Source organism: Vanessa cardui, chromosome Z (genome assembly GCF_905220365.1).
Source record: "Vanessa cardui chromosome Z, ilVanCard2.1, whole genome shotgun sequence".
In the NCBI taxonomy this organism is placed as follows: Eukaryota; Metazoa; Arthropoda; class Insecta; order Lepidoptera; family Nymphalidae; genus Vanessa; species Vanessa cardui.
In genome coordinates this window covers 8,512,166-8,623,957 of record NC_061154.1, presented here as the reverse complement: position 1 = coordinate 8,623,957, position 111,792 = coordinate 8,512,166, and the positions used below count along the sequence as shown (strand labels likewise).

Below are 111,792 nucleotides of genomic sequence, written 5' to 3'. Positions count from 1 at the left end.
GAATTCCGCATTGTGCTTACTTTCACCGACATTTGCCCCCTGGCCCAGTGGTCCAGCTGACTAGCTTACTTGCATTTTTCATAACAATGACTTTGAAAAACGCTACGACAAAGGTTTAATAGTGTTTTTGTTGCTGATAAAATAATAACCTCTATATATATTTCTGTATACTAATACGCGAAGAGAAAACTTTGTGCTCCTTTTTTGAGCGAAAGAGAGGAATTTTTGCCATAGTTACACCGTATTGTAAAACATATTATAAATAAATTTAGCTTTCTGCTCTGCTTCTATATCATACTCCTCTGTGTAATATAAAACACTTTTCATAACGATGACTCTGAGAGATTTGCGAGATTTGTCTAGTTTAAAGTTTATGTGGAGAAGCAGTGCAGAAAAATGTGTTACAATACATTATATTAAATAAAAAAAGACAAAACATTCTTCATTTACAGCACATACAATTATATGATAATGGTTTACAGTGAAACTACCAATGAGATCACCGTTATTTTTTTTTTTTGCAATTTTAATAATAACAAGGTATTATCTAGCTGAGCCTCATTTTTCCTATCTTCAAAATTAATAATTCTTATTAGAAATTTTTAATACTTTAACGTAGAAATTTCTACCGTTAAGCAAATACTATTTAATACTTGAATTATTTCTATATAGTTTTTTTTTTGTCATAAATGTGACCGAGATGTTTATAAGAAACGCGTAGGTAAGTAGGTGTAATAGCAAAAGAAGACATTTATGTTTTTTTTTAAAAAAAAAGAACAATTTAAATGTGAGATCTTTTCGTTACTGCGGTTCGTGCTTTCACTTGCTCAGGTTTTCACGGATTAATTTTAATCTGGAAACATTTCGCATTAGTTATGTTTCACGGAAACTCAAACGCCGATGACGCGTTAAAAATTCGTCATACCATGTTTGAGTCACGACTTTCGCCACAAAATTTGGAGACTTCCATTTCTCCGGCATGCATTGTTGAATGTCATATACATTGTAAATATAATTATTGTATAATTACTGATGGTAGTGGTAACTCCTATTAAACTTGATAACATTTGTGGCTCTATCCTTCTAATGGCTTTTAATATAAAACGCTTTAGATCTTAGGGATAAATCAATCTAATTAATCTATACAATTAATAAAATTGGAGTGTCTATTTGTAATATTAAAATAGGCCATTTTTACTCAATGCATATGTATGTATGTATACACGGTACATGTACCAAAATAACATTTTTTACAATTTTTGTCTGTCTGTTTGTTCCGTCTAATCTCGGCTGGACCGATTTTGACGGGACTTTCAGGGCAGATAATTGATATAATAAGGAATAACTTAGGCTACAGTAATAGATTTTTTGTTAAATTCAAACGCGTACAAGGTTTCGGGCATAGCTAGTAATTAATAAATAAATAATATGTGAGTAATATTATTTCATATTACTGTTCTATTGTATTGTATTTTATTCTATTGTACTGTTTATTTCCCGAAAATAAAAAAGGTAAAATGAACTTTTTAACATGCTTTGAAAAAAATGCTTTCATGCATCATCAAATTACATAATTCGACACTATTGTAATTATCTCTCTCGTGTGCAATATCTCGAAATAATTAAAATGAATAAATTCTACTTCGCTTATGTTTTAATTGATTTCGCTTATATATACTATAAATATTTAAATATAGACATTCCAATTAGTTAAATAGATATAGACAATAATAACATTGAACTCTCACGATTTCTTAAATTGCTTAATAACTATCCTGATCTGTCACATAATAATAACTTTATAAGGCCTGTCCTTACCGTATTTTAATCACTAATAAGGAAATAATGTTTTTTAAAATCTATTAAAAAAAAGTAACGAATATATGCCACTCGTTACGACAGATTTTCATAAAAAGTTGTTGTATTTATTCAATAAAATATTCAATGATAAAGTGACTGATTAAAAAAATATTTTAATAAAACAAAGAAATAAGATAGGTTTATCTAACATAAACAATTAGTTAAAGATTTAAAGTATATGACGATTTAACATACAAGAAAGTTATTAAAATGAGGTCAGCTAGAAGTGCCGCAGCGGCTGCGGCACTGAGGACGACTTTGGTGATCACTTGCCACTTCAGTCGTATGCCCAGAGTCACCAGCAACTCAGCTACCACAAGCGTCAAGTCACCCGCTCGTCTCCACCTCTTCCAAATTACTCCCGCGTTTATCGCCATAAAGACTGCGCCCATGCCGGTCAAGTATACCTTGTACAAATATGCAAAATAAGAAACCTAAAGAACAATATAAATACTTAATCTTTCCCTATGTACCTGTAGAGCTATGCTACCGCAGTGTTCAGCACCAGCGCATAACGCGAGACCAGCTGATGCAATGGCATACGTCACCAGTAAGCCCCCGGACACAGAATGCTCCCAACGAAACACTCTCATAGACTTCAGGTGTAAAGTCAACAGAGATACCATAATCATAAGCGTTATTAACCGCAGGGTTAGTAGAGGCGCACGATTTTCACTTTCTCCTTCTTGATTATTAACTATTCTTGAAATATTGTACATATTACTTCCATTCATTGTATAATATAATAACTGTTTATGGTCATAACGTTATAATTAACTATACAAATATATATTTTTCAAAACAATCATATTGACGTAATTGTCAAAGCAATAAATTTTATTCGGGTACAGATAATTACATACTTTTACCTACATTCATTTCGAATGTAAATAAGTTCGAATTTGTTGAATCAGTTAAAAAAACCGTAAAACCCCCGCTAAAGATATATTCGGTGGTAATTTTTATTTCCATTACATTTTATGGAACGAAAAAAATTGTCTTATAGAAAAACTGTTAAAATTTTTTCGATATAGATACTTGAAATAAGATATTTTTTACAAATCCTTATAATATTGTAAAATAATTAAAAAATATTCTCTCCCCACAGGCTACGTTGCGGCCTCATGTCGTTTTCCCGGCGCACCGGCGCATTCGAGAGTAACGTTCTCCGATGAAAACCTGACAGAGGGGACAGTGGCAACGTATGCATGCGAGCGAGGATTTGAGCTCCTCGGTCCATCCAGAAGACTCTGCGACACAAATGGAAAATGGACACCCGATGGAATTCCCTTCTGCGGTGAGTGATTTAAGTTAAATATTTAAAGCAATTATACCGTATATGCCGTACCATATATGCCGTGCTGTGGGTTAGGTATCTGGAAAACTTCAAAAGTCTTGTGTTCCAATTTGAAGGGGGATTGAAGTTAGTACACAATGCATTAGCAAATTCGACAATAAATGTCCATGAACATACAACCTATTAATAGTGACTATTGAACGAGGTTGTAATTCATTATTAAACAATAGGAAAGTATTGCAAATATCTATTATTTACTTATTTAAAATCCTCAAGATTTGCACTGATCTAAGTTAGTAATATATAAATTACAATAAATAACCAATACGCTAAACAGTAGAAATTATCGAATTAGTACTAATATACGAGCTACATTTTTATCAGTCATTACTGAGGTATTACGAGAAGCTCCATAATAACAACGCGTTTGCTCCGCGATTTCCGCACGAAGACGCCATTTCTGCTGACCCACTTTTACTTTCTTCGTCGAGAAATCACTTCACATGAGTCGTGAATGAAGTCGAAAAAGCGGAAGATTCATTGTAGATCACTCCCACGGCTCTCTCTGTTCGGAAAAGTTGCTCTTAGACGGACGCCCTTTGTAACGAACGCTATGCTTATTGTACTTGCGGTAAATAGGTCAAGTTAAGTGTTAGTCGCTGCGATAAATTTGCGTCTTTATTAATTTAACTTAGATACAAATATATTTTAATACAAAACATAAATATTTTTAGAATTCAAGTACAATTTATAACTGATAAACAAATACTTATATTGCACTCTTCAAATGAATAGAAAAGTGTTGGAATCACTTATAAATTTGTCCTCCTAATACACCCTCTGGGGTGTACTTTGTACTCATTGATACTGAATTTATTTATACATTTTGTGCCTTGTGATATCTGTGCTTGAATTATTTTTTATTCAAGCCTATTTATAGACACGAGCGTAATTGCTTACCGTTTACTTTACATCCGTAGGCTCGCAGTGTAAACTTATATAGTGCATTCGACCTTCCCTAAGTGGGTTAACTAATGTTTTTTTTTTTTTAATAATCACGATAGCCCCTGTCATTACTTTGTTCATAATATTATGATATTAATAGTTAACTAGTGACGTACAAAGATGTATCATGACATATTTTTAAAAAGTCAGTTTAAGAGTTTACTAGAATAAAAAGTATCTTTGATTAAATCGTATTTTTATTATAATATTATTGTAAGAATAATACATACATCTACTACTACTGAATTTGAATAAATGTAGGAATAAAATGTAATATGTGGCTTATAATTTTAGCACTATTATTATAGTAGTATGATTATATTAGCCCGCTCTCAGTCGCACCACACGCCACACCGACTATCGACATAATGAAGTCTCAGGTTTTTTGCATTCAACAGATGTACGCTGTACGCCGTACAGGTAGCACTTGCGGCCATTGTCCGATTTCTTGACCCATATACGAGTATAAAACTAGTTCCGACGACGTAAGTCGATGCCCGCTTGTTTCTATTCACAGATCTTGTGTTGTGATAGGCTCGTTTACAATTTTTAATTGAAGTGGTAGAGAAAGTTATTTATTTATTTTTCATATTTTACAAACGATCAAAATATTGCTATTGTAATATTTATCTTTATTGTTACGATATTAATAAGTTTTTGTCAACTACTCTTATCTCCAAATAAGTTATCTGATATTATCGATAAATGCAATGTTAGTTAATGTTACATAATTAAAAATGTTACATTTTATATATGTTTACATAGTTAAGAGCTGAGATGGCCCAGTGCTTAGAACGCGTGCATCTTAACCGATGATTGCGGGTTCAAACCCAGGCAAGCACCACTATATGAATGTGCTTAATTTGTGTTTAGAATTCATCTCGTGCTCGGCGGTGAAGTAAAACACCGTTAAGAAACCTGCATGTGTCTAATTTCATTGAAATTCTGCCACATCTGCATTCCACCAACATTTGAACAGCGTGTTGGAATATGTTCCAAACCCTCTCCTTAATGAAAGAGGAGGCCTTATCTCAGCAGTGGGAAATGTACAGGCTGTTTGTTACTTTTACATAGTCAAAAAGTAAGTTCGTCTGTTTTTAGCTTAAATAAACCTACGTACTTATCTATATCTGCTAAAAAATATTGGTACTTTTTATGGGTCTACTCAATGACGTTGTAAAATGAAGTTATACTACCTCTAATATAAAAATAAAGTCGTGACTGATATGATCTGTAAATGGAAGATATTTGAGAAAAAATGCTACTCGGACTTTTTATTAATGCAATAGATCACAACATTATGATTTTTAGAATTTTGGTCTGTTTATATATTCGTTTGTCACTGTTCATCTCAGAAATGGCATTACGGATTTGGCTGCAGTTTTCAATGATATACTAAACTAAACACGGGATATCATTTAATATTATAAAATGTTGCCATAATCCTTTCTAAGTCATAATCGTAGTCATTAATAACAATCGATACTTTTTACTAATATTTCGAATTAATTGACTTACCTCATATACCGGGTATATATACTACTCATACATAAGAATGCTAGAAGCAATCTTGTCTACAGCGGATCGGACATGTCTGGAGTGTTTATGTAGTTTAAATTAATTAAAAGTAAAAGTTTAAATATTGATTCCGGAGGGATTGAAATTCCATAAAAAGTACTCTTTTTAAAAAGTAAAATAATGATAAGTTTCAAATAAGCATCAATGTATGTATTATAATTAAGTCACAGACGCTACTTATATATTTGTTCTTTTTCTGCACCTGTCAGATGAGCCCTACGTTGTTACAAAGGTAATTCCGCAATTTACTTTCATAAGGCATCCTCCTAAATACTTTGTGACGGTTACATGAAAGTATTTGTGAATTGATACTCAATTCCATCGGAACAAAAGTATCCTATCCAAAGGTAAATTTACCATAACAGTCATTGATATTTAAGTATCTCAAGAGGTCAGAATGTAATCAAGAATGTTAAGGTGTAAACTTTAATCGGAAGCTCCGTAGATATAGATACGTATTGAGTTTCGATGACGCAGCGCGCCAGGTCGTTCTGTCACCGTTAAGCATCTGACACACTTATATACTCGCCGTTATATATATAGGGGTTACACCTACGCATTTCTTATAAGTATAATATACAATCTTATTTTACGGTAACCTGTCGAAAATTCTCATATTTCTTATAAATATTATTAAAGAATATTTTTTGTTTTGTATCGATACTATAAAAAAACGTAATTGTTAAAGTCATAATTGTTTTTACTTGGCAACCCTGCTAGTCAGGTTCTTAGACAAATTTGTTTAATATTAAGTCAATATCCATAGCTTGAACTTATTTCACGAGTATCGATGGTAGCGGTGAACAAATGATAAGCGCAAATTACTGTCATGATGGGAAGACATAAAATTACAGAAATTTAACTTATACTCTGAGAAAGATATAACACTTCTATAATTGTTACTAGCAGATTAATTAAAAAGCTTCTCTAAATATAGTAGTACAAATTTCATCCAAAAGTTTTAAATTTTTTCTCCGGAATAGATTATAAATTAAGTGTTTTATTATAACATGATGTAAAACAAGATATAGTAACAAGTACTGACTCTGTTAACGGTTACTATATTTTTCTACAAAATAGCAATGACAGGAGAAACAGCTATACATTTCAAACAGAGACTACATAGATATTCATTTAAAATTAGGTTGAAATTTTTTATCTCACTCGTGAACATATTTTACGGTTGATAACAAGCGTTTTTTTCCAACAATTTATAGACTAAAAATTATTCTGGTTCAAGATTAAAATAATTACTCTTTATCGTAATATAGCTATGATTTTTTTATATTTATGTATTTTATTTAAATTTTATCCTCTTGCAATCGATTTAAGCAGTAGGTATATCAAAATCGAAGAATAAGTTTTAGATGTTTAGTCAAAAAAAATCTAATACGGAAGTATTCGGAATATGATAATTATTTTTGTTATCATTTCATCGCTTAGTGACAATGATAATTATTTAACGGTACTGGCAGTTACAAGCAATGAACTCGAACTTATAATAAAGCCTATAGCGATATGTCGATAATTGCATGCAAATTTAGATGTCACGGTCAGCGGGCTAACGGCACTCGCTAAGGCGGCACTGGTCTCGACATGAGCCATACAACCTACACGTGTCGTAAGAGCATCATAACTAGGTGGGTATTTTATATTTGTACGCATCCAAATCATAGCTAGAGTCGTCATTAATAAAAATGACGAGCTGTAAATTAATTGAACCAATTTAATTTAAGTTGTTATTAAATAGTATTGCCCACCGTTTAAGGAGTAACGGCTATTAATACGTAAAATAGGAACAGTGATAAAGAATTGCAAGTGACATATTAGTCACATGATACAAAGTTGTTGAGATAATATTTGTTTCCTGCGTTAGTAGTTCTAAGTGACGTTGACTCTTTTTTAAATAAGAGAGAAAAATAGGTATGCAAGAAATAAAAAACTCTGTAGAGCCTGTAAAAGAAATACCAATTCAAAGGCAAGGTTTGCACTTAAGAAGGCAAGACAAAATGAAGACTGTTGCTTTGATTAACCGACAAAACGTTACATATAGTACATTGTTAAATAAAGAATTGCCACAAATACTTAACAGTTAACACCCACAAAAACTGATGTGATCTTGAGCCGTAAAACGCAAACCCGAGGCTTTCTTAGAAATAAGAAGTGCTGAGAATTACAATTAAGTGCCTTGATTATATTATATAGCTTATGGATTGCATATTTAATTAAAAGACACATGTCCCCATGGACGAAATCATAGATAACATAGGGGTTTAAGAGATTAGAGATACTATTTCATACAATATAACACGCACATGCTTCATAATTATGTTCAGGCTAATTCTAAAATATCTGCATTTGCCCACAAAGACATTCATTCCATTTCAAAGATCGGTTGTTTTTTTAAATATTAGTAGGTATAACGTTAATTACGTTTTAGTGATAAAACTGAGATAAATCAAAGTATAATTGATAGATCCCTATTCTCTCTAATTCTTCTCTATGATCGGCTATGATACAGCGGAACCATTTTCGCAAATTTTTACCTATGTATTAACATTTTCAAATGTCTAAATCTTATTCATATAAAATGTTTAACCTAAGTCAAAAAATATTTTAATAAACGATTATTGTGCATTACCTTAAAATTCCGTAGTGAAAAAAATCTAGTGTATTTTCCGCTAGACAGTAAAATTATAGAGAAATCATATTATATTTGTGTAATTTGACGAGTACACAATAATGGTTCACGGCTCAGTTGTCCACATGACACGGAGCTTGACCTGGCTCAATAGACACAGGTGTCGATATAACAGAGAAGCGTGCGAGCAACCGCGACCGCGTTCCTACTTAGTAAGTTGTCGCGTCGAACGCACCTTTACATGTAGAGCGTAACAGATGTGACTTCCAGTACTCGTATTTATTTCACTTTACCCAAGATCTGTTCTGCGAAATCGGATAAACTGTCTTACTATGATATCATTTTGAGAGAATTATTAATTGTTTTTTTTATGGTATAGTTTGGTGGACGAGCATATGGGCCACCTGATGGTAAGTGGTCACCATCACCCATAGACAATGACGCTGTAAGAAATATTAACTATTCTTTACATCGTCAATGTGCCACCAACTTTGGGAACTAAGTTGTTATGTCCCTTGTGCCTGTAGTTACACTGGCTCACTCACCCTTCAAACCGGAACACAACAATACTGAGTACTGTTATTTGGCGGAAGAATAACTGATGATTGGGTGGTACCTCCCCAGACGGGCTAGCACAAAGCCCTACCACCAAGTATTTGGTTATTTTATGAACTTAAGTTAACATTATCATAAAAACGAAATCAGTCATTTACGTAAATTGAAGATCTTAACATAATATTAAATGTAATTGTGGCTAGGTACACTTCAAAACTTTAATCCGAATCGTCATACAATATACGAATAACTGACACCGTATAAGAGTACCTTGCTAGTTGACTTTTTAGGGATGGCTTCAAACCTCTAAAGCCACTTCGAAAGCCGTCTTCGGCTCAGAACTGACATACGGCGTGATCGTTATAACGCATCCCGTTTTGTTCTTCATTCGTAGCTCGGCGCTATCTCCTCGGAAATTAGACCATATGTTAAGTAGCTTATAAGTTATAGGATCACACATTCACGTTGTACTGGGCATCCCAGTTTGTATGTGAATGTTCAATGTGTCAACTTTATAAGTATAGTACTTTTTTGTCTAATTATCTATTTTTTATAGATAATTAGACAAAAATGAGGAGTGAAGATTGTTTGGTTTAACGGTTTATTTTGATACGCAAGTTGCATATACGTATACCAGATAATTTTTAAGTTTTAATAATATGATCTTATGAATAAATATTTTTTTACAGTTCTCAACGTTGCAGCCGGTAAGGCTCCAATGCAAATATCCACTGAAGAGGGTGGAGTACCTCAGAGAGCACTGGATGGGAGTACATCAGCTGCATTCAACGCTGAAACATGCACGCTCACAAAATCTGAAAGAGTTCCGTGGTGGTACGTCAACCTTCTCGAGCCTTATATGGTGCAACTCGTTAGATTGGACTTCGGGAAGCCTTGCTGTGGTAAGTAATATTTTAAGCTCAATAGTCTAATTATATTATGTACAATTTTTTATCAACATACTCTATGAAAAAGACCAACTTACAGTTATGGTGACTACTTAAGTCAAATAAATTATTGTTATAACATTTTAAGTGTACAAAGCGGATGGAAGTGAGGTTAAATAAGTCGTTTATATCTGCAACAGCTTATAAGCGTAATGCGTCTCGTTTCAATAAGCGCAATGTTCTCTGCGTGTTCACCAAGATCGGTATAACTGGCACGACCCACATGTTCACCGAAGCTCAAATACACTCAGAAGCGTTAACTTAGTAATTAAATCTCCACGCATTGACCATTTTCCATACGATGCGATAGTATACGCAATATCACGATTAACTAAAATTTCTAAAACGATCAGATTATCGCGGATATTATAATAGTCACATAGACACAAAAATGTTGTACCGCCATTTATTTTGAACCACGTACCTGGTTATGATAAGCAATTCAAGTAATTCGCAAATGGAAACGCGGTACGACTTTACAGCTTTCCACAACAATTTAATCTAAACATTGAGGTCTCCGCAATTGTTATTATTTTAATAATATTGAATTATGAACTGTTTTGCGGACAAGCCTCAGTAACTGCAAATAATTGCATTTCAGTGAAAGTTACGAGACAAACAAATACAGGCGTAATGAAAGTACCGCCATGTGAATGTCATAAACGTTCCGTAAAGTTTCTCACTGTTATTACAAATCGTTTCTAATGCGTCTAAATGTTGCAATTTTATACGAGAATTATGAAATAAACAATAATAATTAAAAAGAGTAAACGGTTTTTTTATTGAAGCGGTTTTGACATAGTAACTTGCCTGTTATATAAAGTTTTTAAAACTTTCCATCTTGCACGAACAAAATAAAAAATTACAAGATGTTTTTTTTTATCTATATACAGTAAGTATCGGGCCAGAGTATCTCTAAGATATAGTGCCAACACTTATTTTTTCCACTGTTTACGCCTCATATACTCAAACTGTAAAATTAATTAAGATATATAAAGTCATATTTTTATAAGAAATAATATGCGTGACACATAAATAAATAAAAAACTGAAAATAAAAATGTATAATAACTTTTTAAAATTAAAAACAACCGACATAAATACATACATACATATATTTCTTAACATTCCGCTAAAACCTTATTTTAAGATTACCTATAACAGATTAAAATTTATGTAAAAATATTTGATTTAGTTATATTGATGTTGATATACAAATTGTATTGTACACACGTCAAGTTTAATAATAATTAAACTAGCCCATATGCTTTTTAGGCTCAAAATGGCATATGATTTTAAGAAGTATTTTTATCTTCTTTCAGGTGTAAATAAACCAGCGGTTGTGGTAGTTAGAGTTGGTAACAATCGACCAGATCTTGGAACGAACCCAGTGTGTAATCGTTTTACCGGTTTTCTGGAGGAAGGACAGCCCCTCTTTCTACCGTGCAATCCTCCCATGCCAGGTGCCTTTGTCAGCGTTCACTTGGAATCCTCTACCCCCAGTCAGCTGTCTATTTGCGAAGCATTTGTTTACACGGATCAAGCATTGCCGATCGAAAGATGTCCACAATTTCGTGACCAGCCTCCTGGAAGCACCGCTACTTACAATGGCAAATGCTATATATTCTACGATCGTCAACCAGCCAATTTTAGAGATTCCCTCGCATTCTGTCGATCGCGAGGTGGAACATTAGTTGACGAAAGTAATCCGGCGCTACAGGGTTTTATCAGCTGGGAACTTTGGAGAAGGCATCGGTGAGTTACTTCATAGTAATAATAACAATAAAGCTATGCGAATTCAGCAATAACAAATAATAATATTTATACGATATATATTTATATACTGACTCCTATTTAATTAAACCATTATTTGAGAAATTTATATATAATTTTGATGACAAATTGCTGACTGACTGCGTTGATGCGAATTTGATTTGAACTTCATACGGAAGAGTTAATCTTAACTGCGAAAATTGTCCCAAGCTTTGCGTAATCGTGATGATGATTGATAGCTAACCGAGAAATGAAGCAAGATCGTGTTTGTGCACATTCGTGTTTCAACAGTGGTGTATGAAAATGGCGACAAAATTTCATGCTCACGCGTAATTCAAGCGTGACACATGACATGTCCAGCTGTATTGTAGACAAATAATTGCGTCGTGATCCATAGTCCGTCGTGATACTGTTTCTGAAATAGAGATTTTTGACACAGGATATATACATATACACATAAGGAATACCATATTACTTGATAAACATACCTCGAATTATAGGAAAAACACATTAAATATGATACAAATGAATTATACAAAAAAAAAACAATTTTGTGATCGACGAAGACAAACTTGTTAAAGAGTTATAGACCAAAAGATCTGATATCTTATATGGAGTCATATACGTTCCTTTAACATTTCATCTGCAAGATTCATTGTGATACAGTTATCAAGAAAAAAATCAGCGCACATGTTCCTATTAGTTGAATGATCCATTACAGATCCGCTACGCGAAGCAGAGCGAGGTGATTTGAGTCAATTTCTGGTCCCGTCTTCTACATGACTGTTACGTCTTAGGCCGTTAGCGTGATTGGAAACTTTACAACGGGATTTTTCGTATAGTTTACTTATCCGACAAATGTTATGTGTTACATTCCTTGCAAGAGACATTCATATACATAACTTTAGGAGAGGGCGATACATCTCACTCATTTAGGAAGATCTTCAATCATCACAATCTATTTTTTATGTTTAATAAATAAGTATGTTTTCAAATACCATAAGCTGTTACTAGTACCGTTAGTGCAAGTGTTTTGCTGCGATGTTTATTTACTTATTGTTATGTATTGCAATTGAAATTTTTAACTGTTTGAAAAAATGTTATCGACCCTAATTGTGGTAGAGCTTGTTAAGAACAATAATTGTTTTATGGAGATATATTATTTCTTTATATTATGTTTATGGAAGATGAATCTGAAAATATATACTTACATGAAAAATATGGTTGTTAGGAGCGATAGCAGCAGTCAGTACTGGATGGGAGCGGTCCGCGACCCACAAGACCCAAACAATTGGAAGTGGGTGAATGGTAATGATGTGACAGTCTCCTTCTGGAACGCTCCGGGCGGCAGCGAAGGTTGTGCTAGGTTCGACGGCAGCAAAGGTTGGCTATGGGCTGACACTGATTGCCAATCGAGATTGAACTATATTTGCCAACACCGTAAGTTCATTTTACATATTTGCGAAGCGAATTTAATGCGATGCGATTTGGCTTTGCTGTTGTCTTGTATTATTTACATTGCGAATTTGTGTTTACTCGTACATGTATAAAATTACACGTCATGATATATATTATAAAGAATTTACACTGTATCGAGTACAAGGAAACTTAGTACTTAGTTGATAAGCTAAACTTAATTAACTTACTTTCACAACATATAAACACGACAATACACAATCACTTTCTTCTAAGTGTAGTCGATTAAGGAACGATTAAAAAATAAAAAATGCTAATTTTTACCAACTTGTTTTAATATAGAAGTGTAAATACATTCATAATCTATCCCTTTCAGAGCCCAAAGCATGTGGTAGACCGGAACAACCTCCAAATTCCACGATGACTACGGAGAGTTTTGAAGTAGGAGCCACGGTCGAATACGCCTGCGACGAAGGCCATCTGCTCGTCGGCCCGACTGTGAGAACATGCTTAGACACCGGCTTCTATGATGAATTTCCACCCGTTTGCAAAAGTAAGAGAAAGTATACTATAACGTAAAAATTTTATCGCTTCGCTCTACCAGCTAAAATAATAATACATGTATTATTAGTTTAGATGTAAAGATTGAAACATGGATTTATCCAGCATATTTGCATTTTACAGGAATAGAGTGCGGGTTCCCTGCGGATATAGCTCATGGTGCCTACGAGCTGATTAATGGTTCTGTTTCATATCTATCACATGTGCAATACTCATGCGAATCTGGATACGAGATGGTGGGCCGGTCTCGCCTCGTATGCGATATTGACGAAAGATGGAACGGTCCACCGCCGCATTGTGATGGTAAGCTTCATTTATAATCATCATCATGTCGAAATCGAAAGGCATACTTGAACATCGGCATTAACAATTCTAAAATCACCGCTATAAGATTTTCATTCAACTGAATCATTGAAATATACTGACTATAAATAAATTGAATCCACTAGATGAGATTAATTATAGTTAGACTAAGACTATGAACAATAATATAACACTTTTAGCACGTACGTTCTTTGTGAAACTTATTTAAATAATAATAAAATACTATTTTTAACAATTTGCAGTCGTACAATGTGAAGACGCGCCACAGATCCAAAATGGCCAAGTTTCGGTTTCAAACAATGCCTCAATATTTGGCGCCATCGCAGAGTACAATTGTTTAAAGGGATATAAATTACACGGCTCGCGTAGAATAAGTTGCCTCGCAACTGGCTCTTGGGACAAACCTGCACCTCATTGTAACCGTAAGTTATTTTGCAAATATTTTAATCGCGATAGAACTTGAGCATTTTCAGGATTAAAACTAACGATAACTGTAACTTAACGTTTGATTATCACAAAGTACCTACTAATCCTTATTTAAATAAATACATATTATTTTTAACATATACTCTGGCGTATAAATAGATCGGTTGTCGAAATACTTATATACCTGAAGAAAGTTGGTTCAATCAGCTATTATTAAATATACTAACTAAAACACAGTGATAATGTTGAATAACTAAAATGATAAGAAAAACTTAGAATCGCATTTATTCAAAGGTTTATCTTTTATTTTTTTATTAGTTGAAGAGCGCATGACTACCTCAACGACTACGACAACTACTACTACGACTAGCTCGCCGCCACCGCCGAATCCACCTCCGACTCCGACTACACTACTACCGACAACTGCACCCGTACCAACAACTCCTCGTTTAGTGTTACCTACTAGACCTAGAACACAGCGCCCGCTATCTTCTCCGAACCCCTTCGTAACGCCCGAGCCAACGCGAAGACTTCGACCGAGAATCACGACAACTGAGCGTACGACAACGAAAGCATATGAAAAACCTCCACCACGAAAAGTTACAGTTGCTGATTCTCAGGACTCGCCCACGAGTCACGTCCCTCATATCATTGTTGCCAGTCATCCGAGAGAAAACCAGGTACAAAAACAGTTTAATTTGTTCAAACAATAATTACTAACGAATTACAATATTACAAATAAATAGCTAGAAAAATGTACGATGAACGTCGTAATTACGTGTATACGTATACGGATTTTGAAGGTAATTATTTTTTATTAGATTTTCGGCAATGGCAATAATATCAGAGCCGAACAGACTCCACGAGTGAATGTGCCGCTCCCAGTGGACGGCGACCGAAGGGAAACACTCGGGGCCAGGCTTAATATTGGCGCAGTCGTAGCCTTAGCAGCATTCGGAGCATTGGTGTTCCTTATCGCTATTATTACAACAATCGTCATCTTAGTTAAAAGGTGAGAGAATATTAAAACTATATACTATGCTTTCAGTGTAGCGGAAAAATCAAGATGTGATACTGTAAATTTTAAATTTCAGGCATGTTATATTATAGCCAGTCGCGAGGTATGAAAGTACCTTAAAATATAAATGCTCTAAAATCGCGATATCCAAAAATTCCATACCAAAATATCTATTAAATATAACTAAATACATTGAAAGATATTAAGTTAAAGTACATCGCGAAACTGGATCTCGAACGATCTTGATGTGGTCGACTTTTCTTTTACGCACATACCTATATACCTATATCACGAATTATAAACATTGTAAAACTTATTTCTCAATCTCGTCAATAACAATATATTCGGTTGTAAGTGTGACAAGAATAGGATAATAGTAAATGTTGACAATGACCATTAGCGGAGATCGCAAGCGAGAAAAGGCGCCGGTTCGTGAACTCCCATCTCGGTGGTACACGTTGCTGGCCCTCCCGTTCCCGGACCAGCAGGTCGGGAGACGCGAATTTGCCCGCGCTCATCGGCACACACACCGCGCGGGCCATTTCTCCAACCCTTTATAGCCAGTGCGTTTATATTTTAAGGTACCGCACGCGGTTGACATGGTGGCTGAAATCATACATCAGATTATACTTCAAAATTCCGTTAATTTCATGATTAGAAAGTAATTTAAAGTGATTTACAATTGGAATGGAATATGTTCCAAACCTTCTCTTCAAAGGGAGAGGAGGTCTTAGCCCATGAATGGGAAATTTACAGGCTGTTGTTGTTGTTGTTTCTTGTTCATCTACAACTGTTATTATCATTTAAATCATACTGTCTCTATTCGAGATTGAAACGATATAATCAATAAAATTTCAGGAAAAATCTTAAAAATATTCAGCATTTCAAACATGTTTTAAAAATAAATTCATGTGTCATTTAAAAGTAGGTTTATTTTAAAATTCTACGATGCGCAGCCACCGTGTCGTTCCGTATCGCACGAAGCACGATGCACCAGAAGCAAAAACATTATTGTTTTGAAAGCCACGGCTTCTGCTACAAACTTGAACTGGCTGTTTCTTGAAGCACTGATTACGTTGCCCTGTATTAAAATTTGCCAGTTTTGCACTCGACCACAAAGATGAGCACGCTTTTCAAGAGGAATGAAATTATATTAAAAAATACAAAAATAAGACGTTCTTAATGATAAATTAAGATCGTAACGCACTTCTACTGCTTCCAATCACAACCGACAAGCATAGCACTACAAGATATCACGACTTGAAAAATATCTGCCCTTCAAACACTTCCAATAATAATTATCGATCATAAAAAAGTCGTAAAATAATTAGAATCCAAAATATGTAGAACAAATAATCTATCGTACGTACACTCGTTGACTGTGCAAGATTATTACGAACCTTTTAATTGGTTATTTGTTTAAATTGCTAATTTATATCCATGATTTGGTAACTATTATGTCGAATTGTTTTATAAATTTAATCTTCCCCACAAAAAAATAATGAAGTAGTAATGTTTCTTATAACTTAATTACAATTTGAGTTAAGATTTCTACTATTCTACATTTAAAAATTAACACTGATTTCCTTTTCAAGCACATCTCAAAAAGTACAATGAAATAAAAAAGTAAAAATACAAATATTTGAAATGTCAGCAGGAAACACAACGACGGTAAACGATACAGGCATCATGTATCGCCCGACTGCAATACTGTCGCCTCACTGGACTCGTCGTCTTCGGAATCGCGTAGCGGCCTTAACAGATACTACAGGCAGGCTTGGGAGGAGCTGCACGAGGCCACCGGAGCCAAACATGGTCATCGAAGACATGAGAGGGAAGCTCCCAAAGATGGCTCCGAATTGGTCGTCTCTGATGTCTATCCAGCTCCACACAATAGGGACAAAAGGAGACATCACCACCATCATCACCACCGCGAACCAAGACACCCTGATTGGCAACCGTCGCACCGTCCCCACCACAACCACAAACCTAGATATTAAGATACTACATTAATAACTCGTGTTGATATCTGAATAACGGCGTCAGCAATTAAATACTTTCCAGTTCATTATTTAAATAAATTATATATTATCTTGATAAAATCATACTGATAAGGCCGCCAGGATTGTAACGAGTATATCTAGATAACCCAAATATTTTTACTCATCATATATCAGAACTTTATCATTGTCTTCTTCATATAAGTATATTACAATTCTGATGTATCCTATAGTTAGGGTAAATCTAGTAGACATATTTATCCATAAAGTCTATTATTATTTTATCGTACAAAAATACACGGTATATCGTATGAATTCACAAAATCTTAAATGCTCAATTAATGCTCAAAAACTATGCATCGCAGTTCATGTCACAAATATTTTAATTTGCATTTCTGGAATCACAAGTTTGATTTGTTACCTTTTTACAAGTTTTTATTTAACTTGCAATGTTTGTTTCTTCCGGGCAAGTCTTGCAAGATAAATTAGAACTAGGTTCCTTTATCTTACGGATCTGAAATTTGAATGTTGCTAAGTTCCGAGGAAAATGCATTTTGTGTTAAGTATCACGTGATTATACACCAAGGATTGGCTCTAGACACAGGATGGGTTTTTGTTATTTTATTCAAAACGATGGAACACGTGCGACTTAATCTGACTCGTGGTGATAGTATTATATTTTTATCTGATTAAAAAAATCTTTCTTGCTTTAAGTATGATTACCTTGATCTTTTCTTATGTACAATGTTATATAATGTTATACTGTTTTACCTGTAAGTTAACCGCATAGGCATTAAACGGTGATGAGTATGCAATGTAAATATAATTTTAAGACTAGATTGAAGTTAATCATTGATCAACGCTCTAACTTTCTTATTTATATAATTAATATCATATTTTGACCTTTTTTATTTTGCATATTCTTTTTATGTAGTTTTACATGAACTTTACGTTATTTAACCCTAAGACAAAAGGCGTAATATTTTATAGGTATACGATTATAAAACATAAGCTTTTCATTAACGTTGCGGTAAATTAAATAAAGTAAGGAACTGGATTTAAAAATATACGTAATATAAAATATTTATATTCTTGTAAAAAAAACATCTTTTATATATAAAGCAGAGTATTCTTGTAGATATTGAAAACGCTTTTTTATTGTATATTTTATCGTCAACGTGTAGGATATTGTTTGTATTGTATGTATAAGAAAGCAAAATTAATTTTAATTTCTGAGAGGTACAAAATAATCAATAAATATACCTACTTACGACATTTTCATTATTTAGCGAGTACAATTTATGCTTTCGATTAAAAAAGAATTAAATCGAGTTTATATATGTGCCATTAAACAGGCAAACCTACGTACCTATAAGGAACTACGATCATGTCTAACTAATATTCAAAATTAAAAATAGTTCTATGTATGTAAATAGTTGTAACAAAATTGAAATAAATATTTCAACCATATAATTAAGTTATGTTATAAATATTTAATGTGAAAAATATAGTATTAATGTCGAAGTGAATGTGGCTATTTTATTTGTGGAAATATAAATAAAGTTTTGTGATAAATATTTTGCAGTTTATATCGCGGGCATGCCTCGTAATGAAACTACATATGATATATTATTTTTTATTAGTTTTTAAGTTGTCTATGCATACAAATAAGGAGGTACATTGCTTTGTGTGGAACGATGCATTGGCCTTATCTACATTTTAAACTAAGCTTTTGACAACATCGGTGCCAGTTATGTTAAGGACAATATAAAGCGCACAGATAATAAAAAATATGTGTGGTCTTACGTTAACAAAAAATAGTGAAATTGTAACAATTTTGAAGATAATAAAATATAATATTAGTTAAATAAATTAGTTTAGAAAGCAAAAATAATGATGTGATATTTTTTATCATTTACCTTACGAAAACAATCGTGGACAGATTAGTTCAAATCTAGGATTTACAACCTTAGCAAAACGAAATATTACACAAGTTAATCTTTGCTATAATACATATTTAATTAATATTTATTATAATAAACTTAAGGTATAAAACGTTTTTAGTATTGTCTAGCATCTTATCACTTCCTATCGCACACGCTTCACGTTGGATAATGATGGAGCCTTCTTTTCATATTGAACGCAATATATCCAAAAAAAGGGACAAAATAACGAAAAATCAAACCATTAAAAATAAAGTGTTTAATAAAAATAAAAACAAAATACTACATAAATTCTATTAAAACGACCCTTAGCAGAGTAAAAATTAATCTCGATAACCTAATTTATAAAAAAAAAAAACGATAACCTGAATATCAACAGTTTGGATATAAAACAAGAAAGTATAAAACTCGCTAATAAATTCCATAAATAAAGAAATTTATTCGTATCAACTTGGCTATGACTAATTGCTAATGTCACAGATAAGAGTGACATTATTTGAGAAATCAATATAAAGTGATCGATTTTAATAAAACGTCGCTACAACACCTAAATGTTACTCGTGGATGACAAACATTCATGGTCTTATTAATTTAAAAATGAAATTTAATAATAAATAAATCTCTTCGGGACGGGCTGGTTTTGAGGCAAATTTAACAATTATTTAGATCTATTGAATGTATACATGCTATATATTCAACGTCTCAAAGATTTTTTTCTTTAGTGCTCATATTAATAAATAAAAAATATGTTTAATCCAAACAGGCCCATATAATTATACTATCATTACATATTGGACATATAACTATGCCATTAGTGACAGTAATAACTAGTACAAAATAAACAAATCAATAATAGACGTAGTAGCGGGATAAAATTCACTGAAACATTCTTAAATCTTTAATACTGGTTTTTATGGGTTCCAAGATATTCAAAACAAACGTTTAGCTTCATACTACAAATTATTATACACAAGAAAGGCAATAGAAAGAAATAATTAATGATTCTTATTGTCTATGCTATGAATGTGACTCAATATATAAAGCTAAATCGTTTTGTATTTTTTGTAAGCAACATTACTCCATGGATATTATATACTGTTCACGTAATACTTTAAACTTTACACAACGACGACGATATATAATAATTCACGATAAATATATTTTGTTCCTTCTGCCGTTTGCCTCTATATAAAAATACGATCATCTACATTAATTAACTTATATCTAGAAACATTTTAATACACTTAGCACAGGAAGCATTATTGCAAGCAACGCGTGTGTGTTAGCCTTGTGTGCCAGTCATTAGACTACTTACTGTTACTGTTATACAATAAAAATAAAAAATAATAATAAAAAACAATAAAGTTCTTAAAAAAATAATTCTTGATCAATTTATCTACATTTCCATAGAAATATAATTACACTCGCAATTCCGTGTTCGCGTCAAGTTTTTTTAGAATTTATTATAAAAGAAAAAAAATATTTATTAAAATGATATTGAATATTATTAATAATATTTTATTCATCTTAATATAATATATCGATTTTTTACATTCTTCTATCGATTACGAACGACAAGAAATTCAAAATGATTTTCATGAAATAATAACGGGTACTCATTGTTTTGTAATCAAAGAAAAACACTTCACTTTAACTTATACAATTACAACCTCTTTTAGTCGAGTAATCTTTTTTTTTATTTTCAGTCATAAAGCAGAACAGAACCTGAATGATTAGTTCATACAAACATTTGTGAATTAAGAAACCAACACATCAAGAGCATTCGCGTTAAACGTAAAGAATTGTACGGTCAGCGTAACACAACTTAGATGTTGCTACGGCAAATGCGATAAAACCGATTACTACCGATTGATACAATAGAAATAGCTCCCTATCGCGCCATTCGACGCTATTCATGGCTATAGATTCTCGTGCCAGTTCAACCCGAGAAAGCAAGTGCATGTTATAATCGACGTGTCAAATTGACGAATATTATTAGCTCATATGATATTACAACTTACAAGTTATTACAATTGTGTAAAGATCATATTCACATAAGAAATAAATATTGATAATTTGGTATAGCGTACTTAATTCGGATGTGATCGGTTTTACGAATTTTGTCGATGCTACATCTAAGTTGTGTAATACTATCAATTACACGCGGCACTACGTGTATTGCGATACGTTGACAAACCTTCGTATATATCTCAAATGCATGAGACTGGACACTCGATGTTTATTTCTATCGGAATAATGCTCTTGGCGAATTACTTCCTAGATGAAAGATGAAAAATGTACTATATAATATGTGTTTGATTTATTTAATAGAACTATATTAACTATTCAATATAATTTGATATAATCATTTGGCATATCTAGCACACCGTTTACATCTAATAGCGGGACGATTCCTCAGTTACTGACTTGCGTCATCACACGTACGAAATGTCCCCTAAAGCTCTATCGAGGAGTCAATCCTCTAAATACATATAAACTTGTTAAAATACAAGTAAAGCTAATACACGAAGACAGTTAACATAAAAATTATAGCCATTTTTTTAATCTTGTGGGTTTTTTCGATTTATATTACATATTTTTAGCAAGTTTAGCAGCTATTGTTACCGGTTACGCAATCGATGTTATTTAAAACTTTGATTTAAATTTGTTTTATAAAATTTTATATCCACATGTAATTAAAGCATTTATTCTAATGAATAATTTATACGACGTAACTTATAGTAGTATCTGCTAGAGAGCTGGCGTATTGTATATAAGTTTAGCATTCCATTAATAAATAATTTCTTAGAAAATCTTTATAGATTATTGTTATAAAAAGGTATGATTTAAGAAAGCGATATCGTTCTATTTTCAAGATATAAAATCATTAACGACCGCTCCTCGGCAAAACGGTAAAAGTGAAATACAAATTTTTGTTTATATTTTTAATTTTATTTTCAACATTCCATAACGCCTAGGAACTGGTATTAACGTCCTTTTCCTTCACAGCCTTCGTAAATACCACACTATCTCTATTAAAAAAAAAAACCATTATATTTTTCCGACTTGTCACGCTTAAAACACTGCGTATTTCGACGTCTGACATATTATCAACGTGGTGAAAAATAAATTTGGAAAATTGTCCCGTACAAAAATATAATCTATACAACATGTTAACATCTAATATGAGAGCTGTTTTGAGAAGACACGTTCATTAGAATTTTACGCTGAATCATCAGCTTTAAGGCAATATTTAGTTTTTTGTTTGTTTTTTAATTAACGCCGTCCTTAATATAATCCAGCTGTCTAAGAAAACAATACATGAACAAAATAACGAAACGACTTTATTTAAAATCCCGTAATTTGTTTCGACGTCTGTTAGTTTGACTAACAATATATTTATTTTTACTTGAACTGAAGTTTCAGATGTTTCGCCTATCAAATAATTTGTATAAATTGTATTACTTGAAATATGCTTCTGTGATAACATAAAATAATTGTTATAATTAATATAATACCAACAAAATGTGATGTGATAGAATACACTTTTCAACCTTATAGTAATACATTGATTATGAAGCGTAACGATAATAGATTGTTAATTGTCACATAAAATAAGAAAAAGAAAATTTAATCGCCAACCCCGTTGCTAGCACCAGTACGTCTTCTGTAAACAAAAAAAAAACAAACACATTATATTTTGTATACCAATTAAATTAGCCTTTTAATTAACAGCCTAGCCATTTCATTTTAGAATCTCCTTAAAACATAAAAAACATATTAGTTAGGTTAGAACATAATTATCCAAACTAAGCATTTTAAATAGAGTATAGAACAAGAAGAAAGTATAGATCAAATTACACTTTTCATTGAACAGTGTCATACGGGCCATTTTTTGAAGGCGTCGCTTAGTTAAAAGGCTAGGCTGTTAATTAAATGGCTAATTTAACTAGATCCATGCGAAGTACGATTCAATATATATTGTTGTTCAATGTTTCAATGTATAATTTTATACATATAATCAATGGATTACCTATCCGCCGCCATTAACGCTTGATGCGCCTGACGTTGGGCCGATACTTGCACTAGCTCGGCTACTGTCGCCGCTTGCTGTTCCGCTTTGGGTAAAACAAACAAAAACTTTATAGCAAATAAAGGTGAATACATCTTTATTTATTAATATTTATAAAAAAGATAATTGAAAACAAAGCGAAAATAAAAAAATGAATAGTTACTATCATGCTATGAACATGTATGAATATTAAATGGCAGCATACAAAATGGCTGTTGAGGTAGGCTCGCGTTGTTGAAATTGTGTGCATGAATAACTGTAGCGACATATTGTGCGGAACTAGCGGCAGTCGAATGTGTCAACTCGTCATTATTCTCGTGATTTTACCTCATTTAGTTGGAGATAAGCTCAGCGTGCTGTAAATACACTCCAAGATATTTATTATTTGCAGTCATTTACAGACCAGTCGCCTGCCACCTTGGAAATGCTGGTAGATTGATCTTAGAGCTCGTTGAAGCGCTGTTGCTGATGATATTATTGAAAGAGCTTAACCTACATTTTCCCTCATTGGGCCACCAACGGGTAAAGGTGTGACGAATTCCAGTCGCTATATAGTGGTGAGGGGTAATTAAGTGTTCTTCGTGTATTTGTATCGTTCTCGTGTTACCGGAAAGGGGTCGCGCGAGTCGCCGCTGTAGGCGGGCCACACAGCGCGAAGCGGGGTCGTCACGTGACTCCTCGCGCGCGCGTCTCTGCGCCACCAGCCGCGCCCAGCGAGCCTCGAACCATAGCTGCATCGCGTCACGCTCGTCCTCGTCCCCCCCGACGCCCCCGCCGCCCCCGCACCCGTCCACACACACACTTCCCCCGCGCGCCGCTCCTTTTTGTTGACGCGGTATGATTTGTTAACGTTATAGCAGCGTTGATGAGATTATGTTATTAGCAAATGGTTTATGATATCGGTCACTGATTCAAGTTACACACGTTTAATGAAAAGCCCGTTACGTCGGTTTCATTCCATAAAATTCAAAACAAAGTGGTACATGCATCTGACCGCGATGGTACCTGCCAATGGTTGCTTTGAGGATTTTATAAACTATAACAACTACTTGTTTGATTTGTCTAATCATGGGCTTAACATGCATATTGATAAAAGCTTGGTAAATTATGGATGAACCATTTACAAAAATATGATCGAGCGGCAAGCCACAGGCAAAAAAAGAATTAAATACATAGAGTATATAATACGATCATAGATTGAATTATACATATAGGAATTATGTATGAGATACATATCATTTTTTAGTCAGTTATATCATGTTAGATGACATCTATATATGTAGGCAATGCAGCCACTGTCATCACTAGAATGATACAAGCATGTTACATATTGATTACATGTGCGGTAAATTGGCTTTAAATCTATGTAATCGTATAGTATAATTATATATAATGCATATAGTAAATAGATATATTACTAACTTGGTAGGCGTGGTTGTGGAGGAAGCGAGACGTCGGGTGGCGTGTAGCTGGCGGGTGGAGGAGGCACGGGAGGCGCCTCTTGAAGCGCGCCTGTTGACTTATGAGCTTCGCGAATACGATGTCGTTGCGAATCCTAGAGTAAATATCATTATATTACTGAGCTGAGCGTACCGACATTGATATCATGCAAAGGGTGTCGGTAGCAAACGATATTTTAAATTTACTTTAGTGGTTACATATTGGTTCTGTTTTGTTTGTAAAATAAAACTTAAGCAATAGAAATATGTAACACATTCAACACCACCGATATGCCGAGCGTATTCTCAACGGCGTATACGCGGCATATAAACTCAATGAAAATAAGATGCCAGTGAATGTGATATACATTGTGATAAACAGAGAATCGAAAATATTTTTTTTTTACTTATTTGTATATCGTAAGATTTTCATTAAACGAATTCAAAAAGTGGTTTTTTTTATTGTTAAATTCATTATTCAAGTGACAAATAACCTTATTCATATATATGTAGATAGGTCAGTTTTGTTGTTATTTATAAAATATATCTTATATGTAAACCGTATTTTATGGCACATGCAAAATAATTTACAATCTTATTAAAAATAACTATTCCTTTACGACTCCAAACAACTACAATTCCTGTTTATAACTTAAACATAACACTTACCATCAACTTAAAATAATAAAAAGAATAACGCAGTAACTGATAAGAACAAGAAGCAGCAAAACTTAATGCATAAAATAAAGCCAATCTCACATGCAATTTTTATTAAAAAAAAAATAATAATAATACGCAGATTCTGTTTCACAGATAAGATGCTGAATAAAATTAAAAAAAAAAGCTAATAAAAATTATAAAGAGTATCGTTCGAACATTCTAAACGATAGAAAGCAGAGACAACGGAAAACAACGACTATAACATTGGATCAAGATATACATCAATAAGACTAATTAATATATTCAATGAGAGATTGGTCGATCCCAAGCGTCGCGAGACTCGGTGTCGAAGGTCCATAAATACAGTACTGGAGGTAAATGTATTACGTCCTATTGTAACAAATCCTGTTCAGACACATTCTTGAAGCTTCCAATAAGAAGATTTAGAATTAGAATATTTTATAGAGAGCGATGAACTTTATCGATAATATGAAAAGTAGTCGATCCATGATCCAATGTCGAAAGGAGAATGATAAGGTTCTAACACAAGCAACACGTAACGGTGTGACTGAGCGAGACAAGACAACGTACAGTTAGCGGATGATGTGTGCGAGAGAGATGGACACAGCATGCGACTCACGAGTTCACGATACTGTATTTGATATGCTTTGCTTACGTGCGTCGTCAGGTCCGGCTCCGAGACACACTGAAAATTTAACTAGGGTTAGTCTACTCTGGGTGTCCGTACTTCCTTTTCGTTTTTAACAAGTGTTGATACATTTAGTGCTTACAATCTGTTACGCCAAAACTTGGACACCCGCCCAAACTAAACTTTACACAACCACCATTATTTACAATATTCACAACCTCAAATATTCGTGTCATAAACTTGCTTAAATTATCCTACTATAATTTCAGATCTGTTGATTAGCAAAGTATGACAAACACATTGTATGTAAAGATGCAATGCGTGCTTCATGAGATGCTTTTTTTATTATTATTTGTGCAATGTTCCTTTAATAATGGTAATCCTTTATGCATGTATTGGTTACAAAATGAGTCGTCGTATATTAACAAATTATATTTTATAGTTACCTTTTGGCGAGGTCCCAGCCGCCTGTTCAAGTAATTGGAAATGCTCCTTATGATACCTTTTCTCCTCCGCTCGTGCGCTAAGTCGGGATCAGAAAACGAGGATGTGACGGGTAGAGTCATTAGCGGGGGTGCGGGTCGCAGGGGCGGCGGCGGCAGAACGGGAACGGGGGGTGAGGGAGGCGCGGGGGGTGAGGGAGGCGCGGTCAGAATCGGTGGTGGCGGCACCGGCGGCGGTACGCTGCTCAACGGCGAAGCCTTAGTCTTACGCGTTGACTTCCTATTCGCTCGCTGACCGTTACCCAACCTCTCCAACACGAGTCGTCGTACCACTTCAGTCTGTTCCTCTCTTTCTTTCTTAATCTCTTGCACCTTGTCGATGGTGTCTCGTAAGGGCGTCGGACTCGTAGCAGACATGGAGTCTGAACTTACGTGACAGGACCAATCGACAGTCCGTGCTGGTGAATTAGTTCCCAGTACATTCGGTCTGCTGAAAGTTTCACTAGCGGATCTACAGATGGCCGGTGCATAAATTCTTATACTACAAGGACTAGCAAATGTAATGGGCTTATTTGATGTATAAGCGATGCTACTTTGAGATTTAGATTTTTCAGTTGCTAGAGGAGGCGAAATGTCTTCGAGAGATATCTCAATATCTAATTTATTACTATCATGTTTACTTTCATTGTCATCTTCTTCCAAAGGTGGCGAAATATCAGACAAGCTGCCAGTTATAATTAGACCGTCACTTTTATTTGTGTCTTGATTATCTGTACTTTCTTCTGTTACGCGGAATAAAGAATCATCCTTTCTATCGCTACTACTATTTGATTTTTCAAAAGAATCATTAGCCTGTGGCTCAACATTCGGCGCTATCACTATTTCCTCTTTAGACAAACTATCAGTTTTAGAGTCTTGATCATCGATATATTTGATTACTTCCGAGAAGTCATTTTCGATTTCTTTCTCTTTATATTCATTATTTGTATCATTTGGTTTAATAGTTGTTTCCGAAAAGCTTCTTTCTATGAAATTCATTGATCGATCGTTAGTGGGGAAATAAGGATCGTATTCATCATCAATTAATTCCATGTAGCCTTCATTGCGAGGAGTTGCGGGTGTCTCGATAGATGGATCCTGATCTCCTTCATCGGCAAACTCAAAATGTTCTAGGGCATTTGAAAAGACGATTGGTTCCGTTGGACTAGTCCTTCCACAGACATGTGACTGTATCGCAGAAATATTTTTAGTTTCATGCACTAACTTAGGTCCACTGAGACTTCTAGGATTTTTACTTCTTTTTCTGTCTTCCTTCTCATCAAAACCACAATCGTCTAAGACAGCACTTTCAGCAGCCCAATCCGATAGCTCTGTTTCAGTTAAAGCCAGTGTTGTCGCATCCCTGCATGATTCTGATGATTCTGAATCGACTGCAACAATAGTAGGTCCCGTTACCGTAGCTATTCCGGAAGCTTTGTCATCATTGTCATCATCAATACTATTGATGATCATTAAACTATCTAATTGTATTAGTTCTCCACCTTCGTCGTGGACCTCAACCCTGGGAACAGATTGGTTAGGTATAGTTTCGGTATGTGATGAATCATCATCAGAGAGAGAATCTGATTCAATATCTGGCTCTTTTCTTTCCTCTTTTATCGGTTCTCTCCAGTCGTCCTTACATAACGGTGAATCACCCTTCGTTAATAAGTCTACAGGGGCATCAGTGCATAAGTTTTTAATGATGTCAGGCATAGGCTGCACTTTTTTCTCTTCTGAATTTAACTGAAACGTAACAATAGGTTTTTGGGGTGGAGCTGGTGCAGGATGTAATAACTTTTGAAATTCTGTTATAGTCGATCTAAATGCTTCCAATTTAGTATCTAATTGTGAGGTGGAGTCTGATTTTCTGACAGTGGGCGGGGAGGGTTCGCCTAGAAGATATTTTCTTTTTAACTCAAGAGCTCGTTTGGTGGCCAGGCCGCCAGCTGAGCGAGTCCTGCTAAGCGGGTACTCCGGTGGGTTCGGGGGCGCGACGGGTGCGGGGGGCGTCGCCTCCGTCACTAAGATGGCCGGCGGTGACGTCACGCACATCGGCGCGCATTCTTCCCGAGCGAACTCGCTGTCCGTTGATACCTCCGTCGCAGATGATACCTCTTCATCACTACTTTCGCTTTCCTCTTCGGACTCCACCTGTATCAGCATTTCGTTTATAAATCTTAACTTAACCAACTATTCTTATTAATTTTATTCTTTTATCTCTTATTCATTCATTTATTATTAATTTAAAGTTTTTTATCGTTGGGTTTTACCAATAGATTTAAATTATAATTTTAAATAGTCTTGAATACAAGGCAATTAACAAAATTTTAGATTTTATACAATAAGATAAGTAGTGCATAGAAAAGAAAGGTGCGCTCATACGAAAATCCACACTAACTTACCGCCTGTATTTAATTAAATATAATGTACAAATGTATCTAATTTGATTTTTTTCATTTACACAGTAAAATAACCTAAGTTTTCTTAGGTTTGAGTTAGTACAATACACACACAACATCAAAAATGAATATTATTTTTATGATATTTATAATATAAAACATGAAGAGTTAAGTTTTGTTTTAACTGACTCGTAGGCATAAGAGCTTTAATATAAAGTAACAAAGTGAAGAAATCACTTAATATTTATATGATTTTTTATTTATATAAATATTTTTATTCAATTTAAAATTTATATTTAAATGATCTATAAATATTTTGGATAATCAATATTTATCCAATTATTAAACATACTTTTAATGTGATCTAAAGAAAAAAATTACTTAACTTACTTTGATAATTTTTACTTACAGTTTAGACCGTAGAAGTAATAATGCGTTTGAGTACATTAAAATAGCAACAAAATTATTATGTAAGACGGAAGTTAGTGTGGGCGATTACACTCTTACCTCTCGCTGCCGCCTTATGTTAACTGTGTTATGTATTGACTGCGCATGCGTTGTGTGGCTTAATGTAAATGTGAGTTTATACACTATAGCTGCCGCGCTCAGATAGGCAGGAAAGGAGTTTAGCCGTTGAAACATAAAATATATAGTAACGAATGTCTTAAGATTCTATTCGATTTATTAAAGATCGCCTTAAGTAAACGCTTAATCTCTCCGTACACTTTAATTCATAATACTTTTATAGTATTGGTAGCCTCATCTTCAGTTACAAGTTAATTTATCTCTAAAAATTCCTCTGCGTTACTATAAAATTTTCTTTAATGCTCATGAAATTTAAATTGAATAGTGCTCCCAACTGGGTCGACGTTTATTTCAACAAGCGATTATTGTGGTCATATGTAAATACCAATACGAAGAAAAAAGTTTCAATTAATCTAATACAAAAAGGTGAACATTAACGAACGTACATGATGATACTTTCTATAGCTTATTTAAACGTGTTTTTAATAAGTTTAAAAAAAGACCTTCGATTTTTAATTCGAACGTGGTATATAATAAGTGTGACGCAATACAGAGGAAGCTTCCTATTGTAATGGTGATGGTATGTGGGTGCATGCAAGTGTAATATCGATGATGATGATGAGAGAGGGGCGTAGGCGGGGCGGGGCGAGAGGTCGTTCGCGGCGCACCTCCCCGCAGTCGCGCGACCGGCGGCGCGACTGACGCGCGACTGACGCGCGACTGACGCACGGCTAGGCGACGATGCAGCGCGGTACCTCGCTGCTATCAGTGGGCGGCCGCGCCTCTGCTGGCACCTCGCGTCGCCGAGCCTCGCGGGCGGCGCGCATGCGCGAACATGACTCGTTACCAGACGACTCCGCGCCTGAAATCAACGGTATTTTAATTTTTTTATAAATAATAAATAAATATGAGACAACATCACATACATTACTCTGATCCCAATGTAAGTAGCTGAAGCACTTGTATTATGGAAATCAGAAGTAACGACGGTACCACAAACACCCAGACCCAAGACAACATAGAAAACTTATGGTAATCTACATCGAGTCGGCCGGGAATCGAACCCGGGACCTCAGAGTGGCGTACCCATGAAAACCGGTGTACACACCACTCGACCATGGAGGTCGTCAATTGTAGTAAAACCAACCAATCTAGAGACAATAGAGTAGTACTAGAGTAGATTTAATTACAATTAGTAAGGTTTTAATTGAAAATGTGTATGTGCTTCTTACCATCGTCCGAGTAATCGTCATATCCAAAGGAGTCATCGGAGAAGTAGAGATTGGAATGCAGCGGTCGAGACTCCGCAACGACGGGCTGCGGCGAATGTTCTGCATCGTTATCACTATCACCGGCGTCCGTATACTCATCTGAACTTGACTCTTCCTCATCACTAATAAATATGAAATTATCTTTACGTATAACTTATTATTAATAATAGCAAATAACTGAAAATTAAAAGTCATTTGTGTTATCGTCTCGTATCATCAGTGAACATTAAAAGAGGACTTAGTCCTGTCAAACATCAGTGTGGCCATATACACATTTATTTATATACATAACAATTATTTACAGTATTCATTATATACAAATAAAATTATCGTTTTTTACATTATTTGCAATTTTGTTCATAAAATCGACTCGTTCGTTAATAAATCTGTATTAATATTATAAACACGAAGAACTCTGTCTGCCTAATGCTCTTCGGGGCGAAATCACTAAACTGAATTTGTTGAAATTTCATATGAATTAACCTTGACCTTCAAGGAGGGACATAAGCAACTTTTCGTCCTAACACCTGACGACCAACGCCTGAAATGCAAGTGAATCAGCGGACGACAACAAGTAACTCATAAACGAAAAGACACCGTGGAGTTTAAGCGAGATACGAGTATATATGCTTTTGACAAGTTCCCAATTACCACGGTAGCATTAAGAAAGTGTTTCTACCACCAAACCTTTGTCCATTCCGCTGCCTTTTGGAACCATTCCATAACAGGCAAAATAAATATATATATGTGAATCTCAATCTCCGATTCTCACCTTTACGCTGTGGTGCATTGGTGAGTGACGCAAAATTGATTAATGCTGATACTTCCTCACGCGTGATTAAAATTCGCATTTATATTGTTCATAAAAAGGAGTTTTACATGCTTGACACAGTATAATTTACATAAGAAATATTTGTTTTAGGTGTCACGCGTATGTAGCATCGGAAAATGCAATGGAATGAAAATAAAACCGATTACTGCCGATTTACACAACCAATAGAAATAGCTCGCTATCGCGCCATTCGACGCTATTCGTCGCTATAGATTCACGCGTCAGAGAAAGCAATTGCATGTAAATCGACGCGTCAAATTGACGAATATATTAGGTCATATGATATTACAAGTTATTACGTTTATGTAAAGATCATATTCGCGTGAGATATAAATATTGATAATTTGGGATAGCGTACTCAATTCGGATGTGATCGGTTTTACGAATTTTGCCGATGCAACATTAAGTTGTGTCGTACTATATATATCTTTGGTATGTATCACCTATAAAATCCGCTTTGAAACTAGAAAACAGTTTGTATATTACAAGTGAACGAACCTAAGTCCTCCGGCGCCGGATGTTTCAGAGGCGAGGAAGTTCCTGTCGGTCCATTCGTCCTCGTCGATCTCTCTCGCACCTCCGTCGGAGAGCTCGAGGCTGATGCGCTCCGGCGTGGGCGTGGGCGCGTCGCCGCGCGCGGGGGACGGCGCCGACAGCACCCTCGACACTATCGAGTCGGGCACGCTCACTCCCGAGTGGCGCAGACAGACCAATCTACTGCCATACCGCTCCATCGTGTAGTTACTGTAAACAATATCCAATTTTATATTACACTAGCGGTCGCCCGCGGCTTCGCCCGCGTAGATAACGGTTCATAATCAGTCTTCTAATATCCCTACTGCTGAGGCACGGTCACATTTGAAGAATTACTGCAACCGGCGCTTGTATCTATTGTGACTCAAATTCGTGATCACAACACCTCAGCCAGACCAACATCAGCCACGAATCTGATGAGGTTCTTAGGGTCGGAGGCCATTATGCCCTCTAAGGACCGGAGTTAGAACCTTTTTATAGTTCTATCTTTTATAGTTTAGGCATCATACGCAAAAAATCAACTTTTTTGGTAGATTTTTTCCTTTTTTGTCCGAAAACCCCAAAAAATATCTTACGGAACCCTATTTTTTTTTAAATAAAATTTAGCCTATGTTATGCGGGATTAATTTAGCTTTCGAATGGTGAAAGAATTTTTAAAATCGGTCCAGTAGTTTTTGAGCCTATTCATTACAACCAAACAAACAAAGTTTTCCTCTTTATAATATTAGTGTAGATTAATCAGTTTAAACTTGTATCGTTACGTACATTTTTTTAACACAATTCAAATTCTAAATTTGAACATGTCTAAACTATAAGTTTCACTATATTAAATAGTAAATAAAAATTAAAAATTCGAGTAAACATTACTTAGATAAATAATCACAGTAACGTTAACACAACAACAGCCTGTATATTCCCACTACTGGGCTAAAGGCCTCCTCTCCCTTAGAGGAGAAGATTTTGAACATATTCCACCAAGCTGTTCCAGTGCGGATTGGTGGAATACACATTTGGCAGAATTTCTATGAAATTTGTCACATGCAGGTTTCCTCATGATGTTTTCCTCCGAGTACGAGATGAATTATAAAGACAAATTAAGCACATGAATCAGCGGTGCTTGCCTGGGTCTGAACCCGCAATAATCGGTTAAGATGCACGCGTTCTGTGCCATCTCGACTCGACAGATTCCAGATAGTTATAGAGACAGTAAGGTTAATGAATAATTCAAATTAATATTAAAGATGACCCACCCAGGCCTCAGTACAGTCTTGCAAACAGCGCATCGGAAGCAGGCCCGGTGTAAGTGCAGGCCGTCCGCAACCACGCCCTCCGCTGCGAACACGCGAGTACCGCACGCAGCGCACTGCATGCCCGCAGACGACGGTCCACGCCACGGTTTCTTTAGCTGACAAATATTTTGAATGTTTTACTTTTATATATTTATTTATTTAAACTTTATTATACACCACATGATACACATTATAATATGTTACAATTATTATATATAATATTGTAGAGTACAATGGGCGGTCTTATGGCTAAGTAGCTATTTCTTCCAGACAACCCAACTTTTCGAAATAACTCAATAATCCTTATAATAATCCTTCTGAGAATCCGGTCTTGGTGGACATCTAAATGTGAACTCTCATAATCCGATGAGAAGGTACATCTTGACCAGAAATAACAAGTTTACCTGATTTCCGAGACACGAGAGTCAATAGACTTGCAACTTCCAAACACCGGAGTACTATTAAGAATTTTTTGGTTGTAACATTTATAACTTTATATCAGGCTAGCCTAAACCTTCTTGTATGTCCATGTGGTGCAACTTAGGCCTACTGTATAAAAAACTGGGCGAGAGCCAATGATATTCTAATAAACAGATATGTTATATATAAAAGTGTGCCGCGCCGGGGACCGTTTATTTTACATTTCGTTACAAGTAAAAAGGATAGCTTGATAAAAACAATAAGTAAAAGGGATAACTAGATGTTTTAATAACGCAAAACGTATTACTACATAATTATGATGTATTATAACATATTACTGGCATAATTATGATGAAAACGACTAAAGGCAAACGTCCCAATTACGACGTTTTCTAGTCTTTACTTTTTGCGCGTTAATGACATATCTGTTTACTAGAACATCATTGGCGAGAGCCCTATATGTCTGTCTGCTTTGCAAACTTCCTTCGTAGTCAATACTATGATATGCCCTTTTTTGAAAATTCGATAAGCTATTCGTTGCACCGCGCAATGAATAACTACTATGGCGACGACACGGCCCGTAACTTTTTTTGTGAATCTCATAAAAAATTTTGCTCATTACCTTTCAAAGAATTCTTAGTACTACGATTGTTAAATAAATACCTCTTCTTTTGACGCTTTTCCCGCTTCCGGTTCTTCCTTCTTAACAAATTTAGTGGCCAGCTTGGCTACCTGAATTATAATAAAAAATAAACTGTAGTCACAGTGACAAAAAGTATGTTTGGTTTTTATTAATTCAATCAATATGTCACCTTCTTGGTTCCATGGACTGGTCGTCCTGAGTCCCTCAGTTTTTGGTCAAGTTTGTGAAGTGTTTCGTCAATCTCTCCCCACTTTTCTTCATTATTTTCGCCTTCTTTGAGCCGACGTTGGCGACCTAGAAACTATTTAAGACACAATATTTAATCATCATTCCAACGAAAATTAATTAATGTGTTTTTAGTAAAATATTTATGTATTTGGAAATAAATTAAATGAGTTTAAAATGTTATTTAGAGTTAAATCATAAAAATATGATATTAGACTGAAATGAAAAATTTACTTGCATAAAATAAATAAATAAGAAATAAAAATATTCATCAATTTCGTCGTGAGAAAAATGTGAATGAGATCCTGCCCTGAGCCTGGTACATTGCTCAGCAAGAAAATCGACAAGAAAATCGTGATAGCGATGCGAGACAAATTTATTCATTGACCGTTAAGAATGTAACTTTAATACTAGAATAAGCAAGCAGTACTAGTTCAATGGTAGAACGTAAAGCTGTTTGCAGACGAATAAACAATGACGCAAAATTTAGCACCCTTGAACTCGTTATTGTCTGGCACCAAATCACCCCGGGATACTAAGCAACGTAGAGTAAGAGGCGGATTGCAAACTTTGGTTTCGCTCTACGGAGTTATTTTTGCTGGAAAGGAAAAATAATTTATACAAAGAGTTGGCAAAACTTACTTGTTCCCTATCCCATTTGGGTACTTTTTCCGCTGTTTTAGGCTCGGGCCGGCCGAGTCTATTTTCCATGATTTTTCGTTCGATTTCTTTAACGTTCCAGTCATCTCGTTCGATTTTTCCCACTGATCTCATCAAATCTTTTGGTTTCGAGGAACGTGGCGCTACCGATGAGGTCGTCGTGTTCGACAGCTCCGCAGCCAAGCGGGCGACACGCGCGCCTCCACCTGTAGCGCGCGCCCCTCCACCGACAATGCGACCTTCCTCCTACATAACACACGTAAATTATTTTAACATAAGTGACATAAATTATGAAAACAAAAAGGATATGTTACTATTTTATATTTAAAGTAGCAATTGCTATTGACAAATGATTAAGGTTCAAGTATAAAAATAGTGACATAATCCTTCATATTCAAGGGAAAGTGCATATCACGGGGTAAAATATTAAGTTTGTTAGTTTGCACGTGTTCAAACTGTAAATATTCACTCAATTATCAGTGTATATTAATAAATATTATTAGCTGAAATTAAATAAGAACTGATTACAATATCAAGAAAATAGTTGTAAATATATTTCACAGTGAATTACGTGTACATGCACACACTAAAAGCCTGAATGAAATTGAGATATTTTGTCCCAAAACGTTATAAATAAACATGAGTTTCCTGAGTAACCATTATACTCATAGACTTTTCTTATTGGATTGTCTATTTTTAATTAAAAATTACGGTAATATAAAAAATTATCAAAATTATATGATAATTAAAAAAAAACCTATAATTATTATCAAGTTATAACTAATTTATATCACAGAAAATTGAGATATATGTTTATAATTACAATAACGTATAAAATACCCCAACGAGAGCGTTAGTTCAACCATGCAGCACACAACCACACATATCTCACATAATGTTGCAATTTCTTCTCCAATTTTTTAACTCGCTCGTCAAACTGTGGTGCACTCGCACGGTACTGCTGTAGTCCATAGTCGTTTTCTAAATCCGTGGAAGAAGTAAAATCAAGCCTTGGTTCGGCTGCCAACATTTGTAAACTCTTTTCAAAACGCTGTTTCATAATCTCTCGAGCCGCCTTTCGTTTTCCATAACTCTTTGGCTTTTTCGCCTCAGCGTTTTTCTTCTTCATCATTTCTGAAACTCTTTGCACCCTGAATGCAATTTCTCCCGAGTTCCTCCTTTGCACCACGTTCTCTTGGCCCTGGTACGGCTTATTGCCACCTTCAATTAAGTCAGCGACACGTTGTCTACGTAGTGCTAGTTCAGGATTTCCAATGGAATCAGATCGCTTTGTACGATCAGGACTAGGAGTGTCACGACGCTTTCCTTCAATGATATCGGCCATACGTTGCCACCGCAGCGCCATTTCTGGATTGTCTGTTATTCTTGAACGAACTGTAATAGATTCTGGACTTTGGGTCTGCCGTTTGTTACCTTCAAACATCTGTGCTATACGTCTCGTATTAAATGCCATTTCTGGAGATCCTATAGAATTTGAGCGACCGTACGGTAGAGATATTTCTGGACTTTGTGAGCTTCTTTTCCTTTGCGTATCTATTACTTCGGATAATCTTCTCGTTTGCGGTAACTGTATATCTGTTGAAGAAGCCCTGACGACTTCTTTGTGATTAAGATTATTAGATGAGGGCGATTTCGATTTTTGTTTTCTCTTTGAATATTCAACTGGTGCTACTAAAGTAGCATCTGTATCGGCGGAATCGTCTTGAAATATGTCCGAGAAATCGGGAATTTTGATCGTGTTAGCATCCAAACCTTTTAATTTACGAGGTGGCTTATGAAGTTTCTTTTCATTATTCTTGCCGCCCTCTTGGAAATAATGAGCAAATTTGGACTCGTTAGCATTTTTCGATTTAACCTTTGTCTTCGTGGTTCCTTGCAAGAGCTGTGCTAAGGAATCCCGTATGACTTTCGGGTCCGGTGAGTCGTCGGGGTCTAGCAAGGTAATTATTTGTTCCTGTAACTCCTTTTGCTTATCAGCTCGCTGTTCATCGTTTGGAACGGTGTCGTGTCCTTCAATGAGCCGCGCTAGTTGTGTAATATCGTTTAAATCTAATTTTCCAATTTTTTTTCTGATATATTCTGCGGGATCGTTACTTACTTGTTGCGGACGAACGGAGCGTCGCTTTTTTCTGTAGCTCGAGTGCGATTTGTCAGTATCCGCAGCGTCTAAGGTAAAAGCATATATATATTAGCTAAAGTTACTACCGGCTTATTTCTACAGTGTTATCAATCAATAAAAAAATTAAAACATATTATAATATTTATTACTTTAATAGTATTTTTACTTTTCTGCCTTATATACATTACTGTATCATAAATTTATAAAAATGATATAGTCATGAAATAATTACTTGAATAAACAGAAACTGAATGGTCCGCTGTGTTCCGAATACTCTTCTCGGTCTGCTGACTTTTTTTAATCTGGAAAAGTAAAATTAGTTTTACAAAATCAGGATTATAAACAAAAAATTCATAATGAGATCGGAAATACAAAAAAAAAGCAATAACCTGATCGAACATGTCTGTCTTGTGATAAATATGAGGCACTTCACCCTTAAAAGCTAGATAAACTCGAAGAAGGTATGAGCGCAGCTTTGCTTCCGGGATATCACGAGTCGATCCATTAGCCGCGACTGGGGTAATTCCTGTTTATAAACATTTAATTATACCAATTAATAACATGTATTCATTGTTAGTACGAGTCGAGACGGCCCAGTGGTTAGAACGCTTATCTTAACCGATGATTACGGGTTCAAACCCAGGCAAGCACCGCTGATTCATGTGCTTAATTTGTCTTTATAATTCATCTCGTACTCAGCGGTGAAGGAAAACATCGTGAGGAAACCTGCTTGTGACAAATTTCAAAGATTTTTCTGCCACATGTGTATTCCACCAACCCGCATTAGAACAGCGTGGTGAAATATGTTCCAAGCCTTCTTCTCAAAAGGAGAGGAGGCCTTTAGCCCAGCAGTGGGAATTTACAGGCTGTTGTTGTTGTTATTGTTAGTATTTGGTCTAGGCTTCACCAGCGTTTTGATGAGGGAGTTTAAGCTAGCTTTGTACCAAAATTCATTGAAATTGGTTCAATGGTTTATACGTGAATTTGTAACTAACAGATAGAATTACATTCGCATTAATTATAGAATATTTAGATAGTTTTACGTTCGAAAATATTTATTAGCGTACTTTTAGTAAGTAATAAATCTTTCTTATATATGTACCAAATAATTAGCAACGAATATTACAGAAAGGATAGACCGACAGGATATGAAATTATCTGCCTGCCTTTTTAACCGATTTATCAAAATCAAAATCAAAGTACACTTTATCCAAGTGGGCTTTTACAAGCACTTTTGAATCGTCATTTAACAATTAAGTGAAGCTAGCACCGGTTCGGAAAGTAGATTCTACCGAGAAGAACCGTCAAGAAACTTTTTCAACATTTAAAAATATACAGTCATGTTAGTTAATACAATTATTTAAATTAATATTAATAATATATCTTACCAAACTCTTGCTGTAATATGTGGTAAACTGCCTTCGGTGACGATTCCGTTGGCAAGAGATCCGGTCGGTATCGTTTCAGGAGTTCGGATAAAGCAGCCGGACCTGTAGCTGCCCTTAGTCCCGGCTCCGTGTATCCCACCCAGGCGATGAGAGTTTCTTCTGATATCTCCGGTTCTTAATTAAACATTAATTATTTTAATGAGTATAAAATAATATTCTTTTTTAATGCCTTTCTGTTTTTGCTATACTTTCAGTTAAACGTACTTACTACTTATTTTAATTAATAGATTTGACTGAATATGCAATTGTATTTAGTCATTTTTTTTAAAAAAAAAAACCTTTTATTTCAAATAATAGGTTAAGCGTCATTTAACATTTTATTTGAACTACATTAAAATCCCGTACTTATTTTTCAATAAAATTAAATTATAGGATAATCTGATTTATAAAAATAATATTTGGTTTTGTTCTTGGTCGTAATACTTGTTCATTTCGATTTAGATATTTATACATTTGCTAATGGAAATTGAGGAGAGGTTTTTTGCACTAATACAGTGTATGTAACAGACATGCTGTGTAATAATAATCAATAAATTATTTACATAATAAATATTGTATGTAGCAACGGTACTGATTGAGTTACGCCATCTTGCATTTCCATATGGAAATTAATATAAGATTTGAGAGAGAGATTATATTTAATAAATGCAATATTTAGGTTACCTCGACGTCTCTTTTTCGCCGTTGGCACGGCGTCGAGAGGCAATGGTTCGTCGGAATCGTAGAAGGACGTAACTCGGTGCGGCGTCACGGCCGCTCGGTTGAGATTCGGATAACGCGTCCCGGGATCGAGCGTGTACGCACCGAAGTCACGGTGAAGATTCTCAGGCGTTGTCTGAGCTATATTGAGAAATATAACATATAAACAACATAGGAAATAAGGAACTAGATCAAAGGCAACGGCCAATTGACCCGTTCGAGTAGGATATAGTCGGATCATTACCAGACAGTACAGAAAAAAAATCATTGATCTTCTATGCAAAATATTCGCAGCCGACTTCTTGTAGAGAAAACATATAATTATAAATTTATTGTTTTATGTAACGCACGGCAGTCGGAATGATTGTTTCCGAGTTATTTTACAATCATCACATTATAGACAATTAACACAAAAACTTAATAAATAAATTATACACCAAAACTTTACTTATGAGTCACACCGACCACAGCTAAAAACCATAGGAAAATCTATTCGGTTATTTTTTATATCGGTTGAATATCCCTTGGACGAACAGACAGACAAGTGACTTTAAGGATAATAATATTGAAAGGGTAAAGTAGATTTATTGAACTAAAAACCCTTACATATTAGCTTTTGTACTATGTTCGCAATCTCTTAAACATTTTGATGAAAAAATGGGAATATATATTACATAATATATTTTAGTCAATTAATTTATAACTTTTGTACGCCTCCAAACCGCTTCCAATTTTTTTTTCAGTCCTATGCCCAAATGTTGTCTGGAAGAAATTGCTACCGTAGCGATAAGACCGCCTTTGTACATCTACTCAACATGTTACCCATTTACCTTGTTTTTTATTATTGGTTTACAATAAAGAGTATTTATTATTATTATTATTATTACATAAGGCTATACCTAAAAGCCTATATATAGATTCTCGTTCTGCAATAACTTCCAAGGGGTGTGGGTTTGGAGTCTGTCCCCACGCGCGGACGGCCCACGCTGAATCAAGTGCGGAGAGGAAGCCTCGCGCACATCCGGAACCCGTCGGCCAAAACGGTTCCAGCAAGCTATCCCCAACGAGCTGGCAAAGTAATCGCCTGCCGTGTCGATCGTATACCTAAAATAATTGAAAAGGAAATAAATAGTTTATAGTCGGTATTTGTTACATTAAAAAAACATAAATATGAAATCAGTGGCGTAGCTATCGTAGGGCCAGGTGGTGCACTGCACCAGGGCCCGGAGTTCAGGGGGCCCTCTAAACTAAACTTTATCTATAATTTTAATGGGTAATTATTAGTTAAAGAGGGCGTGAGAGCCCGATTCTTTTTCTATGCACCGGGGCCCTTCCGCACCTAGCTACGCCACTGTATGAAATATCAAAATTATTATTATTTTTTTATGGTATAGGTTGGCGGACGAGCATATGGGCCACCTGATGGTAAGTGGTCACCATCGCCCATAGACAATGACGCTGTAAGAAATATTAACTATTCCTTACATCGTTAATGTGCCACCAACCTTGGGAACTAAGATGTTATGTCCCTCGTGCCTGTAGTTACACTGGCTCACTCACCCTTCAAACCGGAACACAACAATACTGAGTGCTGTTATTTGGCGGTAGAATAACTGATGAGTGGGTGGTACCTACCCAGACTCGCTTGCACAAAGCCCTACCACCAAGTATATATTACCATTATTTTGATTAACGTTTCAAATTAGAGAGTAGGTAATAAATTCATTAATTATTTATGTGTGAGTATGCGTGGGTATGTTTTTGGAAATTAGGTTGTTTTATTTAGAAGAGAATGAGTTGGTTTTTATTTTCGTAAACCTGTACGGTTTATCGTTAAATTTATTCGTGACGCCTGTATAAACATTACTCCTGTATAAATATTATTAACACTGCAATTTAAATAAATAAAAAAATATATATATTACCATGCTGGCATTTTCGGCTGCATACATTGAGGTGAAATCGAACAGTGCTACGTCTGGCTCCCCGTAATGATTAAGAGCGAAGTCACGCAAAGGCAAACGTCCGTCGGTAGAAAATCTTGCGGCCTCTTGCGCGTACCTCATCAGCGCTGCTCTGTCCACGTTCTCGACGCTTAGCAAGCGAGAAACCTCCGCAAAGTCCTTGAAAAAAATTGTCTCTGGTCAATTCGTTTAAAAAGAAAACATATGTTTTCCGAATCATTTGTTAATGTTGTAATATAGTGACACACTGTGAAGGTACTTGCTCCACAAAAGTGAAGTTTCCTAGTTTGGGAGTTAGGGTACTGTTGAATCATTTCAAAACTATTCTGCCGTGGTGTAACAAAAATGCCGTTAACTGATCTTCATCTACATGTGATCGATTTACTTTTGATTGCATCAATAAGAAAAATAATTCTCTATCGACATATATACTCGGTTTTTTGATATCTTGATTAGTTTTGGAAATAACTTCATGGCCTTTTCTTTGATAAGTTTCATAGGTTTACATTTTTACCGTCATAGTTCATAATTTGGTTTAGTTAGATAATAGCATTATAAATATACCACGGCAGTATTGTAGGTGTACCCCCTTCCCATTTTTTATTGAATGCCCAGTAATACGAGTTGTTAATATATAGTATTTAAATATACTTACATTTAAAAGAACTCCTTTGTCTAAAAGACTGTGTTTCTTCGCTGTCATTACGAAATAGTGCGTATCGTCCTTATAATACACAATGTTTTCGAGATCTATTCCAGTTTCCTCATACAAATCTTTGAAGAATTTCTGATTGAATATGAAAGCCACGCCACTTATTTCAGGTACCTGGTGACAATAAAAAAGAAAATAAATAAATTTACGCATTGTTGAGTCAAGATGGCCCAGTGGTTAGAAGGCGTGCGTCTTAACCGATGATTTGGAGTTCAAACCCAGGGACGCACCACTAAATATTCATATGCATAATTTATGTTTATAATTCATCTCGAGTTCGGCGGTGAAAGAAGACATCGAGGAAACCAGCAATGTCTAATTTAAACGAAATTCTGCCACATGCAAATCCACCAACTCGCATTGGAGCAGCGTGGTGGAATTTGCTCGAAACCTACTCCTCAAAGAGAGGGGAGGTCTTAGCCAATAAGAAATTAACAGATTTTTGTTTTTGACTCCATAGAAATCAATTAAATACGATCAATATATCTAGCAAATAGAAGTTACGAACCGAAGCCTCTTGCTCACTGTGCCGGTTGATAAAGTTTGCCGTGATAGCCATTGCAAGCTTTCCACGAAATTCTTTACGTTTGAAGCCCTGAAGTGTGTTTCGCTTGCCGTCTGCGCCGATGAGAACGTCGAACTCGTATTGCGCTACGGGGTGATCTATAGGGCTGACTCTCGCACGCCATCCTAGGGCTAGAAAAAAATACAATATATTATGTAAAACGACTCTACTACTACTGGAAAAAGGATTCTTAAAGAACTAGTTTAGTAAAGCTGAAGTATATGTTACTTCATTAAAAACGTAGAGCTCTTTTATTTATATCTTTATATACGCTCTTCTGGAATTGAGTCTTCAAAAATTGAGTAAAATCGTGATACCTTTGTTATAGATTGAGATTTCAAGAAGTTTTACTTGCGTATTATTATTTATGTCTTTATAATAAAGGTAAGCGGACGAGCAAATAAGTCATCTGGTGGGAAGTGATTACCGCCCGTAGACAATCCCTGGCATTGTAAGAAATTAACCATTTCTTACATAGCCAATTCGCCACCAACCCTAAGATGTATATATCCTTTGTGCCTCCAGTTACACTGACTCACTCACCCTTGAAATCGGAACACAAAAATGCTAAGTACAGCTGATTGGTAGTTGGTAGTATGTTAATAGTCTGATGAGTGGAAGGCACCTACAAAGGCTTGCACAAAGTCCTTTCAGCTAATAAATATAATTATGTGCTTTATTTTTTGTGCGCAATGTGTTTATTAAGTTTACGAATATTTCGAGAACATAAAATGGCTTTAGCAGATAGTTCTACGTTTTTTAGGTTTAGTGACCTTAAATCATAAAAAAATTAATCATTATAAATATTAATTACACGAGTGAGATGTATTTTTACATGCTTGGGTAAATTAATTACCATACTATATTATTTATTATTTTATTCAGAGGAGCTAATTATAATTTGTGAATAGAAAAATCGTCGAGTATTTTATTATTTATTACATACTTTATTTTTATCTCTTATGTTTGTATAAATATGATATCACGTTTTTCAGCTCTTTGTTTCCGCTCTTCAAAACTTTTGAAGAACATTTAATTCTTATCTTTGATAAGATAAAAAATTTAGGATTAAAGAAAAATCATCGTATGATATCGAATTAACAAATAAGAATAATAATTATTTATATTCTTACTTTCAGAGTTTTCAGTAACTGTGGGCTCCAGCAGTTCCTCGAAGCCGACTCCTTCGTGAAATTCAACGCCTAACAAAAGTGACACCTAGAAAGATGAAATAATGAATTACTTCGGGTACAAATTAAGTATTCTGAGAAGAACTTCATAATAAAACCAATACATAAAAAAATATATATAAAAAAAATGTAGTTTATATGTTGTCTCACTATTTGCAATGGGAAGGGTCCACAACAACAAAAAATATACATAAGTTTGTTTTTATATCAAAACATGTTACTTAAGATCAAATCTCAATAAAGTACAAGTCAAGGGGATGAAAATAATATTTCTCTCAATTTTGAAGCAATAGAACGCCAACATTTAAATAATCTTTTTTAAGAAACAGTATATATTAGAATAAATACCTTCAAAAGTATGCACTGTAACTGCCTGATACAGATATGATCTATGGATCCGGCACAAAACTTCCCAAAGAATTTCTTAGCGCCCAGAGCTCTCAAGTCGTGTATGACGAAGGGCCACAAGTGCAGGACATTGTTTCTAGACATTCTATCACGTTTTTCGACCACAACCTAAAAGATAATCAAACATATCATTCATATATAAAAGTACATTTCTTTCTAATTAGGTTGTTTGTAAATATTGCATTCCAGGGAAAAATCGAGCCTCATTTCAACAACCAGTCATTTTCAGATGACAACGAAATGTAATATTTAATATTTCGTTGTTGCTATCACTACATAGTATAAAACAACGTCGCTTTCTCTGTCCATATGCTCAAATCTATAAAACGTATTTTGAAGCGGTTTTTTTAATAGATAGATAGATTCGAGAGGAAGGTTTTTGCATATAATACATGGACAATATAGTAAAGACACACTGATAATTTTAAGTTTGTAATGTGATGTCAGATCACCCTTGCAAAGCAAAGCGGGTCGCTACAGTAATATAAATATATATAATTACGTATATAAATCTTTCATTACTGTCTAATTCAAATCAATTACAAGTTAAAAGCGCAAATGTTCGTTCTCTTTTTTAATTAGCAATAACATTTTCTGATTGATTTTATATATTATGCTATTGATTGTCTTGGCTAAGATAATATAGCCGTGATACTATGTGTCATATACATAAGGGCATATTTTTTTTTAAATATGAGACAACATCACATACATTACTCTGATCCCAATATAAGTAGCTGAAGCACTTATGTTATTGAAATCAGAAGTAACGACGATACCACAAACACCCAGACCCAGGACAACATAGAAAACTAATCGTAATCTACATCGACTCGGCCGGGAATCGAACCCGGGACCTCAGAGTGGCGTACCCATGAAAACCGGTGTACACGCCACTCGACCACGGAGGTCGTCGTCGTCGATATTAAACAAAGTCAACGTTTTCCTCAATAGCTACAAGATATACATGCAAGGTGTTGCCTATTTCTTAATGTTTCCTTGATTCTACTGATGCTCTAGAGAGTGTCGTGGACCAAGACGCTGATAAACATCTAGAACATAAATACCGAAAACTTTTACTATATTTGAGCGGCGCACTGTAATTGGTGCGTGACTCTTTCTTTAGAGTGTATTCATAATTATTCTGTAAATTTGAAAGTTAACGCTATTGAGGTCTCGATGTCTGAATGCTAATTTGTAATTTGCTATTGAAAGATAAATTTATATCACTTTTTTTTCAGTAGTTAATATTCTTATATTAACTACTGAAACTACTTCTTAGATTTCGAATATGTGACTGGATTCCGTATCTCAAATGAAAATATACAAAATAACCCATAATGATACAAAATAAAAAATAAATAAATAAATAGAAGTAAGATTCTGGTTGATTTTTGACACCTTCTGTCCGAAAAACCCAAATGTCTTACGGAACCCTATTTTTTCCAAAATAAAATTTAACCTATGTCATGTAAAATGAAAGATATTTTTAAATCGATCGAGTAGTTTTTGTCAATATTCAATACAAACAACGTTTTCCTCTTTATAATATCAGTATAGATAATGATAAACTGCAACCCACCACTTTGGCACCAAGAAGTTGGCATTCGATGGCGGCACGCAGTCCGCACGGCCCAGCTCCTATTATGAGCACCTTGGTTTGAGTGCAGGCACGACCTTTGCTGTACACTTTATGATTAGCGCGCGTATCAAACTTTTTAAAAAGTGCCTGTGCCTTCCATGAACTAGATAGTTTGGCCTGAAACATAGAAAACAAGAGTAAAGTATACGACGAACAACAGTGAAACTTTCAAATTTTATTTTCAACTTTCATAATGAATATTTAATTCCAAACGTGTTTTCACTTAGTGTAGCGACCATTATATTTATTTATATAATTTAAAATAAAAATAATTGGATGAAAATGTTAGGATTCTTTAATAATGTGGGCTTTAATTAGTCTCGTAATTACACGTTATTTTCTTTATTTAATGTTTATGTTCACATTTGCATGATAACTTGGTCGCATTAATGCATAATGCACAATAAGACATCTCTGCCTATATTGAGTATTTCGGAACATAACTAAGTAAACAGCTACAAGACAATTTTATAATATTACTTTCGCACGCGGTTTTGCTTGCATTGTACATCTTTCCCGTCAGGCTTACAGCATAAAAAGTAGCTCGCTTCATAACAAAATTTCATCAAATTCGGTTCAGCCGTTAAAGAGTAACAGACAAAGAGACAAAAAGTTACTTTGACATTTTTAATATTAGTATAGTTAAATTTAATCAAATCGACAAAAATCGGTATGTAATAAAATAACAATAAAATGCAAGCGAAAATTAAAAAAAAAACAAATGTGATGACAGGTAGAGATCAGAATGTCAAGTATTCATAGAATTACATTGGTAATTATATGGAGTGAGCGTGTAATGCAGGAACCAACATAAGACGAGGACAATATGTTGTACCGTTTAATTAATTAAGTGCAATACCATTTCTGGTAAGTTCGCTTCGCGCGTAGTTATGCGACCGCTTGCCATTATGCTAACACTACGCAAACTTGTTACATCAGCCGGACGAAAAAAATCACAACGCATTATTACATGACTACGTACATAGTTATATAATAAGTACATATTTCATTAAAGGGAACAAAATAAAACATCATAAATTGTTATCTTAATTCATTATTGTTGCTGAATTTTTTCTTCCACGTCTAAGTAAATAGCAAAGGCAAATTATAATACCCGTTAAGATAACAGGTTAAAATTTTATGGCGATAATGGAGCACTACTACAGCGATTCGCTTTTGTGGTGTGCAAATGTATGACAATTAATACATACTATTTAAAAAAAACCTCGTGAGAAAACTCGCATGTCTATTGAAAATGATTATGTTTGTTATAAATGTAACTCTATAAAATGTGTGCATGCTACTTTAACAGCCGTGATCGTTATATTTTTTAAGTCACATTCTAAATGAAAGTTGAATATGCACACGAGTTAATAACAGTAATAAGCGCCAGCAAGTGAAATAATTAATTATTTATAAGGGAATCTGCTCTAGTCAGTTTTACGTAGAATAGTTGTACAGTAACTCTCGATTTTGTACTTGATATAAAAATAAAATAGCGAATACTTTTAAGTACAAACTCAATAACGCTATCATTGGTGTCATTATAAAACTTAATGTGTGTTTCATTTGACTTATTTAGATTAATTAATAGGCTAATGGTTTAAAAAAAAGGTCAATGTCACAGCAAATTAGTATTACTACTCTACTAATCCGAAATAATAAGATATGTTTTAATTATGCGTCATAATATATATGCATTGTATAAAACAAAGTCACTTTGACTCTGTCTTTCTCTCCGCTTTCTTCTTTAAACAGCTCAGTAGATTTTGATACGGTTTTCACTAACAGATCGATAAACGAGGACGGTTTGTACATATCTTATGACGGTATCATATACAAAAAACAGTTTTGGTAGATGACTAACGCTGGCGAAACCTAAGGATATATATAAAACAAATTCATTTGGAAAATATCTGTCTAGAGAAAAGTCTACTATAACACGGTTCTTGATTATTTTCTAAACTACACTTACTGTAACTAGTGATAAAATATATAATAAATAGCAGCACCAGGTTGGTAGATACTTTAAATAAGAATTACTAACGTTTTTTCATTCAAATTAATAAATCCTTTAGAAGATATCACTTATTCGAAATTATTTGCCACGAAATATTCGGTCACTGCAAAACGGCAGTTGACCTTGACGGTTTAAATTATTCTAATTTGAATCTTCAAAAGCCGTGGGCATGTTTAAATCAGTTTTTTTTTTCACTATAAAATACATTGTACGTTTACATACACATACTCCACGTTAAAAATAACAACAATATAATTTCGTCCTGAGATCAAACCCTAATTTTATTAATTAATTAATTGTACCCACAACTTTGGGCGTGTTTGAATTTAACAATAGTAGTTATTGTTGTACCCTAAGTTACTCTCCCAAAAAGAAAGTCCCATCAAAGTCGGTCCAGCCGTTTTAGAAATTACCCGGAACAAACAAACAGACAGAGAGACAAAAATTGAAAAAAGTTTATTTTAGTACATGTATCGTATATACCATATATCCAAATGCATTTATTTTGATGTTACATACACTTCACTCACTCCAGTTATATTATATATAAATATAGCTTGTAGTTGCGAGCCAATGCAAGAAATATATTCATTGTAATTTTTCGCGCGCTCAAACATTGTTACACATTTTGGGCCACCGATTGTAAAGACTAATGGGAATCTCAATCGCAATGCGTAACAAATCTTTTAGCATACAATAAAGAACTTGATTTATTAAAATGAATAAACATTAACATACATACTGAATGTAAACAACGCAACGAATGGTTTACGTTACAAAGCACATATAATATGTTCGACGAAAATATGTAAGTAACTCCATTTATGTTTACATTCTAGACTGTAAATAGACTGTGTGCGCTGTTTATATAGAATTACAGTTTTTATAATATAAAAATAAAGTCATCGATGTTTAACCAAAGGGATAGCTACCATCGGACGGATTATAAAATCGATCTAATGTTAGTGTTGCATAATGCCTACAGAGACTTACAGTGAGCTTATATCATTTAAAACAGTGATATTCTAATAACGATATCCAGCAGTTCTGTATTTATTGATGGAATACGCTGAAAAATACATTTACATAATTCGAAGGAGATAAATATTCGCTATGCCATAAAGTACCAGGTAAGTAATTTATGAAGTAGGTCAAGTTCACTCAGTCTATTTATATATGTGAACCCATCATCACGAAACAGTAAATATATATACTAACTGTACCTATTCGAACTATTTGGTGCTTGTAGAATATCCTGTAAGATTTGCACCTTAGTCTGTGGCATCTTGCCAAAGACTATGTATCACAGATTATCGCTAAGCCGCACGCACATCATACCGTTTATTTTTCAATTTCTTGAACTTTAACAGTAAATAGACATATATTTATAATCAACCTGATAAAATTCACCATCTGATATGTTAATATAAAATATTCATTATTAAGATTATTTTACACAGATACTATACTATATTGAACATTATTTTTGAAGGTTGGTACTTATAAATATGATAATTATGAAATATATAATTTTGAAAAATATTCTCTAAAAATTTGCTAACCTTTAACTTTGGATAAAAATCAGGAAGCCTGTTTGGTTTCAGATTGAGTGTGTTGCAAATTTCTCTATGAAGAGCTAAAATTTGTTTCATGGTACCCGCTGAGCAGAAATGGTCGAACATTTCGGCAGCGAGCGCGCACTCCGGCGGAGTTGGCTCTACGCGCCCTAGCCGATTCATCCTGAGGCCTGAAACAAATCAAAACAGAAATTTAGCATAATTGAATAATGAATTTCATTATGTATACTAATATGCTAAATGTTAAAATAACTCTGCCAGGCAGTTACAAGGCAACCAAACTCTGTATGTTATTTCAAATCAGGTACTATCAGCCGAAAATGTACTCATCTAGATAGAAAAGGGTGCCAGGTTGCACATCCGATAGTTTTACCAAATGGTGCAGTAATATTGTAACTCAGTTTGATACTATTGTTAAAATCATGGAATATTTCACTCACTTATCAAATAAATATAAAAATAGGTGAAAAGTAGCGGACTAATTTAGGTTATATCTAGTAATATTATCAAAAAATGAAGTTGAGTAACTACCGAGCACATTATTTAATATAAATGTACACAGATAGTATTTGTTAAATATTTAAAATGTACATATCAAAAACAAATTATATTCATGTCTTTATCTTTAGTTAAGTCCAAGTATGTGTTGTATGGTAAGTATTCAATAAAGAAAAAAATAACACTAATGTTAATAAATGATAACAAAAATAAAGTTTTTATCTATTATAAATAAATAATACAAAATATTTACCTAATTAATCAACTTAATAACAAATATTGTATGTGTGTCATGTATGTTCAATAATTTGTTTTTATCTAATTATATTTATTAAAGAAATAGAGCTTAAGCCTATATACAAACACACATTATAAAGATATGGTCTTAAATGACACTAACAACTTTTAATTAGCCATATAACACATATACTTTTAAAACCATTATACAAACATTTCATATTCATTCAAGTAATGGGTACAACTATTAAACAATATTTAACAAGCCCAAATATTTATCAACTTCATTCTATACAACACTTTATTAACTGTTATAAACTAACAACTTTTTCTTTTTGTTCATTCTATTAATGAAAACTCTGTTTGGTCATTTAAAATCATCAAGTAATTCAATGTTTTGCGAATATATAAATGTAGCATTTTTTAATGACTGTTTTAATCTCAAATAAAATAATAAAATGATTATATGATCACATAACTAATAAATTATGTTCTATTCCTATACAGCCATCGAATATTAAAGATTTGAACAAATAATTAATATAAAATTATCAATACTAAATAGAACAAAATCTTTGGAGATTTTTTATTTATCCTCAGCAATTGTTTAACATACAATCACTTGTACATATTATGATAAAAAAAAGAAATATTATTCCAATAAATAAATAGAAAACATTGTCCTGCAGAATAAAAAATATGTGTCTTAAATGCTTTTCACTATACTACTTACTTTTAAAAATAGGATTCTTATTAAGTAATACAAGAAACTTTAACTTTTGAAATAAAATGTATTTGTAACATACTTAAAAAGCATGAATATTACAAAAAAAGTTATGTATAGTGACATCAGTAATAGAGACATTACTATTCTATAGCATTATTTTTTATAACATTAAAATGATAAATTGATGTGATATGAAGTTTTATATGATTTGTCATGAAAACAAAAATAGTATGTACTTTGATATAAATCAAATATCTCCTTCAAATTTTACTTTCAAATAAAATTTTTATTTGTTATCAATTACAAATTAAAACTAGCCTCATTTAGGGTATTTTAGCCCACTCAAGAAAAATAATGAGTTCTAGTAGAGATGCAAAATAGAATTTGGCATTTTGCCTAATCAATTTTCTACCTAGAATTCCACACTTTGCAGTATAAATGTATATAAAAAAATGCATTTAAAAAAGTATATTTGTGTTCTAATTAAACAACATAATTAAAATAAAAAATAATTAATTTTTCATTTTGATATCCCATAAAATTTTGTAGGGGAAAACATTAATAAATCTATGTATTATCACATTAAAAATTGACATTGTATTTATTGATCAAAAACAACTTAAAATATAAACGAAGGAATTAGGTTTTAGATTCGACTCAGAGAACGATTAATACACAATGTAGGTACTCAAAAGTGTTACACAGTGGTAGGTGAATGGACTGTAAGGTATATTTAGACAATTGGTACACTTACAAAAATTTACTTTTCTTTTAAAATACTCACCTTACAATCCGAAGAACACAAAGAAAACTCTAAACAAGCAATAAAAATATAGTCTGTCAGACCTGTATCAAATATTTTATTACACAAGTAGGTATTGTAGTATTCACAACGCAATTGAAGTATCACTCAGACGGTTTGTATACATTACTTGTCTATTTATGCTACAGATATTTGTCTAAAATTATGTATACCATACTATTTCTCACTATTTTTAAAATTAAAATATCACTTTACTGACCTGAAAATTACAAGGAATCAACAAATTTATCTCCTTCAATCATGACTAATTGACTACAGCTTTTATTTTTGGATAGGTCAGCACTCAACAAACAGAATATTGTTACCAGCTGCAAATTTAAAATATCTATATTATTTCTTCGACGGTTATTTTTTTTAAATATGATGTGAAAAAATATATTTATTTGACTCTAGTAAAGATAATTAATTTTTAATCAACATTCGGTTAAATTATGTATCTCTACAACAACTATCGTAATTATAGTACAAGGCACAATTATTGCATCAATGCAAGGCACAATTATACATCAATAAGAAAATAAATAAAATAAAAAATCATATAAAATTGTTGTTTTCAAACGTAGTGGTTACAAAACTATATACATTATCATATCATTATTATGGGTCCGTAATTTCGGATCTGAGTATGGATACGGATATATGAAGGTTACACAGTACGATTGAAAAGTGTGAAACATTGAGAAATTTATAATTAATGTAAATGTACTTAATAAATATATAACTCATGGAGTATAAAGATGTTTACCTTCATATATCAATATATTTCACTAAAAGATATTATATTATTATAATTTGAAAGAAAATAATATAAGACCAAAGATATATACTTTTGCGTACATTAATATAGCTTGGACATAATACACTATTTATCTGACTCGTATTTAATCATCCTATTACATTTACGCCAAAAGTCAATATGTGATAAATGTATGGTGTGTCTTGGATTACCAGAGATTTTTCTTTATCGCGACCCTTCGCACGGGTGCAATGATACAAAATGTACTATAGAATATCTGACTGAATTTTTTGAAGACCTTTATAATGTATACAATACTGTTATTATGATCTATCTCATTGAAATAAATATTCAAGTACTACTAAATATAAAAACAATAATTTTTAATGTATACATTTTTAGTGAGAAGTATTTTCAGTGAGCATTTCATTCGAAATCTGAATTTTTAACGTCATTTTATTAATCGAAGATTAATTTTTAGGTTCACAGTAACCGCTTTGATATTTCTCGTAGCTTTGATTATATCATCCTATTTTTTTTTAATTCTATAATATTTATTCATTATGTAATATAACTAGATTTATCTTGAGTTCAAACTAATATAATCGTTTTTGAATTTGTAAACTTATGTGAAGTTTTTAGAGATAAGGGATTAAAGTGAGGGAATGTGACCATATTCGATCTAAGGGGTATTTAGAGATGCAAGTAGAAAAATGCAATATATGTACAGCTACAATTAGTTGAATAGCGGTTTTTTTTATTTTATATTTTTCCATTTAAGGTATTTGTATCATCTCTGAAACCTGAAGTGTCTCAGTTTGGCCAACTTGGTACCTACGCACATTATTAAACTTGTCAAGTTGTCACTTGACGTTTGACGGTGTTGAGACGCCAGGCGCAACTACAGTTGTGATTTATTTAAAACGCTTTTCTCTAAAAGCATTATGAAAACGTAAGTTAAAATATACTTGTATCATTCTTATTTGAAATATATTGTTACTCCTTTCTATTAATTCTCCTATACTCTTTATAACAACTATATTGTAATACTATAAATACATAATATTGTATTACTCGCCAAAACAACGGCTAATATATAAAATTATAAATATCGGATTAGCGAAAGTCCTACAGTATGAATGGATCAAATGAAGATATTTTAAAATAAATTCTTATCACGTAAAAGTATCTTCAGTTTGTCGCAAATACTGCGTCGAACTTTTTTGCATAATACCTTCATCTGACCTCCTATATATAGAAATAAAAAAAATGTACTTACAAATTATAGAATTTTATATTCCATGTACCTTACAAATGATAACATCTTAATTAAAAATTCAGTTTGTATTTTCTTTGTTTTTTGTGTATCAACACTATAAAATCAAATTTTTATCATTATTGCATGTGTACTGCATTAGTACCGGCGTTAAATTTATACTATAGATTAAAATAAATAAATCTTAAATCCTATATTACTTAACTGAAATCTAACAGCAACTTTTATTATATCCTATCTAGTCTAGTGGTAAACTAAATGGACGTAATGCTTATTATATTGAAACATTGAGGACTCAAACTTTGTGTAACAGATTTTGATATACATTACAAATTGATATTACTGATAACTACAATAACATTGTAAAAATCAAAAGATAGTTAAAATGCTCACTCACACTATCACTATATTTAATCTTTCTGTACCAAAGCATTTAATGAGAAAGCCAAGATGGCCCAGTGCATTTTAACTGATGATTGAAGGTTCAAATCCAAACAAGCACCTCTGAATATTCAAGTACTTAATTTGTGTTTATAATTAATTTTATGCTCAGTGCTGAAGGAAAACATGGTGAGGAAACCTGCATGTGTCAATTTCATTGAAATTCTGCCACTATACTGCTACATATTCCACTTCACTGTAGTGGAATATGATCCAAACCTTCTCCTCAATGGGAGAGGCGGAGTGCTTAGCTCACCAGTGGGAAATTTACAGGCTTTTAATGTATTGTTAATGAGAAAAACTATATTAACTTTTATTTATAGGAAAGTCCAAGCCCAACGAAAGTTTGCTCAGGGAGCTTACGTGCCACCAAGTGCGAATATTATCAATACTGTTATAAACAGGAGAGTTAATAATTCTAATGGCAAACCGAATCGATATTTTTTTCGTCATAACACTTCAGCGGGAAGACTTTTGGACTCAATTTCATTTGAAGGTGAGTACATGATTTGAACATAAGATATTAGTGTATTTATTGTTATTTTAATTAGGTATTGATTTTGGACAATCTTACTATCTTAGAGTAATCTTATAAAATACATTATACATGACTGTTCTCATCTCTAATGACATTAATATGTTGTGTTTTGTGCTCATGTTACCTCATTCACCATTTAAATCAGAACAGGTCAGTGAGAGTATTAATTATCAGCCGTAGAATAAAACTAATTACAGTAGAATCAAATTAATCATAAAGTTAAACTAAATACCCAGTTTTTATGTAAATGAGTTGCAGCTGTAATTTAAATTAAATGAAAAATTTTTGACTTATAGGTATTCACACCCATAAACCAGTAGTTGTATTGGAAAGATTAGAAAACCATCAATTTCAACAAGTGGACAATGAACCTGACGATGCCAGTGACATATTGATACCTATTAATACTGTACCCACTAAAACACAAGTTACGGCAGTCTCAAGGAGATTGCCTTCACTGAGAAATGCTGCAACACGGAATTCATCATGTTTGTGTTCGAGATCAAGAGTCGAAAAGAAGAAGATTATTTCGAAAAAGAAACCTATTAAACATAATTATCCTCTTAAAAGAATAAGACGTAAACCAACTAGAAACAGAAAATTTTATATGAAGTTGAGGTCGGCCAGACCGGCATCCACCGTTGATACAGATTTCTCAATTGAAGATGATAAGCCTTTGATGTTCTACACCAAGAAAACAAAACGAATTATCAAAAAGCAAGAAAAAACACAAAAGGTTCCACTAATGACTAATAAAGGTATTTATTTTTAATTGTGATATAATTAATAAAATAATAAATATGTTAGTAAGGAACTACAATGTATTCGGCTGTGACTTGGAAATATCTTCATTGTGAAATGACTAGTCACTTAGTAAAACATTTTTTAAAGACTGTATATATCACACATTATGGTACATTTAAAGACACTAGTTCAATATGAATATGTTCAATAAGCAAATTTCAAATAGTAATATTGAGTGTTCATTTACAGAAATTCCACAAATGAAGCAGGCGGCGCCGAATATTCAATCTACGAATGTTGCGAGTAAGACTATTTGCATTTATTGCATACAACTCTAAAAGTAAAAGTATTTTTTCTCATAGCATGCATATTGTTTATTGTTTTGACGACCTCCATGGTCGAGTGGTTTGTTTTCATGGGTACGCTACTCTGAGGTCCCGGGTTCGATTCCCGGCCGAGTCGATGTAGATTACCATTAGTTTTCTATGTTGTCTCGGGTCTGGGTGTTTGTGGTACCGTCGTTACTTCTGATTTCCATAACACAAGTGCTTCAGCTACTTACATTGGGATCAGAGTAATGTATGTGATGTTGTCTCATATATGTATATATATATATATTGTCGTTATCATCAATCTTTCTAAGCCGTGTCAGTCCACTGCTGGTCATAGGCTAATCCCATGATATGCTGCTGCCATTATTAGTATTACTAGTATCATCAGCCCGCGTAGCTACAGCTAGCCACATCTAGTTATGATCGTTTGGAAGTTCTATTGGAATATTGTATACCCATACTTAGTACCTATTTGTAATGCTGGTACACCACGCACACAAAACGTAGCATACATTACTCATAGACACGCTAATAGGCTATTTGACTGGTTTTTAAAATCCATTTTATATTATTTAGTAGAGGTTAAGGAACCCAGTAAAAGTTGTTTTTTTATTTCTAGTACATATTTGCCGAAAAATATCAAATTAATAATTCCATATTTAAATAACGCGCGAAAACGCTACTTGGACAATATGGCGCTGCAATCAGGGTCGGTGACGTCACTTTGTTGTATTTAAATCTGTGGTACATATTGTAGAAAAGCAAGGCCAATCAGAAGCGTTTTGTGTCACGTGACAAAAGTTTGAAAAAATGCATTTTTATTTATTGATTTTTGAATAAATTAAGTATTATTTTCAAGTTTCGTTAGTAGATAACAATTTTTAAACTCATAATATACACTGATTACAATAATTGACATTTTATTTTTCGCATTGTCAAATAGCCTATTCAAGCGCTAGTATTATTAGACCCTTCCTAGGTTAACATTAACCTATATAGGCCTGCACAGGTACCGTCAGTCCTCAAAAACAATAAACATTAAACAATCATAAACCAGATTAATGTTTGGGTCGTTTTCCTTCTCTGAAAGCCAAATTAAGTCTACGATTTTATATAAAAAACAATTACTATAATTTTTAGTTGCGGCCTCTCAACTGGAGTCGACAGCTCATAGTTCACAATTTCAGACTATGAGAGGTAAGACTTAAGTATAAATTACTAGTGTTTTATCAACCGACTTCAAAAAGGAGGAGGTTATCAATTCGTCTGTCACCGGCTCCAAATATACCAATAACTATAACTACGTTATATAATCGTAAATCGATTTTTAAGTAGTCTAATATTTTTCATTTCATTTTACTTAGGAGGACTCTAAATATGTTGAATACGCAATTATTTTTAATACTTTTTAGTGCATATTCATTTGTTTTAAAATAGTGTTTTGTTTGAAGTCGGTTTTTCTTTTTGTTAAATTTTTTTTTATTGTAAAACTAAATAATGTTATATAATTATACATCATAAATAATACCACTTTTTATGCAGTACTTGCAGTACTTATTTTTTATACTATATTATGATATTTTATATTAAAGTTAGTGCTTCACACAGAAATAGAGGATTAAGTATAACATATACCCTTAATCTGTTGATATCATGTACTCGTATACTGCTTTTGGCTTTGACGTAGTCGAATTGGTTTTAATGGGGAATAATTTATTTAACTTAATATGAGGTTTAATCTCCCGTTTTTTAAAATTCTTACATACCTTTAAAAAGATATACATAAAGAATGTAATGTTTATTGTACAATGGCAAAGGTAAAGTAGCGGTAAATGTCGTAATGAGATATTATTGCTGATAGATCAGATTCGTCGTTTTAATTGCAAATAAATCATAGTACTCATGAAATATGTTTTATCATTTCAGCTGATGCCTCACAATCAGAGACTGCTAGTCAAACACAACCTCAAACTGTTAGGGGTAAGGGTTTAAATTCTGGTTTAATTATGTGTAATTGTCCCCATTTGATATTTATGCCATTTTATTTACTGTAAAAGTTACACCATCGACATATCACAAAACACTTAAAATAAATATTAGATTTAGGTAACAGTCGAAATGTCGAAGTAATAGATCTTTATAGGTGTAATATAACTAACAACATGCTATATTATGCATTGTTCATACAATATGATATAATTTTGTTATAAATACAGTATGTTTTTTTCTTACAGTCATCACTTTATGTTTAATTTCCTTTAGTATTTTATTTTTCATGTTTCTAATGTTTGTTTGTGTTAATACCTGAATAAATGTTCTCTTTTTTTACATCAATTTCGATGATAGTTCGGAATTAAAATGATATATATAAACAATACAGAAGTTCGTTGTTTCTCTTTTATAATATAAATTAATTATGGGATCTGTATTATATGTTCATAATATGTTTTGATTATTTCAGCGGGCGTCTCCCAAACGGGGTCGGTCTTGCAACCGCGATCACAAACTATGAGGGGTAAGATTATTTAGTTAGTTAGTTAGTCCTGTTTCGATACTAATGTATTGTTATAGTTTATTGTTATTTATAGTACCTTCTTTATCCTTTATATTAGATATAATTAGCTGCGAATCCAAACATTGGTGACCGATGTTTTCGACCGTAGTGTCAATAATTATCGATATATTTAAATAACATAATATGTTACTTATTATTACATAATATGTTACTTATCATTACATAATATTTTACTTATTATTATATACTATGTCATACGACTAATATTTTTGTTATTTCAGCTGGTGTCTATCAATCGGTACCTCAATCACGATCTCACACAATGAGGGGTGAGACATGATTTTTTTTAAATTTTGTTTAATTAATATTTAAAAGTAACTATATATTTCAATATATAAATTATGTCCCAAAATTGTACAAAATTGTACAATTATCCATTGATTGTGTAACATTCTAGAAAAATTTTTGGAAAATTTACATTTTCCTTTTTGCCTTTACGTAATTAGACCCCTGAAGAACCGCCATACTTGTACAAATGACCAAATATTTTGTCATTATCATGTCCCGGTCTATAACATGTGTTCTGATACCTTCATGGCACAACTAGACTTTGATTAAAGTATTAATAATATATTTTAATTTCAGCTGGTGTCTACCAATCTCCTCAATCGAGATCTCACCCCATGAGGAGTAAGTACGAAACGACGCCATTTTTGGTAATCAATTCACTCATGACAAGACAGCGGAACTGACAAAACAAAATTGAAATCAATTGAAGATTCTCTTTATTTACATAATCTGATCATTATTATTCTAAGAATATTAATTTATTGTTTTTTTATGGTATAGATTCGCCAACCTTAACATTTTAGTTCCCGAGGTTGGTGGGACATTGACGATGTAAGGAATAGTTAATATTTCCTACAGCGTCCTTGTCTATGGGTGATGGTGACCACTTACCATCAGGTGGCCCATATGCTCGTCCGCCAACCTATACCATAAAAAAACCTCTAGTACATTTTTAAGTACAACAACAATATTTTCAATCTTCTCCAAACGATGCTCCAATGTGGGTTGGTGGTTTCCTCACGATGTGCACTTAAAAAATCAGTGTCGTTTGCCTAGTGTTGAACCCGTAGTCGTCAATAGAAAATGATCGCGATCGAACCACTAGGCCATCTCGGCTATATATGTTACATATATTATTATTGTTGCAGCTGGTGTCTCACAATCGGTAGCGCAATCGAGACTTCACACTATGAGGGGTAAGGCTTTTTATATGATATTTAAATGTACCGCAACGTTATTATGTTTTATAGAATTTTGATATGAATATTATTATTCGTTAGGTATTTCTGATATTCTTCATGTTTTTAAGAGACTTTACCGTAGACATTAGCAGCTCTTGTAAAAGTAACTCTCTAAGCAATTTCCCATTAACGGCTCAACTAAAGACTTTCTAATTTCTTATTATATTATTCGATACAATTCGAATAATTCATTTTGACGACATATTCATTTAATTGTATTCATACGTTCCTTGTGTTAATTAATTTGGATTGTGTTTAATTTTATGGTAAAATTTATTATTTATTGTCTCGCTTTTATAATTCAATTAAATCATGGGACTAGTCTTCATAGACTGAGAGTCAGTAATCGGCAGACTTACGGTATAATAGCAAGCTCCATATTTGGTTGGTGAAATGGAGCTTCCATATCACCAATATCGGGTAAACGGCCAGTATTTTGGAGCTTGCATTTACACCGTAAGTCAAGCCAATGTATAGTATGACACAAATTAGATGTAGCATCGGAAAATGCAATGGAATAAAAATAAAACCGATTACTGCCGATTTACACAACCAATAGAAAAGCTCCCTATCGCGCCATTCGACGCTATTCGTCGCTATAGATTCTCGCGTCAGAGAAAGCAAGTGCATGTAAATCGACGTGTCAAATTGACGAATATATTAAGTCATATGATATTATTATTACGTTTGTGCAAAGATCATATTCGCATGAGAAATAAATTTTGATAATTTGGGATAGCGTACTCAATTCGGATGTGATCGGTTTTACGAATTTTGCCGATGCTACATCTAAGTTGTGTCGTACTTATATTTTATTATTGTTACTATTGCAGCCGGTGTCTATCAATCGGTGCCTCGATCGCGAGCTCACAGTATGAGGGGTAAGACCTTTTTTGAGAAAACAATATCTCAAAATTCAAAGTCATTTACATGTATTATTAAACAATACTAATATATGTAAATGCCAACATGCATCTATTCCAACCATAAAAGGGAAAAAGCCAAATAAACAACATTTGACAACAAATTGACGCAATACCATTGGTCGAAAGCGATTAATGTTCATTATGGATTTGGGAAGAAAAAGCTTTAGAACGTCGAATGAATCAAAAACTGTTGATTAAGACATTGTGATTTAATTCTTTATCTTTTATAATCTAAATTAATTATAGGACCTCTTTTCTATGTCAATGATATATTTTCTTTATTCTTTCAGCTGGTGTTTATCAATCAGTACCTCAATCGCGAAGTCATACTATGAGAGGTAAGGTTTATTCATTATTATTTTTGAATGTAATTGCTTCGTAATTAATCTATATACAGGCTGTCTCAAAAATTCAACGATAATTTGTAGGTTAGGTAAAAATATAATAAAAATTTAGGTGATTTTTACTAACGTTTTCAGTCCACGTTGCAAAAAAGTTCATTACGTCACCGTGGCAAGTTATTGAATAAAACTATCTGGAATTTTTTTACATATATAGAAACAATTGACAATCGTTGAATTTCATAATTCTAAATTGCTTTCATAAGATCTTTGTCTCGAGTAGGACATTCAAGTTTTGTGGTACTGTCGAATAAATGATACTGACTTTATAATGTGAGATGATAAATACACAGCGATAGTTGATAGATTTGACGTTCCCGTAAAATAAATACAAACGTGGAAGATGATTTAAAATAGGGTGACAGTCAATTTTCAAGTGAAATTCTACAACGGAACTTTTCACTTTCGACTAATGTTCCATTCTACAAACGGCGCATGCGTAACGATTGTCCTATTATAGCTTTTTTAAAGATCTACTATTAATATTCTATAATTTTCAGAGATACCTGGAGTATGTCCACCCGAGAGAGTACAAACTTATCGACGGCTAAAACGATGTGAGACATACATTTATTTAATCGTAATAATACCGTAAAAGTATTCGTTGGCGTACAAACGAAAATATATCTTATTTTTATACTAATAAGATTTAATATGAAAACACATTATGCATAAACGTATCTGACGACCTAACCTCAAAAGCAAAACGTAATATTATTTAAAGGGTTCAATGATGCTTAGGCTGTTTATCATCCAGATGTATATGCAATAGGGTTTAATTCGATCCATGCATAACTATAACTCTCTGCCGAACATGAGATGAATTTCGAATACAAATAAAAGATCACAAGAATGCTCATTAGTTTTTTCTTGAATCCCTTTGAGCGTTCGGTTTTTGCTGTATATCATAATCTTTTGTTTTATACACATATGTGAATATAATGTATGTATTTGTAATGATTGTTAATTATTTATAGTTCGTACTGAGGCTGCTCAGTTAAGAGTCGCGCAAAATGGTAAGATATTTTTTTACGAATTTTTGTATTTAAAATAAATAGTAATCCTATTCTTACGTGTATCAAATATTTTATGATAGTTCTCATTGTAGTTCTTTCCCATGATATCTTGTATGTGTTTAGATAATATGCAAGTAGTTAAATAAAATGAAGCAGTCCATTTATTCGTGGTAATTCAGATCAAATTATCTTTCGCTTGTGGGACAAATCTGCATTTAGGTATAGTACAACACAACTTAGATGTAGCATCGGAAAATGTAATGAAACCGACTACTGCCGATTCACACAACCAATAGAAACAGCTCCCTATCGCGCTATTCGACGCTATTCGTCGCTATAGATTCTCGCGTCAGTTCAACCTTATTGACGAATATATTAGGTCATATGATGTATGATATTACAAGTTATTACGTTCGTGTAAAGAACATATTCACGTAAGAAATAAATATTGCTAATTTGAGAAGGCGTACTTAATTCGGATTTGATTGATTTTACGAATTTTGCCGATGCTACATCTGAGTTGTGTCGTACTATAATCATTCTCATTACGGCTTTATTTCACTTTGTTTTTTTTTTTAACACGCAATGTAATTATTCTATTGATTGTTTTGTTACTAATTGAGATATCGTTAAAGTGAAAACATAGCAGTAACAATATTTGATTCGAGTATTTACAGCGTTAGGCACGCAGTGTGACAATGTTACTCGGTAATAATTTCTCGATAAAATAATTTAAATATATTAGGACCTTATTTTACAAATGAACAACATTATCGATTATTTTCAGCGCGTGCATCACAATTCGATTCGATAAAGGAATCAAAACCTCAGCCTGTGATCGGTAAGTTGGTCTATTATTCGGTTTTAATAAATATATAATTTTTAAGTTTATTTTTATTCAAGGATTGACAATTGTAACATTCAACGTTATTTCCAGAAATTCCCGAAGAGGACATGGCAGATGATTCTTGTCCAGTGAATAGTAAATGTAAGAAAATATTCAGTAATTTAATTCAAGTTTAAATTTTTACGTGTCTTTAAATTTTTTATCGTTTTCAGCTTGTGCCTTACCATTAGAGACGAAAGCTCAATCCCTACCTCAGAACAAAATGGGTAATTTTATTATTTAATTCTACTTTAACAATTAGATTAACATTATTTATTTTTGTATTATATATCCCGGTTTTGTCAAGGAATTATTGAATTTGTAGAGTCGAGATGGCCCAGTGGTTAGAACGCGTGCATCTTAACCGATGATTACGGGTTCAAACCCAGGCAAACACCACTGATTCATGTGCTTAATTTGTCTTTATAATTCATCTCGTGCTCGGCGGTGAAGGAAAACATCGTGACAACATCGTGACAAATTTCATAGAAATTCTGCCACATGTGTATTCCACCAACCCACATTGGAACAGCGTGGTGGAATATGTTCCAAACCTTCTCCTCAAAGGGAGTGGAGGCCTTTAGCCCAGCAGTGGTAATTTACAGGCTGTTGTTGTTGTTTGTTGTTGTTATTGAATTTGTAATACGCGATGATAATTTGCAGAAATATCTGAAGTGTGTGCACCTAAACTTGAGAAGTCTCTCTCACCGAAAAGTACACGTAAGAGCCTTTACATTTTTCAATATATGTTGCATTTTTTTGGTCGGATTTGTACGTCTAAAGCCTAAAATCACTGGTCAATTTTCGCCGACTATACGACTTAAATAGTAAGATTATAAATCATTATCATTTTGGCAGTAGTACGTTACAAGCTATTATTAATTATTTAATGTATATATTAGGTTTACATATTTGCTTGAAATAAAAACAGATAATAGCACTCAGTTCATATTACTCCTTTGCTCAAATAATTTGCTTTGGATCAATCCTCTTGAGCCCATTATCTTCGTTAAAGATTCGTGTGTTCTAGCCTCTAGATCAGCTGCTTTAATAATGTATACATTAATAATATATGACAATTATTTTTAGTACGCACTGAGTCGGGGTCTCAGTTACAAGCCGTGCCAACTGGTGAGTTTGTTTATTTATTTTCTCATTAAAACCTTCTTGCATGTAAGTAAATACTCGATATATTTCTTAAGTGAAATATGAGTACCCTTCCATATAGGTTGCTCAAGTATTACAGTACATAAAGTACTGAAAACAGAAAGCCCAATCTCGTACTGATTTGCTGAACTAAAAATTATGCAGGAAAGGAAAGAGGAGGAAGTTTTTCTTAACAATAGTGCAGAGTTGGTCACTTGAGTTGTTTTAGAGAGCTATTTCTTGCGGAATACTCCTACAAAATTGTCTGATTTACGTTTATAGCACATGAGTGACCAAGTGTAACTACAGGCACGAAGGATATAACATCTTAGTTCCCGAGGTTGGTGGCACATTGACGATGTAAGGAATAGTTAATATTTCTTACATCGTCTATGGGTGATGGTGACCACTTACCATCACGTAGCCTATATGCTCGTCCGCCAACCTATACTATATAAACCAAAAAACCTATTTTTCTACCTAATACTATACAGCAAAAAGCCTTCTCAAATCGGCTAATTGATTGTCGGTGAAATGTATAAAAGCGAATGTGTTTCAGGGCAATTTAAAATACTTTTTCTTGGTCTTATTTCTTTCCAATAAGTGACGTATTTGTGTTATTAATCTGAGACTATTGGCAATATCTCAATATTATTTTATTAAAAGCACCGATTTATTTCCCCCTAGATATGATGATTGGCTAAATAATAAGTAATATTCTTTGATAATTTTCAGAAGTACCAGAAGTTAATGCTGGTTTGAAGACTTATCCGCCAATGGGTAAGCGTCAGAGTATTTTGATTAATTTAATTCAAGATTGCACACTGAACATTTTTTTGAGTTGATTAAATATATGCATTTTTAATATGTTAAGTGTGGACTTAAACTGTAGAACTGTTTGAACTTTTCTAAATATACTTTTTTAAATATATTCACTTGCAAGACATTTAAAAAAGTAAAGGTCTCGGTTTAAGGTTACAATTTCCCTTAACATAGTACAAATTACATAGCAGACTTAAATAGGAATTCTTACAAGTATAAATTTTGCGTCCTCTAAACGAAATTTATTGATTACTAGTGATTGACGCAGCTTCACTTGGATTTTAGGGGGGTCGGCCGGTTATAAAATCTATTCTTGAGGATTACGTTTATACTACGACACAACTTAGATGTAGCATCGGCAAAATTCGTAAAACCGATCACATTCGAATTGAGTACGCTATCCCAAATTATCAATATTTATTTCTCACGCGAATATGATCTTTACCCAAACGTAATAACTTGTAATATCATGTGAACTAATATATTCATCAATTTGACGCGCCGATTTACATGCACTTGCTTTGTCTGACGCGAGAATCTATAGCGACATATAGCGTCGAATGGCGCGATAGGGAGCTATTTCTATTGGTCGTGTAAATCGGCAGTAATTGGTTTTATTTTCATTCCGTTGCATTTTCCGATGCTACATCTAATTTGTGTCGTACTATACTTTATAATAAGTTAAATCAAATTCGGTTCAGTGATATGTCGGTCAAAGAAAGTATATGTGTACATAATGTGTTAGAAAACAAAATTTCTTATCTGAATTTAAAAAAATTGAGATCTTGATAATAATTTTTGATGACCTTGACTTTTTTCCATAGGCACGATTTAATTCCATTTACGTAATTCATTTAAAATGAGGATACATTCTTTCTCTTTTACATTTTAAATTGAACATGATGTCTTCTACGTGGCATTAATTTCTTTTTTCGTTTTCAGCTTGTGCCATTAAATTTGAGACGGAACCTCAGTCTCACTCTCAAACTCCAATGGGTAAGCCGTTTTTATAATATATTCTTTAAAATTAAATAATTTTGAATATTCTGTTTGCAATATTAAAACAACCGCTTTTTTACTAAATGTATACACTGTAAATATACCAACATAACTTTTTTTTATATCTCTGTTTGTTCCGGTTAATGTCTGGAATGGACTTTACCTGACAGATAGCTGATGTAATAAGGAGTACCTTATACTACAACAATAACTTTTTTTGTTAAATTCGATCGCGCATGAATCCTCGGGCACAGCTAGTATAAATAATAAACTGACAATATGTGGTAGGATATAAGAACGCATCAGTTTCGCTGGTCGCCGTTAAATGATCTTATTCTTACCACTGTTAAGTCAACGTGCTTCCTTCCACATTAGTCTGTTTTTATCTCGTCTCGAGGTAGTCTAAATCATAAGACCAATTATATTTAGAATCAGACCATATTCAGACCAGTGGGTTATCAATTCCCTAATCTTTTACCGTCGATCTTTCCAATAAGAAATGTATCCATGTTTTCTGGTATTCTCCAGTTTATCCAAATTTTTCTTTGGTTCGTATGAGATTTGGCTTTTGACTGTAACGTATGTGCAATATTCTTCTAGGTAAAGGATACATGATTACTTCAGATTGTTTAGCAAATCTACATCTATATTTTAAGGTAGTATATTCCGCTTTTGTACTTTAGTATAATAATTTTCAGATATACCTGAAGCGTGTGTTCCTAAATCAGAAGAGTTGTCATCGAAAAGTACAAGTGAGACAATATATATTCCTTTACTAAATCTTGTAATGTTACTATTCTAAATAATATATAGCCGTTAAAACAGGGGCAAAATAATTATAGAAAACATAATGAGTAGATACATTTTTGTTATGTTGACATATTAATAAAATCGTAAAGATTTATTTATTCACTCTTTCTTCTCATACATTAATTTAAATTCACACAATTTCGCGACTGTTAACTCGAGTAGAGTTGACTTGTATACAATTGTAATATTTTTGATAATTTTCAGATCGCTCTGAGTCGAAAGATCATTCACAAGTTATACAAACCAACGGTAAGATTACTCACTTTTTTTGTATGTTAAATTAAAACTATTTCAATGTAACGTAATATTATATCGATAAAAACGTTTGACAACACTAGATTCGATGTTCCACTTTGCAACTGAGGTTAGTTCATTGGATTAAAAGTTATATAATTCATTATAATATTATTTTTAACGAGATATTGAGTACGTCCTCAGGTCAACCGGTCAGTGCATTTGAACAGCAAGATAGTACTTGTCTTTAATAAGTTCGGTGGGAACATGCTTTCTAGTTTTTTTGTTTTTATAACGTCTCAAAATAAATGTTACAAAAAATTGTCTTAAAAAAAACCTAATAGTCGCGGTAAAAAAAGGTGCGTCATCTTAAGATCTATTTCCGTGTGCTCAGTATGAGCGATAATCTGCTTTACCGACCGAGAATGACATATTGCGTCGCAATGATTTGATGTTTAGGTTTAAAAGGTACAAAAAGTTTAAGACTCTTTAAAGGAATTAATTTGAAAAATTACATAATTTTCTTACTCTGACTGTAAATTAAATAATGTATGTTCTTCATAAATTCTATAGGCAATAAGGCATTTTATTCGTTGTCGAAAAGTAGAAAATTGTGGATTTGTAGAATATTAGTAGCTGAAGTAGTATAAGAACTTGATATATGGTTATTTTCAGAAAAACACCAAAGAGTATCCGTTGCGGTGCCCTCACCGGATTATACAAGTAAGGCATTTATAATAAGAAAAATTGTCGTTAAGAAAACGTATTTTATGTTTAATTAAATCATTAGGATACAACCCAAGTTTTTTGAAATGAATATCTTTAATAATAGAAGTCTTGTATTAAGGGCGGACACCTCATAAACGAATAGCTTGCTCATTTTTAAATAGATATTTGGTACAAATAAACAAGAAATATGAATCTCGACTAGTTACCATTACCATGAATAGAAAATAAGGCTACGATTTAAAGATACAATTTAACTTTCATCACACAACACAAGAATAACGTTTAACATTAGTTACTAAATTTTTGTAAATAAATACGAAGTAAAAAATATAATGTAAATTCTAATTATAGACAAGATACACACGTCACAATGGAGAGAGAGTGTGGTAACACAGTTATGAATAGGAAAATAATTTCCTTAATATAAAAAAAAAGTAAAATATCAGTTTTGAGGGTTCAAATAAAAAGAAAACAAATTAAAAAACAGACTATGTGTATGCGATACATTACTCTGAGACGCGATTAGAAATTACAAGTGTTGTTTTATATGTGTTCATCTTACACGTCAAAACCGCTGAACAACCGTTGAAAAATTTAGTAAAATTTTAGTAAAAAAATTGTGGAGATCTTTTAAGTTCTGCAAGGACATCGACTACTTTTTAATTCGAGGCGGTAAAATGGGGGGCGGCGTATAATCGGTTTGTGTGCATGTGTGATTAAAGCCTTAGGTTCAGATAGTAGAAAACATGTTTGCACACATTGATGATATTATCTTAATAAAAGTAACATTATACTTAAAGAAATGTCAACAATAAAATTATGCCATGGATAATATTCTCTAGTCACAGACAGTTTTAAAACTCGTAACTCGTAAAGTTATTGAACTCCGTAACATTAACTGAAATTATCGGAAACCCGAAATAATAAATCTGTCCGCTACCGAAACCGATCAAAAAGTATTTTTTTGCAGTTTAAAAAGAGTACAGTTAATTGTATACTCTGTATATTTTATTCAGTTTTTCTTTAGTACTAAATAAGAAATGTAGTTATATCTGAAACCGGTAAAATATTATTCACATGCAGACCCGAAATGACGTAACCATAACATCCCTGCTTATAACGTTTTTATAAGCTCACTGCTTATAGTATGAGTAACGTTACACTATCGAAAAAATGACGGTATTCTAAGATACCAAAACAGAGTTAATGTAATATACAAAAAATAAAAAAAGTTGTCCGTCATAAGTTAAGCTGTTGTATCTACCTTATATTATAGAATCATAAGATAATATCAATAATTTACACTACTGGGGATTTTTAAATGAATATATCGACAACTTTTTTTACAGATAAGAATGTCTTTCAAACAAACGATACTTCGTTTTATGGGAATAATGGAATAGCAAACTGGATGTGTAATTCACGTGCAGTAAATGAAGTTCCCAATGATGGTAACGAAAATATACAAACTTTTAAAAATCCTCAACACATTTCCATTATAACTCAAAAATGTAATACGAGAGATAAAAATAACGTAGACGCGAGCGTCGTCAGTAAAATTACCTCAGTAAGATGCCAGAGTCGGAATCATTTAGATCTTTCTGTCCTTAAAATACCATCACGTTTTACCCATCAACTTCTAATACATCCCCAATTAGTGTAAATGATTCATCACCCATGCACCACAGATACAGCGGAGGTTAAAGAAGAAAATGGTACCGCATCTGACAACTGTCACCCTCTTGAAACAAAGGCCAATGGAGCGGACGATGGAGCGGTTGCTGGTCCGTCAACTACAGACAATGCCGAGGAATGTGAGTCACCGACCCCTATATCTGGAAAGAAACAAAACGGCAAAAAGAAAACTAGGACAACCAGACGAAAGAAAAAAATTGGTCCTACCAAAAATTCAGACGCGAAAATATTAGAGGCACCCGTGTTTCGACCGAACGAAGAAGAGTTTCGAGTGAGAATATTTTTTATCTATTATCTTATCTATCTCTGTTATTTTCTTAACAAGGCTCAATAAATCTATATTTTTATTTCAGGATCCAATAGCATATTTCCAAAAAATAATGCCAGAGGCGGCTAAATTCGGTTTGTGCAAAGTGATCGCCCCGGCGGGATTCAAACCAGAATGCACGATTACGGATTCGATTCGTTTCGTAGTAACAAATCAATACATTGCAAGGTTGTACAGTCGCTGGGGTCCAGTGACTCGGGAACTATGCGCCTTGCGCTCATTTTTAACATCACAAAATATTACGTTCTCCCACGCGCCCTTAGTAAGTATTTATTTTATTGATAATACGCTTAATCGAATTTTGTATTATTATTTATATTTAAATAGCGCTCGAAAATGATACTTTGACAATATGGCACTGCAAATGGGGTCGGTGACGTCACATGCCTGTATTGTAATCTGTGGCAAATATTATAAATGTTTAAAAAATGCGTTTTTATTTAAGGCTTTTTGAATACATTGATTATTATTTTCAACTTTTGTTAAAAACCATTTTTAAACTCATAATATACAATGATTACAATAATTGGCACTTTTCGCATTGCAAATAGCTTATTCTCAAGAACACATTGCTGGAATAAAAGTGTTTTAATCATTAAAATAATTTTTAGATGGAGGGCTTAGAAGTTAATTTGCCTAAGTTGCTGCATTTCGTACAACGGCAAGGTGGACTCAAGGCGAACGTCAAAAGCCGCACATACGTCGATACGAGGAAGTGGAACAGGCTGGCAGAGGAACTTAATTACACGAAAATGAACAACCCCGCCAAGAAACTCGATCAAATATACGTGAAGTATCTGTTACCGTACGACGCCCTCACTCAGAGTAAGTTTTAGCGACAAATTTATACCTTTACTTACAAACTGAATCACGTGCGTCAACTGTGTTATATTAATTATTTATATCTTCATATACTGACATTTTTTTTATATTAAACCATTAAAAGAAAACAACACTAGAACTTGGGAAACTCTGAAAATTATTTATATTGTGGAAATATTTTGTCGTTGAATTGCAGAATAATTCTGTCCATTAAAATATTTGAGATCTGTATTGCTTAAAACCCATGTTCTACTAAAGGATGTAAAGGTTGATGAAAAAGATAGATTAAATTATCTATCTCTAACAAAATACGCGGACAATAATGCGGACAGAATACGTTTTTCTAAACCGAAGTTGCTATGTTAAAATGCAATAATATATTATCAATCAATTTTCCACACAGAGGAACGTCAAGATCTGGCTGAGCAAATGGATAAGAGATGGTCGAAGAGAAACGACAAATTGTTGCAACGAGCGCAAAACCCGCTGCATCGCCAGAGGAGACTGCTGGGAGAGTCTGACTCATCAGATGATGACGACTGTGAGGAAAACCAGCAAATAGCCGCAGCACTAAACGAAGCTGAAGAGTGCGTGATCCGGGGCCGAGTCATGAATCTTACCAATTTTAAAAAGGTATACCTTTTGCATTGGAACAGTCCACCAACCCGCATTGGAACAGCGTGGTGGAACATGTTCCAAAAACCTTCTCCTCAAAGGGAGAGGAGGCCTTTAGCCCAGCAGTGGGAATTTACAGGCTGTTGTAGTTGTTGTTGTTATACCTTTTGCAAATGCGATGAAATCGACACGAATAATTTATAATTCAATTTTAGTGAAAATCGTTTCTTTACGCCAAGTTGTTTAAATTATGTTTTATGTTTTAAAATTTAAAAAATCGTGTAAAAATATACAAAATTAACGAAGTTACACATTGTATAAAACGATCACTAAAGACAATTTTTTCCAAATCAATTGATTTAAATTACGCTAACAATTATTAGCGGAGTGTGAGCACTGTTATACTATTCATTTGTTTCGATTCTTTATAAAAAAAATGTCTTTTGGATTTTACACTTTATTTTAATTAGAAACAGAATTTTAATTAAACATGGAACTGTTGGCTGTTGCGGATGGTGGATAGATGAGGACTGACTAGGATGTATATGGTCGAGTATGCTATTGAAAGGAAGATGCTGATTAGGATAGACGAGGTCACAGGGTTGGCGATAAAGGATACAGGAAGAGTAAATAACAGCACACTCGACTTAGCGTAGTATACATTGATGGCAGGACCGAATTTAGGGGAGGGCAACCGGGGCAACTGCCCTGGGGCCTCCACATTAGTGGGGGCCACATTTTTCAGCAAGTTAACAAATACCGAGATATAGTCAAATTATAATAATGTTATTATTAAATATTTAATATTATTAATAAATCATAGCTTAATTAATGAAATGAAAATGTAATTAATTCATGATAATATAATTATTAGGTTGTTCACGCTTCTGTTTGTCTAGGGCCCCCACTGCTTTGTGGCCCGGGGGCCTCCAGAGTTTTAAATCCGGCTCTGATTGTTGGTGTCGAAATAAAATCATATAAATAAAAGTATTAAAACATTGTGTGATTTCAGATAGCCAAGACTGCGCTGCAAATATTTTTCCCGTTGAAACCGACGACCGCCGAAGTGGAAGCGCAATACTGGAAGCTCGTGCTCCTCGGCAACGAGCACGTGTGCGTCAACACCGCGTCCATAGACACGGGCACCGAGGGTTACGGGTTTAGCAAGAACAAAAACGAACCCTACGGCAAACATCCCTGGAACTTGAAGGTACGATATAGAACATTGTGTTGGAATAATACAAAAACTCTCCTCACAATCAATACTTTATCTCTCCTGAAGTGGTTCACGATCCTTCCAATTCGACGATTAAAGTAATAATGACCATTTCTAGGCTTATTAAGTATTTAATGTTTACACGCCCCTCCTCCGACTGTAGCAACATCCGTTTTCGATCCAATTTAAAAAACAATTTAGTTTAGTCAAAACCGGTAGTTGACAATCAACGCAAATTGTAACAACTATTTAAATCGAATTATTTATGCTGATAATACTTTAATACATTAAAACAATAAAATATGATCATATTAAAATAAATATGCTAACAATTGTAATTACATGGCGAGATGGCCCAGTGGTAAGAACGCATGCATCTGAACCGATGATTGCGGGTTCAAACCCAGGCATGCACCAGCGAATATTCACGTGCTCAATTTGTATTTATAATTCATCTTGTGCTAGGCGGTGAAGGAAACCTGCATGTGTCAAATTTCTGAGAAATTCTACCAAGGAAGGCTGTTTGGTATAAATAATACAGTAGTATTCCACTAACCTGCATCGAAACAGCGTATTGGAATATATTCAAAAGCTTCTCCTCAATGGGAGAGGATGCCTTAGCCCAGCCGAGGGAAATTTACAGGCTGTTAATGTTACTTTTGTTAACATTAATTCGAGCCTCATAATGAGATATTATATCTTGACATATAAATAGTAGGTAATAATTATGATACTAGGAATAAAATGCTGCCTTTAGTATTTGCATATAAATTTACATACATTCATATTATAATTTATTCAAATCATACCTTCATACTGGTATCTCATTTCATAGAACAAATTTAATATAAAGACAATTCTCATAAATAACTATTTCGATAATTGAATTAACAAATACAACAATTATCGTGCTATACTCAATGATTAAACACATATATTAATGGTTTAATAGTATAAAGAGCTTTACAGGCTGTGGTTGAATGAATTATACATTATATTTATGTTTATACATATTTATATCGACACGTGTTCTGTTTAGATGTTGAGTCAGAATAAAGGCAATGTTCTCCGTTCGCTCGGCCCAGTGCTGGGCGTGACGGTCCCAACCCTCCACGTGGGCATGATTTACTCGACGAGTTGCTGGCATCGCGACCCTCATGGTCTGCCATGGATGGAGTACATGCATACTGGACCCCAAAAGATATGGTGAATATATATCGCAAGTGAATGTATATTGAAAGCCTATATGCGAATATGATACTGAGCTTACGTGCGAATCCATTATATTTCTTGGCTGTTGTTGCAATTATAAATGTTGAATCAGTCTTTTAATTTTACATAGCTGTGCATTATTTCGTAGGAATTTATATCAGAGTCACAGGTGTACTTTAAAAAAGGAGATATAGTACGACACAACTTAGATGTAGCATCGGCAAAATTCGTAAAACCGATCACATTCGAATTGAGTACGCCATCCCAAATTATAAATATTTATTTCTCATGCGAATATGATCTTTGCACAAACGTAATAACTTGTAATATCATATGACCTAATATATTCGTCAATGTGTCGCGTCGATTTACATGCACTTGCTTTCTCTGACGCGAGAATCTATAGCGACGAATAGCGTCGAATGGCGCGATAGGGAGCTATTTCTATTGGTTGTGTAAATCTGCAGTAATCGGTTTTATTTTCATTCCATTCCATTTTCCGATGCTACATCTAATTTGTGTCATACTATACATTTCTCTTATTGCTAGTAGTCAAGACTGATTTTTGTAATTTTAATCGCCTTTTTTAAAATTATATGTATTTAAAGTCAATTGAAAAACAAAATGAAGGCTCTCACAATTGATTGAAAATATGTTTGGATAAATATTTTTGATATTTACATTTAAAAACATTACATGTACTTACATAAGATTTTAAATTGAGATGGTTATTTTTAATATTATAGTTATTTACCATGTTTTTTTTTATTTGGTGAAAAAGACATTGATAGATGACGTCGAAATATCGAGTTCCACCAAATAAAAAAAAAAAAACTTACAGTTTGAAAAAACGTAAACATTCCGTCTCAGGTATGGTATACCGGATACGGAGAGCGCGAGGTTCCGTCGCGCGGTCGAGAGCCTCTGCCCGACGGCCTGTCAGAACAAGTCGATATGGCTGCCGTCGGACATCGCAATGATCCCGCCGGCCTTGCTTCTCGAGCGCGACGTGACAATGTCTCGCATCGTCCAGAGGCCCGGCGAGTACGTCATCGTGTTCCCCAAGGCGTATTCGTGCTCCATATGCACGGGTTACACGATATCGGAGAGCGTTTACTTCGCCACTAGTCCCTGGGTTAAGACTGTTAACTATGTTTTTCAAGTAAGTTTTTTTTTTTTTTTTAAATACTATAGTTGATGCCTTCACCATGATTATGACTCCTTAGTCATTATATATTATAAAAAACTTTGTGTCAAACACCCCTGCCATGTCTGTCTGTCTGTACGTTTGCGATAATAGCCATTACTATTAAGGATTTTTCAAGTAAGTTTTTTTTTTTTTATTTTATTTATAACATACTACAGATGATGCCTTCACCGTGATTATGACTCCTTAGTCATTATATATTATAAAACAAAGTACCCCCGCCATGTCTGTCTGTGTGTACATTTGCGATAGCTAAAACTACTAAGGATTTTCATGCAGTTTACAGTAATGGTTTTTTGTGTAAATAAGTTGAAAAAGAACATTTGCTAAACATGTCGGAAAAAGGCATTTCTTTTTTTTTTTAAATCTTGTGCCCACGGACGAGTTGTTAGTGAGTCTACAAAAAATGTACAACCAATTGATAGGCCGTAGACGGTATTGTAAAAAATTATGAACAATCTCTTACGTCCAATGCACTATCAACTATGGTAACTTAGCTGTTACATGGCCCTTTTGCTCTAATTTTCCTGACTCTGATGAACGTTCGAATGAATAAATAATAAATAAATATGAGACAACATCACATACATTACTCTGATCCCAATGTAAGTAGCTAAAGCACTTGTGTTATGGAAAATCAGAAGTAACGATACCACAAACACCCAGACCTAATACAACATAGAAAACTAATGATAATCTACATTGACTTCGGGAATCGAACCCAGGACCTCGGAGTGGCGTACCCATGAAACCGGTGTACACACCACTCGACCATGGAGGTCGTCAAAAAATATATGAATAAATCAATATAATAGGTGTAATATTCATGAGTCATAATAGGTGACTGATGAATTACTATCAATATTTAAGGACATTTTCATATTTTTTCATATTTTCATAATTCATTTTCATATTTTAAGGACATTTTACATTACAGCTCGGTAGGTAGATAAATTGTCTGTTAATCAATAATTATAAATCTACCCCCATTATATACATACATTACACCTCCCAACTTAATAACTAATTAATAATTAAAAATACAATTGTTTCCCTAACTTAGACACATTTACCTAACTACATTATACAGGGTGACTGGTGAATTACTATCAATATTTAAGGAGAATACTCGGTACATGATTCTCATTCAAATTATGTAAAAAAATAGGTACTTAATTTTTGACCAAATTTCCGTATAAATAAATAAAGTGTGGACACGTTCCCAGCCTTGCGTGTGTCGCTACCCCCGACCCCCGCCCCGTGGCTGGCCTGTATAGTTAATAGATACAATGGTGTCTAATAAAATACTTTTCGTAGGAGTTGCGTCAGAGTTGCGAACCGACGATGTTCTCGCTGGAACAATTGCTGATCGCTATAGCGCGCGACGAGGGCGCCTCGCTCACGATGCTTCAACTGGTGCACGAGAACTTCTCCGCTATTCTCTCTGAGGAGCTCGAGAATCGACGGCAGCTTGAAAAGCATGGACTTAAGGTGATTCAATACACTTCGTATATATATAATATAAATATATAATATATATAAATATGAGACAACATCACATACATTACTCTGATCCCAATGTAAGTAGCTGAAGCACTTGTGTTATGGAAATCAGAAGTAACGACGGTACCACAAACACCCAGACCCAAGACAACAAAGAAAACTAATGGTAATCTACATCGACTCAGCCGGGAATCGAACCCGGGACCTCAGAGTGGCGTACCCATGAAAACCGATGTACACACCACTCGACCATGGAGGTCGTCGAAAATGTTAAAAGTCAGTCAGTAGTCATACAGTAAATAACGTCAGCCACGCCTTAATTGAACGCAAATAAAATAACACACTTCAAGTATCATAAATACTTGATAGTATTGCTTACGCTCTACTAAGATTCCTCTTGAACGTAGTGGACATTATAAAAAATATCTGGAAAAAAATAGCTATTATTACGAAATAAAAAAGGTGTACGTTTTTCTTAAGACAGTCTAAATTGAGTAAAGTTTTTATTTAAAAAAAATGCATCCAAAATAGAAAGCACGTCTCTTATTTTCCCGATTAAATTGGCTTATTTTTCATCCCATAATTCGTCTAATTAATTCGCAATTTAGCTCAACTCTGTTAAGATTATTATAATTGAACCAAAGTCAACGAACCTTTACCACACATACATACACATATAATCTCTTATTTACTTTATGTACATATCTCAATTTAGGCCATTTTTACTTAGTTGATAATAACTAATAAACAATTAAAATAAATAATGTAATATTTTATCTTTAATGATTTTTCTTTGTGCCCAGTGGTTAGAACGCGTGCATCTTAACAGATGATTGCGGGTTCAAACCCAGGCAAGCACCGCTACACATATGTGCTTAATTTGTGTTTATAATTCATCAAGTGCTCGGCGGTGAAGGAAAACATCGTGAGGAAACCCGCATGTGTCTAATTTCATTGAAATTCTGTGACATGTGCATTCCACCAAACCGCATTGGAACAGCATGGTGGAATATGTTCCAAACCCTCTCCTTAATGGAAGAGGAGGCCTTATCTCAGCAGTGGGAAATGTACAGGCTGTTACTTTACTTTTAATGATTTTTCAAGCCTCGTGTCCTTCAATCCGAAAAAAGAAATGCAGCGGGAGCGTGGAATGTGCACGAGAACGAATGTGAAGTGTGTCGCACGACGCTCTATCTGTCCCGGGTGAGACTCCCTTTGTTACACCTTTCTTTATGTAATCTAATTATCATTAAATAGAATCCCTGAAGACTTTATATATAATAACTGACACAGCATTTTGTAAAATCGTGCATTACGATTAATTTTCATAATTTAAGTGACGCAATTTTTGAAGATTTTTACCCCAACTAAAAATAACGAGGGATTCCCCATAAAACGTAAACGAAAAGGTTTGCTAATTTGGAAGTTTCGATTCTGTAATTTTTTTATTTAAAATAAAAACAATGTTACGTAACGTGCTGTAACAAAGAGTAGACCCCCCCTCCCGTTTCTATAAAGCATCGTAACGTTTTGCGTGAAAAAAATTGCGTTATGTAATACTTTAAAAAACCGTAATGTAAGTATATGTTACAGGTGAAAGGAGTATTTCGCAAGAAATATTCGGTGTGCCTACGACACACTCTGCAAGTTCTCGACAACAAGACCAAGAAAATCGAAAGACGCGAGACGGAAACATTCGAAATGGAGTATTTCTTCACAACGTTCGAATTAAAAGAATTGATCTCATCAGTAATACAACGCTTAACAAAGCAACCTGAAAAGAAACAACAAGACATTATATAAGATTATATTAAGTTTTAAGCCTATTTTGTTGGCAAGAACTAAACCAAACTAGTCTTAAATTTAATTTAAATTTAGAATACGATTTATATCACAAGCCTAAACTAAAATAAAGCTGATAAGCTGAAATGATTACAAATAATTTTACGTTACATTTACAGCGAATATGCATGTAAATAAACCGCTACTTGAAGTAACACACTGAGGTAACATATGTTCCTAGCAGGAGCAAAATCTTTTTGTTTTGGTAATAAAAGAGTGTCGATAAAAATGCGTAATTGTGTCATTTTGTGAAATAGAAATAATTAATTATGAAACTTTCTTTCAAAATTAAAATTATAATCCGGCAAGCAGACAGATGATGTTGATTTTTTTTTAAATACGCATCATGAAACTATGAGAGGCCTTTATACAGCTGTTTATTATTACAAAACAATTACAAACATTACTTCTCTTGCATGTTAATAATCTAAGAAAATATTTATTTATTTTAGTTTAGGAATTCAGCGAGTAGCATTGACAGCCCTTCATCTCTTAAAATTGAGATGACCTTTTTGACCGCCTATACACAACACAATACTATACACAAATGTTTAAAAAAACGTTTATTTCTTCAAAAAGAAAAATTTAAGACTAATGAAATGTAATTTAAGGTACAGAAAAAACTTAACTGTATAATTTTTTTAAAAATAATTAGACTTAGGTATTTTCCTTTAAGGATACCGTCAACGTGAAAAAAAGTCTGATGTGTGTGACTAATACACAAAATATTGTAGTACACTATGTCATATACTTTAGATATAGTTATTATATCGTAATAAGACATTACAATAAGTAATTCTGCGGGACTGTATGATTTTCGGTCAATTTTAGTATGATTTATATAAAAGAAAAATATTAAATTCTGAATGTAAAAATAAATTTATACCGTATTCTTCCAAAGCTGATTGTAAAAATGTATTGAAAATACTAATAGCATTTATACGAAAGTTATACTATTCAAGAACTAAAATTTTAATAAGGAAATAATCCTTAAAAGATAAGATAGGATAGGAATTGAGGACCAAAATTATGGACGAATTTACTGTAAAAATATCAAAGGTAGTTTTTTGTTGATATGTTCATATTTACTAAATTTTATCATTCGGCTAGTAACATTCCTATTCTGAATAAATTTTATCAAATGGTTTTGGACGATGCTTTTTGCTGCATGACTAAAGATTGATTTAAATTTTATTGGATAATTTTACGGTATGATCTCCAGTACACTCGCTTTGGCAGGTTGTTTTAATCTTTGTTGCGAACATCCAAACATTCCACCGCATAAAACTGATTTTCTTGTATCTAAAAGAAGTTTGGGTTTTCTAATGAAAATATGTTATGCATTGTAATCGTTTTTGCTACTATATATTTGATGTTATAGAGTTTGATATTCAAGAATGGATTAATCAATAAGACACTGTAATCTATGAATATCTCCAACCCGGCATTCGTTGGCTCTCATAGACTATATTATAAAATAATTCTTTGCCTGCGAAAACGAATCTGAGAAGGTTTTTTTTTGCAATTTACAACCTATATTTAATATATTCCACTACCGTATCACAATTTTATTTATTTGTCAGCTAAATCGCGTTATAATAACGTCGCTCTATTATAATAAGTTGTGCCATTCATTTGATCTCCCAGGGTCAGTCATTTATTTAAATTTGCAAGTTATCTATAGACTGTGTACAACAATCTTTTTGATTATTTGATTATCTAAAAATATTAAAATAAGATTTAGAATAAGTTGATTATTAAACAATTGATTATAAATATACATTTGTACAATGTTTATAAAGAAAGTCTCAAATTTAAGTTTTTTATAGATATAATTGTTTAACAAGTGAAATGATTATGGACCGTCCGTAATGTTGCTGTTATCCAAATAAATAAAGATAGAAGTAATTAAAGTACCAAACTAATTATAATCACAACCAAACATATATTTGCTCGCCCTTTTAGAGCAATCGATTGTATGTCTCCTGGCCATCAAATTACGTACAGTCGGCCTAGCGGTACCATTTCTATTCCCGTATATAAGCAGCCTTTGTAATGGAAGTCAATTTACTTTATGCTCAATTCGAACTCATATGCTTAATTAGACTATTGTACGAATCTTAATCATATAGTATTGGATAGTTCATTATTTTTAGTCTTAAAACGTCTAATATGTACCATTCTGATTTCTGATTTTCAAACAGATGTTAAAGCTTGAATATGATTTTTTTTTTATACAATGATTTACATTGGAAGTTTTGAAGTGATTGTTTTTTTTTTTTCATTAATATTACAAAATTAAGTTTGAGACACCCAACAAGTATTCAAAATCCAGTAAACAAAAATAATTTAAAGTTCAATGTGGAAAATAAATATTTTTATAATATAAATTGGTAACATTACCTCGCTACAAGTGAAAAATAAAAATGATTCTTCACTTTTTGGGTAGTCATAAATACACACACAGGTACACAACATTGAAAAAGAACTAATATATTACATAAACTGGAGAGTTTTATAAAAAATATTTGTGGGTGATATACCTCAAGACATTCTCATTTGCTATAATTGATTACTCACTCGGCGTTATATAGAGTAATTATTTGTCAATAGTCATATTGATTTATTTTTTTTCGAGTACTTACAGTTTCTGGGTGTCTTTATTCCCTATTAACAATAAAGTGTATTGAAATATTATTGTTTTTTATTTGGAGTGCTCATTATGTCCTATTATAAAATCTGTCATATCCGTTACAATTCAAATGTAATCATGAATATAATCTAATAATATACAACAACAACAGCCTGTAAATTCCCACTGCTGGGCTAAAGACCTCCTCTCCCTTTAAGGAGAAGGCTTGGAACATATTCCACCACGCTCTTCCAATGCGGGTCGGTGGAATAAACATGTGGCAGAATTTCTATGAAATTTGTCACATGCAGGTTTCCTCACGACGTTTTCCTTCACCGCTGAGCACGAGATGAATTATAAAGACAATTAAGCACATGAATCAGCGGTGCTTGCCTGGGTTTGAACCCGCAATCATCGGTTAAGATGCACGCGTTCTAACCACTAGGCCATCTCTGCTCTACAATAATATACACATTTGAAGAAAGTTCGCGTAACACAAATTGACAAATCGCTTGGTTATTGTGATTTTTTTCTAGAAAAAACATTTCTCTTTTTAAATTTATTATTAAAAATTTGAACTGTTTCAGCATGTTTATGGTAGAAACTCTTCTATTTACCCGTTAGTATTGAACAAACTCAAAAACCATTTCTAGTTCCAACTTTTTCTAGTGATGTTTCCAGTCGCTCACATAGTAGATTAAGGAACCGTCATAAAAAGTTAAAAAGTAAAGTAACAGTCTGTACATTACTATGCCACTGCTATGCTAAGACATCCTCTCTCATTAAGACAAGGGTTTGGAACATATTCCACAACGCTTTTCCAATGCGGGTTGGTGGAATGCACATGTGGCAGAATTTCTATGAAATTAGACACATGCAGGTTTCCTCACGATGTTTTCCTTCACGGAGCACGAGATGAATTATAATCACGAATTAAGCACATATATAGTGGTACTTGCTTGGGTTTGAAGCTAAAATCATCGATTAAGATGCACTTGTTCTAACCACTGGGCCATCTCAGCTCAGGAAAGTCATACGAATGTTCTTTTTTTTCTTTATTTAAGTAAGGGACTTTTATTTATAAAAAATATGTCAATCCCATTTTTCTCTTACAATTTGCCTTATCGAACACCATGTAAATACAACTTATATCTAGAAATTAAATGACTATTGATTAGTTAAATCTTAAATTATCTTTTAGATAGGCTGCATGTGTGCCAGAACTATATCATAAATAGTTTTAGCCGATAATGACTTCGGTTCTGCTAGGATACTTTGGAAAACACTGATATCTTAAAGATTTATATTTAATTTAAAAATGTCTGCAGCTCTGTCCATTCTGTTCTTGGAACATTCTGTTAAGATGTGATATAAGTCTTCCACTTTGTTGCAAGATGCACAATTAATTGATTCTATTTTTCTCATCAACCAAACAAATTTCTTTGATGGATTATGTCCAGGACGGCATTTCATTCCTATCATTATACAAAACTTTGTCAATTTACAATTTTCAAACCACGGTTTATGATGAGGCACATTTTGTATAGTTTTATACCATATTCCTTTTCCGTTGGTCTCATTTCCATATATATTCCATATTTTTTCCAGATTTCAAAGCATCTACTTCTTACCAATTTTAAATATTCCGAGTGATATGGTCTTACTTCTATCTGTTCCTGTTATTACAGCTTGTTTAGAAACTTTATCCACTTCCTCGTTACCCTTTAGCCCAATGTGAGATGGTATCCACTGTAATCTCAGTGTGATACCATTATTTCTAAAATAATAAATTTTGTCCCATATATATGCTACGGGAACTCCCTTTTCTCCTCGGGTGTATTTCATGATATTTTGGAATCCGCTGTTGCTATTAGAAAAAAGAACAATATTGCTATCATTTACATTAATAGCGTTAGACAATGCTTCCCAAATGGCTATCAGTTCAACAGACAAAATTCTAATTACATTATTCTTAATTCTGAAGCTCAAGAATAACTCCTTTTTGCATCATAAAATGCTGCTCCACATCCTATGTTATTCCTTGATCCATCAGTAAATATTTTACACCTAAGTACCATTATATTTAATATGCATTTCCTTTAAAATATCTACTTTCAGATTATATTTTTAATAATACTTCTTCACTGTAATCATACTATCTAAATTGGTTTTTATAGTTTCGGGTGTATTTATTAGTGTAACCTAAACATTAAGTGAAAACTGAAAACATATTTAATAAATCAGTAGAGTGAACATTCATGTCTTTGCACTCATTAGTAAAGGTGGTTTCTTTTTTTAAAAGTATGAACTCGATTGAAGACTGTGTGTTTAAAGTAACCAACGCTTTAAAATTGGAAGCAGCTAAACTTTTTAGGCAAAATTCTATGCAAGATATTGTCTTCTTATATGAAATGGTGGTATATATAATTCACTTGCCATAGCGTGTATGGGAGTACTCCGTATGAAACCGCCTATAACCCAAGTGCTTGGTTTTGAATTTTATCAAGTGTAGAAATAACTAATTTGGGCTCATTGTGGTTTAAAAAAACTAGCATAATATATTCTACTCCGAATGAATGAAAATATATTTTTCTGAGGAATTTTTTATGAACACCCCAATTTCGACCGGACAAAAGCTTTAGAACATTAATGATCTTTAAAGATTTTTCACTTTCATTGATGTGTTTTTTCCAAGACAGTCTAGAATCTAACCAACAGCCTAAATATTTAAAGCATTCCGAATGTGATAAAGTAATTCTTTTACTTAAATGTGTTAATTCTGCTATATCAATCATCGATTCCTGGATAAACTAGCTATATTGCTGGTACCTGATAAAGTTGTTTCTAAGTCTTGTTCACTAACACACATATTATAGTATTTATATTATAATAAAAGTCACTTTATACCCTAGTAAGGAGTAGCAATAATTTAATAAAAAGACAATTTTAATTAAAACATTTAATTTATTTAAAAGTATCTAATCGGTATAATGTGTCGTTGGCAAGAATTAATGATATCAAATTAAAAAGTTTTCGAGAGTGGTTAACAACACTGTTTTATATTATACATACGATATAAAGAAACAATGTATCAAGTATAATCTGTAGATTTTAACATCGTGAAAGCTAAAGATAAGTTTAGCATTATTTTATAAATTGCTTGAGTGAAATTGTTTTGCCTGTACAATTTTGTTAGATACTAAAAATTTTTGTAACATTAGGCATTTAAATTTAATTAAAACGTAGATACTATCGAATTTAAAAAATATTAATAATATATATGAATCGGTTTATACAAAATTTTAAACCTTTCGAATGTGTCTTCCAGGCAGACAGCATAAGTTATAATCATAAGTAATTTCTAAACTTACTTCTTGACCAAGTAATTATCAAATATTCAATAATGACAGCACACAGCATTGTCGCATAGTAGTGACATTGTGCATACTACTATTTGTGCGGTCAACTAATTTTAATATTATACCACTGAAACTTATGATTGTTTATCCCTTAATCCTTTGATCAATTTTAACATAACATAAAAACCTATCGCAAATTATTTAAAAAAAAGTAACTTGTTACGGAATGATTAGTAACTACGCACTAGCGCAGTTTACTTGATATACAATAATACTAATTCTTAAACACATTTTAAATAACATTATGACTAAGTACACTGATAAAAACCCTTAAATTTAATTGAGAAATCTCACCATAAACTTGTAGAAAATGTCTATAAGTAAGTAGATACACAAGATTGTAAAGTGTACAGTACTATTACTAATGTCGTATACTAAGATATCAAATAGAGGTGGACCTTGCCAGCCGGGGACATTGGAACATAGAAATGTTAAACTTTAAGTACTTGCTTTAATCTTAAACAATAGAATGTTATATATTTTATCACCATATTAAAAACTTAAATTTACTATAATTAATATAAAGTAAAAAACGTTCCATATAATATTAACCTATGATAATTCGATGAATTTTATAGATCGCACCAGCGAGATCCAACCGTTAAAACCCAGATTAGTAAATGGTATGAACCACACTGTTAATAATAGTCATGGCCCTAATATCAATGTATATAAGTAATGTTTATTTAACAAGCAACTATATTGTAAACATTTGCTTTATATATCAGGATTTATAAAATTTATATTATTTCAGAAAGCAGACTTTATCGACAGTTTTAAAAATTATTCAACTAATATGAAACATGGATATTCCTAGCACTTTGATAACATGATTCAATTGAAAGTATGTCCTTATGATATTGTCCCCGGCCTTACAAATCATAGTCTAAAAAACTTAAACTAACTAAAATTAGTATAATCTGCATAGATCAATTAAAGCAATTGTTATAAAAAAAATATCTAAGGTAAACTTAATCATAATTTGCACATGTGATGTATAGAGGTCACGTGTGCTATTTAAATTGAGAATATAGTGAGGCAGTGAATGAGTTTGTAGAGGTATTTGGAATTGATAACATATCGAGACAACTACGGTAACAGTTTAAAACAAATAACAAGGCCTGCTCGTGATGAGGTAAGAGTTTCTTCATATAACTTGTATTATGTAGTTCTATAAAATATTCTATTACTATACGATTACAAAACGAGAGATGGATAAAAGACATTGAATACTGGTAATTACTTAATTTTACAAAAATTTTAAGGTGAATTCCAAACAGCAAATGTCAAAAAGAAACGACAATCTAATTAGAAATTGAGACAATATTTTTTGATACAATACTGAAAATATAGTATTATTTTATAAGTTGGTAAATTTTACATTTCCAATTACAGTGTAGCTTAACATTAGTACGTAGATAATAAAACTGTTACCAGACATCACTAGTTCTCTACCCGATTGTTTAATGTAATACTTAAATAACAGTCTTGAATTATGCAAATGAGATTTATTTGTATATTTACTTAAAAACTATTATAGAAAGTATACAAACATTTTCTAAATCTTTCACTTATCGGAGTTTTATATTGTCGAACTGATTAAGTGAATTGTTCATATATTTTTACTATCTAACGAATGACATTAATTAAATTCAAAGTGTGTACTTTTTGTACGATCCATTGTAAGGTATTTTTTTTTAATGTATGCTTAATAAAAACGAATGCAACAGGTACAGCATCTGTGAATAACCGAAATAAAATTATCTTGGTTTTTATTTTTTTCTACTTCGGAAAGTACAAGTAGAGCCCTAGTGATTAGGATTGGGGCGTTTGTTACCTAAGGGTCGAAAGTGGGCATAGAGGCCAGCTTCAGCTTCACTTCCTCGGAGGAACTGTCGCACAGCAGCAGAGTGTGGGAGTAACCCATAGCAACTTGGGTAATGTTCAATCCATCCATTCGACTGACTTCCTTGGGTCTAGCCGTCGATTTGTTTATGTCACCAGTGCCCTGAGCAAACGATGCGATATTTTAAAATTTAAAAATGTACCTCTAGTAATTAAATTAATTTATTATTTCGATCGAAATATTTGTAGAAAACAAGTCTTTTGGTTTTATTAAATATTATTAAACATCATCGACATTAAGAGGTAATAAGTAAGAGTTATATAAAGTATTATACTGTTCGGATTACTAAACAAAATGTTTGAAAAAAAACAAATATATTTCTACAAAATTGCGTATGTCCTATGATTTTTTCACAAGTGATTTCAGGTAAGACTCTTCGATAACGGAACCTTTAAACTGACTTGACTTAACTTTTTTTTTTACTTTCCTATTACATTCAATAATATTATGTAAAGAACAGCATAACAAACTAATTTGAGTATGTAAATTAAAAAGAGTTTAATAATAAAACTATTTATTTTATTTATATATATCATACATGCATTACCTGTTATTTTTGGCAAGAGAATATAATGTTCTGATTATGAGTGGAAACAAAGATAGAAATGTCAAACTACGTACCAATTCCCCGTAAGTAGGCGAAACACCCCAAGCGATCAAGGAGTCGTCGGCAGCTATTACAATCGAAGTGTTGCTTGTTCCCACACTACGTATGTTCCAGCCTAGTCAAATTTCGCAAATATAATGTATCACTTAATAGGTATTGTTACTATCATTTTTAAAATACCTTATAATTTATAATTGTTAAATACCTGTTAGGTCTTGCACAGGCTTGGGATACATGTTGGCTTCGCCGGTACGTTTGGTTTGTCCAAACATGAAAAGTGCACCTAAAATTACAAAGATTCAATTACTTATAGAAATGAATATGTATAACGACGACGATCCTGCTTGAGGCTCGACACAATAAATACACATATATATATATATAGCACGACACAACGTAGATGTCGCATCGGCAAAATTCGTAAAACCGATCACATCCGAATTGATTACGCTATCCCAAATTATCTAAATTTATTAAACATAATAACTTGTAATATCATATGAGCTAATATATTCGTCAATTTGACGCGTCGATTTACATGCACTTGCTTTCTCTGCCGCGTGAATCTATAGCGACCAATAGCGTCGAATGTCGCGATAGGGAGCTATTTCTATTGGTTATGTAAATCGGCAGTAATCGGTTTTATTTTCATTCCATTGCATTTTCCGATGCTACATCTAATTTGTGTCTTACTATATATATATATTATATTGTAATGCTTGGTCTTGTTAACAGGGCTTCGAGACCAAAATCTCGGTATATGCGTACGGCTGCAACGAATCAATACTCTAATTATTACGGTAAACTATAAACCTAGTTCGTTGACAGCGAGGCTGTATGTAGCCCCGCAGTGCACGGAGCGCACCCCACGCGCGTGCGAGTCGAAGTACTTGATGAGGCGAGGCACGCTCTCGTCCTTTTGCTCCGCGTGACCAAGGCGACCGAAGCCACCGAAACCCCAACTGAACGCCCGCTTCGATGAGTCGATTGCCACCTGTAAGTTATCAACATTATTTATGCAACTCAAAATTATTTTAATTATGTTATTCTGATTTAGAGATGGTAACACTGTTGCTGTCGTGGTTGGCTGGTTAAGAAAGCCGACTTTGATCGGCTGGCCAATAGGATGACTGGACAGATTGTGAGGTGACAGGAGAAAAAAAAAAAGAAAAACAGAAGAGAGCGGTCGGTGGTCGAAACCGGGGTTTTTAACGGGGTTATCATGAAAATTAAGGGTGATTGATTGTACAACTTGGAATTATGACGATTGAACCTATTATGCTAAATAAATGTGTTTATATCTAATCGAGCTGAGTTTTGATTTATAAAACTAATGTATAACTAATGTATAACGCGTAGTCCCGTTTTGAAAATAACAAGAACTCTTTATCTATCTAACTTTTGATGTTAGTTAACAATAACAAATCATTAAAATTGTTTTGAAATGTGACAAGACACTCCTTTCCTTTAGTATTAGATAAAATACAACTTATGCATAAAATAATTCAGTGGTTTTGTCATAAAATAATATCTAGATTCTAACTTTTACACAACAACAACAGCCTGTAAATTTCCCAATGCTGGGAACATAATATTCCACCATATTGTTCCAATGCCAATACACATGTGGCAGAATTTCTATGAAATTAGACACTCACGATGTTTTCCTTCACCGCCGAGCTTGAGATGAATTATAAACACAAGCACATGAATAATGAATATTCAGTGATGTTTGCCAGGGTTTGAATCCGCGATCATCGGTCAAGGCACTCGCGTTCTAACCACTGGGCCATCACGGCTCGTAACTTTTACAAATTTATTTGTAATTTGAATACTTACAGTGTGGTTGTTTCCACAGGAGAAGTCTACAATGACGACATCTTTAATCGGTGTCACGTGACCGTCTTTGGACTTTTCGAAAAAGAATGCAATATGTTTCGGTACGGTTTCGAAATGATACGAGAGCTTCGTGGACGTCAAGAAATACTTCCCGTCGGTATTGTGACCTGTATCATAACATTAAAACATGCTTTGTTATCCAAATTGTGTACAAAAATTATCAATGTCTATTATTTTTATTATTCTAGTGGTTTTAATAAAATAGATTATTAATTAAAAAAGATTTATAGTGAAATGAAATGTAATAATTTTTCTTATTATTTTTCTTACATGTTACATTTCTTACATATTTTTCTTACTCAAAAAATGTATAGCTAGAGAAAAAGATTAAACAATAAACAATAAATCTAATCGTACCTAATTGCCCATACTCTGGAAGACCAAAGGAGTGCAAAGCTCCATTGCAATCCAATATCATAGAGAATTCAGCACCGCAACCAACCTTGACAACGGGAGCCCCCCTAAAATTACAGATGCAAACATTCAATTGAATGATTATACAGTTCACATTAGTTGACGTAAGGTAGGCCATCATTATCAGGGGTACATGCAATCAACTGTTGTGGCATTGGCAAGTATGAATATAAATTTAAAACTACTTGTATGAAACAAAAAAAAGCATGTGAAACAACAAAAACATTATAGCCAATTCAATCATCACTAAAAAATTTGTAAATAAGAAATGTTAGAATCTTGCAAATATAAACAGGGATATTTATAAGATACTGTGAAAAGTAATGTCATTTTAATAAATTGATAGTATGAGCACATATTTATAAATAGGCATAAAAGTAATACAAGATGATGAAGTATTGTTTAGAGATTCTTACAATGCTTTCCTCAGTACACACACACTATACAATTTAATGTATTTTAAGGTACTCTACAAGCAAGAAACTCATCTTTAAAAAAAACAATACATTTGTTTACTAACTTGAGAATTTCAATTAGTTATACATTTAGTAGTGATGCATATTGTAAGTAAAGCTTAACTTACGTGTATCTAATGCGAGTAGGCTTGAGTATCTGAGGAGTGGTGTTCCCGAGACCACACTGGCCACTTTTGTTGTCACCGCAAGCATATACGGTGCCCGTATCTAAGGGAATATACTGCACATTACAAAATACCTGTATAAATTCCATTTTTCATATGTGCATATCCGATACACTTCAAAGATAAGAAGGTTACGTTCTATTGTACTGAAGGCATATGTATACCTGTCACAAACAAGCTGTGGTTTCTGCCAGCCGCAGCTTGAATTATATTGAAGCCTTTTAGAGTGGGCACTGCCTCTGGAACATTTCTAGTTGTTGTGTCACCAAATCCAAGTTGGCCACATGTATTGCGACCTGAAATTTCAATTTAATTATTAAACTGAAATCATAAAAGGGTTTTTACTTGTGTTTGTATTATCATAAGACAATTAATACTCCATGTATTAATTATCTTATGATTATACAATGCTGCTTAGGAGCCCATTCTTACCAAAAGTATATGCTTCTCCCTCATCAGACACAAGAATTGAATGACCAGCACTGCATCCACTAACTATTAGTCTGTACTGTAATATTTGAAAAAAATATATTAATATATGTTTTTATGGTAGGTAAAATAAATTACTCAAACTAGTACTAAGCAATAGTACTAGCAATGAAAAATCTAAAAAGTCCTTACCTTGCGATCTGTAAACTTATGGAATGTATATAAATTAGGATGAGTCTTTTTGGATGGGTTGTTGTCCCTCTTTGCAACTAAATCCCATGAAACTAGTCCAGCTATCATGAGGATGCCTGGGTTCTTATAAAAAGTCTTTAAAAGCTCCTGAAAAAAAATATAAAAAAAATTTTAAATACGAAATGACTTGCTTATTATATAAAATTATATATCTTTTTTATTACTTCTGGTAACTTTTCAGTCGGTTCATCTGGTAGAGGTGAAGGTTCTCTTTGTGGCTCCTGTGCTTGATCTGATGTCGAAGAATCGTTACTATCTTCATCTTCAGACTGGTGTTTACGTGGTTTTCGAACTTTATATGGACGTCCAGAAGGTGGTGCTACTCTTTTACGATTTCCATTGTTCGACATGATCTGTTGTAGGAGTAACTTTTTTTATTATATACTCAACTTTCTTTAGTTGTATTTATTTTTACATACTGCTATCTAGTTTAAATGCTCGATTTAACATATTTTAATACAATAAAAAATAAAGAATGACAGAAAAATTTACTTAAAACAAGAAATAACATTAACAGTAACAACATGGTAAAGATTACCATAAGCACTTTTTTCTTTGCACTATAACAAGCATTTTTTTTAAATGCTGTAAGATATATGTTATAAGCTGTGTTATGTTATAAGCATTTTATACAGACAGAATTTAATTAGTGTATTTTTTTTTTGTTTTAATAACTTATTATTAAGGCAAAAACAAAATGCTTGCATGCTTAGCCATTTTTTATGGATATTAAATAATACGATATACTATAATGTTCATTTAAAATATGAAGTTAGTCTAAAAAATAAAATAAAATATATTATTTTATTTAATGTTATCTAAAATGCATTAAGTACATATGACAATATTCCTAGAAAATAGAAAAATCGTCGATATACTGTAGCCTTGTATATCAATAGACACTCATATCGCGTCAAGCAAGTTAATGCAATCAATTTATAAGATAACAATGAGTAATTCAAACTTTAAATATCAATATTTAATATTAACGTATATTTACTACGAACTATGAATCTCCATTAAAATGTCGACAAGCGCAACGAGATTCTTAAATGCCGTTAGGTAGTTATGTTTTATACCTTAAAGAATATCAATTACAGGTAATTGATGATTTTAATACACACCGAGTAAATTATAGTTTAATTTAAACACTGTAAGATGATAATGAAGATTGCAAACGTGTAAATCGTGTTATGCTGTCTTATATTACACGTGCCTTGTAACGATAATTTTCGATGTTTCAACAATATTTAAAGTTAATGATCAAAACAAATACATTTAACTTAAATTTTGGACAAAAAAGCAACTTACCACAGCTTGAAAGTAAGGTACAAAATATAGAAAATTATATGCTAAAGGTTTGTCCGAACAAGCGCTAGCTATTAAAGTATAAGTATAATGATGGGGATACCGCGAAAAAATTATTATTATCCCATATCATCCGTGTTTTCTTTCATAAAATAAGTTTAGATATATTGCAAACATTGCCAGTATATGGGAAAAGAATGAGGTTCTTTTACATAGACAAGACATTTAACTTATAAATATTAACTCATACAAATAGAAAGTTTATTAATGAATAAAATAAATTTAGTTTAAAGAATAACTGGTTATGTTTTTCTTATAGTAATACTATTATCTAAAATAAAATTATTCAAAATAGGCATAAATATAACAATACACGACAAATCTCTTGCTGGCTAAGTTGGTTGATATAAACGGACTTTAAAAATAAGTTATACAGCTGAATCCAACGAAATTACTTTAATTATTTAATAATGTACATTTTGTATAAACTAATTTAATAAATATGTTTTTTGGAACTTTGCTGTATATACTTATAAAAATAAGCTTTTATGTAACTATATAGCAATAACATACAAATTAATTACCAAAATTTTCAAAGTTCAACTTTCAAGTGCAATGGCATAGTCGCCAAAATAGTTGTTTATTTATGATATTATTTTATTATTACAATGAAAAAAAAAAAAAACAAAAACTATCTAATAAAATTTGTAGATCATTTTGATTCATGTGTAGCGCTATCTTAAAAATAATATTATTAGATATTAGAAATTACTGGTAATCTTTGTTATTACAGTTATTGTAAAAAAAATACGCATAACAACAATTTATCATTAAATATAATATTATGTATATGTAATATTCATTAATATTATTTGGTGTACCGATCGGCGAAATGTAGCCTTTGCCATATTAAAAAAAAAAAGAGATTACAAATAAGCCCAGAATTCAAAATAATCAATACTTTCGTCTGGGGCTAAAATATTGCCGGTAGATACATTGGACATAAAAGTTTTGCATCCTCTAAACTTTAAAGTTCTTCAATTGTTGCTAATAGCAATAAATTTGGTAAAATGAATATTCCTTTTCCAATAATATACCCTCACATGATTTGCCCTGACTGGTTTAACTCTGATAGACCCTACGACGAAGATGCTGAATTAACAAGAATGGAGCAAGCAAATCAACGTTGGGTACGTCTCACAATTTTGTATTTAATTAGCTAAAGGTACTAAAATAATTCATATTTAGATATGAAACTCATTTTAATGGTTTAATCGTAACTGGATGGTTTCAGCCCATCCAAAATATATTTATATATATATATATATTTTCTTTAATAAATAAATAATCGACGAGCATATGGGCCACCTGATGGTAAGTGGTCACCATCACCCATAGACAATGACGCTGTAAGAAATATTAACTATTCGTTACATCGTCAATGTGCCACCAACCTTGGGAAGTATGATGTTATGTCCCTTGTGCCTGTAGTTACACTGGCTCACTCACCATTCAAACCGGAACACAACAATACTGAGTACTGTTATTTGGCGGAAGAATAACTGATGAGTAGGTGGTACCTACCCAGACGGGCGAGCACAAAGCCCTACCACCAAGTAAATACATTAATGAAGAATTTTAGCATTTTACCTGAAATAAAGTATTAAGCACAAGTACTTATATCTATTTAGACAAAGATGCATTTAGAATTAACTTTGTTAATGATTTCATCGATGGCCTTGTTTGGTTTTACATTTGCCAAGAAGCGTAAGAGCACATGAATTTCTTTGGCGTTATATTGAAAACATGTAACTGGGGTTTGGATTATACCTGGTAAACAAAATTTTAGGATTTGTTGTCAATAGTGGGCTTTTTAAAACTTATAATAATTCAGATTGATTATAATTTAATTTTTTATTGACATCTCACTGACTTACTGGTGATCATCAAAATTCTTAGACCTACTTTTATTCCCGAAACCTCTAAATTATGGGATGGTACCTTATGAGACTTACACTTTTGACTCTAGAGGTCAGTAACTTGATAGGGATGAGCAAATGGGTGGGTATAGGAACTCATTGTCAAATTAAATAGTATAAAAAAATCCAAACAAATAACTTACAAAAAGAATAAAAATAAATCCAAAATTATTTTCACATAAAATGTCGCTATAATGAGACCATATAACTCACACAATCAGAAAGTTATCAGATCTCTAATAGCACCATGTTTCGAAATTTATATCTAATAAATTTGCATGGTCTAACTTGCTCGGCCATATTGTTACTACAAGAAGTATTCTAAAGCTGACAAGTAATAAACTCCCAAACACACATGTGTATATAACTATTTCCGATTCACTCTTTGCAGAGATCTGAGAACTTGAATAAAAATACCAGAGTCAACATGTAGTCATAATTTTGTAGTAAAATGACAGTCTGTTTATTTCCCACTGCTGGGCTAAGCCTTCACTCCCTTTGAGGAGAAGGTTAGGAATATACATATTTCACCACACTGTTCCAATGTGGGTTGGTGGAATACACATGTAGCAGAATTTCTGTGAAATTAGACACATGCAGAATTCATCACAACATTTTAATTCACCACTGAGCAAGAGAGGAATTATAAACACAAAATGTGCTTAACATGAATATTCAGTGTTGCTTGCTTGGGTTTGAACCTGCAATCATTGGTTAAGATGCAATGCGTTCTAACCACAGGGCCATCTGAGCTCTTGCATTATTCTTGCATTTTATATTAACAGTGATTTTATAAACTATATATTTTTATTTTGTTTCTGGTTGTAATAAGATTTTGCTCTTTGATTTAAATTAATAACATAGGTGTGTAATGTACATCCTATGTTACATACCAAAAAGTAATTGAACTTTATTAATTAGTTTTAGTGATTAGAACATTGAAAGGGAAAGCTTTGTGATTCAAATATTGAAAGGCATTGATTTAGGGAAATAGAAAACAATATATTTTTGAATTTAAATTTACAGTTCAAGATATTATATAAATTTTAAGCAATATTGATTTTTAACATCATATTTCCTTGTTAATATATTTATTTCCCATACTTATTACCCCCATAACCACCAGTTAAGAATTAAGACTGAATGCAATTGTAATGTGTTTTACCTTGTATTTCCATAAAAAGTATTAAACCCTTTGTCTCCAAAAATTCCATCTTTGTCTCCATTTGTAAGCATAAATTTTATAAAAACATTTCTTAGCCAAATACTAAAATAATTAGATATTCTGATTGTTTTATTAGACATTCCGATTGTGCCATTTTAGTTTGCCAGATATTGGGTTTTCTTGGAGATATTCCCTGTAGCATCGCAGCCCTGCATATTTTCAGATTTTATATTTAAATTACTTGGAAAGTTTTTAAAGCTTTTAAGTTCTGTGCCAGCCATAATTTCTAATAGTGAGAGACGAAAGAGTGCACCTGTGTATGTGTGTGACACTTTTATACATATAAGTTAATCTTATACAATAATCCTACATAATTAGTTAACTATGGGTGAAGTTGGTTAAGAAGCCACCATCATTAAACATTGTTCAAGGTATTAATGAAGAATTCCATCCATTCACTTATTTGTAACTATAATGACAAAGATATATTTTTTAATTTGGAAACAATGTTAAAGGTAATTATGTGGCAAAAAAATAAAATCTCTGCCGAATTACAGTTATACAATTGTTAATTATTTTTTAAATTTTGACAGCTGAACTCAGTAGCCAAGAAGTACATGAAACATACACCGATAGAAAAACCAAATCCAGAGCCTATGGAAGAGGCTGAAACTGATGATGATGGTATGTGTCTATATCAGTAGTTGTGAATCAAAAATGGAGATGATTGATAATGAGCTATACCTATTATATAGGTTTCTCAAAAATACATTAACTTAATTTTTTTTCTACATGATGATACATGTTTAATTTAAATTTCTCATCCAGTAATCTATTTTATATATATTTAAGTTTTATTTCTAAAGATTCATAACATTATATAATAATACTTGTAACACAAATACTAACAATTTTTGTAGTGTTCATTGTCACAGGCAATGACGATCCCGAAGAATCGGAGGAGTCTCATGATGTTGATGAAGTAGAAGAAATTCCCACTACTACCACAACAACAACTACTACTATTGATGACTCTCCCCCAACAAACCTTGATGGAGAACCAGAGAGCCTTACAGAGAGTCCTGAAGAAGAAAGCCCTGAAGAGGAGAGTCCTGGAGAAGACAGCCCTGCTGATACAGATGATCTTGAAGTAGAGGCTACTCTTTGGCCCTATGAGGCTCAAGATGAATAAATAAACAATTATGCGAATTCACATACTTACATTATATGTGTATGTTTGCAATCGCACATAATACAGTAGTAACTTCTAGTAGTAATATCCCATTTCCTGACTTAAGATACCTATGATATCTATATCTTATGGTATGTATTTGCCTAGTTTATTTGATGGCCTGGCCACACTTGTATTAGGGTATATTTTGGTTTAACCAAATAAAAAAAACACTAGTCATATATTTAATTATTTTTAAAGAGTTTTTATTATTATGTAATTAGGTATGAACTGATTTAAATATATATAAAAATCATATTTTAAAACTAAAAATTAGAGCTTATATTTAAGATTAAGTTTAATAAATTATACCATTTTTGATATTTTTATATTTTATGGACTTTGTAATTTATTGCTTTATTAGGTTGTTGTTTAGTTATTATACTGGCTTTTAGTTTGGATATTAAATATTGTATCTCTAAACTTGGCTGTTTCCTGGAATATGAAAAAATAAAGAAAATGTCACTCATAGACACAATTAAGATTTTTTTATTTACCTAGCATCAAAAGCCAATAGATATTTTTAAGCAAATACAATTTCTTTCTATATATTTGCCTAAAATGTCAGTTTGATAATTCATAATAATGACGTCCCGTTTTGCTTTGAGTAGAGTAGAGTAAGACTTCGATACCATTTCACTGGTATCGAATTGTTTTTAATGGAAAATTCTGAGATTTCTCTTTAGCACATTTACCATCGAACGAGTGGTATAGAACCACTCGTTCGATAATTATGAAAATTATAATAATGTATTACGTACAGAGTCGGATTTAAAGGTCTGGAGGGCCCGGGGCCACAAAGCAGTGAGGGCCCTAGACAAACAGAAGCGTGAACACCCTAATAATTATATTAATATGAATTAATTCGTTTTTTTTTTATTTCAATCGGTAAGCTATGATTTGTTTCGTATTTGTATCGGTATCTTTTAAAATATTTAATAGTAACATTATTATAATTAGATTATATCTCAGTATTTGTTAACTTGCTGAAAAATGTGGCCCCCTCTCATGTGGAGGCCCCAGGGCAGTTGCCCCGGTTGCCCTCCCCTAAATACGGCCCTGATTACGTAATATTATGTTAACAAATATAAGGACCGCTTGTTTATAATACATATACTATATATATATATACAGATTGTGAAGTATCGAAATATTATGCACAGCGCATTTTTTTTATAAAGTTTTATTAAATAACAAAAACACCAACCTATATATTACGAACTAGACATATTATACATATTATTGTAGTTGTGTTCGAACATACATATATCGTAAAACTGAAATAAGTGTCTGCACTTGAATGGGTTCGGCGATGAAATATGAAATAATTTAATTTTGTTTTTATCTAAATATAGGTTGTAGAGGGAGTAAGCGGTAGTCATTGGTACTGAGATAGGCTTTAGATTAGTCAAGTCGTCATTTTGTATATTCCTTAATACCTATTTCTTTGGGTATGTTATTCAACAATTGAAAACATAAAATTCCATTTAGCCCTTTAGAACCGGAACCTTTGCCAGTAATATGAAATTTAATACCCATAAATGGTTCTTCTTCTACTGTGTTTTCTTCTAGAGCTTCTGGGATGTACGGTTCATATGGACATTCACAATTGACTGACACATTCTTTGATTGTAATTTTCGTCTGCTACTTTCGCTCTCAAGATTCTCTGCAATGTACCTCAAGGTCTCTTCAAAACTCATTTCGAAATCATCAAATTCCCTGTCAGTTTTTTTTCGCGGTATGTTTATTCTAAACCCTGATACTGTCTGTGTTAAATCAGATTTAAGTCTCCTCTCTTCTTTTTCATCATAATAATCCCAATAATCTATTTCAGGTTCAGGTTCGGGTTCAGGACATTCACATATTATGTTTTTTTTAATATGTTTCTGATCTTCCTCAAACTGAACACATTTGCAGCGATCCTTTGCGGAAGTAATCTTTTTGATGTCCATCTTATCTTCAAAATCATTTTCTATGGATATATTTTGTGTGCACGGGCATTCATTTTTCTGTTTTTTTTCATGTGATGTAACAGCTTCAGGCGATTTTTTTGACATGCAATTACATTTAAGAACAGGCTGTTCGTCAGAAAGTAGTTTTTTTGCATCTGTAATATACATGAAATCAATACTAGCTTACTAAATTGTTAGTAAAAAATACAAAAAAAAAATCATAAATATATTCCATGTACCAAAATACATTCATAAAAAAGTAAACAAAATAATAAAATTTAAGAAATTTACCTATAATTTCGATGCTTGTAACATTACAGGCTTTTGATGATAATTCTTTTGCACTTTTTTCAAACAACTTCGTCAATTTCTCAGGGCTACAGTCACATGGTTTGAAAGTAGTTTCAGTAGTGGCATTGTTTGTAGAAGTTTTCTTAGGTCCGCACATTGGCACCAAATGATAATTGCTCTTATTACTATCGTTGCACGGTGGAACCTTACAGAATCGGATAGAAGTTGGCATTTTAAGGATCGATTGTGCCACCTTTGACTGTGGTTGGCGCGTTGCGTTATTATCTTGTAAATTTATATATGTTTCATGACTGAGACCTTAAAATATTTTTTATGATTAAAATACATTTATAAGGTCTATTAAACATAGAAAACAATTTTTCAGTTTTTATAACTTGATGTAATTCATACCTTGTGCAGCAGCCTCCTTAACTATCATAGGAGTCACCAATTCTGTAACTATACTGTCCGCTTTTCTTTGACTTATATCAGTAGGAATGCGTAATCTATCCTCTTTTGCTTTACAACAGCACGGTCTATCCTGAGTGGTATCGGTACTAATTATTCGATTATTATTTACATTTCTTGTATTTGTTGGATGCTTCTGTTCATTACTAAGTAAATTTCTTTCATGATTTTCATTTTGCCCTATTTTTTTTTTATTGCTATCAACAAGCATTCCCGATGAATAGTGTTTTTCAGTTCTACCTTTACTGGTGATTTTAAAACCTTTTTGTTTACGATGGAAATCTATAATAACATAAAGTTTGAAGTAATGATTTAGTTTATTTGCAAATTAATAATTAAGAGGGATTGAAAAGGCATATTCGTAGAATATTTTAATATTAAAGATATATGTAATTAAATATTGGTGTTGCTCGAGCTAATAGTTTAAGATCGGATTGTTTTAAAAAATATTTAATGAATGTTAAACTCACGATATAAACTTTTTGCCTTATGATTGCAATTATTATGATTTTCTAATACATCAATGCCAATCGTTGAACATTGTCGTCTTTGACCTGGAGGATAATTTGAATTGCGTTCTTCGGAGGTGGTAGACATGACAATGACGAGAGACGACGTGCTACACATCTGACTCTTTGAGAGTATATCGTAAATGAAATCGTTAATACCAAGATCCTTATCGATTACAGCAGATTCTTTTTTACCGAAATATTTCCTTTCCATCAAATACCTTGCCTTTGATTTATTTATTCGAAATATGAGTATATTATGTTTGGCTTTTTTCTCAAAATAAGTTCTGAATTGAGAATAAGTATCAGAAACACAACTGTACCTTTCTGAAGAAGTATTTCTGGAAGACGAATTATTTATTTGATTAATAATAATAATACGTATAAAAAACAAAATATGGAAAAAAAATCAAAATTAAATTAAACCATTACAAGATACTAACACAAAAAAAATAACATCATACATATAGTTACCGTGTGATCTCTGAAGTACTGCTATCATTTGTGCTTTGCAGGCATTCAGAAAAATTAAGGCTTGTACAGGAAGTTTTGTCCTTATAACGACTGGAATTTGACGATGATTCCGTCGTCGAAAACGATATAATACTAAAACTACTGGGTAATGTTAATAAACTGAGCGATGAATCTCTGTTTAATAAATAAATAGATTCTAAACTTGTATTTTTCGAAGTATTCTTTATAAGATATTCCTGTGACGAAATCAAGTTATTAAAGTTGTCTTCAAGAGATTGAATAATTTTGACAGAGCTCATTTTTTTACAATCACTTTTCAAAATATCTCTACTGTTGTAAAAATCACATGTTTTATGATTGCGCGGAAAATATTGTTTCGTATTAAGCTTTTGTACATAAGTTTCAGATTTAGAACAAGCAATATCAGTATTCTTATAATTTTTTGAATAATGGTTAGTTAGATCACCGTTTTCGTTGCCAAGTGTATGTTTCTTTTTTAATGTTGTTTTATTATAAGGATGGAAAATTTTATCACCATCAAATGATTTTCTTGACGAAAAAGAAGGTATGCCTGTAACTCTTCCAACTGTTACTTTTATACCTTCATTATCGGTAAATACTCCACCTTTTACACCTGGTACACACTCTTCTGGGCAGGGACATAAAGATGATATATCAGGAGATGTAACTCTTATTTTTACATAACTATGTTTAAATCTTATTTTCTTTTTATCACACCCACAACCTCTATCACACGTTGTCGTTTTAATAATGTCTTCGAATTCTTCAGTAATACCACCTTTCGTTCGCACAACTGATTCCCCAATTTTTTTAGTTTTTGTTTTCGCTTTTGGGAATTTTCCGTATTCAGCCTCAAATTTTTGAATTAAAGATTTATCCGAAGGTGTTTTTCCTTCTGGTAATGGCAAACCAGCTTCTGCTAAGTTTTTAAGAATTTTCTCCTTTTGTTGACGAGTTTTTCCCTCCAAAGGAGTCAATAAGCCTGCAGCTCTGGCTTTACTTAATTTTTCACGCAATGAAGGCGTTTCTATTGGTGGAGGAAACGTTTTCTTGATTTTAGCTATAATACTTTTTTCAGAAGCCGTTCGACCTTCAGGTAAAAGTAATCCTAACTCAGCTTGCTTTCGTAAAATTTTTTCTTTTTGTGCTTTTGATTTCCCTTGCAATGGTGTTATAAAACCATCTGCTAATGCTTTATTATAAGCTTTTTTCGCTGATTTAGTTTTTGGTTCTGGGGGTAACCCGAGATCAGCTCGTACTTTTTCTATAATTTTTCTTTCTGAATCTGTTTTTCCTTCTGGTAACGGAATTCCTTGTAACGCTAATCCTTTAACAATCTTTTCTTTCTGAGCATGAGATTTTCCTTCGAGAGGAGTTAGTAACCCCGCCTCTTTAGCTTTTCGTAATTTTTCTGATGGAATTTTGTATATTTCAGTAGATTTTCTCGAGAGGGACCTACGTGGAGGCGTTAAAATATCACAAATACATTCATCGCTAGGACCTTTTCCTTCTTTCATAACTTTTGCTGTTTTTTGTTCCAATTTTGTTAATTCCGGAGGCAACGCTAAGAATTCAGGTTCTACTGGAGTTGTTTCTTTAACTTTTCTAATAAGTGATTTTTCTGAGGGTGTACTGCCTTCAGGTAGTTGAAGACCCAATTTAGCTTGACCCCGCAAAATGTTTGCTTTTTGTGAGGCTGTTTTTCCTACTAGTGGTGTAATTAATCCAGCAGCCATAGCTCTGTTGTACTTTTCTTTCTCTCGTTGTGTTTTTGGTTCTGGGGGCAAACCGACTTCAGCACGCACCTTGTTAATAATATTTCTTTCTGAACTAGTTTTAGGCTCTGGTAACGGAATTCCATGCATGGCCAATCCTTTAAGAATTTTTTCTTTTTGTTCCGGTGATTTACCTTCTAGCGGTGTTAGCAACCCAGCTGCTTTTGCTTTACGTAATTTTTCAGACCTTACTTTTGGAACTGGAAACGTTGTTGCTTTAACTTTAGCGATGAGATCTTTTTCTGAACGCGTCCTACCTTCTGGAAGAGGAAGTCCCATTTCCGCCTGACCACGCAGGATTTTTTCTTTCATTGACGGTGATTTACCTTGCAATGGAGTAATAATTCCAGCAGCGACGGCTCTGTCATATTTCTGTCTCTCTTGTCGGGTTTTTGGCTCTGGGGGTAGACCGACTTCAGCTCTCACTTTATCTATAATATTTCGTTCGGAACTAGTTTTAGGCTCTGGTAAAGGAATTCCATGCATGGCCAAACCTTTAAGAATTTTTTCTTTTTGTTCTGGAGATTTACCTTCTAAGGGTGTAAGAAGCCCGGCAGCTTTTGCTTTACGTATTTTTTCTGATTTTATTTTTGGAATTGGTGGCGTTGTTGCTCTCACTTTTGCTATAAGCTCTTTTTCTGAAGGGGTCCTACCTTCCGGCAGAGGAAGCCCCATTTCAGCCTGCTCACGCAGGATTTTCTCTTTTTGTGAGGGTGATTTTCCTTGCAGTGGAGTAATTAGTCCAGCAGCGATAGCTTTGTCATACATCTCTTTTTCTTGTTTTGTTTTCGGTTCTGGAGGAAGACCGACCTCAGCACGAACTTTATCCATGATATTTCTTTCTGAATTAGTTTTAGCTTCTGGTAAAGGAATTCCATGCATCGCTAAGCCTTTGAGAATTTTTTCTTTTTGTTCAGGTGTTTTACCTGTTAATGGTGTTAGTATCCCGGCAGCTTTTGCTTTTCGCAATTTTTCAGATTTCAATGGCATGTGTACTTTCGAAAGTGGGAGTGTTGTTGCTCTTACTTTTGCTATGAGATCTTTTTCGGACCGCGTCCGACCTTCCGGAAGTGGCAGGCCCATTTCAGCTTGACCTCGAAGGATTTTCTCTTTTTGTTCAGGCGATTTACCTTGCAATGGAGTAATTATTCCAGCAGCGATGGCTCTATCATATCTTTGTCTCTCTTGTCGTGTTTTTGGCTCTGGAGGCAGACCGACTTCAGCACGCACTTTATCTATAATATTCCTATCGGAACTTGTTTTAGGCTCCGGTAAAGGAATTCCATGCATGGCCAAACCTTTAAGAATTTTTTCTTTTTGTTCTGGAGATTTACCTTCTAAGGGTGTAAGAAGCCCGGCAGCTTTTGCTTTACGTATTTTTTCTGATTTTATTTTTGGAATTGGTGGCGTTGTTGCTCTCACTTTTGCTATAAGCTCTTTTTCTGAAGGGGTTCTGCCTTCCGGTAAAGGCAGACCCATTTCCGCCTGCTCACGCAGAATCTTTTCTTTTTGTGACGGTGTTTTTCCTTGCAATGGAGTTATTATTCCAGCAGCAACAGCCCTGTTATAGTTCTCTTTCTCTTGTTGAGTTTTTGGCTCTGGGGGAAGACCAACTTCAGCTCGCACTTTATCAACAATTTTTCTTTCAGAACTAGTTTTAGGTTCTGGTAAAGGAATTCCATGCATGGCTAACCCTTTGAGAATTTTTTCTTTCTGTTCAGGTGATTTACCTGCTAATGGTGTGAGTATACCGGCAGCTTTTGCTTTTCGCAATTTTTCAGATTTCAATGGCATGTGTACTTTCGAAAGTGGGAGTGTTGTTGCTCTTACTTTTGCTATGAGATCTTTTTCGGACCGCGTCCGACCTTCCGGAAGTGGCAGGCCCATTTCAGCTTGACCTCGAAGGATTTTCTCTTTTTGTGCAGGCGATTTACCTTGCAATGGAGTAATTATTCCAGCAGCGATGGCTCTATCATATCTCTGTCTCTCTTGTCGTGTTTTTGGCTCTGGAGGCAGACCGACTTCAGCACGCACTTTATCTATAATATTCCTTTCGGAACTTGTTTTAGGCTCCGGTAAAGGAATTCCATGCATGGCCAAACCTTTAAGAATTTTTTCTTTTTGTTCTGGAGATTTACCTTCTAAGGGTGTAAGAAGCCCGGCAGCTTTTGCTTTACGTATTTTTTCTGATTTTATTTTTGGAATTGGTGGCGTTGTTGCTCTCACTTTTGCTATAAGCTCTTTTTCTGAAGGGGTTCTGCCTTCCGGTAAAGGCAGACCCATTTCCGCCTGCTCACGCAGGATTTTCTCTTTTTGTGAGGGTGATTTTCCTTGCAATGGAGTAATTAGTCCAGCAGCGATAGCTTTGTCGTACATCTCTTTTTCTTGTTTTGTTTTTGGTTCTGGAGGAAGACCGACCTCAGCACGAACTTTATCCATGATATTTTTTTCTGAACTGCTTGTAGGTTCTGGTAACGGAATTCCATGCATAGCTAAGCCTTTAAGAATTTTTTCTTTTTGGTCAGGTGTTTTACCTGCTAATGGTGTTAGTATCCCGGCAGCTTTTGCTTTTCGCAATTTTTCAGATTTCAATGGCATGTGTACTTTCGAAAGTGGGAGTGTTGTTGCTCTTACTTTTGCTATGAGATCTTTTTCGGACCGCGTCCGACCTTCCGGAAGTGGCAGGCCCATTTCAGCTTGACCTCGAAGGATTTTCTCTTTTTGTGCAGGCGATTTACCTTGCAATGGAGTAATTATTCCAGCAGCGATGGCTCTATCATATCTCTGTCTCTCTTGTCGTGTTTTTGGCTCTGGAGGCAGACCGACTTCAGCACGCACTTTATCTATAATATTCCTTTCTGAACTTGTTTTAGGCTCCGGTAAAGGAATTCCATGCATGGCCAAACCTTTAAGAATTTTTTCTTTTTGTTCTGAAGTTTTACCTTCTAAGGGTGTAAGTAGCCCGGCAGCTTTTGCTTTACGTATTTTTTCTGATTTTATTTTTGGAAGTGGTGGCGTAGTTGCTTTCACTTTTGCTATAAGATCTTTTTCTGAATGCGTTCTACCTTCCGGTAGAGGTAGGCCCATTTCCGCTTGACGACGAAGGATCTTTTCTTTTTGGGACGGTGTTTTTCCTTGCAATGGAGTTATTATACCAGCAGCAACAGCCCTGTTATAGTTCTCTTTCTCTTGTTGAGTTTTTGGCTCTGGGGGAAGACCAACTTCAGCTCGCACTTTATCAACAATTTTTCTTTCAGAACTAGTTTTAGGTTCTGGTAAAGGAATTCCATGCATGGCTAACCCTTTGAGAATTTTTTCTTTCTGTTCAGGTGATTTACCTGCTAATGGTGTGAGTATACCGGCAGCTTTTGCTTTTCGCAATTTTTCAGATTTCAATGGCATGTGTACTTTCGAAAGAGGGAGTGTTGTTGCTCTTACTTTTGCTATGAGATCTTTTTCTGATCGCGTCCGACCTTCCGGAAGTGGCAGGCCCATTTCAGCTTGACCTCGAAGGATTTTCTCTTTTTGTGCAGGCGATTTACCTTGCAATGGAGTAATTATTCCAGCAGCGATAGCTCTATCATATCTCTGTCTCTCTTGTCGTGTTTTTGGCTCTGGAGGCAGACCGACTTCAGCACGCACTTTATCTATAATATTCCTTTCGGAACTTGTTTTAGGCTCCGGTAAAGGAATTCCATGCATGGCCAAACCTTTAAGAATTTTTTCTTTTTGTTCTGGAGATTTACCTTCTAAGGGTGTAAGAAGCCCGGCAGCTTTTGCTTTACGTATTTTTTCTGATTTTATTTTTGGAATTGGTGGCGTTGTTGCTCTCACTTTTGCTATAAGCTCTTTTTCTGAAGGGGTTCTGCCTTCCGGTAAAGGCAGACCCATTTCCGCCTGCTCACGCAGGATTTTCTCTTTTTGTGAGGGTGATTTTCCTTGCAGTGGAGTAATTAGTCCAGCAGCGATAGCTTTGTCATACATCTCTTTTTCTTGTTTTGTTTTCGGTTCTGGTGGAAGACCGACCTCAGCGCGAACTTTATCCATGATATTTCTTTCAGAACTTGTTTTAGGTTCTGGTAGCGGAATCCCATGCATAGCTAAGCCTTTAAGAATTTTTTCTTTCTGTTCCGGTGATTTACCTGCTAATGGTGTCAGTATTCCGGCAGCTTTTGCTTTTCGCAATTTTTCAGATTTCAATGGCATGTGTACTTTCGAAAGTGGGAGTGTTGTTGCTTTAACTTTAGCTATGAGATCTTTTTCTGATCGCGTCCGACCTTCCGGAAGCGGCAGACCCATTTCAGCTTGACCTCGAAGGATTTTCTCTTTTTGGGCAGGTGATTTACCTTGCAATGGAGTAATTATTCCAGCAGCGATGGCTCTATCATATCTCTGTCTCTCTTGTCGGGTTTTTGGCTCTGGAGGTAGACCGACTTCAGCTCTCACTTTATCCATAATATTTTTTTCGGAACTTGTTTTAGGCTCCGGTAAAGGAATTCCATGCATGGCCAAACCTTTAAGAATTTTTTCTTTTTGTTCTGGAGATTTACCTTCTAAGGGTGTAAGAAGCCCGGCAGCTTTTGCTTTCCGCAATTTTTCTGATTTTATTTTTGGAAGTGGTGGCGTAGTTGCTTTCACTTTTGCTATAAGATCTTTTTCTGAATGCGTTCTACCTTCCGGCAGAGGTAGGCCCATTTCCGCCTGACGACGAAGGATTTTTTCTTTTTGTGACGGTGTTTTTCCTTGCAATGGAGTAATTATTCCAGCAGCAACAGCCCTGTCATACATCTCTTTTTCTTGTTTTGTTTTTGGCTCTGGGGGAAGACCGACTTCGGCCCTCACTTTATCAACAATATTTCTTTCTGAACTAGTTTTAGGTTCCGGTAATGGAATTCCATGCATGGCTAACCCTTTGAGAATTTTTTCTTTCTGTTCAGGTGATTTACCTGCTAATGGTGTGAGTATCCCTGCAGCTTTTGCTTTTCGCAATTTTTCAGATTTCAATGGCATGTGTACTTTCGAAAGTGGGAGTGTTGTTGCTCTTACTTTTGCTATGAGATCTTTTTCTGAACGCGTCCTACCTTCTGGAAGAGGAAGTCCCATTTCCGCCTGACCACGCAAGATTTTTTCTTTCATTGACGGTGATTTTCCTTGCAATGGAGTAATAATTCCAGCAGCGACGGCTCTATCATATCTCTGTCTCTCTTGCCGTGTTTTTGGCTCTGGAGGTAGACCGACTTCAGCTCTCACTTTATCCATAATATTTTTTTCGGAACTTGTTTTAGGCTCCGGTAAAGGAATTCCATGCATGGCCAAACCCTTAAGAATTTTTTCTTTTTGTTCCGGAGATTTACCTTCTAAGGGTGTAAGAAGTCCGGCAGCTTTTGCTTTACGTATTTTTTCCGATTTTATTTTTGGAATTGGCGGCGTTGTTGCTCTCACTTTTGCTATAAGCTCTTTTTCTGAAGGGGTCCTGCCTTCCGGTAGAGGTAAACCCATTTCCGCTTGACCTCGGAGAATTTTTTCTTTTTGTTGCTCAGACTTTCCTTGTAAGGGTGTTATTAAGCCTGCATCAAGGGCTCTATTATATTTTTCCTTTAAGGATGGCGTCGGTTCTGGAGGTAATCCTATTTCAGCGCGAATTTTATTTATTAGTTTTTTATCCGATTTAGTTCTTGATTCAGGAAGTGGGATTCCTTGCAACGCTAAGTCTTTTAGGTATTTTTCTTTTTGTTCTGGTGTCTTTCCAATAAGTTCTGCCATTGAAACCGCTCTTTTTTGTGGTTTCATTGGAGCCAACATATCGCAGATACATTCGTCACTTGGACCCTTTCCTTCTTTCATAACTTTTGCAGATTTCTTGTCTATTTTTTTTATTTTTTCCTGAACCTTATTTATCAATGCTTTGTCAGAAGGGGTTTTACCTTCAGGTAAAGGTAAGCCGGCCTTTGCTAATCCTGTAATAATTCTCTCCTTTTGTGCAGCGGTTTTGCCTTCTAATGGTGTTAATAAGCCTGCAGCCTTAGCTTCCCTTAATTTCTTAGATGGTATTTTGTAAGGCTTAGTTATAACACCAGCTTTAATTTTCTTGACTAAAGATTTTTCCGATGCAGTTCTTCCTTTTGGCAGAGGTATACCTGCTTCGTGCATTTTTAGTAGTATTTTTTCTTTTTCAGCAGGCGTTTTTCCTTCTAAAGGCGTAATAATACCGTCTATTTGAGCTTGTTTCATTTTTTCTCTTAGCGATGATGTTTTTGGTTCTGGTGGTAGACCAATTTCTTCTCTTACCTTTTCAATGATTTTTTTCTCTGATTTTGTTTTGGCTTCAGGTAGTGGAATTCCAGCTTTCGCCAATCCCTTTAATATATTTTCTTTTTGTTCAGCTGTTTTACCCTCTAGTGGTGTCAATAACCCCGCGGCTTTTGCAGACCTCAATCTTGCAGACATTGGTCTTCTTTCAGGCGTAACCTTCACTTCTCCTTTCACTTTATCAATAATAGCTTTGTCAGATGGTGTTTTTGCTTCAGGTAACGGTAAACCATGTTTTGCAAGGTGTCTCACAATTTTTTCCTTTTGAGAAGGAGTTTTACCACGTATGGATAAAAGTTTTGGAGATTTCTTTTTTTTTACTCTTTCAATAATTTCTTTTTCAGATGGGGTCTTGCCTTCTGGCAGAGGTAAACCGGCAGCTATTTGATGTTCAAGTATCTTTTCTTTTTCAGACGCTGTTTTTCCTTCTAAGGGTGTTAGTAAACCAATAGATTTTTTCTTTATGATTTTAGATGGATACTTAGGTGTTTTATAGCCTGTGGATTCTTTAACTTTTTTAATTAACTCTTTATCTGACGGTGTCACGCCTTCAGGAAGCGGTAAACCTGCTGTAACTCTATCCCTTAATAGTTTTTCTTTTTGTGCTTTTGTTTTACCTTCTAAGGGGGTAATAAGACCTGCAGTCTTGGCCTTAAGAAATAAATCTGAAGGGATACCTGTCGAAGGAATACCCATGTCATCTTTAACTTGCTTAATAATTTGTTTTTCAGAATGCGTAGTACCTTCTGGCAAAGGTAATCCTGCCTTAACTATACTTCTTAGAATTTTCTTTTGTTCATCTGGAGGTTTGCCAGTTATGGGCTTCACTGTTGCACGTACTTTACTAACTAAAGCTTTTTCGGAAGCCGTGCGTCCTTCGGGCAAAGGTATACCCATTTCTGCTTGTTTCATTAAAATTTGCGCCTTTTGTGATTTTGTTTTACCTTCTAGTGGCACAATAACACCAGCATCTTGGGCTTTTCCATATTTTTCTTTTAATGATGGTGTTGTTGGCACAGGAGGTAATCCTAAATCAGCTTGAACTTTCTCAAGTAGTTTTTTGTCGGACGCAGTTTTAGGTTCTGGTAGGGGTAAACCCTGCATTGCAAGCTCTCTCATTTTTTTTTCCTTTTGTGACGGTATTGCTGGTCCTAATTCTGGGGCTATAATCCCACATATACATTCGTCACTTGGCCCTTTACCTTCTTTTACAACTTTTAAAGTTTTTTCATCGAGTTGTTTTCTTTTTTCCGGAGTTAATGTCTTTTTTTTAATTCGTTTTATAAGAGATTTTTCTGAGGCTGTTCGCCCCTCTGGAAGTGGAATTCCCATATGAGCTTGTGCTTGAAGTATCTTTTCTTTTTGAGATTGACTTTTACCTTCTAGAGGAGTAATTATACCAGCAATGATGGCTTCATTGTACTTAGCTTTTTCATCTGTTGACTTTGGCTCTGGTGGCAATCCGAGATCTTTACGAACTTTATTAATAATTTGTTTTTCGGAGGCTGTTTTTCCTTCAGGAAGAGGAATTTTATGCATAGCCAATTCCTTTAATATACTTTCTTTTTGTTCCGGTGTCTTTCCATGCAAAGGTGTTATCAGACCTGCTTTTGCCCTTCTGACTCTCTCTGGTAGGGATTCAGTTTGTATTTTAGCAATTAATGATTTTTCAGATGGAGTTCGACCCTCAGGTAGAGGCACTCCTAGTTTAGCTTGTTCTCTTAAAATCTTTTCTTTCTGTGAACGAGTTTTGCCTTCTAGTGGTACTATATGCCCAGCTACAAATGCTTTATCATACTTTTCTTTAGCTGATGGAGTTCTTGGTGCAGGTGGAAGGCCAACTTCAGCACGAACCTTGTCAATTAACTGTTTTTCTGACGCTGTTTTTCCTTCTGGTAGTGGCATGCCTTTCATTGCGAGATCTTTAAGCAGATATTCTTTTTCTTCGGCTGTCTTGTCTCGCAATAATTTTGATGAAGGAACTTTTAAAGACTTTATTTTAGCTATCAATTTTTTTTCCGATGGTGTACGTCCTTCGGGTAGGGCCAAGCCTAAATCAGCCTGGCCTTTCAAAATCACTTCTTTCTCAGATGTAGTCTTTCCTACGAGAGGTGTTATAAGACCTGAAGCCATAGCTTTTTCATATTTCTTTTTGTCCCATGGAGTTTTAGGTACAGGTGGAAGCCCAACTTCAGTGCGTACTTTTTCAATTAATTTTTTTTCAGAAGCTGTTTTACCTTCTGGTATTGGCATGCCTTTCAATGCGAGATCTTTAATAATAGCTTCCTTTTCTTCAGGTGTCTTGTCTCGTAATAGTTTTGATGATGGGGCTTTCAAACCTTTTATTTTGGCTATTAAATTTTTTTCTGATGATGTACGTCCCTCGGGTAGTGCTAAGCCTAAATCAGCCTGACCTTTTAAAATTCTTTCTTTCTCAGGTAAAGACTTTCCGAAAAGAGGCGTTATAAGACCCGAAGCCATAGCTTTTTCATATTTCTTTTTAGCAGATGGACTTTTTGGTTCTGGTGGAAGACCAATATCTTTTCTTATTTTATCTAATAGCTTTTTCTCTGATGATGTTTTACCCTTTGGCAAAGGAATACCATTCATTGCTAATCCTCTCAGTATTTCCTCCTTTTTATCTGAACTCTTCCCTTCCAATGGTGTCAAAAGACCAGCTGCCTTTAATTTCTCTACTTTATCCGGTGGTATTTGTTTCATATACGCTGGTGTCATAAATTCAGAAATCGGGACGAGGGATAATTGGTCTGTTTTTCCTAATTTTCGTAATTCTCCTAGACGTCTCTCTTCTCTAGGTAAATGAGCACACAAAATACAGTTACAATTGTCACAATTTTTCTTTTTATAGCAGTCGTATAGACTTTTCATTACTTCAAACATAGCATCAGAATTGCATGAACAGCAACAGGTCTCTTCTTTGACATTGAATTGACAGCGATACACTTTCCAGCAGGGTCTTAGAATTGAATAATTATTTAAAAATAGGCTTTGCGAGTTTTGATATTCCGATTTAAGCATGGTATTAACGATGAAGTTGGAATTAAAAGCATGTGGGTGTGACGATAAAAATTCGTAGCAACTTTTTGCACTAGAACTTGTGCTTTGTTCCTTTCGCAGGTTACGTAATGCTGGCATACTGCTCATTGTCTTGGCATGTTGACGCGATTCTTTGTAATTTAGGCTAGCATCCTTATTATTATATGACTTTATTTGCTGTTTTTTACATCTAAATATTTTGAATTTGTTATATTTATACAATTTTTTTCTTTGCCTGAAATGCACGTTATGTGTTATATTGAAATCATCAATGATTTTGAACATTTTTTTTCTCACATAAATAATCGATAACTCTGACTCTTTAATATTTTCCAAAGAGACTTCCCGATTATCTTCATCTTCTGTCATAAATTCACAATACTTTTTTCTTGATTCTCTTAAATCCAGTGATTTATTTTCTTCCATAATATATTGTTAATGTGTATATATATAAGTTTGAAAAGAAAGGATTGAAATCTTTATATTATTTGTTTACAGTAAATTTCTAAGAAATAGTTACCTTTAATAAATTAAAATGCAACTGCATATTTTGTAGTAGTCTCGTATACGTATATTTTCAGGTCACATTTATAATTTATTTTTATTAACTTTATATTTTACTTTAAATTTAAGCAGAAGTTTATTTTGAATCATTTT

General features: G+C 33.6%; 9 protein-coding genes across 16 annotated transcripts in view; 5 read left to right on the top strand and 4 right to left on the bottom strand.

Moving 5' to 3' along the window:
• The window catches only part of LOC124542958 (sushi, von Willebrand factor type A, EGF and pentraxin domain-containing protein 1), a 27,553-nt gene extending 8,578 nt beyond the window's left edge, over positions 1-18,975 (top strand). The window contains exons 2-12 of one of the 4 annotated variants that reach the window (XM_047120919.1): positions 2,969-3,157; positions 9,626-9,838; positions 11,205-11,637; positions 12,887-13,095; positions 13,448-13,624; positions 13,756-13,935; positions 14,199-14,378; positions 14,701-15,062; positions 15,204-15,394; positions 15,801-15,963; positions 17,055-17,194. In XM_047120919.1, the coding sequence (XP_046976875.1) occupies positions 2,969-3,157; positions 9,626-9,838; positions 11,205-11,637; positions 12,887-13,095; positions 13,448-13,624; positions 13,756-13,935; positions 14,199-14,378; positions 14,701-15,062; positions 15,204-15,394; positions 15,801-15,960 (2,294 nt within the window). In that variant the 3' untranslated portion in view covers positions 15,961-15,963; positions 17,055-17,194. Of the gene's footprint in view, positions 1-2,968; positions 3,158-9,625; positions 9,839-11,204; positions 11,638-12,886; positions 13,096-13,447; positions 13,625-13,755; positions 13,936-14,198; positions 14,379-14,700; positions 15,063-15,203; positions 15,395-15,800; positions 15,964-17,054 lie in introns of all 4 variants that reach the window. The other 3 variants (XM_047120918.1, XM_047120917.1, XM_047120916.1) reach the window with 3 other exon arrangements.
• A 2,404-nt stretch (positions 18,976-21,379) lies between these two features.
• Positions 21,380-52,400, bottom strand: LOC124542956 (F-actin-monooxygenase Mical). 4 transcript variants are annotated; one of them, XM_047120913.1, is made up of 28 exons: positions 52,296-52,388; positions 52,058-52,086; positions 49,797-49,981; positions 46,155-46,331; positions 44,513-44,680; positions 44,108-44,192; positions 42,918-43,105; positions 42,353-42,523; positions 41,659-41,856; positions 40,633-40,837; positions 39,698-39,874; positions 38,975-39,148; positions 37,976-38,112; positions 37,819-37,888; positions 36,339-37,633; positions 35,429-35,692; positions 34,731-34,862; positions 34,582-34,650; positions 33,460-33,614; positions 32,174-32,419; positions 30,805-30,965; positions 30,328-30,434; positions 26,610-28,799; positions 26,191-26,220; positions 24,838-24,970; positions 24,023-24,235; positions 23,377-23,461; positions 21,380-23,010 (listed from the first exon to the last, which is right to left on the bottom strand). In XM_047120913.1, the coding sequence occupies exons 3-28, from the start codon at positions 49,971-49,973 to the stop codon at positions 22,974-22,976; spliced, it is 7,044 nt and encodes a 2,347-aa protein (XP_046976869.1). In that variant the 5' UTR covers positions 49,974-49,981; positions 52,058-52,086; positions 52,296-52,388; the 3' UTR covers positions 21,380-22,973. The 4 variants fall into 4 exon arrangements, with proteins under 4 accessions (XP_046976869.1, XP_046976868.1, XP_046976870.1 ...); XM_047120912.1 differs by lacking the exon at positions 52,058-52,086 and having other exon boundaries at positions 52,296-52,400; XM_047120914.1 differs by lacking the exons at positions 52,058-52,086; positions 52,296-52,388 and having other exon boundaries at positions 21,383-23,010; positions 37,566-37,633.
• Positions 52,401-53,628: 1,228 nt separating this feature from the next.
• On the top strand, positions 53,629-60,005 carry LOC124543435. Its single transcript, XM_047121660.1, has 9 exons — positions 53,629-53,784; positions 54,873-55,045; positions 55,384-55,845; positions 56,081-56,134; positions 58,090-58,143; positions 58,625-58,678; positions 58,960-59,007; positions 59,324-59,368; positions 59,896-60,005. Exons 1-9 carry the CDS (start codon positions 53,777-53,779, stop codon positions 60,003-60,005), a joined length of 1,008 nt encoding a protein of 335 aa, XP_046977616.1. The 5' UTR covers positions 53,629-53,776.
• Positions 60,006-60,826: 821 nt separating this feature from the next.
• On the top strand, positions 60,827-64,020 carry LOC124543191. Its single transcript, XM_047121291.1, has 8 exons — positions 60,827-60,869; positions 61,205-61,252; positions 61,816-61,872; positions 62,293-62,331; positions 63,119-63,172; positions 63,269-63,319; positions 63,391-63,444; positions 63,881-64,020. Exons 1-8 carry the CDS (start codon positions 60,863-60,865, stop codon positions 64,003-64,005), a joined length of 435 nt encoding a protein of 144 aa, XP_046977247.1. The 5' UTR covers positions 60,827-60,862; the 3' UTR covers positions 64,006-64,020.
• A 1,083-nt stretch (positions 64,021-65,103) lies between these two features.
• Positions 65,104-78,542, top strand: LOC124543156 (protein Jumonji). Of its 2 annotated transcripts, XM_047121227.1 has the most exons (16): positions 65,104-65,143; positions 66,128-66,181; positions 66,883-66,936; positions 67,199-67,243; positions 67,904-67,951; positions 69,307-69,408; positions 69,646-69,923; positions 70,006-70,242; positions 70,592-70,805; positions 71,206-71,435; positions 72,430-72,627; positions 73,673-73,839; positions 74,716-75,007; positions 76,370-76,543; positions 77,660-77,758; positions 78,149-78,542. In XM_047121227.1, the coding sequence occupies exons 1-16, from the start codon at positions 65,140-65,142 to the stop codon at positions 78,356-78,358; spliced, it is 2,406 nt and encodes an 801-aa protein (XP_046977183.1). In that variant the 5' UTR covers positions 65,104-65,139; the 3' UTR covers positions 78,359-78,542. The 2 variants fall into 2 exon arrangements, with proteins under 2 accessions (XP_046977183.1, XP_046977184.1); XM_047121228.1 differs by lacking the exon at positions 69,307-69,408.
• Positions 78,543-86,149: 7,607 nt separating this feature from the next.
• On the bottom strand, positions 86,150-92,065 carry LOC124542991 (protein RCC2 homolog). The gene is made up of 13 exons (XM_047120968.1): positions 91,907-92,065; positions 90,760-90,948; positions 90,536-90,682; positions 90,347-90,422; positions 90,079-90,210; positions 89,858-89,957; positions 89,218-89,321; positions 88,801-88,967; positions 87,775-87,955; positions 87,167-87,244; positions 86,976-87,076; positions 86,286-86,456; positions 86,150-86,187 (listed from the first exon to the last, which is right to left on the bottom strand). The coding sequence occupies exons 2-12, from the start codon at positions 90,943-90,945 to the stop codon at positions 86,286-86,288; spliced, it is 1,443 nt and encodes a 480-aa protein (XP_046976924.1). The 5' UTR covers positions 90,946-90,948; positions 91,907-92,065; the 3' UTR covers positions 86,150-86,187.
• Positions 92,066-92,769: 704 nt separating this feature from the next.
• On the top strand, positions 92,770-96,756 carry LOC124543364 (anaphase-promoting complex subunit 15-like). The gene is made up of 3 exons (XM_047121563.1): positions 92,770-93,093; positions 95,641-95,731; positions 95,968-96,756. Exons 1-3 carry the CDS (start codon positions 92,974-92,976, stop codon positions 96,237-96,239), a joined length of 483 nt encoding a protein of 160 aa, XP_046977519.1. The 5' UTR covers positions 92,770-92,973; the 3' UTR covers positions 96,240-96,756.
• A 673-nt stretch (positions 96,757-97,429) lies between these two features.
• LOC124543339 lies at positions 97,430-98,976 on the bottom strand. The gene is made up of 3 exons (XM_047121538.1): positions 98,934-98,976; positions 98,523-98,840; positions 97,430-98,386 (listed from the first exon to the last, which is right to left on the bottom strand). Exons 1-3 carry the CDS (start codon positions 98,959-98,961, stop codon positions 97,695-97,697), a joined length of 1,038 nt encoding a protein of 345 aa, XP_046977494.1. The 5' UTR covers positions 98,962-98,976; the 3' UTR covers positions 97,430-97,694.
• Positions 98,977-99,440: 464 nt separating this feature from the next.
• LOC124543434 lies at positions 99,441-111,542 on the bottom strand. The gene is made up of 2 exons (XM_047121658.1): positions 99,974-111,542; positions 99,441-99,840 (listed from the first exon to the last, which is right to left on the bottom strand). Exons 1-2 carry the CDS (start codon positions 111,502-111,504, stop codon positions 99,441-99,443), a joined length of 11,931 nt encoding a protein of 3,976 aa, XP_046977614.1. The 5' UTR covers positions 111,505-111,542.
• Positions 111,543-111,792: the final 250 nt, after the last annotated feature.

Bases quoted from the DNA above. Each gene is read 5' to 3' on its own strand.
- LOC124542956 (XM_047120912.1), bottom strand. From the start codon at position 49,973: ATGAATCGGCTAGGGCGCGTAGAGCCAACTCCGCCGGAGTGCGCGCTC. The intron at 39,149-39,697 runs GTAACCTAAATA...TGTTTAATTAAG, and splicing joins GGCGAAAAAGAGACGTCGAG to AACCGGAGATATCAGAAGAA. The intron at 38,113-38,974 runs GTAAGATATATT...GTTTATAAACAG, and splicing joins CATATTACAGCAAGAGTTTG to GAATTACCCCAGTCGCGGCT.
- LOC124543435 (XM_047121660.1), top strand. The intron at 59,008-59,323 runs GTGAGACATGAT...TTTTAATTTCAG, and splicing joins ACGATCTCACACAATGAGGG to CTGGTGTCTACCAATCTCCT. The intron at 59,369-59,895 runs GTAAGTACGAAA...TTATTGTTGCAG, and splicing joins GAGATCTCACCCCATGAGGA to CTGGTGTCTCACAATCGGTA.
- LOC124543191 (XM_047121291.1), top strand. The intron at 62,332-63,118 runs GTAAGATATTTT...GATTATTTTCAG, and splicing joins GTTAAGAGTCGCGCAAAATG to CGCGTGCATCACAATTCGAT. The intron at 63,445-63,880 runs GTAATTTTATTA...GATAATTTGCAG, and splicing joins CCTACCTCAGAACAAAATGG to AAATATCTGAAGTGTGTGCA.
- LOC124543156 (XM_047121227.1), top strand. The intron at 69,409-69,645 runs GTAACGAAAATA...CATGCACCACAG, and splicing joins AAATGAAGTTCCCAATGATG to ATACAGCGGAGGTTAAAGAA. The intron at 77,759-78,148 runs GTGAGACTCCCT...TATATGTTACAG, and splicing joins CGACGCTCTATCTGTCCCGG to GTGAAAGGAGTATTTCGCAA.
- LOC124542991 (XM_047120968.1), bottom strand. From the start codon at position 90,945: ATGTCGAACAATGGAAATCGTAAAAGAGTAGCACCACCTTCTGGACGT. The intron at 90,683-90,759 runs GTAATAAAAAAG...ATTTTTTTTCAG, and splicing joins CGACTGAAAAGTTACCAGAA to GAGCTTTTAAAGACTTTTTA. The intron at 89,322-89,857 runs GTAAGTTAAGCT...CTGTAATTTTAG, and splicing joins CCTACTCGCATTAGATACAC to GGGGGCTCCCGTTGTCAAGG.
- LOC124543364 (XM_047121563.1), top strand. From the start codon at position 92,974: ATGAATATTCCTTTTCCAATAATATACCCTCACATGATTTGCCCTGAC. The intron at 93,094-95,640 runs GTACGTCTCACA...AAATTTTGACAG, and splicing joins AGCAAGCAAATCAACGTTGG to CTGAACTCAGTAGCCAAGAA. The intron at 95,732-95,967 runs GTATGTGTCTAT...CAATTTTTGTAG, and splicing joins GGCTGAAACTGATGATGATG to TGTTCATTGTCACAGGCAAT.
- LOC124543339 (XM_047121538.1), bottom strand. From the start codon at position 98,961: ATGATAGTTAAGGAGGCTGCTGCACAAG. The intron at 98,841-98,933 runs GTATGAATTACA...AAATATTTTAAG, and splicing joins TAAGGAGGCTGCTGCACAAG to GTCTCAGTCATGAAACATAT. The intron at 98,387-98,522 runs GTAAATTTCTTA...TGTATATTACAG, and splicing joins TACAAGCATCGAAATTATAG to ATGCAAAAAAACTACTTTCT.
- LOC124543434 (XM_047121658.1), bottom strand. From the start codon at position 111,504: ATGACAGAAGATGAAGATAATCGGGAAGTCTCTTTGGAAAATATTAAA. The intron at 99,841-99,973 runs GTAACTATATGT...TTCGTCTTCCAG, and splicing joins AGTACTTCAGAGATCACACG to AAATACTTCTTCAGAAAGGT.